Source organism: Dryobates pubescens, chromosome 11 (assembly GCF_014839835.1).
Source record: "Dryobates pubescens isolate bDryPub1 chromosome 11, bDryPub1.pri, whole genome shotgun sequence".
In the NCBI taxonomy this organism is placed as follows: Eukaryota; Metazoa; Chordata; class Aves; order Piciformes; family Picidae; genus Dryobates; species Dryobates pubescens.
Genome location: NC_071622.1, coordinates 29,233 through 151,128, shown reverse-complemented (window position 1 = coordinate 151,128; position 121,896 = coordinate 29,233). Strand labels below are relative to the sequence as shown.

At 47.3% G+C, this 121,896-nt stretch overlaps 4 protein-coding genes across 4 annotated transcripts; all 4 read right to left on the bottom strand.

The window, feature by feature from the left end:
• Positions 1-448: 448 nt before the first annotated feature.
• PRRC2C (proline rich coiled-coil 2C) lies at positions 449-57,131 on the bottom strand. Its single transcript, XM_054165595.1, has 34 exons — positions 56,967-57,131; positions 55,622-55,799; positions 53,082-53,188; positions 49,921-50,058; positions 48,048-48,283; positions 47,607-47,686; positions 46,618-46,751; positions 46,449-46,536; positions 46,041-46,182; positions 44,986-45,060; positions 43,645-44,248; positions 42,720-42,889; positions 41,887-42,133; positions 40,270-40,483; positions 37,308-39,668; positions 35,936-36,144; positions 35,167-35,321; positions 34,416-34,746; positions 33,857-33,942; positions 32,769-32,957; positions 29,924-30,175; positions 24,796-24,885; positions 23,007-23,108; positions 18,800-19,013; positions 17,716-17,919; positions 16,928-17,040; positions 16,360-16,496; positions 12,775-13,009; positions 12,233-12,340; positions 8,001-8,219; positions 5,913-6,016; positions 4,290-4,416; positions 3,105-3,341; positions 449-710 (listed from the first exon to the last, which is right to left on the bottom strand). Exons 1-34 carry the CDS (start codon positions 57,079-57,081, stop codon positions 450-452), a joined length of 8,262 nt encoding a protein of 2,753 aa, XP_054021570.1. The 5' UTR covers positions 57,082-57,131; the 3' UTR covers position 449.
• Positions 57,132-76,661: 19,530 nt separating this feature from the next.
• Positions 76,662-81,596, bottom strand: LOC104298229 (flavin containing dimethylaniline monoxygenase 4). Its single transcript, XM_009898276.2, is given in 13 exon segments — positions 76,662-77,031; positions 77,033-77,053; positions 77,055-77,142; positions 78,417-78,486; positions 78,792-78,951; positions 78,953-78,985; positions 78,987-79,115; positions 79,117-79,147; positions 79,322-79,521; positions 79,866-80,011; positions 80,378-80,540; positions 80,898-81,086; positions 81,379-81,596. Coding segments are annotated over 13 exon segments (1,641 nt in total). The 5' UTR covers positions 81,511-81,596; the 3' UTR covers positions 76,662-76,752.
• Positions 81,597-84,067: 2,471 nt separating this feature from the next.
• FMO1 (flavin containing dimethylaniline monoxygenase 1) lies at positions 84,068-90,306 on the bottom strand. The gene is made up of 8 exons (XM_009898277.2): positions 90,166-90,306; positions 89,765-89,953; positions 89,518-89,680; positions 88,699-88,841; positions 88,171-88,370; positions 86,727-87,082; positions 85,833-85,905; positions 84,068-84,657 (listed from the first exon to the last, which is right to left on the bottom strand). Exons 1-8 carry the CDS (start codon positions 90,289-90,291, stop codon positions 84,315-84,317), a joined length of 1,593 nt encoding a protein of 530 aa, XP_009896579.1. The 5' UTR covers positions 90,292-90,306; the 3' UTR covers positions 84,068-84,314.
• Positions 90,307-98,164: 7,858 nt separating this feature from the next.
• On the bottom strand, positions 98,165-106,671 carry LOC104298231 (flavin containing dimethylaniline monoxygenase 3). The gene is made up of 8 exons (XM_054165457.1): positions 106,535-106,671; positions 104,522-104,710; positions 101,482-101,644; positions 100,826-100,968; positions 100,483-100,682; positions 99,984-100,342; positions 99,498-99,570; positions 98,165-98,863 (listed from the first exon to the last, which is right to left on the bottom strand). Exons 1-8 carry the CDS (start codon positions 106,664-106,666, stop codon positions 98,527-98,529), a joined length of 1,596 nt encoding a protein of 531 aa, XP_054021432.1. The 5' UTR covers positions 106,667-106,671; the 3' UTR covers positions 98,165-98,526.
• Between the last annotated feature and the right edge of the window lie 15,225 nt (positions 106,672-121,896).

Below are 121,896 nucleotides of genomic sequence, written 5' to 3'. Positions count from 1 at the left end.
CAGATCTGCATGGATTTATAAAAAGATAAATAGCAGCTGAAGATCAGAGCCTGAAAAAAATAAGACTACTCATCTCATCAGCTAGGAACAAGCCTCCCCAAGCATCTTCTTCCCCACCCTTCTGTTTCTCAACTGTTTTCCCCTTGGGAAGCACAGGGGTGTGTGTAAGCCAAACACACACACACACACACACACACACGTGTAGAACGTGCACACACCAAAAGCAGCCTTCATGCTGAGAAGAGATACAAGCCCAAAGAACCCAGCAGCTCAGCTGGACAGGCAGCAGTTTGCACCAGAACTGCCAGCAGCCCCTGTGTCCCTCTGTGCTGCTGAGAGCCCTCCAGGGAGAGAGGACTGCTGTCTTGCCCTTTGGGCTACAATATTCATGCTGCTGTCATCTCACCCACCCTCTCCCTTCCCCCACCTCCATGGAGAACAGCAGCCTCTTAAGATTTTGTTTCTTCAGTTTTGATTGCCTGAGGTTTGATTGGTCCAGTTCTAACAGGCTTGGTTGCGGCAGGAGGCGCGGGGGCAGCTTTCTCCTCTGCTTTGTCCTGGCAGACTCCTGAAGAGTCAGCAATTGCCTCTGTGGGTTTGCTCCCATTCTCATCCACCTTCTGCGCTTTGCCTCCTATGGGTTTGCTCTGCTGCTGCTGCTCAGAAAAGAATCTCTGGGTGGACTGAAGTACCTCTGCTCTTTGCTTTGCCTTAAGGGAAAGGAGAAAACATGTTTACTGCAGAGGGGCACTGGAGAACAGTGACTTCACCAAAGTATTTCCTAAACGAAAGAGGAAGGACCGACGGCAGCGGCCAGACCTTCTAGAAACATATTGTCCATCCAGCTGCTTGCCAAGATGTCACAACATGTGGAAGCTCGGCTCCTCAGTAGTAGCTTAATGTCATGCCTAGGCTTCCCTTGCTCTTCCTAATCCTCACCTCAGAAAAAAGAAGCAAGGCCAACAGTTTGAAGCACTATTTAACATCTTCCTATGCCATTATTACCGCATAGCTTAAAATGTGTTAACTCTGCCTATAGCAGGCTCAAATCTGAAGCTTCACTCCCCAGTAAGGGTCAGACACAACCAGAAGATGCCTACATCTGCATGCTGCCCATGCCCTGACGCTGTGGTTGGGGCCCTGCCAGCTGCCATTGTCCCATTGCATGCTCTGGCCTTCCCGAGCACAGGGGCTGCCGCAGCAGCAGCATCTAGTCTGAGCACACACATTCTTCTCCCTGTTCTAGATGCAGAGGTTAGGAGGAAGTTCTACACAGAGAGAGTGATTGCTCATTGGAATGGGCTGCCCGAGGAGGTGGTGGGGTCGCCGTCGCTGTGGGTGTTCAGGGCGAGGCTTGACAGGATGCTTGGTGCCATGGTTTAGTTGATTAGATGGTGTTGGATGATAGGTTGGACACGATGATCTTGAAGGTCTCTTCCAACCTGGTCTAGTCTAGTCAGATTTCTGAGCCCGCGATGGGGACGTGCAAGTGAAGCAGGTTCAAGGCTGTGTTGTAGGTAAGCCAAAGCCTTATCTGCTAACCACTGGAACTGGGAGCTTGGTCCAGGCAGCACAAACTGCTGCCCAGCTTCCTGCAGATCCCTCTGCTGAATGCTGCTGGTAACCCTGACTGAGCCTGGGAAGCTCAGCCTTTTACACTGTTTCAGCCGGTCCTGCACTGGAGCTTTCACTAGAAGCAGTGTGCTGACCAGATGCTTCAGACCAAGCACTCTGCTCTCCTGCCCAGACTCAGCCAAGCAGGGGGCACAGTAAGAGTTCGATCTTTTAGCAGCTGCATGGATTTTGCCAGTCAAGCACCTTTTATACCATTTAAAAGGCCTGTCTTAATGCAAAGAGCCCTACCTACACCACAGAGACTAAGCCTCCATGTACCTCCTCAAGTGTCTTTTAGGTTTCTACGGAAAGCAGGGCTGAGAGGGAGGGACAAGATGAGACAAACCGGTAAAAGCCTGGAACAAGAGGTTTTGGCTTTAATACCATGTAGTTGATCCAAGTAACTCAACTGGTGAGCTCTGCTGTCCAGCACTGCAGCAACAGGCTGATTTTATTGGTGTCAGATGGACACCTGAAATATTTTGCAAGGACCGTAGCCATCCCCTGAGGTTAGGGCTAGCAGACTGGAAGACTGGCTCACAAGTAACCAAGCATGACAGAATAACTCACGCTCTGTTTTCAGAAACCCAGGGCTATGTGTTGATGTTTGCTATGGCTGGCTAGGTTCAATTCCTAAGAGAGACTCGGGCAATACACTAAGCATCACCCAGTGAGCTAGCAAAAGCTGGTGGCAGAAAACTAAATGGACCAAACACCTAGCATCTAAGGGGTAATCAACTCTCCGGCAACCAGACATAGCCAGAGAAAACCACACTTCTGCTTTTACACTTCAGTGCATGGGTTATGGTGAATGGCAGTAGATGAAGGAGGCCCTTGGTATCATCTACAAGCAGTTTACGAGCAGAAACAGGCCATGTGTACAACGGTGTCCCTGCACAGACTGCAGTCCTGAGTCTGCTTCAACCTGAAGGGTCCCAAAGTGCTTTAACAAGTTGGATATCTCCCATCACCTAGTACTGAAATGCAGCCACCTCTTCTGTGGACTGTAGCAAGTCACTGCATTCTACCACAGAGAGAATTCATCCCAGGCATTTCAAACCACTGTAAAATCAATCTCCAGTCACCAGGGAGAGAGGCTGGCTGGAATGGGACAGTTCATGCTGCTGCTCAGAGCTGGGAACGCAGATGCGAAATGGGAGCCAGCAGCCAGATTTGTAGGTTTCGTCACTCATTCACAGACTCCAGGCTCCTGACACCTAGCTGCCAGACACCCTCCGAGAGCAGTGGCAGCTTCACACCTTCTGAGTACAAGACCACTTGAGAAAGGAATGCTCCCTACAATTTTTTCAGTCTAAAGGTCTTATTAGAGCCCCCAGGGTTTAGAAGAGGTCTCTTTAGCTGCTGGAGGTCTGACTACCAGCTCTGGGTCTAGAGGCATTGTAATTAAGACATGATTTGTAGACACATTCCTGTCCTACAAGCTGTCAAGACTGCACTGGTGTTCACAGCACTGCTGTTCAAATACTAACCTTCATGTCTCGTTCAGCCTTCATCGCAGCCTGGGCCTGATTGCCTCTGGCTCCAGACACTGATCCACAAAGCCCTCTGGCCACACGTGGTAAATGAGGGTGGCTCATAAGGCCTGTGGTCATCTGCGACGGCCTCTGACTATGCAGTACTACTGGCAGCCTCTGAAGGGGTGCTGGGAAGGTGTTAGTATATGGGGCTCTGAGCAATGGAGGGAGCAGGTTAGGCTGAGAGAGGATCTAAGTGGGGGAAAAACAACAAGAAGAGACATTTTGCAATTAGAAAACTGCCAACTAGACTGCACGTTGGCATTATCTTCAAGGGGGAAAAGCTGCTGCTCTGCTGCCCAACTGAGGACAAGAAAACAGGCTGTTAAGAACTCCAGGGAAAAACGGCCCTGTAGTGCTGCTGTGCCTGAAAGTAGGACCAGCAACTGAAACCCAGCAAGTAATAAGGAAGATGAGCCATGCAAGGCAGAGGAGGAGTCACTAGTGAGAGAAGCCCTGAAAGTCTAGGTAGTTTCTGCTGGTGGCAATCCAACAATCAAGTCCTGTAGTCAAACACTCCAAATGCTAAGAGACACAGAAATCTCCTACACTTTTACAGAGGCTACATTTTCCTGGCACCCTGGCTACAGTCACCTGAAACAAGAATGCACCACCCCTGTGAGCTGTGCTCCCTGCAATGCCAGAAATGAACCAAACCCTCTGCCATCAGCCCTGCTTTCTATGGACTGCATGACCTTCAGAGACCCTTTCCAGCCTGAACTGCTCAATCACTATTTCAGAGCTGCATCTCAAAGAAACAATTGCACATCTGCTTTGCACTGGGACCCTTCTGGGACATGAAGCTTCTCTCCTTCCCCAAACAATCTGGTTTTGCAGGATGAGGTACACTACAGCTGCATGGAGGAGCCAGCAGAACACCTGCCTGCTCTACACCATTCACTACACTAAATTCCTTGGTGTGCACAGAGCTCCCAAAGTTGGAGACACCATCAAATCTGCACTATTGGTTAGCATGATCAGAGGGGGTTTTTGGACTTGTATCTTAAATCCAGTTTTCTCATGCCATTTCATTTAAGGATTCCATTTTGTATCTCCCCATGACAAAACCTGAGGAAATACAAGAGTGAGTTAGCAGGTCATACAAACTGATTTCTTTGTAGGAGGTCACCAGTCACCTACCTGTGGTGCAAACTGTGCAGGAAATGGTTGTGTCATTCTCACAGCAGCAGCTGCCGACTGAAACTGCTTCTGGTAGACAATGCTGTTCATTTTATTGGACTGATTGTTAGGACTTGTAGAACTGGCCCTAAAGAAAGGAACACCATTTAGAATCAAGCTATTCTCACTCAGAGGATATTCAGTTACAACTTAACTAGAAATTCAACACTGGAGTGGGAAAAATAATCTCTTAGAGAAGCTGGTATCAAATATTCTTCTACTGTTAGTATCAAATGCAAATAAACTCAGAGCTTAAGAATACAGTGAGAAACCATAAACAGAACTATGGACACCGCGAGATTCTAGCATAAAGTCTGTATGAAACACACCGTTGCCCAAAGCATTGCTGACAAACACTGCTGTCAGGTGTGTTCCCCTTCCCAACCCTGCTGTCTTACGTTCAGTCCTACCCCTTTACACTGTGTGGTCTGTGATCTCAAGTTCAGAGCTTGTCACCACAGGCATTAGGCATGCACAGCAGAAGCTGCCACGAGCAGCTGCTTCCACCCTGACCTGCTGTCAAATATTTAAAAATGCACTTGAACAGATTTCAAGAATCCACAGAAAACCCTCCCCCATGATCTCCATTAAGACTTTTAAGAGGTGTTGAATCACTGTGAATTAAATGAAGCCTGAAAGGTTATCTGGGGGAAGGGCACCAAACAGAGTGGTCAGCTTTCTCAGGAAGCGGAGCCTGGTTTGCAGGTCTCGCGCAGAGCGTGTAGGTGATACACTTAACATCAGCATCAGGGCACCAGAGGCAAGCAAGTCAGCTGAGCTCAATACACAACAACGTTTTGTAAGCTTAAAGAAGTTTCTGTTCAGCTTTCGCTTTGAACTCCTGAGATCTGCTAGACTGTTCATCTCACCAGTACCTCTACACTTAAGAGCAAAAGCTTATGATAAGCCCTACTGTAGCTGCTAGAAGCATGTAAGATGCCATTGAGTCAGCTGTCCTAAATATTGACCAGCTTCCCAATTCAAGTTTCTTCTTCCTCATCCCTTCACTTTTTAATTAGGTGAAGTACTGAGTTCAAACTCTTGTTTTTATGCCATCAACACTATTGTCTGCCAGAGCGAGCCACCAAATACAGTCACTACACACAGGAGTGCAGCTTTCAAGATGAAAACTATCTTGTAGCAGAACTCCATTTTCAAGTGCCTTCAGCCCGCTAGTAACTTCATCCACAAGCAGTCAGCCTTGTTTCCCTTGAAGTGCATGGGCACAGGAGAAAAACGCTGTTAGCTCTGTCAGCCAAGCAAATCTGTACACAGCTTCCTAACTTCACTAGCAGCTTTTGTTCCAAGAACTTACAGAGACCTTGCGACACCGCTCGGTCATCCAACCACTGCTGCCACAGCTGCGGAGTAAGCCTGGAAGGGTTTTTACTTCGAGCACCAGAGTTCAGATAAACTCCTATCCTGAAGTACATCTTCCCTGCCACTTCTGTGTTTTCCTGGTACAATCCCATTTTACATAACTTAATTTTGTTTAATTTAAAAAAAAAAAAAAATCATTGCTGTTTTATTTCTCAGCTGTGTGCTTCTGGTCAATTACAGCAGATTTGATGACCACAGACTCACCGGAAAGGACTGGAGGTTGGAGTGGTACTTCTACCAGTGACTGGCGGTGTTCCAGGTTTAACATCAATGCCACCTCCAAAGGCCTTCAGATCCATTTCTGATATCTGAAAAATATGGCAATTGACACATACATTCTAATTCAAAGACAAATTATATTTACTAATTGCTTGTTGACCTCACATTTTCCCCAATATGTGAGGAAGTAACCTGAGAAAGTATATTCTGCTTCCAATGGAAGTGGAAGCCACATTGTCAGCCTCCTGCCTACAATTTCCCTGCATGGTTTGGCACTTCCAGCAATGTTACTGGCTTTCTACTCTGACCTCCCTGCATTAAAAGGCTGGACTAGATGGTCCTTGGGGTCCCTTCCAATCTGGGATTTGGCCCTAAAAGTGTTTCGGAGTTGAAACTGCCTCTCTCATTTCAAATACCACATGAAAATATCAAGATAGAATCCTGATAAATATTGACGAATGCTATAAACCATTCCAGCTCTAAAAAAACCCAAGCCCAAACACCAAAAGCATAGCAAAAATGGAGCTGTCATTCATGCAAAACAGCTCTGATCTGTAACTGGAACAATGAATCTTCCATGTTGCTTTGCAGATACACTCAACAGAATAAATTAGTCTCAGGAACAGTATCTTTCCACACATAGCTATGAAGCACAACATCAACCATAAATCAATTAAAAGTAGGGCGCTGGTTTAAGCTGACTTTATTTAGCAGGAACACGAAAGAACCCTTAACACAGGGCAAGGATGTCACCTAAGGCCATCATCGTACTGCAGCTCTTAATTTCTTGTTGAAACAAGTGACCACTTTTCCACAGACAACTGCAGCAAGAAACATGCCACTGCAGCTTGGAAGGTGGGCTCTTACAAGTAACAATGGTGAGAAAGTTTGGCCAGATCCTATGAAGCCAGAAAAGTGCATGGTACAAAACCCACCATATACTCTAGTGAGTGACAGAATGGTCACAGGACCTGGTTGTCATTATTGTCCAGAATGTGTCCAACACCAAGAGAGATTTTTCTTATCACAGCTGTAAACCACTGGGACAAGGGGGCACTTTATACTCAAAAGCACCCTAAAATTGAGGCCACACACTCTTCAGGATTTCAGATGCAGCTCCAGAGCTAGATTACTCCCAGAGCTGGGGAAAGACCTTGCTGTGTCTATCAGACAACTTAGTTGTGTTCACATCCCATGTTATCACCCACTGCTTGCCTGAAAGTATGCTGCAACTGCATTGTGCTGCACACTACCCAAAAAGCCCCAGGTGCCTGTAAATCTCTGATTGCATCTAAGGCAGCTCCACACATCTCCTCATTGGCAACTATCACATCAGTTCCAGGTAAAGGAGAGGAGCTTTCCCTCCTAAGTACTTCTAGCTTCTTGCACTGCTTCAGTGTTACCTCCTTACTGGAGAGTTTTCTTCAGCTGCAAGACCAGCCCTGTTGATGGTGGTTTTGGCTTTTTAACTTGTCAAAGCTCCTGCCTCGCATGCAATGCTAAGTTCTCAATATGCACCTTGCTGTGCCACTCAGGAAAGCAGACCTCCAAGCAATGTTAGTACAGCTGAATTCCAGTTTAAGGTCACAGATAATACAAAGTTCACTGAAATCCCTAAAACTCCAGTTTGCTGCTCTGGGAAGACCTGATGCTGTACAGCAAACGAAGGAACAAGCACAGGGATGAGCAGAATCAGACAGCAGCCCTGGCGGTGTATCCTTGTTTGCCTGCAGCTCTGACAATGGCTCTGGACTATTTTCTACTGGGCTTGTACACAAAATACCCTACTAGTCCACAAAGTCATTATCAAAACAGGTATTCCTACAGTGCAAGTGGACTAGTAGCAAGTCAGCTACAAAATCTCAGCTGAACATTTCCCAAAATGCACAGACCCAGACATGAAGGAACTAACCTTGACCAGCTTTTCTACCTTCCCCTCCCTACCTACCTTTTAAAACCAAGGCCAATTTTGAGATTCAAGGGTCAGCACACGTTGCAATGCTGGTTCTACAAAGCAGCATTCATCTGAGCTTTGTATTCCTTTATGTGCTGTGCATTTACCCACGTGGTTACCTTTCCAGTTGCAGCAATCATGCTGTGCTGTGTTCCTGCTGGGATCAGGCCTCTGAAGGGCTGGGTTACTTGTGCAGGCCGGCTCATGTTTTGCGCCTGCGCTTGCGGTGGTGTGTGCTGGAGTGGTGGTTGCAGAGACTGGGGTAGGGCAATGAGTGGCTGTGCTGTGGATCCAAAGTTGGGCAAAGAAATTTGTGATCCCGGCAAAGGTACTGTCACCTGGGGGAAAAAAAGGCACAAAATCACCAGTAACATACATAAGGGCCATTATTTAACAGCTTTATGATTTGAGCTATATTGACAAGAGGGTGCATCATTCTATTCTATTCTACTTGGATCCCCACAAGTCCATGGGACCGGATGGGATCCATCCTAGGGTGCCGAGAGAGCTGGCAGATGAGCTGGCCAAGCCGCTCTCCATCATTTTTCAGCAGTCCTGGCTCACTGGAGACATCCCAGAGGACTGGAAGCTGCCAAAGTGGTGCCCATCCACAAGAAGGGCCGGTTGGATGAGCCAGGGAATTCCAGGCCTGTCGGCCTGACCTCAGTGCCAGGCAAGATTATGGAACAGGTCATCCTGAGTGCAGTCACACAGCACTTACAGCATGGCCAAGGGATCAGACCCAGCCAGCATGGATTTAGGAAGGGCAGGTCCTGCCTGACCAACCTGATCTCCTTCCATGATCACGTGACTGTGGGGCAGGTGTTGGATGATAGGTTGGACACGATGATCTTGAAGGTCTCTTCCAACCTGGTTTATTCTATTCCTATTCTATTCTCCCCTCAGGTAGTTGTAGAGAGCAATAAGGTCACCCCTGAGTCTCCTCCTCTCCAGGCTAAGCAACCCCAGCTCCCTCAGTCTCTCCTCACAGGGCTGTGCTCCAAGCCCCTCACCAACCTTGTCGCCCTTCTCTGGACACGCTCCAGCAAGTCAACCTCCTTCCTAAACTGAGGAGCCCAGAACTGGACACAGTACTCGAGGTGTGGCCTAACCAGTGCAGTGTACAGGGGCAGAATGACCTCCTTGCTCCTGCTGGCCACACTGTTCCTGATGCAGGCCAGCATGCCATTGGCCCTCTTAGCTGCCTGGGCACACTGCAGGCTCATGTTCAGCCTACCGTCGACCAGCACCCCCAGGTCCCTCTCCGCCTGGCCGCTCTCCAGCCACTCTGACCCCAGCTTGTAACTCTGCATGGGGTTGCTGTGGCCAATGTGCAGCCCCTGGCACTTGGATGCGTTCAATCTCCTGCCGGTGGACTCTGCCCATGTGCCCAGCCTGTCGAGGTCCCTCTGCAGAGCCTCTCTGCCCTCCAGCAGATCAACTCCTGCCCCCAGCTTGGTGTCGTCAGCCAATCTACTGATGATGGACTCGATGCCCTCATCCAGATCATCAATAAAGATGTTAAAGAGCACGGGGCCCAGCACTGATCCTTGGGGCACACCACTGGTGCCTGGCTGCCAGCTGGATGTGGCACCATTCACCACCACTCTCTGGGTTCATCCCTTCAGCCAGTTCCTAACCCAGCTCAGAGTGCTGCTGTCCAAGCCAGGGGCTGACAGCTTGGCCAGCAGTTTGCTGTGGGGGGTGGTGTCAAAGGCCTTGCTGAGGTCCAGGCAGACTCCATCCACAGCCTGCCCCACATCCACCAGGCAGTCACCTGATCGTGGAAGGAGATCAGGTTGGTCAGGCAGGACCTGCCCTTCCTAAATCCGTGCTGGCCAGGCCTGATCCCGTGGGCATCCTGTAAGTGCTGTGTGACTGCACTCAGGATGACCTGTTCCATAATCTTGCCTGGCACTGAGGTCAGGCCGACAGGCCTGGAATTCCCTGGCTCATCCAACCTGCCCTTCTTGTGGATGGGCACCACGTTGGCAGCTTCCAGTCCTCTGGGATGTGTCCAGTGAGCCAGGACTGCTGAAAAATGATGGAGAGCGGCTTGGCCAGCACATCTGCCAGCTCTCTCAGGAGGCTGCAGCCAGGTGGGGGCTGGTCTCTTCTCCCAGGCAAGCAGCACCAGAACAAGAGGACCAGTTTCAAGCTGTGCCAGGGGAGGATTAGGCTGGAGGTTAGGAAGAAATTCTGCACAGAGAGAGTGATTGCCCATTGGAATGTGCTGCCCAGGGAGGTGGTGGAGTCACCATCATTGAAGGTGCTCAGGAGACTTGATAGGGTGCTTGGTGCCATGGGTTATTTGATTAGGTGGTGTTGGATGATAGGTTGGATTCGATGATCTTGAAGGTCTCTTCCAACCTGGTTTATTCTATTCTAAATGAGTTCATACACTTGCCCAGGGAGAGGCAAGCAAATCAGTGAATTTATTATTTCACCTGCCTTTATGATCAGTTTCAACAGAATTTGGATCTTGGCTTTTTAGGAACAAAGTTGCATACCAGCCCCTACCTCCATCACTGTATGAAAAACTAAATTTAGTTCAACTCAGAACTCAAAACTAGAATGAAAGAACCAGAGGAGGGGCATATGAGGGTAGTTATTTACTTGGAATAACTAGTCATCATGAGGACACTATCTGCCATGAAAGCTAGATGTCCTTCTCTGGGAGTCCCAACAGCCAGCAGCCTGAGCTTAAACTCCTAAACCACAGCCCATCCATTGCTGACATTAACAGGGAGTGCAGTGGGCTGAGAACACCACAGAAAGGCAGTGATAAACAGGCAAATACCACAGGAGTGACCTGACTGGCAAGAGTTACTGCATTTCCTACTCTGACCATCAATCCACAACCTGCGAAAGTGTGTTCTGACTGTGACAGCAATGATGATGTGATGTTCTCCAGATGTTTAGACTTGGTGTTCAGGATAACAGATTAGGAGTATAGATACAGACAAGCTTGAACACATCAAAAGCACTAATCTTTCTAAAAGGTCCTTAAAACTGCATGCTAGATTTCCAACAGATGAGATTAGTTTTTTTAAGACTCTTCTGGCTTTCTGTCTTGGCAAATTCTCATGCATATGAAGCAAGCTGTTATGATAGAAATGCAGAATGCCCTGGGCTGGAAAGGGCCTCTAGAGGTCATCTAATCCAACCCTGCTGCAGTAAGCAGGGACATCCCCAAGGAGATCAGGTTGCTCAGAGCCCCATCATGCCTGACCTTGAATGTCTCTGCAGAGCGGGCCTCCCACATCTCCCTGGACAGCCTGTTCCAGTGTTCCACTATCTACATAGTAAAGAACTTCCACCTAATGTCCAATCTAAATCTGCCTTCTCTAGTTTAAAACCACTGCCCATGTCCTAGTGCTCCAAGCCTTCGTAAACAGCCCCCCTCTAGCTTTCTTGCAGGCCCCCTTCAGGTACCAGAAAGCTGCTTTAAGGCCTCCCCAGAGTCTTCTCTTCTCCAGACTGAACAACCCAAACTCTGTCAGCCTGTCCTGTGTAGGAGAGGTGCTTCAGCCTTCTGGTCATTTTTGTGGCCCTCCTCTAGACCACCAGGTCCATGCCCTCCTCGTGTTGAGGACCTCAGAGCTAGACACAGTACTCCAGCTAAGGTCTCGTCGGAGCAGAATAGCAGAATCACCTCCTGATCTGCTGGCCACGCTTCTTTAGATGCAGCCCAGTGTGATTTGCCTTCCATGTCCAGTCCATCATAAGCTTTGAAAAAGCCACTTATAAACACAGAATGAGAAGATGCAAACCAGCAGACACATCCTGTAAGTATGACAGAATGCTTCCATACAGCAAATTATCAGTTCTTTCACAAAACAGTGAAAAAAACCCCAAAACTTAAAATCACTCGAGTCTTTCCCACCTGCCTGCATGATCATTTGCCTGCTGACTTCATTAGTTTTCTACATATTTGATATTACTGACACGTGCAGCAGCTCTGAGGTTTCATCTCAATGAGTATCTGCTGCACTGAGCACCTGCAGTTTCTCTCTCCCTCCACCATCACTAAGTGAAACCTGCCCAAATACAGGCAGCACGTGCTTCAAACAATTAGCAACATCACTTGTGCCAACAAAATCTGTTGCCTGTCACTGGAAAATAGACTATGGATGCCAGAGACAAAGGAGCAACACGAACTTGTAGGCCATCCAACTTCTCAGCAGTTCCATCTTTCAGCAATGATGCAGTAGCTCTCCTTTGCTATCAATTTCCAACTCTTTCATTTTGGAAGAACTAAAAATTGTCTCAGACCCCACCATACAAAAGCCATCAGCAGCATGCTTTTAAGAAGAATACAATTTAGGAAATTTACCATGCCATAGTTTACCTGCTGGAGAGCGCTAGGAGACTGTGCAGTGTTGTAGAAATTGCTCTGGCCAGGCTGTTGAACTTGCCCGGAGTAGAGATTTGAAGCCTGAGTGAGCGTAGCTCTGGCCTAGAAAGAGTGACAGACACCATTATATTCCTTAGGAGAGCAGCTCTGAGACAGCATGGCACATCATGTGTACTTCCAACCAGTACTGTAGAAATCACAGCACGGGAAGCTGATAACCTGAAGGTTTCATCTTATGATAAGTGGTAAAATAGCCCTGTATTACCCACCAGACCAGAAATTAAACCTGAAGCTCCAATTAGTGTCAGAAGTGCAAAAATCCCTGTAGTTTGGGGAACAATTCTCAACTGAGAGATCATGCCAATGTATCTTAGTGTAACTAAAGTAGTACTCTCTTCTGTAAATTTCCTGCCACCTTGGCTACTATCTAATTATCCCAGAGGTGGGCTTATACCAAGCTGAACAATATTTGATTTATTATTGCATTCTTTGCAACAAACCAATGCAGAAGTTCTGTGTTTTGGAGCACTTCCTACCTGGAGGATGTGTGTATCAATCAGCTGAGAGCCTCCCAGCCCCGAAGCCTGACCAAGCTGATGCTCATACAAGATGGGAATAGGTTGTGTATTAGAAGTCTGTTGAAATGCCAGGCTGGACTGTGCCTTCGCAAGCTCCTGGTGCTGTACGGCTGGGAAGTTGTGTAAGGCTGTACCAGACAGAACTACTGGTGATGGCTGAGACAAACCACTCTGCATAAAAGCTTGCTGGGACCTGCAAAAGATTGAAAAATCATACATAAAAATGCAGGCACAGCTTGGCCATGAGAACACAAGTTACACATTAATTAACATGTTTAGCGCTACTGAACAGATTTTCACCCGAGAATGGTAAATTTTCCTTTTACTCTGCACACAATACAAAAACAGAAGCTACAAAAGGTACAGGGAAAAAATGACTCAGATGTTTATTTCAATCTTAAAGTACACTTAGCTATTTAGACATGCCCAGTCCTGGCTCACTGGAGACATCCCAGAGGACTGGAAGCTGCCAACGTGGTGCCCATCCACAAGCAGGGCCGGTTGGATGAGCCAGGGAATTCCAGGCCTGTCGGCCTGACCTCAGTGCCAGGCAAGATTATGGAACAGGTCATCCTGAGTGCAGTCACACAGCACTTACAGGATGCCCACGGGATCAGGCCTGGCCAGCACGGATTTAGGAAGGGCAGGTCCTGCCTGACCAACCTGATCTCCTTCCACGATCAGGTGACTGCCTGGTGGATGCGGGGCAGGCTGTGGATGGAGTCTGCCTGGACCTCAGCAAGGCCTTTGACACCACCCCCCACAGCAAACTGCTGGCCAAGCTGTCAGCCCCTGGCTTGGACAGCAGCACTCTGAGCTGGGTTAGGAACTGGCTGAAGGGATGAACCCAGAGAGTGGTGGTGAATGGTGCCACATCCAGCTGGCAGCCAGGCACCAGTGGTGTCCCCCAGGGATCAGTGCTGGGCCCCATCCTGTTCAATATCTTTATTGATGATCTGAACGAGGGGATCAGTGAATGTGCAGGTGACAGCAAGCTGGGGGCAGGAGTTGATCTGTTAGAGGGTAGGAGAGCTCTGCAGAGGGACCTTGACAGGCTGGACAGATGGGCAAAGTCCAAGGGCATGAGATTTAATACATCCAAGTGCTAGGCTCTGCACATTGGCCACAACCACCCCAGGCAGTGCTACAGGCTGGGGTCAGAGTGGCTGGAGAGCAGCCAGGCAGAGGGGGACCTGGGGGTGCTGGTTGACAGCAGGCTGAACATGAGCCAGCAGTGTGCCCAGGTGGCCAAGAAGGCCTATGGCATCCTGGCTTGGATCAGGAACAGTGTGGCCAGCAGGAGCAGGGAGGTCATTCTGCCCCTGGACTCAGCACTGGTTAGGCCACACCTTGAGTCCTGTGTCCAGTTCTGGGCTCCTCAGTTTGGGAAAGATGTTGAGCTGCTGGAATGGGACCAGAGAAAGGCAACAAAGCTGGGGAGGGGTCTGGAGCACAGCCCTGTGAGGAGAGGCTGAGGGAGGTGGGGTTGCTTAGCCTGGAGAAGAGGAGGCTCAGGGGACGCCTTCTTGCTCTCTGCAGCTGCCTGAAGGGAGGTTGTAGCCAGGTGGGGTCTGGTCTCCTCTCTCTGGCAACCAGCACCAGAACAAGAGGACACAGTCTCAAGCTGTGCCAGGGGAGGTTTAGGCTAGATGTTAGGAAGAAGTTCTTCACAGAGAGACTGGACATTGGAATGTGCTGCCCAGGGAGGTGGTGGAGTCACCATTCCTGGAGGTGTTTAGGAAGAGACCGTATGTGAGGTGCTTGGTTGCATGGTTTATTTGATTAGGTGGTGTTGGATGATAGGTTGAACTTTATGATCTCAAAGGTTTTTTCCAACCTGGTTAATTCTGTTCTATTCTATAGCTTTTGCATAACTGTAACATACAGAAGCAACCAGTTCTTAGTTCCTGTGCTATAAGGTAGGGTGGTGGGAAGCACCACATGAGTAGTTCCACTTAGTCATAAAGTAAACTGCTTTGCTCTCTTGGCTTCATAGATCTCTGCAGCCCAGCTTCTAATATTTACAGGTTGAATCACTGGAAACTTGACAGTTGTAGCTTCCAAATGAATGCTTTGGCTTCAAAGCAGTAATGCAGAGACATCTCAGCCTTTAATTTTAACTAGATATCAGATTCTCCTGTCACCAGCCTAAGGAAGATGCAGTTTGTTTAAGAACAAAGACCAAAACCAGTACAGCAAAGCACCACAGCCAGGTCAGCTTGTCCTAGTCCATCAGATGTATTTATCCGAACATTTCCATGAAGTGCCTGCTGAATAGCTACCTTCAAATTGAAGAATCAGTTTTTAAACAAATGCCCCTCTCGAAGCTCTTCAGCTCAGAGGAGTGTTTCTGGTGTAAAACCAGTTGTCACTTTATCATTCGGTCAGTATGTATCACACAGCATTGGCCCTCTAGACCTGTTAGCATAGTGGCCACATGCTGGCACGACAGTGTATCTTTGCTCTGTACCGTTCCTGGACAAGAAAACATTCTTACTGTGAGAACTGGAGAAACTTGTTCTAAGTGCATGGAGAGGACTGTCTTCAATTTAGCCAACAACTTTTTCACAAGCTTTTTGGTTATTTGTTGTTGCTGTTTTTTAAACCAGTAGCCCGTACATCTCAAAGCTTGTCCCTCTCTGCACCTCTAAAGATGTGGGGAAAGTACTCCCTCTAGTATAAAGACCACAATCACCACTCCATCAGGACTGGGCTTGTGTTGATCAGCTGGAAGCATTTAGCTCATCTGGACAGCATGCCAGACTGAGCGTGCTTCTGCAGCTAGCCAACTGTTCGCAATGGTCTTTGTCAGCTGTAGCAAGACAAGCAGTGTTTGGCCCAGCAAAGTCAGCCAAGCACAAAGTCGGGATACGTGTGTAGCCATGCATCCCTGGCCTCAGCCTTCTGCCTTTTCTATGGCACATGATAAACCCTACAACTAAATTCCCAAAGAAACTTCCACAGAGAATCTAACAAAATTGGTCAGAATTCTACCTCTGTGAATTGGTTTTGATAGGAACTGCACGGAAGCTCTGAAGAGACAGTGGAAATCTGTCTGAATATCAATGTCATTTGAGAGGTATTGGTCTTCCCATTTTACCTTCTGTAGCAAACAACATTTATTCTAAACACAGCCTGCTACCCTCTGTGCACCTGAAGTTAAGTTTCGACCACCTCTGGGGCTCAAACTAGGATTTAGAAGCATTTAAAGACTCCAGTGTTGGTTTGATTCAAAAATAAACACAAATTAATGAAATAAAGGGACAGACTCTTTTTCTGTTCTCTAAGTATGAAAAACTGTTTTAAGCATTTTTCCCTGGTTCCCTTAAGACACAAATACTGCGCATAGCTTTTGAACTGATAGCTACATCTGCACGTGCAGACTTGTTAAGACAACCCACAGGGCTCTCAGACAAACAGGAGAGATTTTGGGGAAGACAGGAAGATGAAGCAGCTATTGATTATGGAACACAAATGTGCAGGGAAGCAAATTCTGTAAGTTCTGCCACTCAAAACCCAAAGGAAAATGCAAATGCTACCTACCTATAAGGTTGTAAGGAGGAGTTGAACAACTCTTGAGCTTGTGAAACAGCTGGTGCTGCTCCTAAACTCAGCTGAGCTTGATGCTGTCCTTGCAGAGGTGCATACATGGGAATAGGGATCTGCTGAACTGAAGCAGGCTGCATAAAAATTAAACCATTAAATATCTAAGGACAAAATCCACACAGAAAAGCTACAATTAAATGTGTGCCAGGATCTGCGTAACACTATACAAAGTAAACTAAGAACATGAAATTCCATGGCTGTACACAGAGCTGGCATTGCCCCTGTACAGAAAATTACTGTCTGGTTGAATTCCACAATTTTGCTTGCAAATAACCAGTAGAAACTAAATGAATCACAAGATTGCAAACTGCTTTGTACTACAGAAGTTGAACAAGCCTGCACTAACATGGTCATATAAACACCTCCTGTGAGTATGTACTTTCACCTAAAGTTTATTTGTCTTTAGTCCCACCCTTCCCTGTCCCCATTAGCTCATTAGTAGAACTTTAAAGGTAAAATGGACAGAGAAGGGGGAAAAGAAAGGAAAAGAAAAACTCCCAAATACCTGAGAAAGCCCTGGTTGAAAGCCTTGCTGCTGGGCAAGAGAAGGTGGTGCCAAACGCGCATGCTGGGTATTGAACAGATGACTTGTATCCATATAAAACGCTGGGATCTGAGCTGCTGTACCTCAGGAAGAACAATACCATTAGCACCTTATTCCAAACATCTCCCTGCTAGAAAGACTTTAATAAAGATTTAAAGATGCAGCCACTGCCAGTACTTCTCAGTGTGACAGTGACCTGAGAGACTAGGAGAACAGCAGAACTGAAGAGCTGCCTAGCCAGCTTTGGTATCTTTTCCAATTCACCCTCAGAAGTGATCAGTCTTGCACAAGCATCTTCAGGCCCCAGTGACTGTTGAGGGACGAGCAATAGATTCTGGCCAAAACAGGCATTTGGGTGATGGAAGAGGAAGAACAGGCTACACTGTCATGTAACTTCTGTTAACTATATGGAGGGTTTTCTTTAAAGAAAAATATCCTGCTCTTAAACTACTGCAGCACTTCAAGTCAAGACTAAGACATTCATGGTCTTAAATCATGATATAAAATTCTGCAACTTAAAAATGGTACATCAGGAGATTCAAGCTTACTTTCCTCAAAAAGCTAAAACCACAGCATTATCTTTACACATACTGATAGAAACTTGCATAGAGTAAAACAGGGAGTATTTGCTTATAGAGAATGCTCTCCATCAGTCTTTACTGCAGATACAACCAGAATTGCATTCAGCTCTCCAGCTTCAGAACGCCAAAAAAGCAGACTTGTGGCTTCTCAGTCACAAACACTATTACCTGCTGCAGACTGAGACACATAGACCTGGGGACTTTGCTGTTGCTGGGCAATAAGGGATGGCATGCAGCTCAGCTGGGAAAAGTGACTGGCAGAAGCTAGGCTGCTTGTCTGCAACTGCTGTGGTTTCACTTTACATATATTTGGAGGGTCTGAGGTGCTTGCAGTCTTCGTACTCAGTGAGGAGGTTGTGTATGTTCCAGCTCCTAGAAGAAGAGAAGCAAGTGGTACATCATAAACCAGGTCAAGATATTTCAAAGCCTCATCTGACAGTGGTCAAAGTTTTGAGACAGCCACGAGTGGTATGGAATGCTGAAACCTAACACGGCTTCTTCCATCAGCTTAAAATGGACAGTGAAGACAATTTTGTTAAGTTCACTGTAAGAGGTGCTGCAACCATAATACATGTCTCTTCTCAAGTGCAGGAGCACGTGAAGTACTGAAGTAGGCATCTTGGTTAATTATGCAACAAAATACTGCAACATACATTAGTAATACCTCTTCACTGTTCAGAGCTTGCTCCAAGCACTTCAAGTGAAATTTGGGTGTACTATTCTAATACTGTAAGGTGTGAAGATTTAACTATTTAGGTATCTTTTGTTTGCTGCAAACAACCAAGGTGAAAGCCAGCACTGTTGATGAAGACTAGCTGGACATTTGCTCTACCACAACATGGCTTTGGCATGAGCTGTTGAAGATTTGACTCTAAATGCAAGTGTACAAATGAAGGTAAGACTGCAGTTGGGTAGATATCAGAACTACCATCTGCTTTGAAATCTACTTGCTCGTCTTCATGTAACTGAACAAAATGTAACCAATACAGCAGCCAACAGGAGTTTACCTTCTCTTTCAAGTCTATAGGAACAGCACAGGCAGAGAGATGCCTTTTGAATATTTTTTTGAGCCGATTGAATAATTTCCTTGTTATTTCAAAGGCACGTAGGAAGCTGCTGTTCAGATCTTACGTATCATGCTAGCACAAAACTTCTGTTAGCTTTTCAGCGTAATTCCAAAGGGAATCTACTACCTTGAGAAATAACACCATGGAACAATTCAACAGAAGAGCACAATGTTGACATCTGGTACCTGATAGCGAAGTTGTTGGAGTAACTGAGGCCACAGGAATAGGAGGCATTGATGCACTGGAGAAAGAACTGTAAGTACCACTGCTTGGCCCAGCGTTGCTGCTGCTGCCGCTACCGCCACTGCCACCAGCAATGGGAGACGCTGCCGAGGTCACTGGTGAACTCTTCTCCCCCATGTTTGGGGAATTCTCCCATGCTTTGCGTGCAGACTCCATCTATTTAAAAGAAAACAAAAATTTCTTTTATTAGAAAGCTTCAACTAGTAAAGCAGTCTTCCTCTTTTAGCAGCTCTTTTTAGTTCAAACGGCAACTCAGGCTTCATGCGAGCCTCTCTCGTAAGTCACTGTAATCGTGCAACTGTTCATGCAAAAAGCATACAGCCTTAAGTTGGAGCTTCTTATCTGTTCCAACTCCACACGTGCACGGTTCATCCTAGCCTTCAACGCTCAAAAGAATTCACTCACTAATCTGGCTTGGTTTTGTCGGACCCAATGATCAAAAGACAGTGAGCAAAACCCACGTAAACAACCCTCTAAATATTTGCATGAAGTCCTTTAGTTACAAGTTCTTTGGGTCATTTAAACAAAACAGCTCTTTGCTTTCTTGGTAACTCATCCACTTCGAGTGTTCACCAAAAAAATCTAATGCATTCTTCAGTAAATATGAGAGCAGTCAAGTTTAGATTTCTAAAGCAACTGCTTTTCAAGAAGCAATCATGACACAGCTTGTGTGCACGGCTTTACATTCATGATCCTCTACTCCTGTAATGATTATGAGTTAAGCCTTGCACAGTGAGGAAGATGAAACTTCAATTTAAATATTTCATATGCAATTATCTTCCACCAAAGGTAGAAAGAATCTAATTACTGCTCCATTAGACACACAATGCCAAATCACAACTCAGACAATTTTGAGGAACTAGTGAAAAGGAAATATTAATGTTCAGGCACACTTGCTAATTCAAAGGCTCAAACACAGTCCACGGACTCTTTCAGCTGGGACGGCTGAAAGTTCATTTTGCTTGCAAAGCTGGATGCCACAGGCTGAAATTGCTCACCTGCTTCAGGGCCAGGTTCTGTCTTTAATGGCATATGTAAAGGGGCAAATACGTACTCACAAACAAATCTGACCTCACCACTGGGACCAACAGGGCCCACTAATCGGGACTTGCAGTCTCTGAAAGTTCACACTTCAAATCTACCCTGCTTTACATGGCTTACACAGCCTGGACAGACCAAATATGACCTGGGTTATTAGTCTAGGTGCTTCAGAAGTGATAAAAGCAAAACAACATCAAAAAAAGTGGGTAACAGGTGATCCATACACACCTTGGAAAACGGAGTTCTACATTCCTCAAGAAAGTAAAGGGGGAGGAAGGAAACTGTTACACGTGAAATGATTATCACTTTTGAGACCATCCTCCCCAGTAATCAGTTGCCCCTCTACGAGATTTTCCTCTGAACCGATTCCAATTCTCGCAGACAGGGCAAATTTCAACATTAGCTACTGTTCTGCTGGAAATGATTTTGCTCAAGGTGCAGTAAAAGAAAGACTACCACAGGCCCTGGTAAGACAGGGTAACAGCCTTTTACTGCACTGGTATTAAGAGAAAGTGAAGAAGTACCTGTGAACGACTAGAGAAAGCATATAAGCTACTACGTTCATGAGTTACATGATGTCCTGAAGAAACTACTGAAAACAAAAGCTGGAGTCTACATACTGCAGTTTGTCTTCCATTTTCAGTTTGTAGTAAAGGGCATGTAACAGTCCTGAGTTTTCCAACAGCTTTGCCTTTAGCAGCTCCTTAACAACCTCTAACTTCTTGAGCCAGAAAAAAGACGCAAGAGAGATTAGTACACTAGGAGCACTGATGCAGCACCATCTACAGACCAGAGTATGAATGAGTCAGAGGCTCTAAATTAAGTGAGGCTGGGAAAGGCCCTGGAACCTCACTGCTTGCTTTGTTATGGGGAAAGAAGAGCAAAAGTTGGACATCATCCTTGCTTGAGGCTTCTCATCACCCTTGACCCACAGGGACTTTCATATTGCAATAACAGTCCAATACATGTTATCCAAAAACTTAACTAAAGACAAATACCAATGTGCGTATCTTTAAGGATGCCAGAAAAAGAAAGTTGAAATATATCAAGATTCTGGACCAGATGCCTACAGAGGAATTCTAGATGGAACTCTGGAATAGGGAAGAGGGTTAGGCAGCTCAGACTAAGATCGCTTTGGACTTTTTTTTGCTGAGCTCCTTACCTACTATTGGCCCCATCAGCTAAGCCCTTAAGAGGATGTTTGCTTTAGTAAAGGAGTATTCAGCAAAGTTACTCCAGGGAAACCAGACCTCAACAAACCTTCCTTTACGAGCACATTATACATACACCCTAGTAGAATGATGTCAAGCCATGGGAGCAATTGTGGCTGAGCTCCCCCACCAAGCCTCCTTACAGACAGCTTTCTGACAGGGGATGAAGGAAAGAGGAGGTGAGGAGGTACTAAGACCATTCCTTTATGGAGGCAGAATCTGAAGATTTTGTTCATAAGAGAAGGAGGGAAAATGTTTTCCCCTCTGGTGTTCCAGAAGTATTGTTTAAAAGAAACAAATATGATACCGAAAAGAGCATGACAAAGAGCTCTGCCCTTTCTGGACTGAAGGCCTGTTGTGAAAGTGGCAGTTTTGGTGTGTGCTTCAAAACAAGCTTGTTGGTTTCAGCGTCCGCAAAAAGGAAGTAGAGCCCCAGCGGCTGGAACGGGAGAAATTAGAGACAAAGCTGCTTCCAAATGCTTTTCCATTTGGTTAGTGTACCTCAAGGTAGCCTCAAAATGTGGATCCTCAACATACTTTGTTAGTACAGATCCAAGATCTATCACCAACCGAGAAAGCAATCAAATCATTGACACCACACCACCAGAAAAAAACCGCAGGATGAGTAACACAAACACTGCAGTTTGCTTTGTAACTGAGCTGGTGTCATTCTTCACAGCGTCAGGCTATAGAAACATTCCTACCTGTGTTACATGGGAATCAGACATCCAGCTGCTGAACAGTTAGAGGCTACTCTTTTAGGAAAAAGCTTTCAGGCGCCAGAAAGTCAGATATGGAAACTTATACACAAGATATTTTGTTGTTGTTGTTTAATTACTTGTCCTTCTCCAGCCCTTTCTGCTTTTTTGCTGTCTAATGTTTCAAAGTGATCTTGCAGATTTTTTCAGCAAATAAAGTGTTAACAAAAGAAGAGATTCAACAAGAGATGATTTTAACTGTCACCTCTAGAGAACATGAACAAGCAGCTATCAAACCATGCTAGTGAGATCCAAATCTCACTGGGACTGGAAAGTAGGTTTCTCCAGTATGTCAGTTCTGCAACCAATCCCTAGCTTAATTTCTTCTTTTACAAATTTAGAGACAATAAGCTCCTCCTTAAGACTAGAAGCAACTACAGTACTTCTACCAGTTCAACCACCTGCAGTAAACCCCAAAGCAGATCTACAACATAAGAAAAAAGACGACCAAAACCTTCTAAAGACACAATAGCAAAGCTAGAGCCCAACTCGATGTTAGTGAGTTATACAATGCACACAGTCCAAAACCCAACAAAATGGGAAAGCGCCATTCAAAATCCTCTACACACCTGCTCTACACTGGAGAGCAGAAAGCAACAGAACATTTATAACACAACAAAAGACATTCTGACTAGCTGATCAAACTGCCATTCAGACACCAACACACCATCTACATTTCGTTACTTGGAACTTTAGCCATCCAACTCCAAACCACTTTATCACTGCACCAAAATCTTACAGCTAAGAAGAAATCAAGCTCGGCTTACCAAGCAACTCCTTACAGCCCTTAATACCAAACCAGGCAACTCACTCCAAGCTAAACTCTCTAAAACCTTCAGTCAGATTCTGATGGTTTGTTGTGAACACTATGGTACAACGTTAAAATGCTAGGACTTTTTTCCAGGGCAGTGGGAGCCAAGATTGGTTGAAATGCCAAGTGTTAATGCAAAATGGGGTTAGAGATTGTAATTTAAATGCATCCTTTTGTAGTCTTGTGTTTCAGCCATCCATTTATATGCAAAAGCAGTTCAGCAGAAGAAACAAAGGAAGGCTCTAAAAAAAAGGTTCACCAGCATGTTCTCCATTAACTTTTTCCCCTTCATGCAAGAAAACGACCCTTAGAGGGATGTGGTACATACCTTGAGGGTGAGGTCGACGGTAGCGGGAGAAACTGGAGTTAGGCTGGAGCTCTGTTGTAGAGTCTCCCTCCTAGGGAGGGGAAGGGTGTGGGGCAGGGGCACCTGAAAGGCAGGCAACACACATCACATTCTAACTATGTCTACTACAAAAGCCCCAGAAAAGCAAAGCTCAAGCTTTATTATGTGAGCTACAACTTCTTCAAGGCTTGAGCATTTGGCAGGGAAATTTTGGAAAAGGCAAAAATTCAGTAGGTGGGAAAAGGCCATCCAGCAGATGCTGAGATGCGTCTCATCTCTCTTTAAGAGGTTGAAGACTAGGCTTCTTAAGTGTCCATGTCTTCTGCACAGACAAATACCAATTTTCTGCATTGGGATTTACTTTAAAGTACCATTTCAGTTTACTGGTATGCAAAAATTCTTCCCAAGCCAAGTCTGACCCCTCTGGTACCAATACAGTACGTGGGGCTTTGTGGCCTTGAGTCCCGAGATGCCATTTCTGAAAAGAGGAAGCTACCAACCTTCAAAGTCACAGGACCATAAAACAAACCAAACCAGATTTGCCATTCAGTTACCTTGCCTTTCAAAAGATGAAAGATTTCAAACTTCAGGAAACAAATTTGTTATCATGCTATGGCTGTCTTAGCCTAAGGAAACACTGATGGATTTCCTAGGTGTTTTAAATGAAGTGTACCAGAACTCCTCAGTGGCCAGTCTATTACTGCTAACCATTTCTTTCTCCATTCAGGGCACAGCTAGAGGACTTCGACTGCATGAGCTAAGGCTAATCCAAAAGATAGAGATACTGAAGCTTTGAAGCAGGTGATAGCACAGATGCTTTGCAGCCAGGAGACCTTCTTTCCTGTGTTGGAAATCCAACTCCAACATGCCACAGGGGAGCACACACTGACATTGTTAACAAAAGAATTCATTCTTCCACACTAACCAAAGACAGAAACCACACCAACACAAGAAAATCCAGCAGAAGAGGAAGTTCAGCCAGTATTGCTTCAAAACTGAATTCAAGGATGCTGCAGTAAGCTGAAAAACATTTTCTAGATGGAATTCACAAGACACTGTCATAAAAAAATCTGAGATCCTACTGTATTATTCTTTCCTCCCCCAATGAACAAGTGACTCAACGCTGAACTAATTCTATTTCTGCTGCTTGAACAACAAAAATCACAAGATCCAAGTTGCCTAACAGCCCAGCACACTCAAGACAAACCTTATTTCACTACAAGTCACACAACCCAGCTTGTCTTCTCCATCACTGTACCACATTCACACAGTTCAGGATCACTGCCTTTATGAGGACTGCAAACACCTCCTCTGAGCAGCAGCTGAACAACTTGAAAGCCTGATGTCTGCGTCCAGAAACCATTAAGCTTCTCACTTCACATGCAGGTGCTATGATTTCAGGCTAGAGCTGAAAATTGCTTTGCTTGTAAAATCCTCTCTTCAAACTCACCCACAGACCTTTGCTACTGGTGCCAGCTTAAAGTTCTGAGAGCACATTTCCTCCCTTTGCTGGTTTAGAACTGTTCCCAGAAATAACTCTGCTTTCTGTGCTCTTTAGCTCATTGTGGTTGTTCAAAATACAAGAAAATCCCTGAAGAATTCCAGACCAGACACTAATCAAACCCCATGTCCTTCGGAGTAAGACCACTGGATAATGCACAGCTAGTTAACATGAAAGAAGCCCTAGCTGAAGGCACTATTTGGTGCTTTAAAGAAGCGTGAAAATATTTTCTTGTCTTCAAAGTCAAGACGATCACTGCAATAGACTTACGTTCGTCACCAAAGTCTCCTCCATTTTTGTAGTGCTAGTAGCCACTGTGTTAGGATGAGAAGAAGGTGTAGTGTAGTCTGTTACAGACTCCTGTGAAGAAAAATAATTCCATTAAAATGTCTCCCTTACCTAAATGAGATTTAAATTTCTCGGGCAGATGTCAGCCTTTCTAGAGGAGGAGTACACCGAGCAACAGAAGATTAGAATTTCACATTTATTTTTTACTCCTTACGAGGCATGTCCAGCAATCATTGTGGCTGAATTGCTACTGAGGCCAGAAGAAATCTTGGGAGATTACAGGTTGCCTCATGACCTCACAATATACATCTGGAAACAAGTCAAAACCCAGGCTGCAAAGCAAGACTATACTGAGCGATGTACTGCCTGGGCACTAGACATACCCGACTGTGGTGGCGTAACCAATTATCACCTGTCACCCAAGATGCTTTAGCCATCTGCAGGCAGTTTCAGCCCATTTAACAAGTAAAATATGTTAGCTGAAAGAGTTCTGTAGCTTTAAATAAATCAGACATTTCTTGGGTAAACCTATAACAAGCAAGGCCCTCCAGATTCAAAAGAACACGTAGGGATTGGTTGCTATTTGCAAAACAGTTTTCTTTCCTTGAAGTCAAGTCTCTGAAAGACACAAGACTCGGTTAGATGGTGAAGTCCACCTCCCAATTTCTGTGCTGAGCAGTGATTTCAAGGAAGACAAGCACTGAAATTTCCACTGTAACCAGAGGCTACTCTTGAAGCTTGCCACAGTTAAACGGATCTTTAAGGACTCAATGAAGAAGGCCAAGCTGCAGCCAGTGCCTACTGCAGTTGTGAGTATAAACTGCCCGATAGAAGTGTTTCATTGATAACACTGCCAGCTCTCTGGAGAATGACCTACAATGCACAAAAAAAGGCACTGCTACACATGTGAAGCCATGCTGAGCACTGTTCCTCTGCAGCCTACCCTGGGTGATCCTGCTTTGGCAAGAGTGTTGGACTCAATCTCTGGAAGTCCCTTCCAATCCCTAACACTCTGGGATTCTGTGATTGTATTCTGGACAGGCAAACAGGTGTTATCGGAACCTGACCCACAGACTTTGTTAGATGAACAGTGACCCTGAATTAGCCAAGATACACTCTCCAGTAAGCAGTGCAAACTCCAAAGTTTTGCATGTCTGAAGCCCAGCAAAGGCTCTATTGTTTTTGCAGAACCAAACTGCAAGAAGGAACCGAAGGAGAAATAAGCAGCGGGACTGTTGAAGAGTGCCTGGATTTGCCCATAAAATGATTTTGAAGGCACAAACCACATCAGGCTTGTTTAATTGCATCTGATTAGTACAGTGATAAGCTGTTTAACAAGTGCACTCTCAATCTAGCCTCAAGCCTATGAAAATGTCTTCTAAAAGAGCAGTAAAAGCATCAAGATACTAAACTGGCAAGTAACAAAGAATCCTCAAGTATGAGCTCATTTTGGTAAAGATTAGAACAACAACCTAAAGCATAATGGGGTGAGAGAGGACACAATGTACACATATTTACAAAGGAAACAGAGAGAGTATTTTCTCCATTTAGTTACTTCCCTCACTCGTTAAGCTGGTGAAATACAAGGCACGTTTCCTGCAAAGCGAAGTCACAGGCTTACATTTGATTCCAACATGCAACCTACACTTAGGTGGAATATGGCAAGCACATGAGGTTGCTTTAATCACAAGGTCCTTCCCATGAGCTACTTTGCTTCCTAGTATCTAACGATGCTTTACTGCATAAGAAAGAGGAAGTTTTTAGTACAGTATTATTGAAATTCCTTCAAGGCTTGTATGTAAGTTTTACAGGATCTCATCACTAAAATTCCTTACAACAGATATCAGATTACAGCTATTGCTAGCTTTCTCACTTTGGAAATTTACAGCACAGAAGTGCTGAAAATCAAACAATCACATTAACTCTGATGCCCTTAGAAGCGCATGTGCAATGCTGAACCACCTCACAAGGACGAGTTCCATGCTGAACACGCAGGTAGGACAATGCTTTAGCCATAACAACACTACTCCATGAACTGTAGGTTAACCATCAGCCTTCATTTACTGGTACAGTAAATCTAAGAAGCTTTTTGTAGTTCAATTAAAGTGATTCTTCTTCTACAGCGGTTCTACTGAAGAAGTGAACAGACTACTTCATGATAAACTAGTAACAGCCAGAGACTATACATGGTTTTTTATCTACAAGCTGTTTATACCTGAAGAAAAAGAATCAGCAAACTCTGAATGAGATCACAGAACCTGAAGTGGCTTTATGAACAAAGGGACAAGGCAGACCTCAGAATTGATCTTGCTATAAAGAATCAGATTAGTATGTAGGATTAATCAGCTATTTGATTTGTTCCAAATTTATGTAAAACCACCCAAACCAGAGAGCTTGTTAAATACTCAAAATTTACTCTTTTAGACATAATCTAAAACAGATGTTACCAGGTACCTGTACAAACATTTCACTGCCATGTCCACAACCAGGTATTGATCCCTCCTGTAATGTGAAAGCTTCAAAACCTTTGAGATGCTAGGGTTGGGAAAGGCAAGGGCTAAGTCTCTCTGATCCAGAGACTTACACATCAGATTGTCTTTTCTCTAAAAAGATTGCAACACTCAGGAGAAACAGCTGCAATTGCTTCAGGGCGCCATGATTATGTTCTAATCTTAAGCATCTCACCAGTATGAGTCAACTTATATTTATGTAGTTTCTCTAAGGTGAAACAGTCTTGTAGGATCAAACTCATGTGCTCTTCTTAAAGCATTTATTTTGGGATGGATGGGGTACTTTTACAAAGCTTCTGCTTCTGAAGGAGGACAGCTGGCTAGACTTTTACAGACATTTATATCATCAAATACACTACAGAAAGTGTGCCTTCCTGGAAGATGAGCAGTAGCCTCTGAGAAGGATGTTTGTTCAAGAGTGTCAAAAGATAAATCATGTAGGTGTGCTAAAAACTTCAACATCTGCCATTCAAACAACAGATCAGAGATGTCATCACTGCTTCCCTCACAAACAACCAATGGAAAGAGAACAAAGACAAGAGAAAGCAACTGCAATCAATACAAGAACTCCAAGGCTGGAGCACTGTTTGAATTAAAAGTCACTTTAAAAAGTAGCAAGACTTTTCTATTCCTGCAAAATCTAGAGGAAGCTTTCCCTATCCAACAGATCTGCAGGCTGTTGGTTCAACTTTCATAGAATTAAATATAAAATACAACTACATCCCTTTCCTAGGAAAAACAACTTACTGGTGCCCTGGGAACTACTCATGATAAAGGAATTCAAAAGCAAACCTTGAGACAGGAATATTCAGGCCTATTATTAAATTCTTCTATTAGCAACAACTTAATGAGGAAGTTATTTGGCATTTTCATGTCCAGCATAAACTGGAAAGTTTCCTTTCGCTCTGCTCTTCCCTCCAGAAGACTGAAGCTTGGCACTTTTATACTGCGTTGGTTCTAAAGAACCCTGGCAACCCATGTTTAACTAAGACCAGAAAGGCACAAAATTCAGACTTCCCCTTTGACGATCTGATACTTTAAAAATACAACTACAGAGATGAAAATTATGCTGATTTCAGTAGAGCTACTCTACATCACTTTTAACCTGGAGTAATCAATTGAAGACACATTCCCTATGTGGCTTAGAAGCGGCACCTCCAGTTATCGTGATCTCTGGTCACAGGAGCTTGAAAGACAGCAGGAAACCACATGACACAGAGAAGCAACCTTTTTAATCAAAACCCAGCAAGCTGGTGATCATGACTCTGCACACAAGAAAAGCACATTATCCATTTCTGGAATCAACATTAACCATTCACATCAATTTACAAGATGGAAACTGCCAGGAAGAACAAGAAATCCCAGTAATAAATTTTTTTCAGAATTTCCCATTCCAGTGGAAAAACAAGTTTGCAGTTACCATGTTGGAAGCAAATGATTAACACTTCTCTGTAACAACACGTCATTGAGAGAGCACCTTCTGCTTGAGTGACACCTTGGCAAGAAGCTGCCAAAACTGTCTTGTCTTTTAACTGCAGGTGACAAAGGCAATTTGTGAGTGACTTGCATTTCAAATTCTTCAACTCTTACTGTAAGTTTTGCAGAGGGCTGGTTTTCCTAAATGGCATCAGAAAATTTCTACTCAAGAGTAGGAAAAGGGAGGCCGAGACAGCACGCAGCAAGTGAGTCTAAACTCACAAAACTGCTTTGCAAACATACAAGAAGCACTTTTTCCTTTACCAAAGCAGCATAACTATCCACTAGTAACTATTCAAACTGCCTGGTTTCTTTATATCCGGTATAAGCCAGCCACAGTTGCTGCTCAAGACAATGGTGCCATAGCAAGGGCAGTCCTCACACTGGTCTGTAGGCGAAAAGGAGAGCATACTTCTGTTGATGTCATCAGCCAGCGCTATCAATGCACCACAGCTAAGAACTGACCTGTAGAACAATGATTCCTGACAGCAAGTCACCTCATTGTTACGCAGTTAGAAGTAAGTCAGGGAAATTCCATGCAGACAGCTATGGTAACATCCTGAAGTTCTGCAAGGGATACCTCAACAATATCCAAGCCAACACAAGCTGACATACAGATCCTTTAGGCAAACTAATTGAGCTTTATACAATGCTTTAGTATCTCCCTAGTTTAGAGATTTCTTTTTTCACAGAACAGCACTCGGTTCACAGCTTCAGGTCATCCTTGCACTCACCCAGCAACAGTGCACTACAGTTATCTGCTGAAAGTCAAGCGCTCATCCTGCACATAAGCAGATATATCCCAGTTTACACATTCTGCCTATGCCAGGCTTCAGCACAACTCTCTGCAGCAAGGCTCAGGACAGAGTTTTCACATTCACAAGGCAGCAAAAAAATTAAAACCTTCCAAGCTGCTCTCTGAACAGGGGTATGACAAATGACACATCTCCATACCACGTCCAGAGGAACCGCTGAATTCAAGCAGGGCCAGCGTGTTTTGGATCTGCCATTCAGTGGGTTCTGCTGTTGTGGTAACGATCACCAGCAGGCAACCAAGTGTCAATTACATGCCTGTCACCATGTTTTACAAAGGGTACTCGGCAATTTGTCAGTACTTTTCTTACCTTTGTGCTCGTTCCAAACTCAGGAGCAGAGACCGATATCATCGTTCCTATTTCCGTGGTCAGCTCACTTGGTGCTTTTGTTTCCTTTGTAGTGACAGGTTCTGGACTTCTGACAGTGGTGGGAGATGGCTTCTCCTGTCCCTCAGGCTCTCCCTGTTGGGCATCCTTCACCTTTCTGTTCTTTAAAGAACGTTCTTTCCCAATAGGACCAGGTTTATACTCTTTGTTTTCTACCGGACTCAAGTCTGGAAGCTAAGTTAGTGTTAACTTGTCAGTTATATCTTCCCCCCATGTTTTGTCCCACATAAAGATTTTAACATACTTAAAATAATAATGTTGAGATCTAACAAAGCTTTCCTGAAGAGTAAACATTTTCTAAGAGATAACTCATTTGAGACTAAGTTAGCCATACATATATAAAATGCACTCATTCTGAACACTGGGAATCTAAACCTTTGTTTTCAAGCAGTACGTGTTTTATGTGAAGTGGCAGAGTTCAACTACAGTAAGATCCAATTAAAACTTACAGAAAAAACCCAAACAGCTTGATAAGAAAAACACAAAACAGTATAGAAGCCACACTGGTTAGTTTAATTTTCAGAGAACCAGGATTTTACAGTGCCCCAGGAAACTAGAACAGAACTACCTTCCTTTGGAGCTATCTTGGTGTACGATGGATACTCAGGAGAAAAAATAACAAACACCTACACACAAGCTTCCCTTATGCTGCAGATACCGTGGCTGGAACAACTGCTGCAACTTAGTAGTTCCTCCTCGTGCTGCTGAATTAAAGCGGAGTGAAGAGCCTTGGGGAACCCCCATGCTCTGCTGTTTAAATAGCCTTTCTGGCTGAGACTGCTCAGCCCACTTCACTACAGAGCAGCACAGTAATTCATAGAATCATAGAATCAACAACGCTGGAAAAGACCTCAAAGATCATCAAGTCCAATCTATCACCCAACACCTCATGATTAACTAAACCATGGCTTCAAGTGCCACATCCAATCCCCTCAAACACCCCCAGTGATGGTGACTCCACCACCTCCCTGGGCAGCACATCCCAATGGCCAATTACTCTTTCTGGGAAGAACTTTCTCCTCACCTCCAGCCTAAACTTCCGCTGGTGCAGCTTGAGACTGTGTCCTCTTGTTCTGGTGCTGGCCGCCTGGGAGAAGAGACCAACTCCCTCCTGTCTACAACCTCCCTTCAGGAAGTTGTAGAGAGCAATACGATCTTAATTCCTTAAAGACAGTCCTTAAAATCCTCTTCCTTAAGCTTTGATATTGGAAAGGCATAAGGTGCTGGCGTTGTCTCTATAAACGCAAACCAGCTGTTTTGGGGGTAGATGAAGACTACAATACAATGTCTTTGGAGAGGGTGGAGTTTCTCAAAGGACTTTGGTACCCTTAGGAGGCCAGCAGAGCCCAGCTTTCGGTAGTATTAACTATTGTGTATTTCTCTGCTGTACCCGTTTCGTATTTTGCTATAAAAACCCCATGAATTGCATCATGCCTACCGAGTCCCTCATGCAGAATTAAATTCATTCTATGCATGACTGCAGATTTCAGCTTTTTTAAAAACCAAAAAACCCCCAAACTGCCAGCACACACAAAGAAACACTGGGTCTAGAAAAAAACAAAAGGGCTTTATTTACATCAGGACCTCTGCCAAATCTCAGATATCAAGAGGGACTAAACAGCTGGTTCTACTGTAAGTCACCAGTCAAGTTCGTGGGCCACAACCACATCTTCCTCGAATTAAGAATTATAGAATGGCTCAAGTTGAAAGGGACCTTTAAAGATCATGCAGTTCCAATACCCCTGCCATGGGCAGAGACTCTCCCACTCAACCAGGCTGCTCAAAGCCTCATACAGCCTGGTCTTAAACACTTCAAGGGAGGAGGCATCTGCAACTTCTCTGGGCAACCCATGCCAGAGTCTGACCATCCTCACAGTAAGAGCTTCTCTTCTGTATGTCCAATCACCATCTACCTTGCCCATTGCCCCTTTTCCTATCACCACTGACCCTTATAAATAGAACCTCCTCAGGTTTCCTGTAGTCCCCTTCAGGTACTGGAAGGCTGCTATAAGGTCTCCCTAGAACCTCCTCTTCTCCAGGCTGAACAGACCCAACTCCCTCAGCCTGTCCTTACAGGAGAGGCGCTCCAGCTCTCTGATCATCCTCTGGACCCTCTCACACAGATCCACGTCTGTCTTGTGTTGGGAACCCAGCAGAGCTGGACGCAGTACTCCAGGGGCAGCCTCACAAGAGCAGAATCACGTTTCTCAATCTGATGGCCACAGAACCAATCAAGAAGTTGGTGCTGAGTGCTAACAATGCACAGATCAGTACACGTGGGAGCAGAAATAACAGGAAACGGTTTCATTAAGAATCACTGAAGTTGAGACTTCAGAACTAAGCAAGGCATGATGCATCATTCAGAGGTGGGTAAAGCAAGCATGGTAACAGGAAGACTAGTGAAACTGGACATACAGCCAGGGCAGAAACAGAACATTTGCTTCAAAACAGAGCTCAAAGACTGAGCAAACTAAGGTCAAGAGAAAACCAAAACCAGCAAACAAAATCAAAATGCCCTATCATATCCAGAGTCTCCCAACAAATCTATCGCAATTTCATAAAGCCAGCCCTGCTCTAGCCACATCCCTTGTTCCAACAGAATCAGACAGGCTAGGGGGCTAGGATCCCATTTACTTATGCTTGTTTCTTGAACTGAACTCCCCATCTTCTCTCCAAGATGTTTTTAGGGAACTGAACTGAACGAATATTTTGTTCCACTATTTGCAACCTCTTTTCAATGGAACGTCTTTACGTTTAAAAGTTTTACCTTCTGTGCTTTGATGGGGCCAGCCCGAGGCTGTTTCTGTCTTTGCTCTTTTGGTTCTGGTAGCTTCTCAGTGGACTTCTCAGAAAGTACAGGGCCAACTTCATTGTCACTGCCACTGGAAGCTGGGGCTCCAAACTGAATGGTTTCTATACCAAGATCGACTCCACCTTCTTGCCCAGGCTTTGTACCCTAGTTAAAAGGTAAATATTTAATGCATTAAAAAAAATTTTGGATCAGTAAAATCCCACCGGTTCAGAGCACAAAATACACTCAGCTGAAAACCACTAAAAGGGTACATTTACCTTCTGCTAGCAAAAACATTATTTGGAGGAGTAAAGAATGTATGAATGTACGCTTGCTCTTCCTAAAGTTCCTACTGCTTATACGAATTCAAAAGCAAGGAGAGAGAAAAAAGACCAGCGAAGAAATACAATAAACAAGATCAAGATGATGAAGTGGCAGAGAAGGAGGAAAGAAGTGCAATATTAAAATGTCCAGATTCAAGTTGACAAGATTCTCATAGAAGTTCACTTCAAAAGGAGCAATAAGAAATTAAAAAATATTTTCAAATCTCACAGTGAAGCTAAAATGTTCTTCTAGGAGAAACAATGTCAAGACCAAAAAAAGTCATCAAAACAAAATCACAGGACTTAAACCACAAGCTATAGGGTTATGCAAATTCCATGGGGTAAATAGAGCTAATATAGTTGGAAAGAATCTACTGCTTTTTGTGTCTCTGATTTAATAAGGGATATTTAGTTCTTTTGAGACATGCTGTTTTTGCCTACACTATTGAGCTCTACACCCAAGTGCTGGCATGCAACCTGGGCAATATTTTTACTTTAGAATGCACTGCACAACAGCAGTCAGCAGGTGCCTGTCAATAACTGAGTTTATGCAGAGAACAGTTTTTCCATGCTCCAATCATAAAAGCAGTAATCTGTACTGTCTCCTGACTTCAGACAATTCTAGATGCAGTAGTTTAAGTATGTGAAAACCTGAATATATGGATCATATGTATTTGATCCCAATGAGATATAATTTGAGTAAGCTTCACAAACAGCTACTCTTCTTCCCTTCATTCTTACCTCTGGAGGTGTAGCTGCACCAAAAGATGTCAAAGGCTTGTTCCAAGCACTAACTGAAGGTGGCTGAGGTGGGCTAATAGGTCCCACTGACAATTAAGACAAAAAGAGAGAGTTAAAAAAAACCACTGTTGCTAAATGCAGCATTCAACTAAAATTACTGATTGACTGATAATCTAGTAAAAAACATTCTGACTAAATAAGCTTTGGTTAGAAACTCTTAACCTATTATTCAGCAGTTAACAATATGCTCCCTACTTAGCTGGGGCAATCATGTTTGGAAGCATGACCAAGCCTGACAAAAGAGACTCCTGAAAGCAGTGACACCTGCTCATTCATAGTGAATGAAGAACATGATGTAGACTGCTAGGCAATACCACACTGCAAAAACCTCCTTCCAGGGGTATTCATAAGTTACAACACGGCACTTGGGAATGCTGTCCTGTATTCCCTGCGCTAAATAAATTTGCAGGTACAAATGAGACATCAACAGAGTGCTGGCAATCGGCATTCTCTAACTGCGACACTTGCTCCCACCCCAAACCCAAAAGACACTACTTACATTTTTTGGAGATGTCATTTAGAACTGCTGAAGGAGGCACCTTGTTTTCCCATAATTCAGCTCCTAGCCCATTGTGAGCCTGGGTGTTTTGCAGAACTTTGCCTGATGCTGTGTATTCTGCACTGGCTGTCCCTCCTGCTGCCTGGTTTGGTGTCTGAGCAGCAGTCTGCGGCTGGACTGGAGTCTGTGTCGGACCAGGAGGCTGTGCCTGAGCTTGAGCCTGCTGTGCAGCTGCAGCCGCTGCCTGTTGCTGCTGCTTCTTGGCAAACCTGGGTGGAAGCTTGGAATTCTGACCTCGGCCTTTTTCACTTGATCCTTTTTTGGTCCAAACCTGTAAGCAGAAGTTGATTTTATTCTTACAGGTGACAGTCTGTATGGACAACCAACTGTGCATTCTGTAGTAGCAAAAACCAAATAGATTAAGCCAAAGGCCATTTAACTACAGGAGCAATGACTTCTCATCCATTTTCCTCTTTGAATCAAATTAAATACAAGCAATAGCATAAATCTTTATCACAGTATGAAAAATGATCATTTTGGTTTGCCAGCTCCACCTGCCTGACAGTGTCTGATCAGAAAGTACGGAATGCTAAGATGACTAAGTAAAAATTGGTTTTATTATTAACACAAGCATCTAGTTATATTTATAAGGTGAAAATAGAGGTTTTTTTAGGAAAGCACATTCTGCATGCTTCACAACATTCCCAGTAATGCAAGGAACTCTTTCCCGCTATAAATGCTGGTCTTGTACCTGCACCGTTTGTTCCTCCTTCTTTCTGCGCTCTTCATCTTGCAAGCGTTTTTGCTGCTTCTTAGACACCACTTCTGTGAAACCATCATCATTCAAGTTAGATTGGGAGTCTTCAAGTACTGTCACTTCAGGGTGATCATCAATGATCACAACACCTATAGAAAAAGGAAAGGTATAGATGCTGCTGTTTTAGTATCTTCAGATGCAGCACACCAAGTCAGATCTGATTCAGAGTGGAAGCAGTTTCCCCACAGACACAAACTGTGGCCCCAATTAAAAGTAAGCTTCTGCTTAGCAAATGTTTTGCTGTTGAGTTTGAACACAAGCAGTTAATCTTTAAGAACTGAAAAATTGGAGGTTCCTCTGCTGAAATATCCAGGAAGTAAGAACTAAAACATCATAATGAATAATTAACAGCCTTCCTGAATATCAGCTGTAAGCTCATCAGTGATATGCCTTCACTTATGAAGGTTAAACAAATTATTAGACCATGGTGGAAAATTGTCCGAATGACTGAGTTAAGATCAAGTGAAAAAAGTGTTCTTATCCAAATATAGAAACACAATGAGACTTGCCACCTTTCAGAGGCACAGACATTGCTAATTAGATATGACAAAGATGGCAACACTCAAGTACACAATCACTTTGGTGTTTCAAAAAAAAAAAAAAAAAAAAAATCACCTTTCCTTTTTGGTAAACTCTCAAACATCTAGCTCTTCATGCAGGAAAGCTAGCAGGGGTCAAAATTCAGCATATGAGCAGTACATACTTGCGTAATTGTTAAGATCAAACTGAGATAAGGCATCCACTTTTTCCTTGGGCTTCTTTGGACCAGCCTTAGGTTCTTCTCTCTTTTTGCCGCCTGTATCCTTGGTGGTTTTTTGTCCTGTGGCAGTAACAGCTCCGTCGTCCTGATGTAAAGAGGTGCCACTGGTGGGATCAACACCAGGGACAGCTGCCGTCTGCTCTTCAAACGGCCTGTGTTAGAAGGAAACCACGAAAAGTAAAACTAATGACTAACCACAGAGAACACTCAGAAAGGAGTTAGTTAATCTAATTCAGATCACATTATAGGGCTGCAAATATCTACTGTGCAACTCCTCAGTAAGCTCCAGGCTAGTTCCTGAGGAGGAACTATTTTGGGGACACACCTGCTGCCAAAAAGAAAAGCAAGCATAGTTTTAAGGTTGACTCTGGCTCGCTCTATGTGGTCTGACACACCAAAACTCAAGAACTAAAAAAGCACACAACTATAGCCTTCCATGAAGAAAAAAAAACAAAGAAAACAAAACCCCCAAATCCCCACCCACCCAATCAAAACCCCCCAACCAACCCACCCCAGAGACTTACAGTATGCAATATGAGCAAGGTTCAGCATACATGCTCTACAGTTTTGTTCGCTAAAAAACGATCTGAAGCTGCAAGAATCAGATTTGCATCATATTGACATTGCTGTGGAACCTGCAGCATCCAAGTTTTTCTTTAACACCTCATCACTTAAACTCTTAATTTTAACTCAAAAGTTAGAGCACTGATCACAAGTTTAAGGCCAGGAAAAACCTGAACTTCAAATACCGTAACCTACAAGCACAAGAATCTTAGAATATAGGGGTTAGGCAGTCAGTGAAGAAAAGTCTTGTCCTGCCTCCCGCTTAGACTACTGTGCATTCTGGCTACAGAACGGTGGGCAAATAGTAACATTAGATAATTATCAAGTTCTAATTTTAGCACGTAGAGAAAAATGTATGCCTCAATGGCAAGCACTTCTCAACTTGTTCACCTGTGTCAGGTGCTTGATCCAAGAATACAAGAATCCAAATGCAGTGTGGCAATCTATGTACTGAACTGCAAGTCTGCTCACCTGGAGACTTCAGCTTGCACCCAGCTCCTGAGAAAGACAGCTCAGCTCTGAGAAACAGCACTGTGTTTTTAATTGGGTTTTTTTAAACACTATGCATACATACAGGAATACTCTTCTCTTACCTCCATATTCCAAGCATCTGTATATAACCAGGAAAAACCAGGAAGTACACAGCCACAGATGCATGTGTTATTCTAACAGATATTACAAATCTGAAGAAACTGCTAACAATTTTGAACCAGGAGAAGACAACACAAGACCAACAGAAGCTGGTACTCACCCCCTCTTTCCACTTCTGGGGGGAGGCCCACTCCGCCTTTCACTCCTAGGCCCAGAGAAGTTCCTCCCTGGTTTAGAGGGCCCACTGTTGCCACGTCGGTTCTGACGGTCTATTCCAGGCCGCTGACTAGAAAAACTTCTCTTGGCTATTTCCCTTTTTGGAGCTCCAGCGTTTTCTCCTGCCTTGACAGCCACCTGTGCTGCTACATCTGCTGTTTTCTTCTCATCCCTTTCCCGCCTCTCATTGAAGTCGCTGCTTTCTGAGGCTGTTTCCCACTCTTCATTTGCCTGGTCTGAAGAGTTCTGGTTGGACAAGTCCGGGGTCTTACTTCCTGACACATCCAGCGCAGCGCTAGAGGGCTCGCTGACGGCGTTGCTAACCGTGGCGCTTGCTGATGAGCTGGCTACCGTCTCACTGATCTTCGATGCGGCCTCTCTCTCTTTCAGGCGCCTAAAGCGTGGTGGCTTGTCTTGCCTTGGAGGCCGAGCAGGCCTTTGTCGTCGTGGCCTCTCTCTATTTGGGTCAAACTTTCTCTCAAATTTTGGAGGTCTTTTATCAACTGGTATAGGACCATAATGTTCATTTCTTCTTGGAGGCTCCCCATCTTCTGGTTTAATGATCTCTGTCTGCCTAGGGTTCCACTGGTTGTCTCTGTAGGCTGGTCTCCTTATTGTAGATGGGCGTGGAGGACGCCCCCCAGGATCCCTGCCACCACGTCTATACATTCCCCCTCTGCCTCGTCTAGAAGGCTCTCCTTTAGGAAGGAATCCTGGTTTGGGTTTGTTGTCGTCATCTCTTATATAGGTTTTTTCTAGGGCTCTGTTGTCTACTCTGATGCTGTTTTCAGGTTTGAACGACAGGGGCTTTTGAGGCTTCTTACCATCAGCTCTCTCTTCCCTTTTTGGGTGCTTGCCTTTGACCAGGCTGTCTTTGTCAGAGAGCAGCGTGTCGCTAGCGCTTTCATGAACTTCACTGTCAGAATCTGTCTCTGAACCGTGCTGTCGCCGCCGCTTGGGGATTACTTCAAAGTCAGAACTCTCACTACGAGTCTCACTTTCTTCTCTTTGCCTAACAGGCCCTGAAGGCACATGGTCTGATCTAGGCTTAGGATCCCTGTAGTGTGGGTACTCTCTGTTGTGGCCTCTACTGCCCCGGCCACGTCCTCCATAAGAACCCCTGTAGCTACGACCTCTAGAATAATACTCCCCACGACCTCTGCCTCTATATCCCTGATCTGGGAACCAGTCTCTATCCCGAGCCTCTTTCCAGTATGTCCTGGGTGGTAAGCCAGGCTCTCTTTTTACTGGTCTGGTTTCTAAGCGTGGTTTCTCTACAACCTCCTTGCTAACTGCCTTCTCAGTCTGCTTTTCTTCCTTCACTGAAGTAGCTGGCTGCTGAACGAGGGGCTGCTGCTGTGTTGCTGGTTGAGCAGCCAGCTGCTGTCCTGCAGCGGGAGGCTGCGGAGTAGCAGGCTGGGGAGCTGGTAGCTGCTGCTGGACTGGAGGTGTGGGTGGCTGAACTGTAGCTTTAGTTGCAGCCTCAGTTTGACTGCTCTCCTGGCTTGCTGGCATTGGAGCAGCATCCTGGGTTATCTTCTTAGCCAGAGGAACACTGCCGGAGGCAGATGTCTCTGGCTCAGCCTGAGGCAGAGGCACTTGAGGTGCTTCCTTTTTGTCATTTTTTTCAGACTTGCTAGCTTTTTCACTAGCTGTCTTTTCTCCTTCTTTCTCCTTCCTCTGCTCACGTTCTTCTCTCTGTTCACGCTCTTCCTTCATATCTCTAAGCACCGGTTTTTTAATAGGACCTGATCTTCTCACCGGTCTATCACTGCCTTCGTCTCTCCTGCCATAACCTGGCCTAGGACCCCATCTTGTTTCAGACTTGGGTTTGAAAGTTTTTTCAGGTTTTGGTCCTTCTGATGTCCGATTACTGATCAAAATGTCTTTTTTTGGCTTCATCTCAAGTCTCTCAATTGCGTCCTTTGTCTCAACAGGCCTGCTATTTAATTTAGAGACATTTGTGGCTGTCTCATTCCTCTGATCATCTGATTTTAGAGAGTGACTTGAACCATGGGAAATGCTTCTCTTTAGTGAAGAGTGACTTTCCCCAACAGGGACCAATTCTTCCGGAGAGCTACGTGTAACTTTCTCATTTGCCCCTTCAAAATTAACTGCTGTGTTTGGTGCGTCAGTTTGGAGAGGTTGTGCATCTTCCAAAGGCCTGCTTGTGAACTTTTGTACCTCCACCTCTGCTGATTCTCTGAAAAAGTCTGTCTTTGGATGAGAGTCCAACTGGTTGTGCTCTACAGGATAGGCAGTGGCAGGGACAGCAACTCGTTCTTGCTCCAAGTGTGCCTCAGACCTAAGCACCCAGCAAACAAGAACATTAGGGGGTGGTGTGGGGAAAATTTTATTCACAAGTACTTAAGTAATTTTGTATTTCTATGAAGGACTGATGTCAAGGAAATAACTTGTGTGAGTTTTCATAGTGGCTGCTAGTTGTAGAGGTCAATTTTAGGGTACTTTTTAGATGAAGAGGAAGAGCTTCTGACCATTCATCATAGTATACAGGTCAAAAGTGCCTGTTCTGCTTTTTCTTGTAGTTAACACATCCCTCTTGAAACCAATATACATCAGACAGAAGTTCTCTGATAGGGGGAAAGCAGACAGAGAACAGGACAACACCAGCTCAAAAAATTCAAGCACTATGGCAGTTACTACTCATGAGATTAGGTTAAGGATCCTTAACCAAGGGGTAAACTGTCTTTCTACACTGCACTACAGAGCAGACATGTCTGTTTTATACCATGGCACTAGGTACATCTCCAGCCACAATACCTTTGTGAAGAGCAGCTAAACTTGGTCAGTTTAACCCTTGGTTTCTGACGTAAGTTACAAAGCCAAGTGTCTAAGTAGGTATGGCTCAGAGAAGTGTCCTGCAGGAGGGGGTGACCCAGGCTTACCTCAAATTGTCAGGCTCTTCTAACACCTTGGGAGGAGAACTAGATTGCTGAGGTTCTGCATGGGGGTAGGGGTCTGACCCCCACATCATGCGGGGCTCTGACAAAGGAACAGGATGCTCTCTCGCCGAGCGAGCCATATGTTCAAATGAGTCTGAACCAGCTGCTGATCCCTCTATCTGCTCTCTTCTCATCAGCGGTTTGGGAGGCATAATTCCTGTGACAGATTTAAGTTCAACAATTGAAAACAGTTTAACATTAGCAAAGAAACTTGCCTCAAGACAAAGCGTATCAGGAGGTAATGAAGAACACTAGAATACATAGAATAAACCAGGTTGGAAGAGACCTTCAAGATCATCGCATCCAACCCATCAACCAATCCAAACCACCTAAACAACTAACCCATGGCACCAAGCACCCCATCAAGTCTCCTCCTGAAAACCTCCAGTGATGGTGACTCCACCACCTCCCCAGGCAGCCCATTCCAATGGGCAATCACTCTCTCTGTATAGAACTTCCTCCTAACATCCAACCTAAACCTCCCCTGGCGCAGCCTGAGACTGTGTCCTCTTGTTCTGGTACTGGCTGTCTGGGAGAAGAGACCAACATCCGCCTGTTTACAACCTCCCTTCAGGTAGCTGTAGAGAGCAACAAGGTCCCTCTCCTCCAATTTCCTTTCCTTCGTACCTTCCAATGGTGAAACCAAATCTCTGCAGTCACTGCCAGCTGACCTCAGAATGACTAAATCATATTCACCACTAGCACCCTATGCAGGCATAGAAAGAAAAGCTGTCTGCTTCCACTACAATGGCATAAAACAGGTCTGTAACTTGCAAACTTGTGGATGAGGTTTCTGCTACAAGATCCGAATGGCAAAAGGTAAGATGAGGGTATGCCTCTGAGGGTTTTTGTGCTCTGTTATGGACTCCGAGTATAGTGTTTTGGTTCTTTTTGGTAACATTTTAATGCAATTCTGTAGTTATCACTGTCTTTGCTGAGCCTGCCATTTCCGCCATTCATTCCTTGCACTCTTTCAGAACAGCCATTCCCTTCCTCATTAGTTCCTCAGTTACACGACATGCCACACTTGTGCTATTTATGCACAACAGCTTTCCTAATAGCAAGTCAGATGGCCATTCCACAAATTAAAAAGGACATTTTAGTGCCAGGAATCTGAAACCACTACTTTAGTAAGACTCTAGAGGTGCTAACAGACTATATAGAAACACATCTTCGTGTTTTTCTTTTAATGACCAAGTGCTAAGGTATAATGAAACACAAATGGTAAATACACTATTTTTCTCAGTTCAGCCTCCCAACAGCTCTAATACCTATAACAAAGCAAAGCCTAGGCTGGCATTCTGAATACATCCTTAACTGTCATTAACACACCTGTGATAAAGCAAGCTGTGATTTTACTTTACTAAAGATGTACTTTGACACAACTACTAGTTTCGTAGTATTACTAAATACTAAATTAGTCTGAAACAATGAAACAACATACTTCTCTCTTTAAAAGCCTCACCTGTTTGCTGTTACTGTACACAATGTGTTTAGGGAATAGCTTCCATTTCAAACTCAAGAAAGATCAGAAGCCAAAAAGCTGCTGCCAGATTTTACCTGGATGAATAGGAGGCATATCCATTGCAGGTCTTCCGGACATCATCCGTGGGTCCATGTAAGACTGCATCATAAGCCACCGTGGATCAAAGCCCATTGAAGCTAGATGCTGAGGATGCGGTTGCATGGGCTGATAAAGGGGCCTGTGCTGGGGAGGTGGGACAGGGCCACTAGAAGGCTGTGAGGCAGCAGACTGAGGAAGGACACCTTGCTGTTGTTGCTGCCATTGCTGCTGTTTCATTTGCTCCTGTACAACAGGAAACGGTATTACAAGATGTTTTGTTAAGATGAAGACTTGAGCGGAACTCAAATAACCCTTGCAGGCAGGCACATTTATCTCCAGGACACCAAGCACTTGGAAAGTTAATTGCAAATGGGCAATTGCAAATGGGATCAACAAGGAGAAAGGGAGAAAAAGAGACTGGACAATTTAGAATAGCTAGTAGGTGTTCAGCTGGGATACAGAACAACCCATATTTCATGCATGTTATTAATGTTAAGCGCTCTTCAGAACATCGGATTCAAGTCCAAAGATGCATAAACAATGGTCATCGGACCCCAGGTTCCACAGGAAACCACAGGGCAATGCTCTACTTCCAGTAAAACTGGGCAATTTCCAAAGCCTCCTGCCTTCTGCTCGCTGTTACAGACTTCACAAGTGACAAGAAGCATTTAATGCAGAGTAATTCTTTCCAGTACCACAGATGTTGTAGAAGCCGGAAACTAACAATTCAGGCTTTTTGAAACACTTATGGTCACATTTGTATTCAGAATGAGGCAGAAGACATCATTCTTTTAATGAGCCTCCTTCTTCTAATTAACTGGTCAGTTACCTGCTGCCTCTGAAATCTTGGTGGTAAGGACTTCTGAAACTGCTTGGAATAGCCTGAGGAAACAGCAGGCCGAGGCTGAGCTCCTGAATCTGGCTCAGTCTCATGAGTTGTCTGTGAAATCTCTTTCTCATTCCGACTGCTATCTTGCCGAGTAAAAACTGCTTGATCTTCTGGGGAAAAAAGAAATACAACCAACCACCAATAAAAACAACCCACACAAGGGAAACAAGAGTGAATCTTGAAACTACAGCAATTTCACCAGAATATCAGATAAAGAATGTTGTTCTAAAACCCAAAGACTGCCTTCTCTAAACTCAGTCTTAGGTTCGGAAACTAATAAAGGCAAAAAAACAATGCCTCAAAAGAGAACAACTGTTGTTAAACAGATGCCTCTGTGTCCCTTTTAAACTCAAATACACTGGGTAATTAACCACTGGCATTTTAGGTTGTAACTATTATGTGATTTAAGTGCTTTATCAGTGCTACCAAATTACATTTCAAACAACTTATTTTAGGAAATGAGGTTTGGTTTTACAATCACTTTTGCCCATTTAAAGGATAACAACACAGCCTTATTAAGCACAGTCTAACAGTTCTCCTGCAGCATTCAAGTTCTAGGCACTAACTTTAAATATGTGCTCTTTGTGTCTGACAGAACACAATAGCTGAATGATTTGCATTGCTTTTTAGCAACATGAGTTCCCGACCCTCTGTTAGCAAGAAAAGAAAGGCTGCTCTTCTGTATTGTTCAGAATTCAGGCTAAATCACAGAGATCAGTTTTTCCTTTAACATTTTGATGGGTTGGACAAATAGGTTAATTAGACTCCTGGGCTAATGCAAATGGGTTAATTAAACTCCTAAAGTACAGCTATGCTCTGTGGCTCACCTTTAAGACAGACAACTCTGACTTGTGTGCAAGCATACCTTTTTCCTCCTTGTTATTCCTCGTTTCACTTTCTTGTTTTTCTACTACAGTTGTTGCCACAGGTTCTACAGGCTCAGGAACCTCAGGTGCTGGTTTCTCCTCTTCTTTCTCTCTCTCATTCTCCTTCTCTTCTTTCTCCATCTCCTTTTCTTGCTCTTTCTCCTTTTCTAGCTCTTTTGCCTTCTCCAGTTTTTCTTTTTCTTCTTTTTCCTTTTCTTTCTCCCTTTCCCTCTCTTTTTCCTTTTCCTTCTCCCTCTCTTTTTCTCTTTCTCGCTCCCTCTCCCGCTCCCTTTCTCTTTCCCTTTCTCTCTCCCGCTCCCTTTCCCTCTCCCTCTCTTTCAGAGGGTCTTCCCGAGAGGGTTTTGTCACACAGCCAAATTTCTCATTTAATCGTTTCAGCTTTTCAGCACAAGCTGCTTTTCGCTGTTCTTCCATCCTTCTTTCTTCCTCTTCTCGCCGCTTACGGGCTCGCTCGACCGCAGCGGATATCTCTGACTGCTGTCTTCTCCTCTGTTTCCAAATTTCATCTTCATCTGGTACTGGTTTAGGGGGAAAGGGTCCCTGCCTTCCAGGTCCCATCTGGCGATCAGGGGGAGGAGGGTGCTGCAATAATAAAATCAGTTAAGTCATGTAGAACAGAGCTGAAATACTACATTTCAACTATTTATCCACATGTGTATTTGCATGGCACCTTCAAAAAGCAGCATTTGGAAGAAACAGCAAGCCCCCAGCTTCCTGATCCAGCTCAACTCATGCAACCTGACCTCAGAAAGGAAAGGTAAAGATTTAGTTGGGCTTAGGTCACTCCTCCTCCCCATCACCAAGACAAGTGACAGCAAAGATAACAAACATCTTTTAAAGCTGGTTACAGACTGCTCTAAATCACACAGACTCAGGCAGATCTCCAACAAGAGCGTCCCAAGAAGCCAAAGAAATTCAACGAAGCTCAGGATACCAGAGCTTTCAATGAGGACTGTTGAAAACCGGCAAGAAGCTGCTACATACATACTTCATTTGGAATTTCATCTCCTCATCTGCCTCAGCAGCCAGCCCTCCACCACCATTAGCATGCCACTGTCCTCTCTAGTTCCCAAATGGGGCTGAATAACTGAAAGCTCTTCAAGTTCTCATACATTTCACATGCCACTTACAAGATGGGCTCACTTTACACAGTTAGCAGCACAGCTGTGTTGGGGCTCCATTCCTCTTGGGCCCAGGCACTATGATTATTTTACTTGTTAAAGAAAAGGCTTATGACTTTTATTTTTAGCTTACATCCTTTCACCGCAGCGTTAAAGACTGTAACTAGATGAAATAAGGACAACTCCAATCTTTCTTACCGGTGGTAGAATAGATTTTGGATGAAGAGCAGGACCACTTCTGTCATGTATAGAAGGCTGCAGCAGACCCCGATCCTATTGGATCAAACATCGTACCAGGGTTAAGCAAGCTCATAACCGACAGACTTTACTGTTTTCTACTGCATTAAGATACTAGGTCTAGCAAACATACACATACAACACAAATTTGCATGCAAAACAAGGGCAAAAACATTTGCATTTTATACACTGAGAGTTAAACAACTGTTTTAAAATTTCATGCATCCACATTTCAGAGTTTACGTTACTGCACTGCTTCTCCTCAGATTCAAGGCGGTAGTAAACCCTCAAAGAAGTGGCCGTTTACAAAATGGAAAAGGTGCAGGTAAACCCAATTCTAAATCCCCCTTCTTCACTACTACTGAGCAATTTTCAGCCAAAGTTTGAAGTATTTTTTTCTGGGAAAATAAATACGGGGCAGGCATAAGATGAGGTGCTTGCCAATTCTCCTCTACCAGAGCATAAACTAAAAGCCAAAATGGTTGAGCTAATGAACTCTCTATACGCTATGTTTAAAATCTGTCTGCCCAAGGTATCAGAAGTGAGTTGACATCATTGCTAAGCTACAATAAGGAAATGGGTCACGATACCAAAAATCTCAACCCCACACCCAGGAGAAATTTGTGGGTCAACCAGGTGCTGTTTCACTCTGTGTCACTGTAAAACATGACGGACAGAACAGCTTCATTCACTGTTACAGGAACGGACAGCAGAGTATCAAGTTTAAGCTTGTCAGTTGAGTCACAGTAACTGTCCCAGAAGTTCTCACCCCTCACAGCCGTGGATTAGAAGGCACTAGATAAGGACAGCCCATTTTTATTTTATGACCCGGGAGGAGCCGAGTTGACTAAGCACCACCCAAACAGTTACCACAGCTCAGAAAATGCTTTCAGTAGCTGACGTTTTCACTCATGTTCATAACCTTTACTGACCTGACAGTTTGGAAATACACCCGAGTCAGACCTCTTCTGCCCAGGCTGTTGCCAGAAGAGCTGAAGGGAAGAACACACACATACCTGATCAAGCTGAGAGCTTTTGCCATAAGACCCTTTGGTCGTTGCTGTGGAAACTTGGGTGGCAGACTTTGCACTTGTGTGTTCTTCTGCTTCCTTCTGGCCATCAGCACTCTCAGAATCTTTTGATGGTGTTTGTTCATCGCTTCATGCAAAGAAATAAGGAAAATGGAAGGTGGTTTAACTTCTATCCTGAATGTTTCTTAGCAAGAGCAAAAGCTCCTCTCAGCAAGGGCAAGTTCTACTGCGCATCCATCTGACTGGAGTCTGCGGGTGGTTGTGCAATTTTGTGCGGTATTACTGGACCAAACGCTATTGGAATGAGTACTTGCACTCGGATATCTCAGTTAACCTTCCCAAAAGCTAAACCAGTTAAGTGGCTCTCACACCCAAATGACAACACCAACTCACCCACTTTCCTTCTCTTTCTGACTACTTCCTTGTTCATCATCGTCACTGAAGTTCAACTGCTCAGTGTAATCCACTTCACTCTGAGCACCTGATGCATAAGCAAATGTTCAATTGGTCTTTCAGAAAAACTAAACATACAAATAAAAAGCCATTAATCTGATCATCTTACCGGCCCAGCCTTCATCAGCCTCAGCATCTAAATTATCAAATTTATCAAGTTCTTTAAGTTCGCTAGCACTGAGAATGGAGGGGCGCTCAATAGGTTCCGCACACCACGAAGGTGGTCCTCTTCCTCTTGGCCCTCTGAGGGAAAAAAAAAAAAAAAAAAAAAAAAAAAAAAAAGAAAAAAAGGCCACTGTCACTATTTATTCACAAAATTACTAGAAGGAAAGTACACAGTAGCATTCTCAAATGCAGTATAAATGTATCGCCCATATGCACAACTACTGTAGTTTAAATAATTACTACTACATCACTAGATGGGTCTTTACAGCAAAGATCAGATACTACAAGCCTTGCTTGCACACTTCAAACATGCCAAGCATCAGGTGACAGTGGAAAATCACAAGCCTTGTAGCTTTCAAACACACACTGTGCAGATCTGCCATCCTTCTTTACATCAATTTGTCCATCTCAGATATTTCTTGCATTCCCCCTGTCAAAAGGTTCTGTACAGACTTCTCCCTACCCCTATACTTAAGTTCTTCCAGCGACCCCTCTCAGCCTTTGCCTTCCCAGCCACCTGTCAAAGTTTGTACCCTCCTGCCTATTGCATCCCATTTCCTCATGCACGCACTCAGTCATCTTCAACTACAGAGAAACGCACAGAAAGGAGGAAAACTAATTTTATGATGAAATACATTTCTTTAACTGGAGTGCGGTAGCATTGAGAACCAGGAAGTAAATGGGGTTTATAGCAGTGGAAGAGTCCCTTTTACAGGCAAAATTCCGGCTGAAGTTTCAGAAGTGTCTCCAAGAGACTCCTGCTCTCTCCAGACAAACATTCTGTAACACAGAATTTCAAGTCTTGCAGTGGAGTTGCGAAACACAATCACTTCGTGACAGTGCTCCACACAAGCCGTGTTTGTAAGACTAACCAGTGGCAGGTTTTGTGCAGTATATAATCATCAAAATACTAACACTGGTAAGGTTTCTTACCTGCTAGGTTCAGAATTGGGAAATCTTGTTGGACCTTGAATGGAAGGAGGATATGCCATTCTAGGATACTGATTAAACATCTAGGAAAAGTTTAAGAACAGGAGCAATTTGTTAAAAAAATATTACATAAAGCATACTGAGATCACCAAAAGAATCACAACCGAAGTAAAGCAAAAGTCTTCATTCCAGGCAGTTGGCTTCATACTACAAGACACCAAGGGGGAGAGATTTTAAGTGCTAATCAGCTCCTGACAAGTTCAAACTCAGAGAAACAGGAGCAGAAACAGGTAGCCATATCCTTTAAGGAGTTGGCTGCAATCACACCCTTCTAGCAGAACTACAAAGCATTCCATACAGGGAGGAGAAAGGGGAGTAAGGAAACCACAGCAGCCAATGATCAGCTCCTGCAGCTTTGCAACTTTTCATGTAACCACCACTTACATATGGTGGCATCATAGCTCTGTACTGGGAGGAGATGGGTGGTTGCTGCTGGCCATTGAGCTTGGGTTGAGGGATCTGTGGTAACCGCAGATCCCTCTTCTCTGCTGCCTTTTGGCCATCATTTTGTTCTGCTGGTGCAGCACTACCATCTTCTTGTCCAAGAGCCTTAGCTTCTTGATCAGTTGGAGAACTGGTAGAGTTGCTCTTATTACCACCTTCTCTCCAACTAGTAGCATCTGCATGGACAGAATCAGTAGGGGAAAAAACAAGAACAGACTTTATATTACAGATTTACAGACTGGAATGCTAATAAACATTCTTCCTACCGAGCTTACAGTGACCTCTGCAGACACGCATTTGTTTCAGAACCAAATACGAACAGCAGTCACTGGAGAAAACAGAAGCTGTTTTCTAACCTGCTTCAGCCCTACATCCATCTATGTTCCTGAAGGGTAAGAGTTCTATTTATAGCCTGCTCTAGTTGTCCTATTCTACCTTCCAAAACACAATGCAGTTTAGGAAGGGTACTGATAACAGCACAGAAGAAAAAACAGATTTAGATGTGATAAGTGGGCCACTGCTGACTCAGTGTGAAGATGCTGTCAAGGGACAGATCAAATTTCTTAAGCAGTACAGGCCTACTCTCAAGCAGCACAAAATGACATATACCTGCTGCACATCACTGTTCTAAGTGAAGACGGGTATCCAGAATCTGGCTTGCATCTCTGTCTGACAAGGATGGAATCAAACTGATGAGGGCTTTACTACTGGGTGTGAAAGTTTAAGCAAAGAGTCCAGGAAAGGTAAGGGACTGTAATGACCTATCACTAGTGCCAGGGAGTCCAATGTATCCATTACAGCTCTTCCCCTTATCTTTGCTGGTGAGCACAACTGCTAAAAGGACAGTACTTGCCAAATTTGTTTAGCTTGCTGCTGTCAGACCTGAAAGAAGGCCTTAATATAGCACGTACAGCGCTGATCAAAACTCAAACTGCCTGCAGGAGGCTGCAATAGACATGCATAGCTGTTTTCCTAACTTGGTGTTGGACATCTCAAACATTTCTTGACAACTTATTCTTTACATCAAAAGCAAGGAAGGATCTGAACAAGCCCATGGTCTCAGTCTGTAGGACCTGACAAATTAATCAAGGAAAACAGAGGCCTGTAACACAGAAATCTTAAGGATTCCCTAAGAGCAGTGTGCACCTTGCCTACTACCAGCACAGGACCATACCACCTACAGCACAGAGAAGGATCCATAGCAACACAAACCCCATTGAAAACAAGATTTTGAGGGGGGGGAAAAAAGGGAATCCTAGCTTTCACAGGAAACAAGCACAAGTCTAAACCATTAAAAGGATCTGGGGAAGCAACACACATTTCTTCACTGAGACATGTAAAACCAGCACTATTTTCACTAGATCTAAAATCCTCTGGCTGAAACAGACCCAGCTCATCAGAACACCTTAGCCATGAGCTAAAGATGCCAACACCTTCCAAATGATGGTCCACTCTTTTGGTATCCTGCCAATTAAACCTCTCATTCAGGATTTTCTAGGCCCCTCTCTTACGAGTACTAACCATTTGAGAACACCCTTAATGATGATTTATATAATTAGTTAATATTAGGAATTTCCCTTAAATACATATTTTAAGAGCTGTGACATCCAGCAGCTGGAAAGTAAGGAAATGCCAGTATTGTGTGATTAAGTAATCCTCAGAGAAAAGCTCCAAACATCTATTTCTTCAGGGTAGGAATGCACTGATTAGAACAATCAGTCAATTTACTTTGTATGGGGCATGAGTAACCTTCTAATAGGCAAATTCCACACAAATCCATGCAATTTTACAAAAATTCAAATCATATACTTACTTTGTGGTCTCAAGTTGGGTCCTGATCCATGGAGCTCCTCAGGGCTATCTTTGTCTTTGCCTGACTTTTCCTGATCCCCAGCTGCCGGCAGACTGGGAAACTCTTGCTGGAAATAACTATTTACTGGAATAGCTGGACCTGCACAATAGGATATTCACAAAGTCACAACTTTCTGTAGTCAGAACAGTTCAGAAAGTGATAAAAGCTTGACCATCCTTAAAGAGTGAACATTAAAGCCATATTGATCTCCTGTTCACGTAATTCACACAAGTGAAGAGCAATCCTTTTAAAGCACTCACACTTGCTACCCAAGCTGTTAAATTTGCTAGGCCAACTATCACGCTTGTTGGGGCTGAGAAAAATCAAGAAGCACTAGAGAGCAATAATGGAGAGTGGAACCCGAAGTTCCTCAGCTCTATTAACACTTTTTTTTTCTCCCCTCCTGAGTGGACAACTAAGTTACTGTAAAAGCCCTTAAGATTAACTGCTGCTCTAACAATAATTATTCAGGGCTTTAAAAGGCCACAGCTTTTACATTGTGAGAGAAGATCAAAACTGTAGCATTTTTTGATTGCTAACACCCTTGAAATCACAACTCAGGAGTGGAATTTAAGACTTCTGTTGCACATGATAGGACAGTCAAATAGCCTCTCTCTTCAGAATGTTTTGTCAGCATTTGCATTGAATTGATTTCTCCCCTCCCATAAACATCTTAGTATCAAATCACCAATCATCTCACTGAGGGAAGATTTCTATTCCAACAGCCTGAATAATGCCCTGTTCCTATACCTGTCTGCAGGCTACCGTAAGAGATACCCTGTCAGGCTACACTGACTACAGGGCAAGCTCACAAGAAAAGGATCTGAACATCAGCTGTCCCAAATCCCCTAATGCCCATGCTGCGCCTTTTTTTGGTTCTGTTTTAGCTAACAGCTAAAAAAGCTTCTGTTCTCTCTGATCAGTCAAAGAGACCTTTGCAACAGTCAAACAGAGGGATCTTGATGATTTATCTATCTTAAGAGTCAAGCTGAGGATAAATGCCTTATTCTTTGCAAAGGCATGGCAGCAAATGCCACTATTTATCCCTCCATGCCTACAAACTGCCTCGAAATCTTCCAATCTTTATTCAACTTCATGTACTACAGATCACGTTACCTTATTTTCAGTTAATGGACATCAAACTCTTGATGATCCCAAGCAGCTACATCCAATGACTCACTTAACCAGACAGAAAACTGCAGTCACACTAACCAGGTGGCTTGCTAGGAAAGGGAGCCTCTGCAGAGGTCCTATGGCATGCAACATTCATGAGCCTTACCAATCTTGGGAAATGTTTCCTGCTACAGTCGACACAGCAACAGCAACAATGTTTTACTTGCAACGCAACAGCTAAAGCACTACCAAGCTGATCGCTGAGAATGCTATCAATGTGAAACAGCCAGACTGTCAGCCAACAGTTCACAGTTAAAAGAATTTGAAAATGTTATGACAGCAATTAGCCTTAACCTTTAGACAACGCATGAGCTGAAAAATACAGGCTGCCATTGCATTCTGTAAGTTTTCCCTTTCTACACAGGCACCGACTGCAGAGAAGGATTTAGTTTTGTCTCTCAGCTGAAGTCTTAGAAGATTTGGTGCCTGGGCACCTAGCAGTGCTGGATTAATGTCTGGTCTTGATGACCTTAAAGGTCTCTTCCAACAAAAACAACTTTATGACTCTATTCCATGATTCTAAGAGTATGAGGTAGCTGGCTGAATGACTGCTGGAACATGTACAAGGCATCTGGAAAAACTACGAGTTCTGCCAGCCAACTGCATATAGCAAACCACGAGCACCAACAGGTGTATCCCAAGTTTCAAACAGGAGGAGAGCAAGCAGCTCATGCCAATTCACATTTTGCCTTCTTGAAACAGCAAACCCACTGCATTAATTGAATGAAATGAGGGTGCCATCTGGGCTTGGCATGTAGGCTGCCATGGTAACTACAAAATAATTAGCTAAATGCCTTCTAAAGCCAATGAGCCAAATCACTATTTCCTGTGTCACAGAGATGATCTTATCGGCTTACGTTAGAGAGGCTGCTATGCAGATCGTTTGGCAGCATTCTACCAAACGCCTGAAAAAGCCGAGAGCTCCTGTATTTGACAATGAAGGAAACACTGTAACATTAGAGAGGAGAGGAAGAAGTGAAGTCTCTACAATTGTCGCTTCTAACAACTATTGCAAAAACCCAAATCATCACATAAGTTTAAACTTCAAATAATGGCTAAGAACTTGCCTCCACGCAAGTCAGATTTTCCTGCTCCAAAACGTCCACCCAGAAGAGAGCGCGCTTTTTCAGCTTGAAAGCCAGAACTATATTATAGCCACAGAATGCTTGCACATGTTGAATTTAAGGAACAAAACATGTGGTAGGTTATTTCTCATAATGGAGACAGGAATTCTAAATAACCTCTCACTCTACAGATTTAATTCAGATTTCTATTTCTCCCATCCTAGGATATAACAGAATAAACCAGGCTGGAAGAGACCTTTGAGATCATCGAGTCCGACCTATCAACCAACACCACCTCATCAACTAAACCATGGCACCAAGTGCCTCATACAGTCTCTTCCTAAACACCTCCAGGGATGGTGACTCCACCACCTCCCTGGGCAGCACATTCCAATGGCCAATCTCTCTGTGAAGAACTTCTTCCTAACATCCAGCCTAAACCTCCACTGGCACAGCTTGAGACTGTGTCCTCTTGTTCTGGTGCTGGTTGCCTGGGAGAAGAGACCACTCCCTGGGCTCAGCCTCCAGCCAGTTCCTAACCCAGCTCAGAGTGCTGCTGTCCAAGCCAGGGGCTGACAGCTTGGCCAGGAGTTTGCTGTGGGGGACGGTGTCAAAGGCCTTGCTGAAGTCCAGGTAGACAACATCCACAGCCTGTCCCACATCCACCAGAAGCAGTTTAAAATATACCTGCCAAATATTTAACTCTGATCTTACATCTGCAATGAAAACATTCAAGCTGATATTGATGCTAGTGAAAATAGCATCTCCCATCCTTTCAAACAATGCTGAAAAAAACCCAAACCACACCTTTAATGCTCTTCCCAGGAAAAAAAAAAAATGCATAAACACTATCACTATCACCCCTCAGTATTGAACATCACTTACCATCCTGTCCGCTGGGTTTGGTGTTGGCCCACGATTTGGTAACAGGAGCTGCTTCTGGAGGAGCAGGAACAGCAGGTTTTGGCTGCGTCTGTGGCACGTCTGGCTGTCTGGAATTAGAGGGAAAGCACTTGTGAACACAAGAGGGTGAGCACAGACTAAGGTCATCAAAATGAGGTAGCTATGCAGTTGAAGGACCAGTAACTACTTTTCTGCAGAAAAAGCACCTTCTTATAGAAAAGAAGTTGTTACAGTAACAGGGATTGGAACAGAATTGCAACTTTTGGAGTATTGTATCGGACAATCAAAATCCAATTAATCTACAGCCATGGTAGGGAGTAATTTGGAACAATATTCTCTTGTCTCAGGACTTGAGAGGCAAGCACATAAAAGACCAACATGAACTGAGAGAAAGAAGGCAAATATATGCCTGAAATTACAAAGAAAAAGGAACTGGTAAGGAAAGCTAGAGACATCATGAAAAAAATATTTATGGGTACTGTGAATTGGAACCCAGAAGTTTAAGTCTATTAATAACAAAGTCTCAATTCCACCATCTTAATGAAGAGGCAGACATGAGCACACATTTTGTCCAATATAAAACCCAGGCATGTTGCTGAAGCTATGACTAGTTTACAGATTTAGGGATGTTGCTTAACGTCCTTGAAGAACAGGTATTTCTTAAATCTGAGCATTCAGGTAACTCAAGACCCAAAGTATTAGTGTCCGCAAGTTAAGATCTCCATCTTAGCAGTACTCATTTTTGATAAAATGGAAATTATGGGGCAAATCCAGTAGTCCAGATTCACTTTATTACATTGGTAAAGAAGTAACTAGTGGAATATCAGGTCAATTAGCTTTCAACAAACAACTGTAAAGGTGGCAGTCTAAAAGCATCACCAAAAATCATTTCTGGGGAGAAAGACACAAGGCTAACTGAATGCAGTTTTGACTTGTTTCCATAGACTACCAAAATAAAAAAAAAAACAAACCCTACCTATATTTTCCATTTCCACCTAATTTTCTTGCAGCAGCGCATTTTCTAACCAGACTGGGGAAACTGGAAGTTAGCGGCTGTACTGTGTCACACAGAAGTGAAATAAGAAACAAGACCATCAAGAGTTTATTTCTTGCAGCTTTACTGCTTCAGAGCTGAGCCCATTCAGATTTTGAGTTATCCAAATACTCTCCCATAGGTGTACTACCATTTGATAAGGGAAACAAATCAGCTAGGTGCTAGCTGAATTAATTTAAGTCAACACACAACAGGCTGTGCTATCCGGGAAAAAGGGGCTGAAGCAATACCCACAGAAAATGCGACAACTGGGGAAAGCAGCAGCAGAAAAGATGTTCATAATCACAGGCAACAGCTCCATCATGAGCATTCTATTAACTGTGCTGCAGAAGAAAACCAATTAAACTAAGGCAAGCTGATATCAAGATGTTACCTTTATCCACAAGACTTTTGAGAGGATTACCAAAACACTTTACATGTCATCTGCAGAATTTTAAAGCATATTAAAATGCTGAAGAAATACAGCAGTAGCTACAGTAATGGTATGAAGACCTGAGCAAATACATCAACGGTTTGAATTTAGAAGAACTTACTTGAAGCCTGGGCATACTGTCCCTAGGAACGAGTTCCTCCAACCAGTTTTACTAGTATGTGACTTTGAAGCCTTTATGTGAATATCAGGTATGAAAATATAAAGACAAACACCTTCCAGCTGCAGATAAGGGACTGCTATTTCTTGCAAATGCAAGAGGAACTGCTGACGTATACTTCTAACAGATGCAGCTGGCTACGAGAAGGCAGACAGACGTGGACAAAATGTTTTAGTCAAACAAGCCACTGGCTCAACAGATTTAAGTAGACCAAGTGTAAAATTTAAACAATAGAATACTCCAGAAGATCAGCCTTTTCGGAGAGAGGTCAAAACCTGACCTATATTTAAATGTAGGAAAAGTATGCAGGTTGAAGGGACAGCAAGAAGGAGAAAAGAAAAACCACAAAAAACCCCCACCTTTTGCTTTCACAAGTGCTGGTGACAGTCAGTGCCCCCATCTATCTTGGAGTGTTTTTCAGAACAATTTATACAGAATTAACCAGGTTGGAAAAGACCTTTGAGATCATCAAGTCCTACCTATCACCCAACACCATCTCATCAAGTAAACCATGGCACCAAGTGCCTCATCCAGTCTTATTTTAAACACTTCCAGTGATGACGACTCCACCACCTCCCTGGGCAGCCCCTTACAGTGGCCAATCTCGCTTTCTGTGAAGAATTTCTTGCTAACATCCAGTCTAAACCTCCCCTGGCGCAGCTTGAGACTGTGTCCTCTTGTTCTGGTTGCCTGGGAGAAGAGACCAAACCCCACCTGACTACATCCGCCCTTCAGGGAGCTGTAGATGCAACAAACATTAATAGTGGTGCTATTAACTCTCTGGTAGCTATCTTGAGGCCAGCCAAATAATTTCTCTCTACCCACTGCTGCTTTTGGGAAGGCACAACAAAACAACCCTGATCTTGCTGGCCACTTACTTTTCTTCTTCATGCTGTTCTTGTTTTGAAGCCCATCCTGTGCCATCTTTAGGTACAATGTTCACATTGGGGTCATTGCCTTTGTTCTCTGCTTTGAGACTGGGAAGGTTAGCTGGGGGAGGCATCCTCCTTGAAATAGCAACTTTTCCGAGACTCTGTAATCCATGGCGTGCAGCAACTGCACGTCAAAACAGAACAAGTTAACAACGTTATTTAGCAGGCAGTGTTTGTGCAAAGCTGTGTAAATCAGTAAGAAAATACAAAAGCATGACAGTTAGAAATTCTTCATAGTTTAATTTTTAAAAAATAGGAATTTGAAATGTTTCTTTTGGGAGAACTTGAGAACTTTTTTAACAGAGTCACTGCTTAGCCTAGTTCAGAGATTAAAAAGGATCTGTGTCCCCACCTTAATACACAATGCTCAGTGACAGAAATGCCGATGTCTTAGTATCCTTTGACACATCGTCAAGCATCATCCTCTTGCCCCTTTTAGTGTTTAATGTACCTTAATGAGTCTGCAAGGATACCCACACAGATCCAGCCCATTTAATTTTTGCTTCTAGTTTCAGTTGGCAGATGCTGCTCTTGCAGAAACATTCCTACAAATTACATTTACTCCAGACCACAAGTATAAAAAAAAAACAACATGAAGCTAATGCACTGTATGGGACAGTCAAGCTACCAGCTAATCAATTCAGATGAACAAATACAAGGTATTACCCTAGGCATGTTGTATCATTACAAGCATCTCAGTTACAACCTTGAAAAATACTACTGTGGCAAACTTCAACGAATTCTGAACACATTTCCCCACTTTCACACCTCAATTTAGGCAAGTATGTCAAATAAAATTCCAATACTTCAGAGTGTCATCCCGCCTTGGGTCTCAGTCCAACGAGTCATGAAAAGCAGGCACACAGTGTCCCTATTTGAAACTACAGTGTAAGCTGCATTGAGTGTTTGCCTGCAAAACAAAGCACCTGATCTGAGAGTGAGCACCGCCTCCTCCTCAAACACATCCAGTACCACAAACATTTTATGAAACACAGTAAAAGGCTCAGCTGGGAAATGGCACCTCATATGCGGACAACAAAAGGAGACTAGCTACAGAAGTTTTTATTTACCTATATTCTACATCCTATTTGACTGCAGAGACTGTGTCTCTGAACAGATACCTCTGTTGGCAGCTAACCAGAAACCGTCGTCAACATTGCTTTCCACTTAACTGTCGTATCAAGCAGTTCTAACATCTTGCTGTGTGGTTAAGTGCTCATATAACTTGCACGCTTAATTAGTATTACAGCAACGATGAAACAGAAGGCAAAACTGCAGGTCGCTCACTCACCTGTGGTTTTCTGTGTTTCCAATGACTTTCCTTTGTAAGTATTAAACAGACTGAGCGTCGCATACTTTGTTTTTCCGTCCTTTGCTTTTGTACTCTGGCCTGACTTTTCCGACATTTCGATGGAAACTCATCGAGTCTGGTACCTTCTGCTCACCTTTCAAAATCTGCCTGAAAAGAAAAGCAATTTGAGTAAAAGCCAATACTTAGGCCAGAGCTCATAGGACAAAAGTAGACAGCTTATTTGACAATATTAGCACTGGTTTATTTAAGCATACTGGAGATGCCATAGAATAGCCCTCAAAACCTTATTTTAAGGTATTTCTATCTCCACAATTTGAACGTCACAAAATCAGGAGGGTCAGCATTTAATTAACATCAAATCCTGTAGAAATGGTGAATACTGTCCATAACTTCACTTCAAAAAGCCTTAACAAACAAAAAACCTGCACAAACTGCCCCCCAAGCAAAAAAATAAAAACCCAAGCCCAAACACACAAACCACCCCCCAAAAGCACTGAGATACTCCTAACTGTGGTAGGGTACTTCTGCAATTTGTTCTCTTCCCAATTAAAACCATCATGAAGTCTGCAGCTAGAGAAATCAAATACAGTAAGTTGGAAGTTTTCCTTATCAAAACTGGGAACACAGTATGTTCAGACAGGGAGGATGAAGAATTCTACAGACCAAGAACAATACCATTCTTCCTGCTGCAGTAAATTTACAGGGGTGCTAAAAGTCAGTAGTCCCTCTCCTCCCTCTTTCCTCCAGAATGGCAGGTCTTGAGAAAAAAACACCTGTAATTATCACTGGTATTTCACTCGAAGTTCTTAGAAGGAACTTGACAGATTTGCTGTTCATCAGCAGACAGGATTACAAGTGGGCTTCATTTAAACAGAACTTTATGATGAGTTGGGTTCTCTTAACACTCAAACCCCTGCTACCCTCCTTACAATTTTTTGTGTATTTCCATATGAATTCCCAAACAGTTATGTATGCTCAAATACTTGTGTTCTCATTCCACCAGCAGAGAGCACTTTAAAAAAAGACACAGCTGTACATCCTGATGGAAGCCTTTGCCTAACCAACAAATTTCCTGGCCAAACTCAGAGCCTCAAAGGACATTCGAAAGGAACTCAATTTCAATGCAAGGCTAAGAAAAGTCCACAAGGGCAAGTAGTCCAAAGAATTAAAGCACTTACTTGATCATGACAGACATTAACCAATGTCAAAAGATCAGGGAAGTTTCATTTATATAGGAATGGTAACACACTCATACTCTGCCTTTTACCTCAATTTACAAGCCATGATTGACAAGACTAAGAAACTAGGATGGCAAATAACTTTGGGACAGTCCAGTTTCAGTACGATTTGGGCCAGATACTTTTCTGTTTCAACCCATGTATACCGTTGCAAAGGAATATATTCTCCTCTCTCCCAAGGATAAAACATCTCCTGGATTATTTTGCCAAATTACTCAGCATCTGGCTATTTCAACAGCACATGAAACACCAACAGCCTTTCCTTGTGTCATCTAAAGGCAAGAAATACAGGAGGAAAGGACACTAAGCTAAGCTCACTAAGTGGATCATGTAATCCAAACACAGACCTTGGATATGGCTGCTAAACCATCCCTTATCTACCAAAAAAAAATAAAATCCAACCCATACCGAGGCTGCAGGGTTTTCCTGGAAGCCACAGCTCACTATTCAAGCATCATTACAGGCACGGGGATGGAAAACCACCTCAGCCTGATACAGGAATTCAGGCAAGCTGTGGTGTTTAGGCAGGGTGCCCCCTGTTGCTGCCACACAAGATACACCTCCTGTGTCCCCAGGGTTCAGCCCAGTAGGTGGACACAAGAAAAAGCATATTTCACGCCCATAACGTCCTGCGCCCTATAAATCTGTCTGCAAAGTCTCTCTCTTCCTCTTTCTTCCCTCCCTGCTCCCGGGAGAGATGCTCCCTATCTGGTAACGGTTATCTCAAGGCCTCATAGGCCTGGCTAGGCCTAATGCCAGGAGGAGAAGGCGAAGGGGGTGGGGGGTTGGTCTCAGACCTGGCCAGTCTTGAGGCCAGCCTAGCAGTGAGTAAGCTTATCTTTGGAGCTATCAGTCAAGCAGATTTCAAGCAACCATTCACTATTCACAGCTGCCCCAATACTTATTTGCAATTCAACAACGTGTCAAGCTTTGCCCATTATTATTATTCATGGCCATGCATGGGGGAAGATGATTCAGGCAATTTATTGCCCCTCCTCAGTTCACAAAAGTAGCGATGCCCCAAGAGATGCAGGCAGTTTGAGGATGGCTTAAGGTAACACTGAATTTTTGTCATACTTTCCAAAGCCTGTATCTCTGGTAAAGATCAAACATAGAAAATCTTACTCATAACTCTCTTCTTTACAGAGTAAGACAGAATTCATACTTCAGCATATCTTAATTATAGCAATTGTTCATTCTAGAACATTTGATAGCTTAAAGAACAGGAGGCAGTGACCATGTTCCCCAATAATGCTTTTGATGTCGAATTTACAAAAATTGGTCTGCTCATTACAGCTGAGCTCTCTGCCTTTTAGATTATTAAAATTCATACTGCTTGACAAGTTTGTCCAATGTTACACTACAAAGAAAAATAAACAGTATTTCAAATGGATTAAAATTGCACATGCCTCAGTAACCTGACTTGCAGAAAACACACCAGGCACTACAAACAGTGGCTCTTTTAAATTAGGCCAGTCAATACATTCATATTTAACTAAGTTTAGACTGGATATTGGTTGGCAAAGAAGGTATTCTTGCAAAATTAGACTTCAGAGCAGGTACTCAAGCCAGGGATCACAAATCCTCCCTCTGAAGTGCCCATCTGGCCCTCTACTAACATACCAGCCAGGTCACACATTAAACAAGCACCCAGTGTCATTTAACAGTTATTAAGAGATAATTGCACGGTTTCAAGCCATACAAAACAAATTTTGGAGTTGTAACCAGCTCCAAGAACTTTTCCTTTTCACATAAACTTTACTTGTATACGTTACATTCATATACTGCAGCATTGGAATCATTTCCCCTGTAGCACCATGTACCAGGTATTTCAACATAGGTTTCCTTTGTGCATACAATAGGCTGAGAAGTACTAGACTTATCAAGCCATCCCAAATTTGCCCTTGTACTTATATTTATTGTTATTGTCAGTAAGCTAGCTGTTAAGTCTGAACTCCACCAGTCAAATCCAAAGTGCTGCGTTCTGCAAGGTTAAGAATCGCTGCTGTATGAACATGAGACAGCTGTACACCTCTGAACAGCAGCCACATATAAAAGATGTCAGAACTACTTACCAGAATTAAGTAACTACCACGATAGTGAACAGGACAGGCAACAACACAAGCAGTAGCAGCAGCTGGCAGAGCTCACTGCACTATTAAAGCAATTCAGCCGTTCATTTTGAATGACTATGGTTGCTATGACACAGAATCACAGAAGGCACAACGCTCCCAAAATTCTGGAGCAAAGATTACCTTTCAGGCGCTCTGCAATGCTACCAAGTTGACTGACCTCCACTATGGCCTTAGGATCATAGAATTGCTAGGGCTGGAAGGGACCTCGAGGATCATCTATTTCCAACCCCCCACCTATCAGCAGGGACACCTCACACTACATTTTGTGGTTGAAATTATTAGTGTAATTCCTGTATTAGACTGTCCTTCCAGACTACAACCGGTTGGCTTGTTTAGATCCTTCCACAAACTCAGAAATATGTGTACAGAAATGAACACAGTAGCCCCCCCAAATTCTAGATACCCTGGTCTCTGTGAAGGAACTTGTACCTCTGTGATACAGCTGGTAGAGCAGTATATTCTGGGCTGCAGGATCATATTTAAAAAAAAAAAAAACAAAAAAAAAAAACAAAAAAAAACCACAAAACAACCAAAAACACAAACAACCCAAAACCCACAACCCCAGCACCTAAACCCCACATACATAGCGCACAGACCTTTCCCACAAAGTTCCAGCTTGGCCCACCATATCTGAATTCCAAGACAACTTATTTAGACTGTCATGGCACTAGTTCATGTCTGGAAACGTTGCACAGTGCTCCATTAGGATCAACTGCAGACTAGAGGAGACTTTACCTCCACTTCGAAAAAGGTTCTTATGGGATTAAACAAGGAAGAAAGTATCACACATTTTATGGTCAGTTTTGAGGACTGGAGTGGTAAGAAACTTAAAATATCTAGTAAGTGGGCAATTCTTGTCTGGTTCCTTCCTTCTCTCCCACCACATCCATATCAGATTTTTGTAGAATATTACACACTTGCAAGAACAGAAAAGCATTCCGTGTAAGCCACAGTAGTTTTTCTCTGTGAACATGCACAAACAGGCAAGGAAAGGGGAAGAGGAGTCCTATTACCTCAACTCCAAGAACTGTATTCTGGCTAAATTTGGAGAGGGCAAAGCACACCATCCAAGGCTGAAACCTGAAGATTTCAACTCCTGGTGCCTCAAATGCCCATCTGACAAGTGGGAAACATCATAGAAGACCATGACACGAAAGTTTATTCGTAACTGGGACACATTTGCACCTCTCTCAAACAGAAAACAGGAAAGATTCAGGAAGACTTTTCATACCCTATTTTAAGTACACTAAATAAAATAGAAGTCATTATCAAAGAATCCTGCTATTTCAAAGAGTTCAGGGTAGATCTCAACAACTCATTCCAGAGCAGGACCCATACTAAGTATCATTTCCTTCAAAAACCAGACTAACACACTTTTCCATCTTCATTTCTCCCTCCTCATCTCTAGATTTTGGGCTCAAGTTTACAGCAGAGCTAGAAAGAAGGTGCAAAGATTGCACCGATTCTATAAATTCTGTGAAGGTAGGTGACTGAGGGGGGAAAAGAAAACAATATTCATCGCCTTTTCTTTCTGTGGCACAAGCCGATCCCTGAGGGCACTACAAATCTATAGAGTAGTGCTGCTAACGGCCACCAAACAGAAAATCAACATTAGTTCTGTTCCTTAGAACTAAAGCAACCTGTCATGAGACAAAGATGTAGCAAAGCATACTTTCTATTATTCTTCAGATTATTCACCTCGACAGACCACAGAAAGTCTTTCCAAAACACTACCAGAACTACACGTCAGGTGGAAAACAGATCATAACAGAAGAAAGCCATTTTAGGATGTTAACTCGTAGATGCATCTTACAAAAAAGCAGTCTGTGGATGCCAGAAAAGAGCACCCACAAAGACATCTGCACCAGTTTTGAGACACCTAACAACAGTCTAAATAGAGTAGCTAAGCAATCAAAAATAACTAAAATTAGCCACCCACAAAAAGTACACACAGAAGCTAACTTTACCACAAAGAATATGTTAGTTTAAACTAGCAATCTATAGAGCAACAAATCTTTTGTTGCCTTAGAAGGACTGGAAGACAGTTTGCTGAATTGTCTTCTAAAAGATACACCGGTCACCTAGAATATGGCCTTCCAACTGGACAACCAGCAACAATCGCCATCTCAGAGAACTTTTATTAGGAATCTCTGAAGTATAACAGGGCACTAGAACTTTTAAAATAAACTTTTAAGACACATCCTGAAACAGAAAAATAATCTGTCAATTCTATTCGTTTTTTTCCTCGGTGCATTCTTGAGAACAAAAGGAAAAATGAGCTACAAGCAGCTGCTTGGAGTGAAAAGTACACAGATACAAGGACAGCAACCATACAAACTTCAAATTTGTCTCTATCCACAGATTTAAATATATATTTAACTGCACATCCGTGAGCATTTTATTTAGTATGCATAGAAATCATATTCCTGTGGAACAGCCCTACCAGAAGCAGCTTGATCCATAGGATCAATCATGATCAACATCATGATTAAAAAGCCACAGACAGGATAAACACACTGGCAATAAAACTGTCAAAATGCACTAAATATTTTCATGGCCCACACAGCTTCTTTCTTTCCACTAAGGACAGTTTTTGGTATCTGTACTGTTTATAAAATCTGCTTCTGAAGTGACCTCAGTTATGGCCCACTCCCCTCACAGGTAGAATGATGCAAGAACAGCTAGTTAAGAACTGGAGAAAGAAAGGACAGTTTTCATTTCATTTGAGCATCATTTCTTTTTGCATGCGTACAGTCAGAATATCAAATAAAGCTATCCAGTATTTTGACAAATACTACCTAAATATTCTCTAAGGTAATGTTGCTACCCAGGGATTCAATGCTTTTTATGGTTATGTATGTCATTATCTTCCATATTTTATGCGTGGCCAGATCTTGGTCGCCTGCTTTCTACTGGATAATAGAAGCAATTCATCAACAGCTCTTATGCTTACTTCTGTCTTTTGTAAGGAAGGAAGGTGGTGTAGTTTAACCAAGCACCTCACAGCTGCTTGTCCCTCTGTAGGATAAGGAAGACAATTGGAAGAGTAAAAATAAAAAGCAACCTCATGGGTTGAGATAAGGACAATTTAATAAGTGAAGCAAAACAAGGAATTCATACACTCTGTCCCCTTAGCAGGCAGATGTTCAGCTATGCCTAGGAGGACAAATGCCATTACTCCAAAAGTGCGTGTCCCCTTTCTCCTCCTTTCCCCAGCTTTATATCCTGAGCATGACATCGTATTGCATGGAATACCCCTCTGGTTATTTGGGGTGAGCTCTCCCTCCATGTCCCCTCTCAACTACTTGTGCACCCCCAGCCCACTTGCTGGTGAGGTGATGCCGAGGAGCAGAAAAGGTCTTGACTCTGTGTAAGCACTGCTCAGGAGTAACAAAAATATCCTGGTTTTATCTATACTGTTTCCAGCACAAATCCAAAATACAGCCCCATACTAGCTATTATGGAAAAAAGTAACTCTACCCCAGCCAAAATGAGTAGAGGGGCTAATGGCAGGAGGCACTCAAATACAACTATTCTTATGAACAAAATGCTAAATTACTAAGCACCTTCCTAAAATTTTCCTTATTCTCTACGATTGTACATATCCATCTGCTTTAGCTTGGTAACTACACTTTGAAGTATTCTTCTGGCTGTAGATTCTTCCACATAAATCCACCTTTATCACTAGAAGAATTAAATCTAAAATGTACAAAGTACTATCAATGAAACATTTAAAGTAAGTAAGACTGATTACAGAAGTTACAAATTATCAAAGAACAAAGAGCCGCAGTTCTGAGATGTGTAGGAGAAGGGCTGTTGCAGATAGCTTTGGAAGGTTGTGTGTGGTCTCTGACTTGGAAAAGAATTTAAACGTCTTGTGACTGAGGAGAAGGAACTGGGCAGAAGTTGGTTGGATGTGTTAAAATATTGTTTTATTTTAGCCTATTGTATGCCTTAATTACACGCATGCCAGTAGAAAATAACCAATTAAGATGTGACACATGTGCCTTCTGATAGGTTAGATAATATTGCTGTGTAATGGAATAAACGTCCTTGCCTGCTTAAATCTTGTCCTGTGCTCAGGGTGATTCAAACACCTATACGACAACAGAGATGTACAAAGCAAGCAGACTTTTTAAGTTTGCTAGGTACTAAAAGACAACCGAACAATGACTACCCTTCTTCTAGACACACTGTGTCACAGAAGCGGTTCAGCTGAAGAGGGGCGGAAGGAAATCTCTTTTCCAAGAAAAAGGATAAAACACTGGCATGATGACTTCTCTTACTGGAAGAGGTTCACCAAATGAAATTAATTTTCAGTTTAATTTTTTGACTAAAGCCACAACACTTCAATCTATTTAGGGATCTATCTCTTGCTAGAGTCAATGAGAACTAAGTTCCTACAGAGTACAATCTGAGTTGAAGTTGCAAAACAGCTAGTAACTTTTTATGGGTAGTTCCACTATTGCCATTCAGAAAACAAAACAAAAAAACCCATGGAGAGACAGCAACGTTTTCAACTTTTACTTTGTACTACTAAGATACAAACAGATCCACTGGGGCTTCCCACACAACATACAAAAGGAGGAAGCACATCACCTTGGAAAAGGAGACCTAGCAGAGCAATAGCTGTTCTCAAGCAGCAGACAGTGCATGAGCTCTGAAGCTGCAGGCACCTACTAACCAGCAACAGATGAGCAGGTAACTTAAAAGGAGTTCAGGACCGACTGAGAGCCATAGCCTGTCCTTCTGCCCAGCAGGAGAAAACATTTTCTCAGACTACTGCTCCTATGTCTTTATGTTAGGGTTTCCATTTTTTTCCTGGTCAGTTTTCTAGTACATTTACATTGTCTGTAAAGGAAGGACAATACCCTTGTATTTTAAAGACAAGTTCACACTTAAAAATGTATTTTTATTCTAAAAGTACCAAGTATCAAAGTCAAGCATCAAACAGGGTCCCCTCCATGTATTTTGCATCTTCAAGTTAAATACAGATGATCCAAAGCTGCCCCACACCCTTGTTTGTCACATTAAAGACCATTTCCAGGATTTCAGAAGAACACAGTAGTAGAATGCAATTCTCTGAATTGCCAGAAGCTGGATAATGAAAACAGGTACAAGTATCACCAAAGAGCTGAAACAAAAAAATCCTGCCTACAGCTTCCTAGGGTGCAACATCAACACTTAGCACTGCACCTCCACGTTCCACACACAGCCATGAATTCACTCCCTCTGAACGCCTAAGCACAGCTGAATAAACTCAAGAGTAACTTTACATCTTACACTAGAAATACACAACCTCCACCCCAAAATGTTCTGCTTAGAAAATTTACAGCAAAAATTTGAACTCAAAATACAACATCTGCTATCTCCAGCAGCAGGACTTCTAGGCACACAAAATGCCTAGAGAAATCCACTCCTGAGCTCACTCAAAAAATAAGTGATTATTCAATTTACCATTCAAGCACTTTCAAGTAGCTAAACATCCCATGCCCAAACTCAGCCTTAAGTCTGTGTAGTCAAACATACTGATGATGGGGTTCAAAGATCTAGACACAAGTGATTTTGATTTGGCTTCCAAATACAGAAAATCTACTTGGGTACTTCTTTCAAACTCCCTTGCAACACGAGGGATAGTTCTTTATGCTACTATACTGATGGAATTCCCATACAAACAAGTAAGAAAGAGAACATTCTTCAGGGCTGAATTTGTACACCACAACTGCATGTGTCACAGACACCATAAAATTATGAGAATCAGAAATCCCTTCTATCACTAGACCAGACATTGGGTTCAGCATTCGCCTGTATTGGAACGGACCAGAATGAACTTTGTATAAATACACTGACGTCAAAACTGAACCAGCACATCGTGCTTCTGTCCTTACAATCACTGTTTTGGAAGGCTGCATTTGCCCCAGATAGCTTCCCCATTGATGACTGAACTAAACATGGAATTGGGCTTAAAGAAATAGTTCTAAGTCCGCTGGCAAACTCAAATAGTAAAGACCAACAAACTAGTGGAACAAGCTTACAACTTTTCAGAGCAATTCCCAGTTTAGGCAACTGAGGCATAACAATGCAGAACAAATACTGGTTTTTCACTAGTAATTGAATAAAAAGCTTCCAAAGCCTAAGAAGACTACAGCCAATATTACGTGAGAACAACACAGTTACTAGACTAAAAATCTCACCAGTGGGGTATAGTGACCATGTATAATATAGTGTAGCCTTTGTTCCACACAAGCTACACTAGTGGAAAGGAAGTTAATCCTACCAACACTGCTCCAGTAAAAAGCATGAAGACAACTAACTACCACTAACTGTGCTGGATTAGAAGCGCAGATAACGTACACTTAAACAGCGAATTGGTCACAATGGCTTTTTCAGGGCACTCGAGGAAAGAAACTGACAGTGCGTATCACACCTAAATCAGAACTAGCACACTATAAAGCTAATACACTAACCCAACACAGCTATTCCTGCCATGTTCGGATAATCCTCAAACATAAATTAGAATAATTTAGGTGTTCTGCAAGTCTACCAAATACACTTCAACCAAAAATTTATTCAGTTTCTGAAAATGTGGGATCCAAAACCTCTTTGCAAGCTCACTTTTAAGGGGGGGGGGGAATAGTCTATTCCTTGTTAGCCTGACAATTTCTTTTATTTCCTGCCACTAAGAAGCAAATTTTTTGCACAGCTGCTTTTTTGAGTTTCCAGTTGGTTAAGACACTTTCTAAAACTGTAAATTATTAATTGTGGCAGGAGTTTGGAAGTGCTGGAAAGAAGCCAGGACCAAGAGAAAATATGAATATAAGAGCAGTTTCTATACAATTGAAGAGAGCATTAGAATGAGATGTGTTCTCATTACTCCTGGGAACAGAACAATGTAAGTGCTTTCACCCAATTAGCTTTTCAACTATCAGATGCTGAATGAGATTTTTTTTCCCCAAGATTTGCAAAAGCCTTTATTAAAGAAATTTTCATTATTTAAAGGAATAAGAAAACTTCAAAGCTCTCCAAAATGAATCACTGCCTATTTGAGAAAAAGATAAGGGAATAAATTAAGGCAAATCCTTGCAGAAACAAGCCATGTACCTGCTATCAAACTACAGCATTCAAATAGGTTGGCAGGCAGCACATTTCTCTGAACACAGAAAACTAACGCAACCTGCCTTACCCATCAGAATTCTTTTTTTAACGGAAAAAGTTACAACTATTCATTAAGCTTCTTACAAACTGATTTAGGTCCGTTTATCCTGACCACAGCCACTCTCAGTAAAGGCATCTGTTAGCAGCTAAGCTCACAAACAGTCCCTTAAAATAATGACAAATGCACTCAGCATGCTGCCACAAGTACCACTTTGGGTTTTGCTCAATTGCATTACACCATCCTGCAGAAGCCTGTAAAGGCAAAAAAATAGTAATGTACGCATTGTCCTCATACACCCAGAAGGTGACATGGAGAGTTTCCTTCTTAGTGGCACCCTGAGTAATGGTTGCTGTGTCAAGCCGAGAACAGGAGAGCAAAGGTGAGTCCGCAGTCGGGCTGCAAAAATGAACTACACAACTGATGGCACGCAGATGTTCTCATGTCTGTTCAAATGAGAGTACTGAAAATATTCAAAGGGTCAGCACTTCTCTGCACTTGCTACATTTGGATTTAATTGCACAGGAAAAATAATCAGAGCTGGTCATGATGGAGGGGTTTAGGATCCATTTGCAATACAGGAAACAGAACTGCTTGCGCCCTATAGCGCAAAAAGAAAAAGGCATGAAAAGAATTCTCCATGTATTACTGAATTGTCTCTTATTGCTAAAGAGAGAATAGCAGCAAGCTGAGGTTCCCTTTGGGATGGACTTCAGCAGATCTGACTCCAGCTGCGGGCTCAGCAGCACTTAAGATCTGTTCCTCTGCAGGCAGCTTGCTGCTACAGGGTACCAGAAAGAACAGCTGAGCTGAACAAGAGTTGACTCTGTAAGTCAGTCACGGCTTTTAGGAAGCTGATGAAAGATAATCAATGAGTACATTAAAACAGACCAGAAGAGCAGCAGAAGTTGTAGCTATTTAAAATTACCCATTTCTGCACCGTGTTTCTTTCCCTTTCATTTTAATACACTTACTGCGAAAGCCCTTGCGCTTTATAACAAACTCTGAAACAATGCCAGTTAAACTGGTGGCGTATTTCCAACCCTCTCCACCCACCCCATACTGTATCGGGCAGTGGAAGAGGGCAGGACAGATTAAGAGATAAATGTAAAGCCATCCCTCACTGCAAATAACTCCATCTTTTTCAAGACTTCATTTCCTGCTTCTTTACCACAACTTCCAAGGCCCCAGCACAACAATTAACATTTCTTGATAGAGGAAGTGACACTTCGAGCATTCTTCCCAAGGAACTGCAACTTGCTCTGAGTAGTGGATGACTTGCCACATACATCATACCTTTCTGCACCTCTAAAGTACTCCTGACCTCAGCTGCAAGTAAGTAAAAGTTTTCATACAAAACTTGCTTTTCCAAAGCCCATAGTCATAGATCAGTCCTTAAAAAACACAGTTACAACTAAGTTTAGGAATGAATTAGTTGCTGCTTTGAAAGAATATTCAAGCAAGCTCCTCTGTTCATGAGCTCTTTCCAGGATAATCTGGAAGTGCACAAGAATCATTGTAGGACTACATCCTTACGGATTTTCACTCTTTCGAAAGATGTGCCAAAATTAATGCCCTCTTCTCTAGCTGTTTTTTCAATCTTTTTTTCTGTTCACCTTGTTAAGATATATCTATTATTGAAGAGTCCAACCTGAAGAAGGAAGTAAGCTAACAGTCATAGAATTGTTAGGGTTGGAAGCGACCTCAAGGATCATCCAGTTCCAACCCCCCTGCCATGGGCAGGGACACCTCACACTACAGCAGGTTGCTCACAGCCACATCCGGCCTGGCCTTCAAAACCTCCAGGGATGAGGCTTCCACCAACCTCCCTGGGCAACCTGTGCCAGTGTTTCACCACCCTCATGGGAAAGAATTTCTTTCTAACATCCAATCTCAGTCTACCCACTTCTAGTTTTGTTCCATTCCCCCTGTTCCTGCCATTACCTGAGACCCTAAAAAGTTCCTCACCAGCTTTCTTGTAGGCCCCCTTCAGATACTGGAAGGCCACAATAAGGTCTCATGGCCCTTCTCCGGACACACTCCAGCACCTCTGGATCCTTCCTGTAATAGGGGCTCCAGAACCGCACACAGAGCTCCAGGTGGGGTCTCACCAGAGTGGAGTAGAGGGGAAGAATCACCTTCCTGGCCCTGCTGGCTATGCTTCTCTTGATGCAGCCCAGGATGTGATTGGCTTCCTGGGCTGCAAGTGCACACTGGTGGCTCCTGTTGAGCTTCTCATCCACCAGCACCTTCAAGTCCTTTTCTTCAGAGCTGCTCTCAAGCCAGTCCCTGCCCAGCCTATACTGGTGCTTGGGACTGCCCGTACCCAGATACAGGACCTTGCATAGAGTTTTGTACGGCCTTAGGACAATATAAAACAATGCTCAGAACCGTTAAACAGTTAGACAATGACTTATGCTACTTGCCACCAACGTTGAAACTTCCCACCCTGCTCAAATTCTGTGTTGCCTGTGGCTCCCACCGTATTTCCAACCTGATTCGTGTATCTCAGTAATAATAACAGTAATTTTTCCTCTCCATTAAGAGATGTTACAGCGTATTTGGTTTTAAGCTTTTAAGATACTCCCACTGCGATACTGAGAGCCAAGGCTGCCAGATGCACCAGCTTAGAATGCACCATTGACAGCATTCATAAAAAACGGCTTCAACCCCATGCATCCAAAGGTGGTAGAATTTACTCCTTGGTTTGGTCCAGCTTGGAGAGAGCTCAAAGCTACTCAGAAAGTCTTCTGCCTGCTGCCTGTTTCCCTCTGGATCTCTGGTTACAATTTTGCCTTATGACTTGCTAGGTTCCTGGAACAGAGACCATAATCTTCTTCACCAAAAGGAGGCTCAGTATTTGAGAGATGCAGCTGTGAAAACCACACTGGCCACAATTCTGAACTGGTTAATTACAGTAAGGGTCAAATTCAGCCCCCTGCTTTAGACTGGATTCATTTATGATTTCTTTAAAAGAAAGGACAAAAAAACACCAAACAAAACCAAAGCTCAAAATGGTGTTGATGGGTTGGACACGGTGATCTTGATGGTCTCTTCCAACCTGGTTTATTCTATGTATTCTATGTACATTAGAAAAGCCTTATCAGCATACCCAGCTTTATGTATCTGCCTTGAGCATTACATAACCCATTTTCCATGGAAGTGAACTTGCATCTGCCAAATGGCTACAGAGGGATGTTGAACAGCTTTAGTTGCTCTTGGCTCTGTTTATTTCACTTAGTTAAAAAAAAAAAAAAATCCCCTATGTCCCTTGATACTCTGCTTTCAAGATGCAGTAGGTAAAGAATTAAGGCTCAATATATTATCACAATACTTACCAATAAACTTTGCTTTATTCACAACTAAGTGCACCACACTACAAAGCTCTGTCTGTGCCAGTAGTTTCATTTGTGGCACAAAAAATATCTAACCAAGGTGACTCCATAAAATTAACCAAGTAGCTATGCCACAGGCCAAAGGCAGGGTTTTCTTCCTAGAACAAGTTTTTCCTATAGATTAATTACATACACTGGCAAGAGAAAAATGGTATTGTTCTTTCTTAAATACTTGTACTCTGCACCTGTATGTACACCTAGATACATCTGTACAGGAAGCACACAGTCCTAAATGCTATTATAAAAAAAGCACTGTAAATACAGTAATTTATTTTTGCAAAATGCAAGCATCAATGCACTGATCTAAACACAGTGAGGTCCTTCAATGGAATATATGGTTACTTTGAAATAGCAGAAATATATTAAGTTCTGAAGGATATCAAGTCTTACAATGGAAGAAAGCTACTGGCTTCTCAAACAAAATGAGTGTTCCTGCACTTCTACTTTAGCTCAAGACTCAAATTAGTTAAATCATAAATAGTTTAAAGTTTATTCTTGGAAAAATAGGTAAGTCTACAGTAATAACTGTGAAGTACGAATTAAAATTTCAAATATTAAATCTAGGACTATTAAGGTCACATGCTTAGAAAACATTAGTTCTACAAGCTGTAGCTGTGTATGTGATTTAATGAGTAAAGCCTAAAAAGGTTTGCTCTTCTAAATAGAGAGAGATGGATTTCCTACCTTAAACAGTAAGTGTCTATCCTTTGCTGGTTTTATTATGAAAAACCATTTGGTACCTCTGAGCATGATGGACTGCATCTTACATCCCAACTAACTAAAAATTGAGTGAAGCTGCTGTTTCACTTAGGAAATCAGCTGTATACTGATTTAAAGAGAGATTTAGTAAACTCTTCTCTCAGCCACCCAGCAGCAGGTGATGCCACAGTTCTTCAGGCACTGCTTGTGCGTCTGATGTATCAGAATATAAAGTGCAGTAATTCCTCACTCTGATGCTGTAAGCAGCTGAAAACACGGCCCACATTATTTTCAAATACACAGCAGTTAAAATTCATCACCATCATGCTCTGGAGTATATATATATGTGTGTGTGTGTATATATATATACACACACACAATGTTGATTCTGCACTGTAATTTCACCATTCAACGGGCCAGTGTCAGACACAAACCCCAGAGCAATACCAACGATACACCGCCTCTCCCTTTAATACGTGTTTGTGATCTGTACCACTCATTTGTTGGTGTTCAGTTAGAATGTTACATAATCCTTGAGGTATTTGTAATAAAAACAGTCTATTTCTGTCAGCCTGTTCTTCATAGACATAAAGGCTGTCTTCATCTGATTTTTATTAGGACTTCATCGTCCTCTGCTGTTTATGCATTTAAGACTTCTGTGCACTCTGTCTTCATTTTAACCAACAGAGAGTATGATCTCCTACCACCTCCTCACACAAACCTCAACTTCCATTTTTGCACCTGCTTTTCACCCATCAGAAATTTCCACAGGGTTTTCCGAAATCCAGAACGTCCCCAAAAATGAGGACATAAAACTCTGCAAAGAAGTTGCAGATGATGAACAACTGGTTCTACCAGTAAAACACCACTGGCATTCCCGTCACTACAAGCCCAACATCCATCCCTAACTAGTGGAAAGGTGGTGCATTTTCAGAGCAGAGGTCTTTTTTTTCATTCAAACTCTCCATTACTGTATACGACCTATGAAGGTGTTCCACTCTTCCTTCCACACAAGTGGAACGTGTTTTCTTCACTCATGTCTCCTTAACACTACACAAGGGTTGATTCCTCCGCAAGAGCATACTGCAAGGGTTTAAACCTTCTGCAAGAGCCACCTTTTTCTTTTTATCTCTACATCTAAGCTTCTTATCCATGCCATCCTTATATGGTATTTAGGCCACATCTTCCACCCTCTCGCCACTTTCAGATCGCTGCCACTAGTTAGCCTGGGCAAAGAGCTTCTATTTTCAGCAACCTAGGACACCTGGCTAAAGTCAATGCCATACAACATACCCACTGCTTTGACTTACATTCTTTCTCTTAACTGACTTACAGCATTAATTTAGACAAAACAAAATCTACACAAGAGCTCCCTTCTGAACTGTTTCATCTTCACCTTGCTCCTCGTGGCCCTAGCAGACTTGAGGATGTGGGAAACCAGGACCTGAAGAAAATGCATACTATAAATATGTACCAAACAAGGACTCCAGTAGCCAAGTTAAAAACGCAGACTGATTTAACTGTTTTGCTCTACAAAATGCTTTGAAAACCCTTACAAGGGGCTCCTGTTAAGAAGTCTAAATGAGAGTAAAGAAATCGCAATTGCTGCTAAGCTGCAGACAGAATATTTCTATTAACAAGACTTGCAGAAGTGACTATGTATTGATTTATACGTATTTTACAAGCTATTGTTTACCAAAGAAATAAACTTTATGCAGGAAACATATACACGCAAAGGCAGAGTTCTAGATGACAGAGCCACACACATAATCACGGTCTCCACACCAGAGTACTGGCTTATGAGACAACTAAGTCCTCACTTCAGTTTAAAAGGCCACCTCCTAAGCTCACATCACCAAAGCAGTCATATTCCTCAGGCACTGAGCACAAAGTTCTGAAGGACAAACTGCCCTTTCACTGAACATTCACCGAGCTCAAAGAACCTGAAAAACTGAGATTCTTTAATCAGAGCTGCATTCAAACACTTCAAAATTAGCATTGAAGAAAAATTCTCTAGAGTAAGTAGTTCAAAGAAAATTGACAGCCATTCAGCTCCTACCAGTCACTACTAAATGGTAATCCTTTTGTTTCCCACTGACGGGCAAATGAGATCACGTCCTGTTTCCTCCCCCCTTCAAAAGCAGCTTCTTGTCTGAGCAGAGCTCTCAAGACTAGACAACGGGTAGGCCTGATGCCTCACTAGAGAGGCATCAAAGCTGTTAAAAAAACAGACCTATTCCTCCTACTGGAAATAATGTTAATTCCTACTAGTGTACTTATACGACCCAAGGAGTCAAAGAGCAACAAAGAAAAACAGTCCTTTGATGATACCCAGTCCAAGACCTTTCACAAAGGAACATGGCAATAGAAAAACTACAATGTTCCATTTAACGCCCAGCACCACAGTCTCATGGACTGTCCCCTTCCTCCTAATGGGGCCATGACCTAGAAACTAGCTGGGGCATCTTTAGCCCCAAGATTTTCAATCCCTGCATCCCTTGGTTGACGGCTCCCATTATGCCCACTGCATTATGTTCACTGCAGAGTAACTGCATGAATTTTAGCCATGTCATCTAACCATGCTCTCAAACTATCAATAAGAACGCCACTGATTCTGTTCACCCTTCCACATATCTTGTCCTTAGGAGCAGAAACAATACCTTCCTGGAAAGGTGCTCCTCCCAGTCTGACATCAAACAGCCCAGGAACAGCTTTTTACCTTACATCTCAAGAGCTGTGGATGAATATTTCAGAGTTAAGAAGCTACAGCACTGTGCCCAGCATGTACCTCCAGCATCCCCTAAGAAAAGGCTCAACCTCTCTCTGCGGTTCTGGAAGCAAAATCACAGCCACAAAGTGAATGCACACGCAGAGGGAACGAGTTTCTCGATTAATCTCCCGAGAGAGAGAGGGAGACTTGGAGCCGTTAAAAAAGAAAAGAGGACGGGGGAAGGGACGAACAGGAGGAAAGGCGGGAGAAGAAAGCAGCACACCCACAAAAACGGGCCTCAGCCGCCCCAACCACAGCAGCCCCCTCCTGCCGCCCCGAAGCGAGGCCCGGCGCTGTGCCCGGTGCGGAGCGCGCCTGGCCCCAGGCGGCGAACCGCTGCGGCGCGGCGCGGCCCGGCCCAGCGGCGCGGGGAAGCCCGCCCGGCCTGCCCGCCCGCCGCGGGCCCAGCACCGCATCCCTCCGCTCGGCTGTGGCGGGCAGCGGGATGCCGTTTCCCGAGGTCACCCCATTCCTCGTCCGCCGCGGACTCCTTGCTGCTGGTGTCGCCGCCGCCGCCAGGCCGGGCGGAAGCCGCCCCCGCCCCGGGGCCATGCGGCGCAGGCCGCCCGCCCGCTCGCTCGCTCTTCCCGGCACCGGTCCGCGCTGCAGACATGCGGAGCTCCGCGGAAAGCGGAAGAGCCGCCGCCTACCTGGCGGGCAGCGCGGCAGGCCGGTGCGCCGGCCTCCCCGGGGACTCCCGGACTTGGTGAGGCCCCTGCTTCTCCCGGCGCCGCGACGCCTCGCCTCACCCGCTTCCACACAGGGCCAAGATGGCGGGCGGCCAAGCCGGCGCCAACAACGTCTGACCTCACCGCGCCACCCGCGCGCGCAGCCGCTCACGTGGTCACGCTGTGCCGCAGTCGGGCGGGCGCGCGGCTTCCGGTGCGCCCCCTGGCGGCGTGGGATCGCGGGCGGGAACGCTGCCCCACCCTTCGTCCCCATGCCCGGCTTTGGCACCGCGGTTGGGGGTCCGGCCGCGCCTTGCCCTCGCTGCTGCCGCGCCAGAGCTCCTGGGCTGCAGACACGCTCTCCCTGCCGCACAGCGGCTGTCCACTCCGGCACCCGCCGACACGTGGGCAGGCTCTGCCTTGCTCCCGCAGGCTCCAGGTTTCCCTACGAGCCTGGGGCTGCTCGGGCCATGGCGGGAGCACTCGTCCCTCTGGGTTTTGTCACGCTATATATGATTTCTCAGGACAGGACCCTCTTAGAATCACAGACTTGTTTGGGTTGGAAGGGACCTTAAAAGGCCATCTAGTCCAGCCCCCTGCAAGTGATCAGGGACATCTTTAACTAGATCAGGTTGCTCAGAGCCCCATCCAACCTGACCTGACTGGGCTATCTACCACCTCTCCTGGCAGCCTAGGACAGTGCTTCACCACCTCCACTGTAAAGTGCGTCCTTATATTTAGTCTAAACTTTCCCTCTTTTAGTTTAAAACTATCACCCCTTGTCCTGTCACAACAGGCCCTGCTGAAAATTCTGTCCCTATGTTTTTTTAATAGGCCCCTTTAGGTACTGAAAGGCCACATTAAAGTCCCCCTAGAGTCCTTTCATCTCCAGGCTGAACAACCCCAAATCTCTCAGCCTTTCTGCATAGCAGAGGTGCTTCAGCCCTCTGGTTGGTTTTCTGGTCTCCTCAACGCATTCAAATAGGTCCATGCCTTTCACACGCTGAGGACCCCAGAGCTGGACACAACACTGTGGGTGGAGTCTCACTAGAGCACACATTGCCAATTCACGCTCAGCTTTTTGTCTACCTCTACCTCAAAGTCATTCTCCACAGTGCTGCTCTTGATCCCTTCATTCCCCAGCCTGTATTGATACCGGTGACTGCCCCAGCCCAGTTAGTTGCAGAACCTTGCACTTGGCCTTGTTGAATGTTAGGAGGTTCACAGGGGCCCACTTCTGAAGCTCGAAACCCCCACTAATCCATTAATAAAACTAGTAAAGAAGACCAAATCCATGAGCTTTATTTGTGGCTCCCCACTTCATGTCCCCAAAGTTGCCAGACAAATACAAAGACAGTGTTTCAGAAAATCTCAGAATGTTGTGGGTCTTGCTGAAATGTTATGGAGGAAGCTCTGGGTGAGCAGAAGAGAAGGAAAGCTGGCTCTATGCACACCAGCCTGTCCTAGAATGGCCCTTCCCAAAAGGGAAATCCAGCCTGGTGCTGGGGCAACACAAGCACAGATTGCAGCAGGTTTGGGGTAAATGCTCTGTGTGGCCCTTGCTAGGTGTGAAACATTGGCAGGAGGAGCTCAGACACCAGGCGGCACCAGGGTTTAGGGTCCCGTGGGTAATTGGGCCAGCTCCAGCCCTGCTGACAGCACCAGGCAGTGGCACAGCTTGGCACCATCCTCAGGACTGGGTTTCTTCTACAGCTGTGGTCTTGCCAAGGTGCTCCAGCGTGGCCGGGGGTATTTAGAAAGGAGGAAACCTGCTGTTAGAGCCACTGGCAGGGCCAAGAGACACAGCCAGCACCAGCTGGAGGAGCTGTTGGAGGAGTCATCCACCACCCGAGTTTTCAAGGGCTTCAGCGTCCTCTGCCACTGGGTCAGGATGGCGACTCTGGCCCCACTCCACTTCCCCCGTCCCACCAGTCGGTACTGGTAGGGCGTGCAGGGCCCAAAGAAGATGGCCAGGGCCAGCCGGGGGGTCTGTCAGCAGCAGCCGACGGCACACTGGGCTTTATGCCAGCACATGAAGCTATTTCATCCATGTAGCTGAGAAAACTTATCTTCAAGTTCTCTCTCTCAGATGGATGCCTTCAGTGGGACAGAAAAGAGACCAAATCAGTAGCATCATCACATCATGGTGCCCAGCTTCACAGAACACAGAAGCTCTGGCCATCAGTCATCAGCCAAGCCCTGGCCTCTGGGGCCCAGCTCCCTCAGCCCCAAGTAACCCTAAAGGCACCCAGAGAACCTCTGCAGGGTTGGTCCCCAACAGTTACCTGGGGCAGGGAATAGGCAGGAGATGGTTTTGCCTCCACAGCCTAGTTGTGGCCTGAAAAATGGTTCTGGCATAATACTGCTGTCACTGTAATGCCACAAACACCCCTGCTGCACCCCTCCCCGAGCTTCTCAGGTGTGGATTTTGAGAGGCAGAGGAGTAGGCTTTCACAGATAAGACTGCCAAGGGGAGTGGGGAAAACTGGGAGATATGGAAAGCTTCCCATGCTGGGAGGGGCCTCCAGGATATTTCTGCTTGAGGCCTCATCTCCCTTGCAGGAGGGAGGACATGTGCTGAGTCTGCTTCAGCAAAGCTGGGACAGCCTTGCGTCGGTCTCTGTGGCACCTCAGACTCCCCATATTTCTGCATAACAGCATTGTATCTGCAGTTGCCGGGGCTCCTGATGACAATCCCCATGGCTCTGTTTTGTCCCATATTTTCATCAGTGTCTTAGAAGCCAGCTCTGTCTTGGCAGACCTAGCCCATCCTAAATCCCCCACTTGACCCAAGGTCCCCTCCTTGCTCCAAGGCAGCATGTCCACCATCACACGTGTCACAGCCTTGAAGACACGTCTCCACCTCCTGTAATATCCCAGTGCCAACAAGGCAGGATGTTAGCTTCCACATACAGGAATTCCAGCCTTGTCTAATATCCTGACACATCAAAACCTGTCCCTAGCCTGCATTGCCCAGTGGAGTTTCTGAATGGGGCTTGGCCCTGACCCCAGTGCCTGGATTTGGGAGAGAGAAGCCACGGGGTGGCACCCTTAGTCTGGTGGAAACCAAACCTCCATTTTGGCATGCTGGAAATAAGAACATGGCTTGGAGGTCTGGTAGGGGAGATCTGCAGGTCCTAGCCCTGGCCATGACCTGGTGAAGAGCACTGTGCCTCGGTGTTCTAGTCTGTCATCCATTTGGGAGCCACAACAGCATTTCCCCACCTTGCTGCAGGTGGTGAGGGAATAAATACATCCAAGGCAGGATGGGATGCAGGAAGGACCTAGGCAGGCAACCACTACGTGATAATCCCTGGGATTATCCTGGCACATGGTGCCCATTGCACCCCCAGTGCAGAAGCATCATGCACCTTTTGACTGGTAGCTTCTTCTTCAAAACGTCAGCCATCATTGTGCTGGTGGGAGGCAACTTGTTCCAGCCTGAGAAGAACAGAGAAAGCAGACATCTCCAGCAGCACACTAAGATGAAAAGTTTGTCCCTTTCTCATGCTCACATCCCCTTTACTGAGAACATTCACGCTTGCCAGTTACGACGGCATGCGTGCAGCAGCAGGGATATGAGGATGTGGATAGGGGGCAGAAGGCTGGTGGTGCAGCTAATGGCCATAGCCACCATGGGTACCGTGGCAGGAGCCAAAATATGGCCCTAGGCTCTGTGGGTAGCAGATCAGTCTTCCCCAGACCTCCCAGTTCAGCAGATCCCATCTCTTCAGTCCGTCTCCCACCTGCAAAGGTCCCTGCCACCCAGCGCGCCTGCATCTCTGATCCCACCATCACCGATCCCGTCAGCTGGACTAAGCCGATGATGGCCAGCGTTGGCTGCTCCAGCTGGGGAGGGAAGACGCATTTGTAGAGGGAACGGCTGTCATTGAAGAGGCTGCGAACAGGACTCTTCCAGGAAGGGAAATGTGAAGATGTAGGCCTGTTGCAAAGAGCACCACGTCGATGTTGTCTTCGGCTGTGCCATCTTCAAACGCAGCAGAGCTTTCAGTGAACTCCTTCACGCTGGGCTTCAACACAACAGTGCCAGAGAGGAGGCAAAACGGCAGCATCTTCGTTGACAATTATGCGAAAGTTGGAGCTGCAGGTGGAAAAAAGGAAGCAATATCAGCATCTCCGAGGGACCCAAAATACCTTTTGTGGACAGTGTTCCCCTTCGATGGTTTGCTATTTCACAAGTATCCCTGGAATTAAACTTGAGCATTTCATACCATTAACCCCCTGATCAACAAGCAAAATAGTCAGAAAAAGCAACCTTTTGGTGGAAGCCAGGCCATAGTTTGCATGGTTAAACCAGGCATTGCACGTTCCAAAACGGAGCCTCTTCGTGAGGGCTGATGGGAGAAGCCAGTCAAGAAGGTGTTTGAAACGCGTAGTGTGGACCATGTCAAAGGGGAAGCCGTGGTCTGAGACCCGGCTGAACACCCACGTGCTGCTCCTGGCACTGAGGTACACCTGCGGGAGAAGACAGGTCTTGGCCTTCTGCCCCGGCAGCTCGTCGCCAGTTTTGCCCTGAATGGCAAATCCCATCTGTAGTTGGGAGCCAAGAGGATTATCCCAAGGGAAGGACAAAGCATCCAGCTGAGCAGAGCAGCTTGTGGTGTCTTCTGCAAACTTTCCACACCCAATGGTCACTCCTTGGGTGGCCCAAACTCTTCAGGAACCGCAGAGCTTCTTCAGTTGCCCGGCATTTGAAGCGCTATCTATTGAGAAACCCGGTGAGCAAAGCTTCCTGTGTATTCCCAAGCTGCCAGCTCTTGTGGTCCCTGGCTGGGCTCAGCACCACTGCAGACCTGTACCTTTGCAGCCACACGGCTCAGCTCCACAGCGAGGTCACTGCCGGTGTTGCCAATGCCAACCACGAGGACTCTCTTTCCCCGGAAAGCCTCCGCATCTCTGTATTGCTGGCTGTGCAGGTACTGGCCTTTGAAGCGACTGCTGATACCTAGGCAGAGATCAGGGAGCTTCTCCTACCGCCAGATATAGTTACTTGACCTAGCCTCATGCCTGGACCTTCTGTATCCCCCCCAACCCTCTACCTCCACATCTTGCAGCTGAGAAGCCTGTGGAGGTCTCAATTCTCTAGGCGATGCTACCCCGCAAGAGCCTGGCTGCATATTTTGAGGTGTTTTTCCCATTCCTGGGAATGCCCCCTGCTATTTCCATGGTGTGAGAGTCATGCCTGCCCAGCACACAGGCTTTGTGCAGCAGGAAGGCTTGTAGAGGAAAACGCATCCAAGGGGCCCATGGGTGCTTGGGTGAAACAACAGGGGGTAGCCCCAGCCCACCCCACTCCCGAGGCAAGGCTCACCTGGGAAAGAAGCCAATGGTAAGTAGGGCTCCTGGTAATGGCCAGTGCAAACCATGACAGCATCAAAGATGTGCAGCTCCTGGACACCATGAGTCTCAGTGACCACCTCCCACTGGCCTGAAGCAGCAAAATCTGGGCGCTTCCTCACACTCAGAGCTGTTGTCTTGAACCGAAGTCCAACAAAACAGCAATCAGGGACTGTGATGTGTTTTGGAGAGGATTTGCCTGCAACGGGCTGGGGCTGCTGGGAGCAGGCTGGGTACCCAGGTAGCTGCAATGTCACCTCTTAAGCTGTTAAATCCCACCCTGCACCATTATCCTGGTGATGGCATTGTGAGGAGGATGTATCAGGCAGCCCATGTTTGAGCAGCCTAATTAAAAACATGGAGCCAAAAAGGCTGCATTCAGGATGCAAAGGTAGGTGGCCCCTTGCAGGTCTGCACTTGGCATCGGCCCATCCCACCTAGATGGTGCCCCGGTGCCTGCAGCCGCTGCCAGCTCTTCTGGGGTCTCTGCTCACCTCGAAGCGTATGTGCCGCAGGAGGTCAAAGTGCCGGGCATACATCCCGAAGTACTCCAGAACAAGGCTGTGGTGTAGGTAATTGGGAAAATCCTCTGGGAAGGGGAAGTCACTGAAGCAGGACATCTCCTTGGAGGTGTTGGTGATGACCGAGCGGTACACACTGACCCTCCTGCTGTCCATGGAGTCCTGTGTGAAGCCAGTGGTGCCACGTGCAAGCGTGCAGAGGACCTTCTCCCCACATTTTGAGCATGTTTCCCCCTTATGTTTGGGTACAAGGAATAACCCAGGACTAACACTTGGTCAATGTGGCTTCGGCTCCCTTTGTCTCCTTTTCCACCTTGGAGTCAGAGGGGGCCCGGTGCCTGGGACAGGGACACTCCCTGAGGGCACGGCCACCCTTTCCTCTTTGCTGCAAGCAAAGGACATCTGAGGGATGGAAGAAACCCAGGGACAATCCCCCCCTTCAGTGCCCACTGACCATGTAGTGCCAGACACCCCCAATGTCCTCACTCCTCTCGAAGCAGGTGGGCTCCAGCCCCTCATCCAGGCAGCACTTGATGGAGGCCAAACCGCCGACCCCGGCACCGATAACAGCCACACGCCGCACCATGCTGTCCTGTGGCAAGCAGTGGGGCAGCTTATGAGGAACTGAAAATAAAACAGCCCAGTTATTAGCAGAAATACCAGGCTCTTCTTCCCATTCCCAGCAAAACACCCCTGGGCCTTCTCTGGCTGCAGGTGTCCACAGGGGAAAAACTGCTCTTCGGAGAAAGCCATTGCCATTGTCATGGACCCATACCTCTCATGACCCTTCCCACTTTGCTCAGCCCACACTGAGGGCTCAGCAATTCTCCTCTTGCCAATGGGGGTAAAGGAGACACCTTTAAACCTCACCGTGGTACTGCTTCTACTTACTCCCTTTCCTGGCCCAAACCAGGGCATGCAAAGAAGGGAATGGGGCTCACAGCTGCCACCTTCTGCCTGCATAAAGTGATCGTCCTGAAATCTTGTCAAGAAACAATTTCAGTCAAGCTGGCCCTTTTTCATGCTTTCTTCGTAAGTTTCTCATTAAAGGGATTATTTTGAAAACTAAAAGGTGCTTTGTTTTTATTTTTTAAATAAAATAAAACAAAGGTGCTGCCTGACTGAGCAGGGGCAAGGAACAGGGATTCAGAAGTTAGCACAGGGGCAGCGCAGCTGGGATTACACAATAGGTAAGAAACCCAGGAAAGTCAGGGTATAAATGGGAGGAACTCAGAGCTCCGGGTGTGTAAACTGAGCTGGGCTGAGCTCGAGTAGAAAGCACAGAAACTAGATAAACAATAGAACACACATGAACTTTGATTAGATAACAAACATTCCTACTGCAGACTCTCAAGAAAGAATCATCTTAAGCATTTCCCTACACGTTTTGTGTCCAAAAGTAAATTAACATAAGCGGGAACTGGGGGAAAGTGCAGAAAGCCGGGGACACATGGGGGAGGTGAAAAAACCCAAGACCTTTCTGCGTCCAAAAGCCCAGCTTGAGCCACTCCCTGAATTGCAGGAACAGGGCAGAACATACCAACGTTCACACACCCCCTGCTCCGTTCCCAGAGCTTCCCTTGGCGTTGGAAAAGGGAAGCAGCGTCCCTAGGGTGCTAAAGTTACCCCTCTTTGCCAGCACTGCCTACAGACAGCTTTGCTCCAGAGGGTCCCCACGACACCCCCTCTCGCCCCCTGCTAGCAGGGAGGTGAAGCTGTAGGCGAACACCAACCCCGCGGATGGCTGGCTGCCCAGTTTTAAAACCTGCAAAACCCAGCCAGAGAGAAGTGAGGAGCAAACCTTGCGCGGCAAGTGTCGTGCCTTCGCTGCTCAGGCTTCAGCCAAACTTTGCTTTGGAGTTTCTCTGGCTGCAGATTCAAGGGAAAAGCTGAAGTTCAGGCAGCTCACCACGACTTTTGCACTGCTGACCTTTACACCCACGCTCTCCTGCTGTGCTTAAATGTGCTGGCAGAAAGCCAACCACCTCCCCGTGGCAGTAAATCCGGATTGTGAACCCAAGGCCGCTTGGCAAGACCCCGTGTGCTGGGTTTGCCGCTGCACCAGCGGCAGGGGACTGTCCCTATCTGTCCCACCATGTGCTGCCGGCACCGAACGGGGGCTCCTCAGCATCCCTGTGAAACCAGCAAAGCACTCCCTGTGTCTGCATGCCAGCGTATAGTGGGGATGGGAGGCACGGTGCGTAGTCCAGCCCAGTTCTTCATGGCCACAAAGCCCAGGCTTGTGGGTCACCCGCAGCACCCGCTGGCATGGCCCCAATCCCGGGCATGACATTTCCCAACTTTCCCTGTGCATACAGGGAGGTGAAAAGGCAGCAGCCTGCAACATGATATTGCCACAGCCCATGAAATTTTATTGATTGAAAAGTCTCCCCACGTGCCAAATGAGCCCCCAGCATTGTCTGGTGGTGGGAAGAGCAGGGAGGCAGAGCTATCAGTGCTCAGCCCTGCAAGGTACCACTGTGGTGGTGGGAGTCACAGCCAAAAAAGGTGGCTCCTCCTGAGAAAAGGTGGCTCATGGATAATAACACTCTCTACAACTACATGAAAGAAAATTGTAGAGAGGTGGGCGTTGGTCTGGTGAACCAAGTAACAAGTGAAAGAACAAGAAGAAACGGCCTCCTGTTGCAGCGAGGTAAGTTTAGATTAGGTATCAGGAAGAATTTCTGCAGTGAAAGGATTATCGGGCATTGGAAGGGCTTGCCCAGGGAGGCGGTGGAGTCACTGTTCTTATTTGTCTTGCAGATGTAGGGCTTAGGGATATGGTTTAGTCAAGAGCTTGTCAGTGTTAGGCTAATGATTGGACTCAATGACTGTTAGAAGTCTTCTCCGGTGTGGGCAATTCTGTGATTCTGTGAAACCACCACAGCCAGAACCCTTTCAGCACAGCAGGGGCCCTTTCACTGTGAAGATGCACCAACTCAACTCAGACTGGGATTTTTGAGTCATAGGATTTGAGGCTGGAAGAAGGGACAGCCTGACCTATGTAGCCGCCTAGATAAAGTCCCCAGTTCCCAGGCGATTATCTTTGTTCCTTTCAATTTGTAACAGTCAAAGCCATTTTTGCTACTCTTGTCCTCACTGCCTCCTGGTCAACATGGGCTGGACACAGCCATGCCACACAGCCATGCCACACAGCTGTGCTCGGCTCACAGCAGGAGGCAGGAGCACAACAGAGGGGCAATACATGCTGGGGGAAGACTGCCATCCCCAGCTGTGCTTGGATGTGAGCTGAAGCTGTACTGCTGGTTAATGTTTAAAATTTGTTGTGATCTGCTAAAATCACTTTGCCCCTGTCCCATGGCACTCTGTGGGGCTGTGCGACCTAAGACAATATTTCCAGGGACAAAAACCTAAACAGGCTCTAAAAGTCTACTGGAAACCTAAAAACAGGGCAGCCAGGAGCAGAAGCAACCCCACCACAAGAAGAACAGAAGGGCACAAACTGGAGGAGCTGGTAGGAACTCGTGTTCTCGTGGGCTTCAGGATTCGGTCCCACTGGGTAAAGATGGCCTGGCGTGCCCCCTCCCAGCTTCCAGGACCCTCCAACCGGTACTGATAGGGGGTGCAAGGGCCAAAGAAAATAGTGAGTGCCACCCGAGGGTCTCTGCAGAGCAGCCCCAGAATGCTGGGCTTGGCACCGATGAGCGAGGCGAGCTCGTCCATGTAGATCACCCACTCGGTTTTGAGCACTTCGTCAAACGACAGACCAAACCTGAACCAATCAGAGAAGAAAAAGAGGTGGGAGTGGGACCGGTGTCAGTGGGGCTGAGAGGAACGGGAGGTCAGATTCTGATTCTCTGCATCAGTATTACTGCATCTGAGCTCAGCTGGGTTCCTCATAGGAAAGGGCTGGGTGCACATGCACTGGGAGCCAGGGTTTGTCCAGACCTGGGTGCTGCCCATTACACAGCGTGCGGGAAGTGATGCTGGCTCTGGTACACACCCTGCTCATGTGCATCAGTTGATCCTTCACTCACACGTTGTATCTGGACCATTCTCTTCACTTTAGTACACCTTCTCTAAAAGGTTTTGCCAAACCAGTTATGGTTGGGGGTTTTGTTTGTTTCATTTTTTTATTGGTTTCATTCGGGGGTTTTGGTTTTTTGGTCGGTTGGTTGTGGGTTTTTTTCTGAACTATTTTCCCTTTGCTCTCTGCAGCAGGAAACAGGCAGAACCCTTTATTTTCCCTGAGACTCGTTTCCAGTGAGGATTGCAAAAGCACCTGGTGAACTGGAGAATTTCTGCCATGTCCCACCTAATGTGGGCAGAAAAAACGCAGGTGCATTTAGCCTCGTGTTGCTCTCTGCAGTTCTGTATTTCACTCTTCTGCACCTGTTCTATTCTAGTGATCTAGAGGAACCACGGATTAATACCCCACCCTGGTTTTATCTCATTCTTTTCCTAATGTTTCTTAGCCTTTGATCTGACCCTTTGTCTGCCTGTGAGCTACACCAGTCTGCATAGAAACCTATTCACAGTGAATCAGCCAGCCATGCTGAGAGGAGAGATGATTGTGTGTACACCTTGGGCTGGCTTTTACTTCCCTTGCTGAATTATTTTGCATTTATTACCATTAATTTATCCACCGTTTTATCGTGGTCCTTGGACACTCTGACATACTTCCCCAACTCCCAAGCAAGCTTTAATCTTGACTACCTTGAATTATTTTCTTCCCGTTGTCAACAGGCAGAATATCGGTGTCAGATCAAAGGTCGCTTTGGCTCAATGCAAGCAAATACAGGGGTGGCTGGATTTGGGCATCCCTCCCTTTGCCTCCACTATATGTTCAGGGAGCAGCCACAGAGTGTGAGCTGTGCTGCTCTCCCCTCAATTGCAGGGGCTTTTCAATCCCCCAAAACCCTTCAGGGCTCTGGGGGACTGGCTTACCTTCGCACTTGGTTTTTCTTCTTCTCATTTACTTCCTTCTCCATGACAGACTGAGGAGGCAACTGACACAAGCCTAGAAGAGAGAAGAGAATGTCCTGCAGAGTTTAATTCCTGGGGGAACTTGTGAACTCGTTCAGTGATGCAAACTCATTTAGTGATGCAAAGCATGGGAAGCCCTTCTCTGGGAGGGCAGGAAACTCTCATTGCTCAGATTTAGCTCGGCAGGGGCAATTCTGCCAAAGGCCAGCCCTCCACTGTGGTACAAATTCACCTGCACTTCCTCCTGCTCTTAAAGATTTGTGCTGTCAGGGCACTGCCAGTTGATTTGGGGCAAGATGGGCCCTGCGAGCTCCAGAGAGGATCTTCCCAAAAAGAAACCCCAGAGCTGTCCCTTAAAGAGCAGTGGATCCTGCCAGGATGGATCCACCACTGTGTCTTGAAGACAACTCTTATCTGTGCATCCAGGTTTATGTTTTCATCTCCGTTGTCTGGCTTCTAAAATATTTTAGGGAGAATATGCTATCTTGAGCAATCTAATTCAGACCATAGTTTGCAAGCTCAGGTGCGGGACTGCACATCAGCTGCATCACAATAAGGAATGGAGCACTCCTTCTTGGCTCACAGCGGGCATCAGCTTAATGGGCAAAAAAGTGATTTAAAGTAGATGTCATCAGCTTACATGCAGCTTGGACCAAGCAGGCACTTACGTTGCTATAGCTCAGCTGAAGCAGACTAACTTGCAAAGTCCAAGCCCTAGAAATATTTCCTTGACCCCTTTAAAGTGAGCTTCTCAGCTCTGGGGTTTCCAGGGACAGAACTCCCCCTTGCTGTGCAGAGGGGATGAGCCACGTGCAGCCTGAGCTGCACTGTGGTAGGCAGGAGCTCCGCCGTTACCTCGGAAGGTGCGGCTCGCCCAGCGTGCCTGCATCTCTGTCACGGGCATCATGGCTCCCAGCGTCTTGACCAGCCCAATGACGGCCAGGGAGGGCCTCTGCAGGTGCGTGGGGAACACGTATTTGTAGAGGGACGCATGCTTGTTTTCCACCTTGACCACTGCTTCTTCTAGGAACGGGAAAGAGACGTCATAGCCCGTGCAGAAGACGACAACATCGACGGGCTCCTCCTTGGGGCAGTTGTGGAAAACAACAGTATTGTGCTTGAACTCCTTCACACCCGGCTTGATGGTGATCCTCCCTGTCAGAATGTAGCTTGGCAGGTCGTCGTTCAGCACAGGCTCACGCACCGGGCAGCTGTGGAGAGCCGAGGGGCTTTGAGCAATGGAGATCACAAAACCAAGCCCTGCCGGTGTCCCTTCTCCTCCCCCTGGGCCCTCCAGCCCCATGACCTCCCACTGTCATTCGCTCTGAGCTCTTCCCCCATCTCTCCAAAACCTGGCATATTTCACCCTCACACCAATGTCACCCTGTGGTGGGTTAACGCCCATCCTGAAAAAAAAGCCAGAACCGGGTGGAGGGCTTGCGGGTGCTTTGCCTTCCCTGCAGGGGGTTTTCCCCCTGGGAAGCTGAGTCTGTTCCGCTCCCCCCTCCCTGCCCAGCTAGGGTATAAAAAAGCGCAACTTTGCAGTCATTAGGCCTCCTTTTTGGCTCCTGCCTCTCCTGGACAAGAGCTACTGCAGCTGCTTTCCTGCTCTTCTGCCACATGGTTGGGCCTGATCCTTCTCCCTGCTGCCTCCATGCCTCTTCAGAGAGAGAGACTGGTTTTGTATTCTTGTTTTTGGGTTTTTTTTTCCCCTCCCATCCATCCTTGTTCCTTGCCCTTGTGAACCTTACCTGTTATTGTTATATATATATTGTTTAAAGAAAACTCTTTACCTCTCTACTTTCAGGCGGACTCCAAAATTATTGCTTGGTGGATTTGCTCCTTCCCTTTTCTTTTTTTTCCTCTCTGTTGGGAGGGAGGAGGGGGGAGCAGGGGAGAGATTCTCAGCCTTGCCCCCATCTGAGCTCTTAACTCCCAGTTAAGGCTCAAACCACTACTCACCCTGTCCCATAGCCTGAGTGATTCATGGGCATCTCTTGCCACCTTCTTCCATTCACTCAACTACTCTTTAAACCATTGCTTTTCAGAACTGATCCATGCTTTAAGTTTCTCTTTCCCTTTTCCCAGGGAGCCTCATCAGGAACACTCCTCTGGTCCCTCCTGGGCTTCTCCAGCTTGCTCCATATCACACTACCTAAGGGGGCTACAGCTTATCTTCTCCTAATTGGCTATAAACTCCTTGCTGCAGTCAGTCTGGGCACTGATCGATGGAGATCTCCTCCCTGCCCACGGCACAAACCCTGTGACACTGCATGGTATGGAAGCCACCATGAAGTACCTCTTCTCTGGTTGAAGGCCGTAGTTTTCATGATTTAACCTCTGGTTCACCTTGTAGTTAATTAACTCATGTGCAAGGGGTCCAGGGAGGCTGTTTCTGATCAAGCTCATAAGGCGAGTGTTGAAAACCATGTCCCATGGGTAGCCATGGTCATGCACACGGCTGAGTAGCCAAGCACCTCGGCTGGTGCTGATAGTCACCTGGGAGAGAGCAGAGAATCAGCAGTTCAGGTGAGGAATGTGCTGCTTTGCCTTTATGAAGTAACCCCAGATGGGCACAGTGCAGACATCCAGACATCTACACAATTAAAAACCGGCAATAGTCAGCTGGCAGTGAAGATGAAACAGGAGAGAACAAAACAACCAGCTTGCTTTCAGGGTAGGATTTTGACCAAGAAATACAAGTTCAGAAAGGGCATTTGGACACTAAGCAAGGTAACCCCAACTTGCTCTCCCTGCAGTGATGGCAGATTAAGTTCCTGTCCCCAGCAGTACCCTCCCTGCAGCCCTGGGTGGCTGGTGGCAGTACCTTCGCAGCCACACGGCTGGCCTCCACTGCAATGTCCACTCCTGAGTTGCCCATGCCCACCACGAGGACATGCTTCCCCCGAAACAGGTCAGGATGCTTGTACTGCCGGCTGTGGAAGTACTGCCCTTGAAACTTCTCAATGCCTTGGAGGAAAAGAAACAAAAGCTTTTTCACTTGAGCATTTGTGGGGTTTGTTGGGAGAACTATCCAGATGGCAAGAGAAAGGAAGTACGGTCTGTGGCCACCAGGGGCTTAGGGAGGTCCAGCCCTACATCCCACGCACACAGACCTAGTGCTTCCTCTCCAAAATGGGGTCTCATGTGTGCCTGCAAGGCAGTGAGCAGGGACACGTGTGCTGAGGGGGGACTTGGAAAACAAACGTGTACAAGAGCTGTGCTGGTACCGTCTTGGGACGAAGCCTCTACAAGATGCAGATGAAAGTTCAGAAAAGCTTGCAGCCCTTCTGTCCTGCTAGCAGCTATAGAAGCACTTAATAATACTGAGGACCAGGGAGATTCATTGCAGCAGTGGTGAATACAGCCCTGCCAAAGATGGCGGAGCTTCACTGAGAGGGCCTTGTCCTATCTCACATATTGTGTGAACAGCCTCTTTGAGGCTAAGCCACCTTGCCTTGCAAAGGTTACTCTGAGGTGACCGGAGCCTGTGAAAACGATGCTGCAGAAGCACGAGGACTGCTGTTTGTGCCACAAGGTTTGAAAAGCAGAAGCAAGAAAAGGAAGAGTTTTCCCCTAGGAGCTGCTAATTTTCCTTCTCTCCTATCCTTGAAAGCAGGTAACTTCATGCAGCCATGTACTGTACCAGGAAAAGAGTGCAGAGGAAGGGACGGCTCAGAGTGGTTGCCAGTGCAAACCATAACAGCATCGAAGACATGCAGCGTCTGCTTCCCATCCAGCTCCGTGACCACATCCCACTGGCCCGTGCTGGCAAAGTCAGGGCGTTTCCGGATGCTGGTGACAGTGGTCTGAAACGTGGAAGTGAAGCAGAGTCATCACAGTTGCCTGGCATGCATGAGGATCTGGGCAGTGCTGGGACACTCATCACTCACCCCAAACTTGATGTGCTTCTGGAGGCTGAAGTGCTCAGCATAACGCCGGAGGTATTCCAGGAACCGGGCATTGGGCAGGAACACTGGGAAGTCCTCAGGGTAAGGGAAGTCAGAGTATGATGACATCTCCTTCGAGGTGTTGCTGATGACTGATGCATAGAGGCTTGGCCGGCCAGTCTCAATGTGCTCCTAGCATGGCACCACAGGGTGCATCAGCTCTCTGCCCTGGGGCAGGGACTGTTCCCCTTTTCCCCTTTCTCTGATCTCGGGGAGTGCAGACAGGGGAGGTCAGCATCCAGCTCTCATGCCCCTTCCCCACCCACTGGAGCCCAGCTCAATCTGCTCCCCAACTCTCAAAGCTGCAGCTCCAGTGGGAAGGGGGACAGGCACTGTTGGCTCACCGTGAAGCGCCAGACCCCACCGATGTCCTGGCTCTTCTCGAAACAGGTGGGCTCCAGCCCCTCATCCAAGCAGCACTTGGTGGCCGTCAGCCCACTGACACCTGCACCCACCACGGCCACTTTCATCCTGGCTATCTTCGCTGGGATCTCACACTGCAAACAGCACCTAACCTGGGAGAAAACAGACAGACGGTCACCACTCTTTTAGGGAGCAGCTGTCTGCATAGGGGATTTCTCTGTATACTACCTCCAAAACATCATTCCCTTTACCAGCATTCTGGGCTCTTCATGTACAAGTTAGGTTAAATGTCTTTAAGTCTTAATTTTCTCTATTTTTAAAGTGTTTGGTTTGGGTTTGTTTTTAAATAAATCCATCCAGCTCACCAACTTTCTTCCAAAACCCTGTAGATGCCCTGGAGACTTGCTTTGAAGGAATGTAGCTAAGCCACAACTTGCTGCCAATTTTTCTTTCCAAGCTATGTTTAAACTATCCATCCTTATCAGTCTGGTAAATATTTGTAGTTTACCTTTGGAGATCTGCCCCTGCCTTTCTCAGAAAAGAAAACAAATCATGCACCAGGTCTATTCTGTCTGTGCATCACTGACCGAGTCGTGTTCCCTGTCCCCAGGGAAGATGCTGTTGACTTTGACATGGCTATCAAAGCCAACGGAGGGACTGTGGGTAGATAGCACACCTTGGCTTTAGGGCTGCTTTTGTATCCAAGGCTACCCCACTGGAGAGGTCTGGGTTGGACAAGCAGTCTCTTTCAGGGCTGCAAATGCCTCCACCCAGGTGTTTGAAAGGCAGCAGCCCTAGGGTTGATGTCTAGCCCTACAAACTTCCAGGGACGCAGTAGAGATGATGAACCTGAACTCTTCCTGATAGTGCTGGGCAATGAAACAAGGGGTGATGGCAAGGTGTTGTGGCGTGGGCTGGACAAACCCAGAATGGGGACTGCCACGCAGGTCCAATGGGGGTGCTGCTGCAACCCGTGATTTAACCCCAGCTCTGGTTATCAGGTTATCAAACTGAGTTATCAACCTGGCATACTGGGATGGCACTACACCCAGGTGGCACTAGGTCCTCTGCCACAAGAAGCCTTCACTGGACACAGAGGATGGTATATTCATCAGGGAAAAAAACAACCAACCACCAAACAAAAACCAACCAAACAAAAGAAGCCACCACGACAAGAAGCAACCAAAAAAATCACCCCCCACCCAAAAGTCTTCAGTAGAAAAATGGGGTTAAACACAGCATTTTCTAAACCCCATCGAATTCCCCACGAACAAGTTCAGCTTTCAGTAGGAAGGCAGCACCTAATGAACACTCTGCCTTCCAAGGTGGGAATGAAAACTGAGCTCTTTGCTTTTTGCATGGAGAAAATGCTAGCAGAAGCTGCTGATCGTTAACTGCTTGGGGGAGTTGTCGTTGGCATGGTGGGACTTAACCTGTATCCCAAACGTCTCCCAGCCATGGATGATATTGAATCCCACACCCTTTTGCAGAGGAGCTAGAAAAATCCCGAACAACTCTAGGAAACACTCTCTGTTTCCCCGTGCCTGTTTCTGCCACACTTTCCATATTGTCCCTGCAAGTATTTGTAGCAACTAACCTCAGAAGTCTCAGTTTGTGGGGTGCTTGCAAGGGGCCGGAAGGGATACATCCCCGCAGGGGCACACCTACCTCGCAGGCTCAGCCGCCTGTGCTCCGTCTCGCTGCTGCGTCCGGCAGAAACCCTCTTCCTCCGAATTTGTAGGCAATACGCAGCGCTCTGGCAGAGGCAGGGGAGGGTGGGCGGCTCCCCCCGCCCTGGCGTGGACACCAGACACCCACAGCGATTGCGCAACTCGGGTTTGCAGTGGGAGGTGTGGCTGAACTCTCCTGCTATTGTGCAGGGTGAGCCAGATGACCTGGTTGATGAATCCCTGAAGGGGATTGAGTGGGTGGGAGATGCTGGAGTGGTCCAGATGCATTCTTCAGTCATGCAAGGAGGAGCTGTGGTGGCTCCAGCTGTGGATTTTTTTCACCTGCCTCATTGCTGTCCTCCGAAAGAGAAGCTGCTGACAGGCAGCAGGGTTTTGGTAGGACTTTGCACCCAGAGAACCTTAAAAAAAGAGTAAGCTGGTTTTGCAGTCACTGCTCACAGGGTGCTGAGGCTGCATTGTGTCATTGACCACATGTGGCTGTGAGCAACCTGCTGTGGTGTGAGGTGTCCCTGCCCATGGCAGGGGGGGTTGGAACTGGATGGTCCTCGAGGTCCCTTCCAACCCTGGCAGTTCTACGATTCTGTGATAAATGGGACCAAATACCTCTGCTGCAGTAGCTTACACAGTGGTGGCTCTGGCCATCCTTGATGGGTAATCCAGTCTGGAGACATGGGATGAGATGTAGTGAATGGTACTGTGTGTGTCTAGGGTAGGCACACCTCTAAAGCTTCAGCGCCCTGCAATTACAACTCACTTTCCTGTGATCTGCCTCAGGTCTGTGGTGTTCTCCTCCACAAATATCACTGCAATGCTCTTGACCAGAGCATTACAGTAGTTATGCACGGTACATGCATGCCCAGGGTGCTGAAAAGCCCTTGGAAACACACAGGGTAATTCTGGTTGCTCCGCTCACCTCTGCTGCTGGCGCATCAGGGAATGTCATCTTGGGACACCTGGGACCCATTTCTCCAGCTTCTCTCCAGGGACAGTCAGTGCAGAGCAGAACAGTCTAGAACAGACAGCATATCACTGGGGTTTTATATGTTCTCAGGGATGGAAAAAGGCTTTGTGGCCTGGCATTTAAGCAGAGCATCCCTTGGCACGCTTGGGTCAATCCACCCTGAATTTCTGTTGTTGCAGAGACAGGAGCAGACATGGCCTCAGAGGTCCCTGTCCTCATATCTGAGCAAGCAGAATCTGCTGCCACTCTACCAGAAAGAGATGGACCCTGCCATGACCATCACACACACAAAAACTGCTGGGGAAAATGAGCTTTCACCAAGGGATGGAGTGAGCCCAAGGGAGGGCACACGCTGGGGAACTGTTTTACCACCTTCCCTCTGCACAGCCTGGAACACCAAACAGCTGTATTTGCGACATGCTGGGGCAGAAGCCTCACTAGCTTTTGGGGTGTATCAGTCACAGGGGATCATAGGAAAAGCCAGGAGCTGCAAATAACCACTGGTTGCTCAGGGTGAGAGCTCAGATGGGTACGTTCACATGCCTGCCTGCTGCTGAGCCCCTTCTCCTCTTGAGAAGTAAAGCTTCCTGGCATTGTGGCGGAAGCTTGGGTTCTACAATGGGCTTTTTATCCTTAGAAGGAAGGAGAAACTGAATATATCCACTTAGTCTTAATCAAATGGGAAAGGCACCTCCACCACAGAACTGCAGCATCAGTTTTGCCACCTCTGTTTAAAATAATGCTTTAAGCCAAGGAGGAGCCAGGCTGTACACAAAGAAGTCTCAGCACAGCCTGCTTTGCTGTTTTCTAGGCTTGTGTCAGCAGGTTTTGGTGTGTGTGTCATGGTGAAGGTAGAAAACAAAAAAGAAAAAAGGGTGGGGGTTCTTGTTAAGCCAGTCTCTAAGCAAAGTGGGGTGCTCACCATCACACAGCCACTGCTGCCACACACCCTCAGGAACTGACAGGACGTGGAGTACGGGCTCATCAGTGAAGTTATTGATTTCTCCCCTCTCCAATATTGTCACTGCCTCCCATTATTGCCCAGGAGGCTCTGATCACCGTTGCTTCACTGCACACGGAGGTGAGGCTGCCCCAGAGGTGGCTGTTGCCTCCCATGGCTTACCATGAGGCTGTGGGATATGGCAATCCATGGATCGATGGAGGCTGCAAGAAGCTGCTGGTGGAAAAGTGTATATTCCACTCCCCGTTTCTTAGAGTCTGTATTTTGGCACTGAAAACAACTACTTGTGCTTTGGACTAAGGCAAATCCCTCCTTGAAAAAAAACCCAACAAAACAAACCAAAAAAAGGCAAAACCTTTCTGCCAAGCAGCAGGGGCTGTTCTCCCATTTATTTACTTTACTATTCCCAGGATATATGTTCAATATCTTAAACTCTTTCTGAAACCTCTCAAAAGACATTACTGTTAAGGAGACTCAAAGGACCTGCTGGAGCAGAGGTGGGCTGTAGCAGCCTTGCTTGCTAGACAAGCCCTCCTCTCCGTGGAGGGCACAAGTGTTTCACTCCAATGTGTTTGGCAAAGTTTAACCTGATCTAATAAGTCACCGTGTTTTCTGAGTGCGTAACCTATGGAATTTGTCAAGAGGCAGCTGCTGTCCCTTGTTAAACTGATGTGCTAACAAAGCCTGGAGAACTGCAGGTTTAAACCTCTTGTTTTGGAAGGGTTTAAAATGTACATTTGACAGTTTTCTCGTACAACTGCTCAAAAATCTTCACAAAAACAACCCCGACGGACACGCACACCCCTTCCCCTGCCCACCCCATCTGTGTACCAGGACTCCAAGCAGATAAACACATGCCCTCCCCATGTACTATGGGAGGTGCATTCTAAAAGCATGCAGCACAAGGAAGGGCTTGAGACCCTCCTCAGCTCTTCTGAGCCAAACCTCAGGCTTAAGGAGTCTCTCTCTGTCATTTCACAGCTAGTTACTTATAACTACTGAGGAGACCATCAGAGCAGACAGGAGTTACAGTTAAGGTCACCTGTACGCGAATAATCATAAGGAAGAGCTGTCTCGAAAGCGCAGGGTTAAGACATGCACAGCCCGACCAGGAGGCACCGTACTACCACCACCAGGCAAAGTCAACCGTCAGCCTTCAAGTGTTTTCAAAGATTCAGTCAGTGAATGTGACCCCTTCCTGTAAATATTGACCAGGCTCCCAAGCTGAGCAGTTCGAATGCTTTCAATTCCTGCTGCCTCTCCAAGAGTACCTCCGGCAGAGGTGTGCCCGTGGCTAACAGTCCCACCCCCCAGCACGGGGCCTCAGCGCCACTGCTAAGTCAGCCAGAGACTTGCTTCTGTTCCTCCTTGGCCTCCCACCTAGGAGCACTTCTGTGCATTTAGCGCCAGAAGTCTGATTTTTAAAGAGGACTAACCCCTCAACGTTAAGCAAAGCACTGCTCCCAGACCACTCAGAAGTACCTTGATGAGATGCCAGCACATGCACTGTGGAGCTGCATTAGTTCACATCAGCTAGCAGACCTTTCACTTCAGCTTCACCAAACCCTAGGAGACAGGATGGGAAGGGAGCTCAGGAACATCTAACCCATCTTCTCCTCCAAAAGCAGCTCTAGCTGACCTTCACAACCTTATTTCCACCACCTGTTTCAAAAACTTCTGGTGATGGAGACTCTAGCACCCCCCACCAAAGTTGATGCCTGCTTTGAAGTGGCTGTCAAGTTCTCTCTTATTCTCACAGCAGAGACAAGCTGTTAGCTGACATTTGGCTATAACTGAAGAGATTCTGCAGAACCAGCCTTCCATCGATTCAGGTGGGAAGTTCCAGATGAAATTGATAGGTGAGCTCTGACTGGGTCATTCCTTGGCTCCCTAATTGGTCTGAGAAGCTGCTGAGCACCCACAGGTGGTCTTGCGACCACGGGGCTGTTCAGCAGCACTGAAGATTAGCCCCTCTGGCTGTTTTCCTATTTATACTCTGGAAAATATTTTGTTATAAAGAAATTGTTCTGCAAGGGCCAGAGTACTGGATTATTTATCTGGGAGCTTCACCCATCTGATGAGATTAGGACTGGAAGAGGCTGGACCACTGTGGCCAAGGCAGGCAGACTTCAAAGAGACAAACATACTGATGACACCAGAAGGTGGATTTCAGGAGGTGAAACAACAGCACAGATTGGTGCAGCAAGGAGATGTGATGCTGCTTGGGGAACTCAAGACCCAAGCTCCGATTCTTTTGTTAGCTCTGACTGAAAGGAGGGATGAAAAAAAGAGGGCCTGGGACCTTCAGTTTAACCTATACAGTGTGGAAATATTTGCCCTTGAACCCTGCAAGGAGAGGTGGAAGGCTTGCAGTGAAGTGCAGGAGCCTTGAACTGCAATTTTCAACAGCTTTGAGTACAGCCTAAAATCTGAGAGCTGCTGGGACCCAGGCTTCGGTGGTGGTGATATGGCAGACGATACCTACGAGACCAAGAGATAAAGGAAAGGTGAATGAAGACAGAGCTCCAGTGAAGGTCATGGTGTTTGGTCTGTAGGACACTGCAGGTTCACTTGACCTTCATCCTGCAGCGATCCCCAGTGTTGGCATCCCCAAGGTGTTCAGCAGTAGCCATGTCATGAAATTCTGGCTAAAATTCTCACTTTTTGGGGCAAACTGGTAAGGGGTGAAAAGTGTCATGGGTGGTTATTGCTTCTGCTTCTGCTCAAACTGCAACAATGTGGAAAAGAATTAATTATTCAATTAGCAGACAAAGGTGGATGCAGGTGTAAAATGAAACAAGGGACATGTCCCTGCTCTGCAAAGGACTGGTGCTGTCACTAGGGGAGATGCTGTTTGGTATGGCCCTGGCGTGGGCTTACACACTCGAGAACAGCTGCAGAACAGTGGAATTCCAAACCAGCAGCCAGACGTAGCTTCCCCATGATCCTCTGGCCAACAGTTAGTCTGGCTAAAGTTAATGCTGGGGGAAACTTCAGCCCACCACAGTTATGGCCTGCACTCTGCCAGGGGAAGAGCAGTGCAGCTGAGGTGCCCTCAGCAGCACACAGGCCATCATCTCATGTTTGACAGTGATGAAGTTCTCCACCCTGTTTAGCCAGCCCTAGAGAGCTCTTGTGACAGCCTGCCCCATGTTCACATGTTGACTATACCTAGGGAAGGCAGGACCGGCTTGCCGGAACCCCACGAACCTTCTTCCTTCGTTCCCCGGCCTCATCTCTGCTCCCGTCATTGGAACTGTGGCACCTCCCCAGTTCACCCTACAGCTGCCAAGGCCAACAGCTGCCCTTTCTCCCTGTTGCCCTTAATTCCATGTCACATGGTACTTGGGCTTTTCAAAATCAAGGGCTCCCATCTCCCATCATGTTTAATGTGGGTCCTGCCAGCACCCTGTGAGCTCAGCAGCAACATCCTCCACCACTGTTGTCTGTGTCCTAGCTGGTTAACAAGGCTGCCCTCATCGTGTAGAACAAAAACCAAATCACAAGGACAGACCATGCACAACTTGCTACTTGCAAAAGAATTACAAACCCTGCTCAGATGATATTTTTATTTATGTTTGAGAGAGCGTGTCTGAGGTCTTTAGAGCTAGACCACAGTCAAAAGAAGAGCTAAGACCTTGCTTCCCTTCGTGGGAAGCAAACGCAGCATTTGGACCGAATAACTAAGAGCAGACAAACCTCTCTGCATGTCCTGGTAGGAAGGAGCATGCAGCATGTTAGCAGAGCGCTCAGGCAGCGGAAAGGGAATGTGGCTGTCGGACACAATTCGTCTCAGGTCTTGGATGCTTACACGTTCCAGCAAAGTCCAGAGGTTGTTCAGAGAATACTTTGGAATACCAGATATTTTAATCTGATTTTTCCCCCCATTTGGGTGTTTTTTTCCCCCTGGAAAAAAAGTGAATGCTTTGCTTCTTATGAAAGTTATTTTTCAAATGGGCCAATTGAGTCAAGCTCTGGTTGAGCTAGAGCACAAGCTCTGCTTTAGCTAGAGCACAAGCTCTACACCAAAACTTCAGAAAAAAACAAACGCTTTGACTCTGACTTTCCACTGGAAAAAGAGGCAGCAGACAGAGATTGAAAGCTGTGTAACAAAGTACTACTGCTTGGAACACATTTAGAGGGATAAAAACCCCACAATTACTTGAGTTGGTATTTACAGTCTTTCAAAGCCCTAGCTGAGAAACCTTCCAAAATTACCATGCGTGGAGACTGCACCTGATTTATCAATGCCATTTTTTAGGGATCTCTTGATGATACATTTTCGGGTAACGAGCAGAGCAGCAGGACACGTTGCCCACTTGGAGAAAGCATCCCATGCACACACACTGCACAGTACTTCTGCAGCACTGCAGAATCATGGAATGCATTGGGTTGGAAAGGACTCTTGAAGGTCATCTTGTCCAACTCTCCTGTAGTAAACAGGGACATCTTTAACAAGATCAGGATGCTCAGGGCTCCATCAGTTTTAACCTTGAATGGTTCCAGGGATCTCCACCCCATCTCTGGGCAACCTGTTCCAGGATTTCACTACCCTCATTGTGAAGAACTTCCTTCTTATGTCCAGCCTAAATCTACCTTGCTGTAGTTTAAAACCATTGTCCCTCATCCTATCACTACAAGCCCTTCTAATCAGCCCCTCCCCAGCCTCAGACACTGAAATGCTGCTGTAAGGCCTTCTCAGAGCCATATCCTCTCTAGGTTGGGTCCTCTAGCTATAAAGGGCAGCAAGGAGAAGGAGTGGGAGGAAGAGCATCCCCAGCACAGCCAACCAAGGAAAGGTGGTGGGAGCAACAGGGGTGATGCGTGTCTGCGTGGCCTGCAGGGTGCGGTCCCACTGGGTCAGGATGGCCTTTCTGGCCCCACTCCACTTCCCAGGGCCCACCAGCCGGAACTGGTAGGGCGTGCAGGGGCCAAAAAAGACCTGCAAGGCCAGCTGTGGGTCTGTCAGCAGGAGCTTCATCATGCTGGGCTTTACTCCAATGGCTGAGGCCAGCTCATCCATGTAGGTGACATAATCTGTCTGCAGCATGCTGCTGTTCCCGTGCCTTTGTGGGAGACAGGAGAGGAAAGGAGAGGCTGCTTTAGGTTTTCCCTTTTTACACATATTAAAATGACTTTTTACTTTAAGCACAGTGAAGGCAGAATCTGTTCCTGCTCTCCCCACTAGACCTGGGCAGCTGAGCTGGCTAGGGGTCACGGCTCCAGGGGATACACATCCATGTCAGTGGAGGAATCTGGCTGACAAGAAAACCCTGCACTTTGAAAGTTCCTGCCATGCAACAAAGCACTGCTTGGGTCAGGTTCAGCTTTCACAGACTGTATTAATCTTTTTAAAGTATGGCTTCACTATAATATCAGACACACTGAGAGGGGAAAGCAAGGCACTTCCATGGGCTTTGTGGGGGAAAAAAATTGTCACTTTGAAAAATAATGATGGAAATGTTCTATTTCTGCTGGGGCCTCACCCTGATTATGTGTGGATGAGAAATGCTTTTTCAGCCTGATAACATTCAGTGATGGTAAATGAGCATTTTCAGAGAGGAAATCCTTCTATCACATTTTTTCCACCCAAACTTGCCTGATTCAAGCCTCTGTAGTGCCTGTATCCAACTCACTTTGGACTGAGGTGATGGCAGGGCTCTTCTGCCAGCACAGGAGGGTTCCATGAGCTGCACTTACCCTTTGAGCTTCTTTCCCATCTTCTCATCAATGTCATCCATCATCTCTCTGACGGGAGGGAGCATGCACTGTCCTGCAAAGAGCAGGAAGACCATTGGCAAAGGAGAGCTATGCCCAGGAGTTCTGTCCTGCAGCAGACTGGGTTTGCAAGGATTGGCTGAGCCCTTGGGTGCCTCTCTTCCCTTTAGTGTCAAGACTTGGGTGTTGAAGCTGTGACTACATTGGCTCCCCTGTTCTTAAAGGTGTGCAGTGATGCCCAAGGGGCTCTTCAGCCCCACCAGAGGGACTTCTCTGGCAGCTGTAGCAAGCTGAGAAGTGGCCTGCTCCCATAGTGAAACGTACCCCATCTCATGGAAACCCGATTGTGCTTCTCAGCACTCAGACACTGTCCTGGATGCCGGTTTGAGCCTGCCCATTACTGCTGGGGAATGCTACTTCCTGTCAACAGAAAACAGATCTCCACTCAGCACATGGCTCTCCACCTACCCTGAAACACCTTGATCGCCCAGCGGCATTGCAGGTCCACTGTTGGCATGATGGCTCCAAGTGTCTGGACCAGCCCAATAACTGCTATGGTTGGCTTCTCGAGCTGAGGAGGGATGATGCCTTTGTAGAGGGTGACCTCATTGTCCCTGCTTTTGATGATGGAATGATCCTCCATGAAAGGGTAAGAGCAGATGTAACCAGTGGCAAAGACGACAAGATCGACACCATCCTGCACGGTCCCATCTTGGAACAAGATGGATGTTTCTCTGAACTCCTTCACCTTTGGCTTGATCACCACCACGCCGCAGGCGATGCGACCTGGGAGGTCATCGTTGAGCACTGGCTCCTTGCGGGAGGCTCTGCAAGGGCAAAGGCGGAGGGGCTGTAAGAGGCTGTCGCAGAGGCAGCTTCTGTTGCTGGCCCAAGAGAGGCACACAGTTCAGTGCCAGCCCGAACCATCACCCCTGTGGCGTTTGGGTGTGGATGGCCCCACATGTACCTCTCCAGCGGCATGAGGCCAAAATTCTCATGCTTGAAGGACCGATTCATGCTTCTCACATACAGCCAGTTGCTGAGCGCCCTGGGAAGGACTGTCCCCAGCCAGGTCTGGAAACGAGTGATGACAAGCATGTCCCAGGGGTAGCCCTTGTGCCAGACACGGCTCATCACCCAGGATCCACTTCGAGTGCTCAGGTAGACCTGGAAGGACAGCAAGGTAGGGGTAACCTGACCCTGTCGTAACGGCTGTGAGCCCCTGGGGCTTGTCTCATGGGGGCAGTGGCACATGCTCCAGGAGATGGGGACTCTCCCTTCCCCAGTGGCTCTGGTGTAGGTCCCCATACCTGAGATGCCACGGTGCTGAGCTCCACAGCAATGTCAGAACCAGAGTTGCCCAAGCCTATCACCAGCACCTTCTTGCCTCTGAACTTCTCTGGTTCCTTGTACTCTCGGCTGTGAAAGTAGCAGCCTTTAAACGTCTCTATTCCTGAGGAAGAGAACAGAGAGGGTTGTAATTCACCCCAGGAATGAAAAGGAGAGCTTGTGCTGATTTGGGGATCTCCCTTTCCCACAAACACTACTGGGGAATCCCTCTGGCCGTTTCTCATGTTTCTTGCCAGAGAGAAAGCTATTCCTAGTAATGTAGCTGTAAACAGAGAGGCAAAGGTAATGCACGTGATGTTTGAACTAGAAATCCGAAAAACACCCCCAAAAGCGTTTGACAAAATCCTTCTATGCAAAGTCTCCTGCCAACGGAAATAGCCTACATTTTTTTTTTTTTTTCCTGGAAAGGATAAGCATTGACCCCACTTTGATATTGTTTGATGGCTGGAGTGTTTTATTTAAAAAACCCAGGCTGTTGATTCCCTAAACAAAACCCCACTCCCCCAAATATTGCTCTCCTAATGCTGATGAGGTCTATTTTTCAGGGAAGAACATTGTGATAGAAGGCATTTGCCCAGCTGTGTCCCAGTGGATGAACTCCCTGTGTGCAGCTTACCTGGAAAGTCAGCGAGGGGGAGGTTTGGGTAGACTTGATGCCCAGAGCAAACCATCACAGCATCAAAAGCAGACGTCTCTTCCTTCCCATCCCTCTGGGTCACCACCTCCCACTGCCCCGTCACAGAAAAGTTGGGATGTTTTCTAACCTTGGTGACCAGGGTCTTAAAAAATAGAATAGAATAGAATAGAATAGAATAGAATAGAATAAACCAGGTTGGAAGAGACCTTCAAGATCATTGAGTCCAACCTATCATCCAACACCACCTAATCAACTAAACCATGGCACCAAGCATCCTGTCAAGCCTCGCCCTGAACACCCCCAGCGACGGCGAACCCACCACCTCCTCGGGCAGCCCATTCCAATGGGCAATCACTCCCTCTGTGTAAAACTTCCTCCTAACCTCCAGCCTAAACCTCCCCTGACGCAGCCTGAGACTGTGTCCTCTTGTTCTGGTACTGGTTGCCTGGGAGAAGAGACCAACCTCCGCCTGTCTACAACCTCCCTTCAGGTAGTTGTAGAGAGCAATAAGGTCACTCCTGAGTCTCCTCCTCTCCAGGCTAAGCAACCCCAGCTCCCTCAGTCTCTCCTCACAGGGCTGTGCTCCAAGCCCCTCACCAACCTTGTCGCCCTTCTCTGGACACGCTCCAGCAAGTCCACCTCCTTCCTAAACTGAGGGGCCCAGAACTGGACACAGGACTCGAGGTGTGGCCTAACCAGTGCAGTGTACAGGGGCAGAATGACCTCCTTGCTCCTGCTGGCCACACTGTTCCTGATGCAGGCCAGCATGCCATTCGCCCTCCTGGCTGCCTGGGCACACTGCAGGCTCATGTTCAGCCTACCATCAACCAGCACCCCCGGGTCCCTCTCCACCTGGCTGCTCTCCAGCCACGCTGACCCCAGCCTGTAGCTCTGCGTGGGGTTGCTGTGGCCAATGTGCAGAAGCCAGTCTCATGCCCTTGGACTCTGCTCATCTGTCCAGCCTGTCGAGGTCCCTCTGCAGAGCCTCTCTGCCCTCCAGCAGATCAACTCCTGCCCCCAGCTTGGTGTCGTCAGCAAATTTACTGATGATGGACTCGATGCCCTCATCCAGATCATCAATAAAGATGTTAAAGAGCACGGGGCCCAGCACTGATCCTTGGGGCACACCGCTGGTGCCTGGCCGCCAGCTGGATGTGGCACCATTCACCACCACTCTCTGGGCTCGGCCCTCCAGCCAGTTCCTAACCCAATGCAGCATGCTCCCATCCAAGCCATGGGCTGACAGCTTGGCCAGGAGTCTGCCGTGGGGGACGGTGTCAAAGGCCTTGCTGAGGTCCAGGCAGACTCCATCCACAGCCTGCCCCACATCCACCAGGCAGGTCACCTGATCGTGGAAGGAGATCAGGTTGGTCAGGCAGGACCTGCCCTTCCTAAACCCATGCTGGCTGGGTCTGATCCCTTGGCCATGCTGTAAGTGCTGTGTGACTGCACTCAAGATGACCTGCTCCATAATCTTGCCTGGCAGTGAGGTCAGGCCGACAGGCCTGGAATTCCCTGGCTCATCCAACTGGCCCTTCTTGTGGATGGGCACCACGTTGGCAGCTTCCAGTCCTCTGGGATGTCTCCAGTGAGCCAGGACTGCTGAAAAATGATGGAGAGCGGCTTGGCCAGCTCATCTGCCAGCTCTCTCGGCACCCTAGGATGGATCCCATCTGGTCCCATGGACTTGTGGGGATCCAAGTGGCTAAGCAGATCACCAACTACCCCATTCTGGAACAGAGGAAGACTATGCTGCTCCCTGACTCCTTCTGCCAGCTCTGCAGGCCAGCTGTCTGGAAGACATTCTGTCCTGCTAGTAAAAAATTGAGGCAAAGAAGGTGTTAAGTAACTCTGCCTTCTCCTCATCCTTTGTTACAACGTTCCCCTCCGTGTCCACCAAGGAGTGGAGGTTGTCCTTGCGCTTCCTCTTGCTATTAATGTATTTATAAAAGGACTTTTTGTTGTCCTTCACAGCAGAGGCCAGTCTAAGCTCCAAATGTGCTTTTGCCTCCCTAATTTTCTTCCTACAAGACCTAGCAACATCCTTAAACTTTTCATGGGTTGCCTCCCTTTTCTTCCAAAGATGATACACCCTCTTTTTTCCCCTTAGTTCTTTTAGAAGCTCATCACCCATCCAGGCTGGCCGTCTGCCCCGGCGGCTCCTCTTCCGGCGCATTGGCACAGCCTGTTCCTGTGCCTTCAAGAGTTCCTCCTTGAAGTAGTCCCAGCTCTCCTGGACCCCTTTGTTTCTAAGGGCTGTTTCCCAAGGAACCTTCTGAGTTAGTTCCTTGAGTAGCCTGAAGTCTGCCCTCCAGCAGTCCAGAGTGGAGGTCTTCTTGCTGCCCCTCTTAGCTTGACTGAATACTGAAAATTCAATTATCTCCTGGTCGCTAGCCCCTAAACACCCTCCGACCACCACATCACCCACCAGCCCTTCCCTGTTGGTGAAGAGGAAGGAAACAAAGAAGGAAATCGGTGGATATGGGGAGAACACTGAGAGCTTTAAGTGGGATTCAGAGGCCACAGGAATCCCAGAGGATATTTGTCCTGTGATTTTGTTCTAGCACCTTCAAGGAATGCACAGAGAAGGGAGCTGATGAGACCTGGTTTAACAAAGACAGGAGAGTTTTCTTCCCTCAATATTTTCTCCCAGGATTTGTTCTCCCCAAGTAACAAGTTACAGTACATGAGGAAGCAGCATCAAGTTGTGCCAGGGAAGGTTTGGGTTGGATATTAGGAAAAAATTCTTCACCAAAGGGGTTGTCAAGCCCTGGCACAGGCTGCTCAGAGAAGTGGCAGAGTCACTGTCCCTGTAGGAATTTAAAAGATGGGTAAGTGTGGTGCTGAAGGACATGATACAGTGGTGACTTGGCAGTGCTGGGTTGATGGTTGGACTTGATGATATTGAAAGTGTCTTCCAACCAAAATGATCACATGACTTTATGGTTTTCCCTGTGGCAGGGAGACCTGCCTGGGTCCCCTGGCTGTTTGCTGTCCCTCTCCACTCCGGGCTCGTTACCTTGAATTGTATGTGCCGGAGAAGGCCAAAGTGCTCGGCGTACTTGCAGAGGTAGTGGTGGAGTCTGGTGTTGTGCATGTAGTTGGGGTGGTCGTCAGGGAAGGGGAAGTCAGGGTAGCAACTCATCTCTTTGCAGGAGTTGGTGAACACGGTGCGGTAGATGCTGGCTCTGCCTTCCTCTGCTTTGTTCTGGAGTGGGAGCAATGTAGATGTAGATGGGACATGACCCCTGCCCGTCCTGGAGCCCTGAACTAACTCCTCCAGATGCTATCACTTCCTGACCTCCACACTGAAGACTGAGGAAAACAGCAAAACCATCAAGCACAACCACCAAATAACCCCCATGAGCACAGAAGTGTCCTAACAAGCTGAGAGGAGGGGTTGCACCACCCAAGGCATTGAGGAGCCAGTTACGTGCACATTTGCCAGGGAAAGCGGAAACCTCAGAGGAAGGGAGCGCTGTGGAAGGACCATGCCAGAGTCTCTCCACTGCATGCTCAGAAAGCCTCAGGAAGTCAGGTGTAACACAGCTACAGTCAAGCACATGGACACAGGAGACAAGTAGCATGGGATGCCCCAGTATCCAGCTTCCTTATGGTCTGTCTGTAAAGCTTCCAAAACGCTGTGAGTGCTCCTGGATACTGCTCCTTTGTGCCTGTAGTCTCGGTAACTGTACAGATGAAGGCAGAAGGCCAGCCAGATGCATTTGCTTTGGTGCAGCAGCTTGGCTGCCTGTGCTTTATACCTGGCTGCCTATGGAACAGGTTTAGCCAGGAACATGGATGGAGGCTTGTGCCTTCTGCTAGCAATGCCCATACCAGCTGGCCAGTGTCCCACTGACATCTAGAAGGGCAGGACATGGGAGATCTGTCAAAATCCCCAAAACCACCATGCAGGCGGTGGGGTCCAAGCTGGCCTAGCCCAATTCTGCCCAAAATAGCCAGCCTCAGGCATCACTCTGTCCCCACTGTGGGGGGCACCTGCTATACCTGCACTGACATTTGGCTTTTAACAGCAGTTTTTATCACATTTCCTTTTGCTGATGGCTTTGATGCCAGGGTAGAGCTGGGAAAAATGCAGCGAGATTTCTGTGCCAGAAAATTAACATTTGGGTTGGCCAAATGATGACAAACTGTCAATAAAAGAGAAAGCCCAAACAGCTAAGGAGCTGAAGTGGTTTTTGCTTTTCCCCTCTATAGTGATATTCTGATATGAAATTCTCCATTATACATATCAAAAAGTACTGCCAAACGTTCTGCAGGAATTTGCTGGAGTCCTCCCCAGAAAAGAGAGGAAACATGTGGTCCGTGTTTTGAGATGGATTGAATGTTTCAGACCATCCAAAACAAGCTTTCTGGCCTTCTGCTCTGCCCTGGGGTTTAACTCAGGCAGGCTCAGTTCCTTTCCCTAACAGCACCATGAGCTGCTCCTGATCACACCCTGCACCGTCCCTTCAGCCCTGGCCTGACAGCAGTGGGGCACCTGGCATGAGGTGCCTCTGGGCCTGACCCTCTAATTAACATCTGTAGTCCTTTTTAGCTGTGTGATGTGTGACCATTACTTAAAAGCGGGCTGAGAGCTGCCCTGAGCAGCAGTGAGTGCTCCCCGAGGTGGGGTGATGCTGCCAGCCCCACAGGGTAACTTTTGCAGGATCTGAAGGCTTAATTTCTCGGGGCTGTCCCTGTGTCCATGGAATTTGAGGGGAGCAGGTGCATGTCTTTGGTGCAGCCCCAAGGGATTTGCAGCCCCATAGTTGGGAGAAGCTAGCAGCTCCCTTCATTCCCAATGGAGAAGGATTGGAAATGTCGTGGGGATTTGGTTCAGCAAGCCAAGGGACAGCTAGGCTGTCCCCAGGGTAGGGGAAGGAATCTGGGGACTGGTACTGAACCAGCCAAGCCCTCCCCCATGCAGCCATCTGAGCTGAGCAAGTGAATACAGACATGCAGGATGCAGCCTCCCAGCCCCGAGGACACAGATGTGAAACAGCCAGCCCTGACCTGGGCAGCCACTCACCGTGTAGTACCAGAGCCCCCCGACATCCTCGCTCCTCTCGAAGCAGGTGGGCTCCAGCCCCTCTTCCAGACAGCACTTGGTGGCTGCCAGCCCGCTGACGCCTGCGCCCACCACTGCCACACGTTGCACCATGCTTCTTCCTGCTGGGCTGAAGATCCTGGCTGCGGTGGGGTGGGGTGGGGTGGGGTGGGGTGGGGTGGGGTGGGGAGAGCTGGGCACACTCACCCAGCTGGGTCTGCCCCCAGGCAATGACCCGGAGGAGCCAGGCACCTCCTCCCCAACACAATATCTCAGCTCCTTAAATAGCACCAGGGGGGAGAGGGGGTTTCTTACTGATGCTTGCTTACCCGTTTGCCTTGCAGCCCCCAGGTGAGCGCTTAAGGGTTTGGGGCAGGAAGAGGAGTGGTGGCTCCGGACAAGCTCCCCTGACAGAGCAAAGCTCTTTTATGCAGCGCTGCACGGGAGGCAGGGCCAGGGCTAAGGGGTTATTTCAGTGACTGACTTGCGCTGTTTGGACTTTAGCAAGCCTGGAACTGTAACGTGAGGAGGAGCTGTTGGCTCAGAGCTCCCAAATTACAAACAAAATGTTAGACTGAAGTTATTGCAAAATAAACCTTAAGGTCACTGAGCAGCAGCAGCCACAAGGAGCAGCATCTTATATACATCTCATATACATGCACTCACCTCTCTGAAATGCTACGGTTATATCCGTGTCATCAGGAACAGCAGGCAGGACCAGGCTTCCCAATCTCACCCCATCCTTCCACCTAGCACTGCAGTTATTCCCCTGCAAGGAGGGCAGCTGGCAGTGCCACCCCTGGGCCAAGCCATCCTGGCATCAGGCATGTTCCTGTTTGACACATCTGACCACTTTCTCCTCTTTAATAAATGGGGCGAGTGTGCTGAGAGGAGACCTGTGCTGGACAAAGCACAGGCAAATGTGGAGGAGCCTGGCTGCGAATCCCAGTCCATCTCTCCACTCTTCATGTAAGTCTCACTGTGTGAGTTCATCCATCAAACCCCTGCCAGGTAGGGCCTGGGGGAGAATTGTTCACTGGGAGCATGCCCAGTTGAAAGCTGCTGGAGCCTTTAAGGCTGTCTAAGCTGAGCTGCTAATTCATGCTAAACCAACTTGAATTAAAATAGAGCAAAGAATGCAAAACCCAAACCTAACCAAAAAAACCCAAACCAAACCAAAAAGATTGAACAAAGTGAAAAAGAATTAAATCACCCTTTTTTCCCCACTATCTGACAAACTGGTTGGGCTTTCCAAGGGATCAGTTTGGGAGTTACGGTTAAGCTGATTTAATACAACCCCTCCTGCCAAGTTAGCTTTATGGATTCCCAGTCTAGAGGATGTGTGGATCCTTTTCTGCAGGACAGCATCTGGAGGAGCAAAAGGACTTTTGTGAGCTAAAACGTTTGTCGGAAAATTACATCCAGGAGTGACTCCCAGCAAGAGAACTTGCCTGCTCCTGGCCCTGTCGGGGGGATGGGAAAGGTCAGCACAGGGCAGGAGGGGAGCAAAGGTGCAGGTAGGGTCAATCATTTACTTGGAGTGACACAGCTATCAAGTGCTGACAAAGAAAGAAGAAAAGGCTCTGGACCTCTTAGATCGTAGTTTTCAAGCTGTCATTCTCCTAAAAAAGAAAAAAAAATTGAACATTTTTTCCACTCTCTCAAAGGAAAACAAAGGGAATGAGCAGTGCAGGTGTGGGAAAGTGCAGAGTAGAAAAGTGAAGGTGTTCAAAAGTCCCTGGGGTAAAAATTAATCAAAAGCCAGAGGTAGTTCTGCACAACATCTGGAAACTCCTGTTTGACTTTTTCTCGTATGCTACAGGAAAGCCAGAGCAGACGAAAACTCCTGACCTCCAAAGGAGCAAGAGCAGTCAAGACAAAGTGGTGTCACCCACAAAAGCCTGCCTTCTTCCAGCTCACAGCTGCCTCACACCAGCAGCATAAACGAGGCTGGAGGTGGTTCCCTGAGATGCCCCCAGAGGGTCACAGCATGGCAACAGGAATCCTACTGGGGACAACCTGCAGTGACAGGAACCATGAGAGGCCAATAGCACAGTTTGCCTTGGTGCACGCTGTAACCTAAGCCCTGTGAGCCACTCATAGGATTGCATCTCTGTTTGTCCTGGCTGCCACCAGGGCTGCTCCGCCAAGCAACGCGTGTTCATTAACTAAGAAGCAGTGTGGATGGTGAGTCGGGGTTGCTGGCCACCATACCCAGCCCCTCTGCAGTCACACTCAACCCTTCTGCTGGTAGCAGGAGCAAAGCAGAGTGTGAAAAATCCTCCAGTTTTGATCCCTTTGCTGCCTGCAAAGGGTCCCTGCAGCAGCAGCTGGGGGGATGCTTGGCACACACCCTGGTCCAGGGCTTGGCAGCAGCTTGCCACACTGCTTGTCCTGTGTCTGAATCAGGCTCAGGGGCACTGGATGCAGCACAACACCCACAGCAAGAGCCGTATGCTTCTGCATGGAGCGTTTCAGTCAAAACAGTTGGGAGGAGGAAGATCCTTCACTGTACCGAGGGGGAGTAAACCCCAGCACAGTGCCCTGGCCACAGCAAACAGCCCAGGACCAGCTGGGCATGACGCCAGCCAGCAGCAGCCTTTGGCCTCATGGAGGTCATTTTCCCAGAGACCCCTCTGATCTTGCCACCCGGTATGACCACAGCGCTGCAGCTGAGCAGCCAAGGATGAGCCAGACTTTCCTGAGGTGCTGCCAGCCTGCCGGGGAGCAGTGGGGCCCCTCGATCCCCATGGCTCCCCGGGGCCAGTGATAGTCACCTCTTTGATGTGCAGCTACATTCATCTTTGAAGTGAGAGATGAGAAGGACCCTGCCGGAGGCTGGGCAGAGCCCTCCAGAGCAGCCAGCAGTGCCGCTTGGGGGACAATAATCTGCACCTGCAGCTACACAAAGCCAGAAAGCAAACAAGAACCTTCAGCTCACATTTGCTCTGCATTAATTGCGTCACAGTGGTTCCCCGGGAAGCTCTCGTTTCTCTTGAATGTGGCTAAAGATACATTTTTCATCTGCTTTTCTACACTCTCCTTCCTCATTTTTTGTGAGAAAAATCCTTCCAGGAAAGCACTGCAGGACCACTCCCATAGGGTTTGGAATATATGGATGGAGTGCCCCAGGGGCCTTGCGATGGGGGAGAAAATGTAACAGCAGCATCTCTTTGCTCTCGTTAACCCTCTGTCAGCCCTAAAAGTTGGTTTTGCCATTCCCTAGGGAGCTCTTCTGATCTGCAGCCTTTTAATGGGGATGGGGGCTCTGATGGCATTGCTCACCCTCCACTTCATAGCTCACCAGACACCTTCTCAGGTGACGGTAAACCAACCAAATAACTGGCCATGCCTCCCAGGAAAGCCTTTTCAGTTACAGCAGTTTTAACAGGACAGTGCATCTCACTGTGTCTGTCTCAAAGCAATCTCTCCTTTAAACCCCCTTCCCCTTACATTACCATCCAGGCTTGGAGCTTAGTGTCCTGCAGACTTCCAGTCTATCTCCATGCCCTCTCTGGGATTAATATTTACACAGGCTTTCTTGCTGCCCCCCCTCAGTTTTTTCCTCCTGCCCATGTGCTAGAGGTTCTGTCTGGTTGCAGGCAGGATCCTTAGAGCATGCAGAAACTGCTGAGAGCATCAGGTGAGACGTCATGGGAAGCCACAGCCACCCTCTTGCAGCACAGGCTGCTCAAAAGTACCTGGCCTTCAGGTTGTCACATCTGATTTGATTTTTCATGGAATCATGGATGCTTCTGTTTGCCTGGATCCCCCAAATCATCCCCCAGAGCCCTCCAAATCATTGCCCCCCACCCAACCCAGAACCCAGATCGTCCTTTTTACCCTGCAACGATCCCATTCAGGCCCCTCCAGTAGCCCCCCCAAAACCCTGACACCCCCAGACAAAGCCCTCCCAAATGCTAGAGCCCCTTCCAGACATCCTCAAACCCTTTGGACCCAGACTGGACCCCCAAATCCCCCCTCCCCCAGCTCCCCAAAGACATACCTTCCCCTCTTGCCCAGCTCCCTGCTGTGAAAGGAAGGAGCTGCTGGCTGGGCAGTTTGCTTTCTTTTGTGCCTTTTGGGGCTGAATCAAAGGGAGTGGGGGGATTCTGGGTGGAGTGATTCTGCCACGTGGGGCAGGGGGCTGCTGCAGCAGAGGAGCAGGTGAGCGAGGGCTGGGGGCACCCCCTAAAGTGCTGAAAATTCTCGGAGGGGACTACAGAATCTTTAAAACTGTAAGTACTGGGGGGAGGCGAGGCGGAGCCAAGCCTCTGGTTTGCAGCTGCAGAGGGAGGAATGGGAGTGAGCGCTGCGTAAGGCAGCTTTGGAAACGACGCCCAGCTGCTGCCCGCGGCCAGGGAGGTGCTCAGTGCTGCCACCCGGTGTGCAATGGCCGGCACTGCAGCCGTGACGCGGCGCGTACCGCCCCGCGGGAGCTCAGTAGTGCCACCCGGTGTGCAATGGCCGGCAGTGCAGCCGTGCCGCGGAGTATACCGCCCCGCGGGAGCTCAGGCCTGGCACCCTGTGTGCAATGGCCGGCAGTGCAGCCGTGCCGCGGCGTGTGCCGCCCCGCGGGAGCTCAGGGCTGCAGCCTAACTGTGCTGAATGCCTGAAATGCTCGAAAATTCTTAGGGGAAGAGGGGAGGGCGGAGAGAGTGACTCGAGCGTCGCTATGGATACAGCGCATGCGACTTAGCCCGGCTGTGTTCACGAACCTGTGGTAGCGTCCCGGTCGTTGCTATGGATACAGCGCATGCGTTCTAGCCCTGCTCTGTTCGCACCAGAGTGGTAGGGTCCCGGTCGCGGCTATGGATTCAGCGCATGTGCCGCAGCCGGGGGTCTGTGCGCGCACGGCGCGGGGGGCTTTAAATGGGCTCCCGCGGCAGCGTCCTGGCTGGTGGGTTTGGTGGTCGCTGCGCCCTGTCTCCGGTAAGTGTATGCTTCTGCCGCACTCTGGCGTCTGCATGGAGCAGCTCTTGGACTCTGTTTGGGCTCTGCTTGTGGGTGATGGTGGGTCCCCAGAGCTGGAGGCAGGTTCATGGTGTCAGGACCGTTTGGATTCTGCAGCGGCGGGGGCTCCGGGGCGGGCGGGGGCGAGCCGCGGCGGGCAGGCTAGGCGCCGGGTCGAGCCTGAAATAAATTTTACAGTGTGTTTCTATAATATACAAAGAGTAGATTTTCTTTTGCGTGTGGAGGGGGTGGGGTCACGGGGGTGGTATTGCCACTCTGCCCTTTGCGGGGGGGGGGGGGGGTAATGGGGGTGGTATTGCCGCTCTGCCCTTTGTGGGTGGGGTCATGGGGGTGGTACTGCCGCTCTGCCCTTTGTGTGTGTGGGGGGTGGGGTCGTGGTGGTGGTATTGCAGCTCTGCCCTGAGTGGGGCATGGTGTTGGTGTTGCAGCTCTGGCCTTTGGCCCTTAAGAGGGGTGGCAACACTGAGCAGGCAGGGGCTTCTCTTGCCCCTGTGCATGGGAAACAGTTTAGTTGGGCTCTCTTCAGAGGTTTTCCCATGTGTATTAAAAACAAAGACACAAAAAACCTCAGACGAAACTGTGACAGCTGAGGCTGTGCTTTTAGCCTAGGAGCTACAGCTGGTGTCAAAGGGCAAACAAGAGAGCAATAACTCTAGACAAATGGCACTGGGAGATGAGTGGGATGTAGTTTTACAACCCTAGACTCAAACTCTCGTGGTGTCTCCCTGCTGGCACGCACGCATGCTGCCCTTGGACAGACTCCGCTTCCCAGCAGCCTTGAGGTAAGCAAAACTAGCTTCCTAACAACACTTTGAGCTAACTGAAACTTCCCCTAACATTTCTTCTCTTCTCTTTCCCTCTAATGAACTGAAGGGAAAAGGGAGGGAGGTGTTGGGGGGAGGCAAGGTGGAGTCCTGCCCAAGGAGGATTTGGGTGTTGCTGTCCCCCTGTGTCAATCCTCGTCTAATATTGTCAGTGCTGTACATTCTGTACAGATTCATTGCATCCGATCTCTGCTTGTGAAATGCAGCTTCATTGGCTTCTCTGCCTGGAGCCAGCCGAGCGCTTGTGGATGTGTGTGCGTGAAACCATCACACTGCAAGAGAAACACAAAGCCCTACAGAAGGACAACTGCTTTGAAGTAAGTGATACAGAGTTTATAGTGATGCTTTCAAACCACCCCCCCCCACACACCCCCCCGAGCCCCCTAAAACCATACCTTCCCCTCCTGCCCAGCTCCCGGCTTAGGCTTTTTGCCTTGCGTCAGTCCGATTCAGGCCCCCCCACACTCCCCCCAAAACCCTGACACCCACATACGACCCCCTCTGAAATCGTAGGGACCCTTCCTGACACCTACAAACCCTTTTCAACCTGCCTGGACCCCCCCACAGCCTCCCAGAGCCCACCAAAGCCATGCCCCCTCCTCCTGCCCACTTTCCACCTCCTCTTTTTTACCCTGCAATGATCCCATTCAGGCCCCTCCAGTAGCCCCCCCCCCCCCCCAAAACCCTGACACCCCCAGACAAAGCCCTCCAAAATGCTAGGGACCCTTCCAGACATCCTCAAACCCTTTGGACTGAGACTGGACCCCCAAATCCCGCCCCCACAGCCCCCCAAATCATTGCCCCCCATCCAACCCAGAACCCAGCTTGTCCTTTTTACCCTGCAACAATTCCATTCAGGCCCCTCCAGGATGCCCCCAAGCCCCTGAGATCCCCAGACAAAGGCCTCTCAAATGCTAGGGACCCTTCTGCACAACCTAAAGCCGTTTGTAGCCTGCCTGGACCCCCACAGAGGCCCCCAGCCCCCGAAATCCATGCCCCCCCCCCCCCCCCCCTTCCGCCCAGTTCCCAGCTCATCCTTTCAGGCCAGCTATGATCCACTTCAGGACCCCCCATCGCCCCCCCCCAAAACCCTGACACCCCCAGACAATCCCCTATGGAATTCTCAGGACCTTTCTGCACACCCTCAAACCCTTTTTAGCCTGCCTGGATCCCCCAAATCATCCCCCAGAGCCCCCCAAATCATTGCCCCCCGCCCAACCAAGAACCCAGCTTGTTCTGAGTTCTTCCCAGTACCTCCCAGTTAACCCTTAGAATTTCCCAGTGCCCCACTCACTCCGCCCCAGTAACCCTCCCCACCCCCAGAGTCCTTCCACAGCCTCTCAGTACTTCCCAGTGCCCCCCAATTTCCCTCCCAGAGCCCTTAACAGCCTCCCAGTACTGTCCAGAGCCCCCCTCCCAGTCCTCTCCCAATCCTCTCCCAGTCTGGGAGGAGGCTGGTAGGGACTGAGAGGCACTGGGAGGGACTGGGAGCCATACCTGCACCACCTGGCGTCAGTCCTCCAGCCCTGGGAGACAATTGGAAGCAGCAGGAACCCAACTGGGAGCACTAGACATCACTGGGAGTATCTCCCCATGACCCCCAGTGCCCTGCTGAGGCCCTGCAGACTGCCCCAGAGTCTTTCCACAGTCTGAGTTCTTCCCAGTACCTCCCAGTTAACCCTTAGAATTCCCCAGTGCCCTACTCACCCCCCCCCAGTAACCCTCCCCTCCCCCCAAGTCCTTCCACAGCCTCCCAGTCCTTCCTGGTACTGTCCAGAGCCCCTCCCAGTGCCTCCCAGTCCCCTCCCAGTCTGGGAGGCACTGGGAGGGACTGGGAGCCATACCTGCACCACCTGGCGTCAGTCCTCCAGCCCTGGGAGACAACTGGAAGCAGCAGGAACCCAACTGGGAGCACTAGACATCACTGGGAGGAACTGAGAGACAACTGGGAGAACCCTGGGAGTATCTCCCCATGACCCCCAGTGCCCCCCTGAGCCCCTCCAGACCGCCCCAGAGTCTTTCCACAGTCTCCAAGTTCTTCCCAGTGCCATTCAGAGCCCTTCCCCGTACCTCCCAGTTAACCCTTAGAATTCCCTAGTGCCCCACTCACTCCCCCCCAGTAACCCTTCCCCCCCAGAATCCTTCCACAGCCTCCCAGTACCTCCCAGTGCCCCCCCAGTTTCCCTCCCGGAGCCCTTAACAACCTCCCAGTCCTTCCCAGTACTGTCCAGAGCCCCTCCCAGTGCCTGCTAGTCCTTTCCCAGTCTGGGAGGAGGTTGGTAGGGACTGAGAGGCACTGGGAGGGACTGGGAGCCATACCTGCACTACCTGGTGTCAGTCCTCCAGCCCTGGGAGACAACTGGAAGCAGTCAGAACCTAACTGGGAGCACTAGACGTCACTCGGAGGAACTGGGAGAGTACTGGGAGCACTGGGAGTATCTCCCCATAACCCCCAGTGCCTCCCTGAGCCTCTCCAGATGTGGTGAAGGCACATTATGCCGAGATATTGAATCTTGCCCCAGCATGTGGGCGAGCTCCCCCTCCCTCAGGAGGAAGACAAAAGCCAGAAGAGCACGCATCTAGTGCATGCTGTGCTCGTGCATTCACCAAATATGGAAGAATTCTAGCTTCATGCTTTCCCATAGGCTGAAGCCAGTTGTTTATGAGAATGCCCATTGGTCAAACCTAGCCTCGAGGGATTCTATAAGTATTACCCCAGTGAGTAAACAAGTGCCTTCCTCCTCCATTTAGTCTCTGTACTCTCGCGAGAGTGTAAGTGCAAGCCGCAGCCTCTGCAATTGAGTTTATTGTTGTCTAGCTTCTGTTACATACATGCACGCATATCAAAGCATCTGCATGTGAGAAGCGACTGGAAGAATTATTTCCACAAGAGGAAGGACACCACGCTGAGCTGAGGAGCCAGCGTCGCCACAGCCAGTCACGCCGACTGGGGGAGAGACCCCCGTCGCCATCGTATGGACTGGACCAACCCTCGAGGGTAAGATCTGCTCAGTTGCCGGGGAAGAAGGGATTTGACCGAGCCAGGTCGTCCGCGCAATTGTTTAACCCCACCATAGTGGGAGAGAAGAGCGCTACGTGCCGCTCCGAACCCTGTCAAACTCCAGGGACTACTCAACAGTGTTCGTGCTTACACTGCACCGAACCCCCGGACTGCTCCGGGTATCCTGCTGTTGCTTTAAGCCCAGCGAACGAGAAGCCGCTGCCCGGGAACCTGCCGAGCCGGGCCGATCCCTGTCGGGATCCCTCACTCCCGGGGCCGCCTCTACAGATCCGCGTGCCGCTGCGTCCCCCGGGCACGCCTGCCGGCGACTGTCGTCCCGCCCTGTGGTACGGGTTGACTCTGAGGGCCAGCGCGTCTCCAGACCAGCCCTGCCAGCCCGCCCTTTCGTGCGAGCCAGCTCCGCGAGGACTCGGCCTCGAACTGGCCCTGCACAGAAGTGAGCTTCGTCTCCGCTCGACCAGAGGCCGCGCACGTTCCGCTGAGTCGCCATCTAGTGGCCAAGCGCCGGAACTGCACCCTTCTTGCATATAAATACAGAAATAGTTTGCAATTAATTCAAATAAGTTCTAATCATAATACTAAGCCAGTTATGGTATATATTTCACGAACATGCACTAGAACATGTATATAAGTTGGTGATTCATCAGTTATTAACAATTTTATAATATTAATAAAAATAATATTTTCTGTAATGCATATTTCATAATTCATAAATTTATAACCTCTTCACCACACCGGACTGCCCCAAAGTCTTTCCACAGTCTCCAAGTTCTTCCCAGTGCCATTCAGAGCCCTTCCCAGTACCTCCCAGTTATCCCTTAGTGTTCCCCAGTGCCCCACTCGCTCCCCCCCAGTAATCCTTCCCCCCCCCCCCCCCCCCCCCCCCCTCCCGGTGTCCTTCTGCAGCCTCCCAGTACCTCGCAGTAACCCCCAGTGGCCCCCCCCCCGCCGATCCCCCCCCACTTCCTCCCCAGTGTCCTTCCACAGCCTCCCAGTACCTTCTAGTACTTCCCAGTAGCCCCCAGTTCCTCCTAGTACCTCCCAGTCGCACATAATCACCTAATCAGCCAGGTTTGAAGAGACCTCAGAGCTCATCAATTCCCACCTATGACTGCATCCCTGACCCCTCCTGACAATTAAACCATGGCTACAGGTGCCACATCCAGTTCTTTTTTGGAACACCTCCAGGGATGGGGACTCCACCACCTCCCTGGGCAGCACATTCCAATGGCCAATTGCTCTTTCTGGGATGAACTTTCTCCTCACCTCCAGCCTAAACCTCCCCTGGCACAGCTTGAGACTGTGTCCTCTTGTTCTGGTGCTGCTTGCCTGGGTGAAGAGAGCAACCCCCACCTGGCTACAACCTGCCCTCAGGTAGTTGTGGAGAGCCTCCTCTTCTCCAGGCTAAGCAACCCCACCTCCCTCAGCCTCTCCTCACAGGGCTGTGCTCCAGACCCCTCCCCAGCGTTGTTGTCCTTCTCTGGACACCTTCCAGCATCTCAACATCTCTCCTAAACTGAGGGGCCCAGAACTGGACACAGGACTCCAGGTGTGGCCTGAGCAGTGGTGAGCACAGGGCAGAATGACTTCCCTACTCCTGCTGGCCACACTGTTCCCGATGCAGGCCAGGATGCCATTGGCCTTCTTGGCCACCTGGGCACACTGCTGGGTCATGTTCAGCCTACTATCAACCAGTACCCTCAGATCCCTTTCTGCGTGGTTGCTCTCCAGCCAGTCTGACCCCAGCCTGTAGCACTGCCTGGGGTTGTTGTGGCCAATGTGTAGAGCCTGGCACTTGTATGTGTTAAATATCATCCCCTTGGACTCTGCCTGTAGGAAAGCAGACAGTATCTATGGAAGGTTTCAGGACAAGAAAGAACAACAGGCTGCTGACAACAGAAGAACGGTCCGATGACGAAGAAGAGCCGACCGCAGTAAACAGCCTGAAGCGCGAGACAGGAGGACGCTTGCCTCCACGCCGGAGAAGCTCAACCTGATATGGGATGAAGATAATAATGGACAGCTGCATATCAAAGGAGAAAACTCAATGAGCAGCAGTGGTGCAAGAATGTCAGGGAATTGCTTAGCCTGCTTGATTTTTTCCTACATAAACTGCTCGTTCTGTACCAATAAACACTTCCTGCTTCACCAACCAGGGAGTCTGTGCATGCTTTCCAAAATCTGCCCATCTGCCCAGCCTGTCAGGGTGCCTCTGCAGAGCTCTCCTACCCTCTAACAGATGAACTCCTGCCCCCAGCTTGATGTCATCTGTAAAGTTATTGAAGATGGACTCAATGCCCTCATCCAGATCATCAATAAAGATATTGAACAGGATGGGGCCCAGCACTAATCCCTGGGGCACACCACTAGCGCCTGGCTGCCAGCTGCATGTGGCACCATTCACCACCACTCTCTGGGCTCAGCTTCCAGCCAGTTCCTAACCCAGCACAGAGTGCTCCTGTCCAGGATGTGTCAGCTTGGCCAGGAGTTTGTTGTGGCAGACGGCGTCAAAGGCCTTGCTGAAGTCCAGGCAGACTACACCCACAGCCTTCCCCACACCTACCAGGCGGTCACCTGGGCATAGAAGGAGATCAGGTTGGTGAGGCAGGACCTGCCCCTCCCAAATCTTTGCTGGCTGGGCCTGAGCCCTTGCCCGTCCTGCAGGTTTGCTGCAATTGCCCTCAGGATGATCTGCTCCATAGTCTTGCCAGGCACTGAGGTCAGGCTTACAGGCCTGGAGTTCCCAGGTTCTTCCCTCCGGCCCTTCTTGTGAATGGCATCACACTGGCGGCTTCCAGCCACCCGGGACCTCTGCGGTCATGCAGGACCGGTGGCAACTGTTGGACAGTGGCTTGGAGCTCATCTGCCAGAGCTCTCTGCCCTGGGATGCATCCCATCTGGTCCCATAGACTTGTGAGGGTCCCAGTGGTATCCCAGCCCCTCCCAGTTCTTTCCCAGTTCTTCTCAGTCACCCCCAGTCCCTCCTAGTCCCTCTAATTTCCATCCCAGTTCCTCCCATTCCCTTTGCAGTTCCTTGCAGTCCCTCCCATCCCTCTCCCAGTCCTTCCTAATCTCCTTCCAGTCCCTTCCCAGTCCCATCCCCATCCCTCCCAATCATCTCCCGGTCCCTTCCCAGTCCCATCCCCATCCCTTCCAATCCTCTCCCAGTCCCATCTCAGTCACTCCCAGTCCTTCCCAGTCCCCTCCCAATCTCTCCTAGTCCTTTCCCAGTTCCTCTCAGTCCCTCCCAGTCTCCTTCTCATAGAATACATAGAATAAACCAGGTTGGAAGAGACCTTCAAGATCACCGCGTCCAACCCATCAACCAATCAAACACCACCCAAACAACTAACCCATGGCACCAAGCACCCCATCAAGTCTCCTCCTGAAAACCTCCAGTGATGGCGACTCCACCACCTCCCCAGGAAGCCCATTCCAATGGGCAATCACTCTTTCTGTATAGAACTTTCTCCTAACATCTAGCCTGAACCTCCCCTGGTGCAGCCTGAGACTGTGTCCTCTTGTTCTGGTACTGCATCTTGCAGTGTGGCAGATTTCCCGGAGTGGGAAAGCAGAGCTGTGCTCTCATCGGTCGGTGAAGTGTAGGTGGGAAGTGCTTCCACTGGCTCCATTGGTCCCGATCACCCCAGTTTGGGCTCTGTTTACTGTGGGGCCATTTGGGCCAATTTAGGGTCCTGTTTGGGACTTTTTTCCCAGCTGTTCCCAGTCCCTTCCAGTTTCCTCGGAGCTCTCTCACAGTTCTTCCCAGTGCCTCCCGCCCGAGCCTCCACTACCTCTTCGTCTCTACCAGTTTTCTCCCAGTTTTCTTTCAGTCTCTGACAGTTTCCTCCTCCTTACCTCCCAGATTCCACCTAGCGCCCTCCCAGTCACTCCCAGTTTCTTCCCAGTCGCTTCCAGTTCTCTCCCAGTCTTTCGGTGGGAGGAAACTGCTGGGACTGGGAGGGCACTGGGAGGAGGCCATTACTCTGTAGTTTGGTCATACTGACAGCTGCAGCTGGTGCTGAGCTAAACAGAATGATCACAGAAGGCTTTTGCTCTGAAGCCAGAGCTGCCTGCTGGGGGAACGAACGTTTTTCTGACAGCTCTTGGAGGAACATTTCTGTACAGGGCTCAGCTGCTCAGAACTCAACAGTCTTGAAGGGGAATAAACCCCATGGAAAGCTGTGCCTGTGAGGTGACAAAGGGGGTCTGGAGACACGTAAACGGGTCGGGGGGCACCCAGACAGCGCCGCCTTCCGCACGACGGCGACCTTCCTATCCCAGCTGCCGGCGGCGCTCCCCAAAAGGTTGCCGCCCTGCCCAAGATCGCCCCCGCCCTCTCGAGCCGGCACCGCCCTCCCGAGCCGGCACCGCCCTACCCAAGCAGGCACCGCCCTACCCAAGCAGGCACCGCCCTACCCAAGCAGGCACCGCCCTCTCCACGGTGGCACCGCCCTCAACAACATGGCGCCGGATGCTTTAAAACGCGTGAGTGCAGGGCTGTGGCTGGTACAGCTCGTTGCTTCTTCGCTGTGTCGCAGGTCAGTGCTAGCCTCTGCTGCTTTCTGGGGTTTCTCTATAGGTGTCTCGCCGCTGGCGCGGGCTGGCTGGGGGGGGCTGGGGGTGTCTCGCCGCTGGCGCGGGCTGGCTAGGGGGGGCTGGGGGTGTCTCGCCGCTGGCGCGGGCTGGCTGGGGGGGGCTGGGGGTGTCTCGCCGGTGGCGCGGGCTGGCTGGGGGGGGGCTGGGGGTGTCTCGCCGGTGGCGCGGGCTGGCTGGGGGGGGCTGGGGGTGTCTCGCCGCTGGCGCGGGCTGGCTGGGGGGCGCTGGGGGTGTCTCGCCGCTGGCGCGGGCTGGCTGGGGGGCGCTGGGGGTGTCTCGCCGCTGGCGCGGGCTGGCTGGGGGGCGCTGGGGGTGTCTCGCCGCTGGCGCGGGCTGGCTGGGGGGGGCTGGGGGTGTCTGGCCGCTGGCGCGGGCAGGCTGGGGGTGTCTGGCCGCTGGCGCGGGCAGGCTGGGGGTGTCTGGCCGCTGGCGCGGGCAGGCTGGGGGTGTCTGCTTTCTGGTACACCCAGTGTTTCCCCACTCCTTTTAGGAGTTTCGTCTGCAGGACTCTTGCTGTTCTATACACGTTGTATTTGTGTGTGTGTTTACCTCAGGAGCAGCCTGTACGGTGTGCTTTGGAGAACAAGACCACAAGTAAGTCTGCTTTGTGTTACACTCACGAGGAATGCGCTGCCCTGGGAAGGTGATGGAGTCACCATCGCTGCAAGTATTTAAACTAAGACTGGGTGAGGCACTTAATACCATGGTTTGGTTGCATTGACTGAGCAAGTGAGACGTGCAGCAGCGACACGCTCGGCACGAGGGCCGCGGCTGCCGCGACGGTGCAGCCTCGCCCTGCAGCCTAGCAGGGGATCTCTTTCTGCTTGGCTTGTGTGGGCTCCAGGTAGGGTTTGATCTGTCAGTCAGGAGGGAAAGACTGAAAAGGAAATTGTTCAGTCCACGCTTTTACCGAGGAGATGAAATTTCTGCCAGTGTCGACTCCAACCGAGCAGGTAGGCAAGCAGAAGTCCTCTGATGGGTATAATGGGGGTGGCAAAGAGACTTCCCTTGTTTCCATTGTGGAAAACCTCTTGTTTGTCCCCTGACCCCAGGAGCTTCTCACAGGGGCCGCGTTCCACTCCAACAGGCTAACGGCGAGGCTGCGCTCGGCACCTGGGGATGCTGCAACCGGAGCAGAGAAGTTGTGTTCCTGGCAGTTCTCTCTCCACCTGGATCAGGACGAAGGTGCAGGGCGTTGCTCTGCAGCTGGGCACCGCTGAGAGCTGCAGCCGGTGCCCAGATCAAAGACAGCTTTGTCTCCAAGGCCAGCGCTTCTCCACAGAGGAACCAAGATTTCTCTGCAGGTATTCCCCAGGGTTCCTCATCTGCTCAGAATGCCCAGCTCCAGTGCCAGGCTGATGTCACCTCACAGCTGTCACTCTGTTGCTGCTTGCCTAGGGGTGCTGGAAATCTTCCTGGAACTATTGGAGAATAGGAGGCTTTGTCTCTTTCTGTTTGTGGTGCCCTGAGAAGCACTTGTACCGACACGGGCTCAGAAAGCAGAAACAAAACAACGAGAGCAACAGATGGAAGAGATGGGTTGATTGCCAGCAAGAAATGCACGGACTGCAAGGTGACTTTTGGGGTAGTAAATCCCAGAACGTGTAATGCGCTTGGAGATGCGGACCCGCACAGCAGCGCTCGCAGAGAAGCGCAGCAAAAACTCAGCTGTGTGCCGAAGGTGCAAATCCTACCGAGAAGGGCGCCCGTGGGTCGGGGTGATAAAAAGCAGGGCAGCCCCTCAGCTGTCTCTCTTTCCTTCCACGATGGGGGTGGGTGATGCAGGAGAGGAGCAGGTGAGCGAGAGGTGGGGGAAGCTGCCCAGAAAAGCTGCTTGAAGGCCGGAATGCTCTCAGAGGGGATGAAAACCCATGGAAAAATGTATTAGTGTGAGGTATTCCAGCAGAGAAAAAGCTGTGCTCTTA

Excerpts from the sequence above, each read along its gene's own strand:
- LOC104298231 (XM_054165457.1), bottom strand. The coding sequence starts at position 106,666 with ATGGTGCAACGTGTGGCAGTGGTGGGCGCAGGCGTCAGCGGGCTGGCA. Across the intron at positions 101,645-104,521 it reads TCCGGCACATACAATTCAAG|ACCCTGGTCACCAAGGTTAG; the intron begins GTAACGAGCCCG and ends CTATTTTTTAAG. Across the intron at positions 100,969-101,481 it reads CCCCCTCGCTGACTTTCCAG|GAATAGAGACGTTTAAAGGC; the intron begins GTAAGCTGCACA and ends TCTCTTCCTCAG.
- FMO1 (XM_009898277.2), bottom strand. The coding sequence starts at position 90,291 with ATGAAAGTGGCCGTGGTGGGTGCAGGTGTCAGTGGGCTGACGGCCACC. Across the intron at positions 87,083-88,170 it reads GGCCTTCAACCAGAGAAGAG|CTGCCCGGTGCGTGAGCCTG; the intron begins GTACTTCATGGT and ends GGCTCTCCACAG. Across the intron at positions 84,658-85,832 it reads AAGAAAAACCAAGTGCGAAG|GTTTGGTCTGTCGTTTGACG; the intron begins GTAAGCCAGTCC and ends TGATTGGTTCAG.
- PRRC2C (XM_054165595.1), bottom strand. The coding sequence starts at position 57,081 with ATGTCGGAAAAGTCAGGCCAGAGTACAAAAGCAAAGGACGGAAAAACA. Across the intron at positions 53,189-55,621 it reads GAACAGCATGAAGAAGAAAA|ACAGCCAGACGTGCCACAGA; the intron begins GTAAGTGGCCAG and ends CTCTAATTCCAG. Across the intron at positions 39,669-40,269 it reads GAAGAGCCTGACAATTTGAG|GTCTGAGGCACACTTGGAGC; the intron begins GTAAGCCTGGGT and ends CTGGGTGCTTAG.